Here is a 144179-nt window from a genome sequence, read left to right on the forward strand (position 1 = left end):
ATACTCCTGCTGGTTTTTTTTTTTTTTTTTTCTATAAGAACAGAAAAAAAATTTGGCCTCTTTGTGGTATGGTCCCCATCTCAACCCTTTGGATCCTCCTGGATTTAGCAGCACTTGCAGAAATCAGCCACTATTGTCTGTAAAAGAACCTAAACAAAACCACTGGCATTTCACACTCTGAAAAACATCCTTACAATAGTTAGAGGAGGCAAGAATATCACTGCTTTCAAAAATAAATCAAATTATGGCAAAGATGACTTTAGTTAATTGATCCAGGGAAACAAAACAAAGCAAAGGGCCAGGCTGGGTGGGGCTTGCAGCAACCTGGGCTAGTGGAAGGTGCCCTTAGATTGGAACTGCATGGTCTTTAAGGTCTCTTTGTGACTCCAAACAAAATCAGCTATTCAAAGAGGAACAGCTCAGCAGCCCCAGCACAGGAAATCCCCCTCAGCCTTGAGCTGCAGAGCTTAAGGGCCAGAGGAATCCCTGGGTCTGCAGCACCTGGCACGGGGCAGCCTGGAAAGCTGCTTTAAACACGGGCATTAGCAGCTCTTGAAGCAGTTCACAGCCACGTTTGATCCGTGCTCGGTGCCTGCTGCTCTGCCCCGGCTGCTGATTAGGGGAACACAGCAGGGAAGGAAGGAGAGGGGAGCTGCTGTTTGTGTGACAGATGCAGGATGCTGAATGCCCTTCGCCAAGGGCACACGGGAGCAGCACCATTTCCCAGACTGTCAGGATGAAAAGAAAGGGGTAAAAAAAAAAATAAAAAATAAAAAATGACAGGATGCCACTTACCCAGCCAAATCCTCTGTCACTGCAAGAAGCAGCTCTCAGAACCCATTAAAAATAAGCTGCAAGTCCTCATTTTAGTGGCAAGATTTTTCCATGCTGGTCAAACACTCAGCTCTCCAGGTGATAACAGGCTGCAGGGAAGTTCAGCTGCACCTGAATTGAGGAACAGGCACCAGCCAGGGCAGACTTCTTCATCTGACAGCAACAAATTGGAGTGCTGAGCCCTCTAGGAGAGCAGGGAACAGCCCCACTGCATCCCTGCCTGCAGCCAGGTCAGGGCAATAGGAAGTGTCAGTAGCAATAATTTGCAGGGCTGGGCACCCCTGAAGGAGAGAACAGAGCTGAGAGAGTGGCCTGAGGAGCCCAAGCTGCTGCCTTATCTGCCCAGGGTGAAGGTTGGGAGCTCACTGCCTTCCTCCCAGCCCTCCCTGCTGGAAGCTGCTCAGGCACAGTAGGAAGCAGTAGCAGGATTGCTGCCTCCCAGCTGGTTTTAGTTTTTTGGGTTTTAGCAAAGTTCCTTGCTCAGCACCTGCCCAGCTCTTCATGTGAGTGCTTCTTGTATCTCTTCTTCCCAGCTGTGTTTTTTAGGAGCTGCCCTAGACCTGCAACAGCCATTCCAGGGGCAAGAGCCCCACTGGCTTTCAGTTCAAGAAATTTTGGGGGCTTCACATCCCCCTTCAAGGTCCTCCACAACTCTGGTGCAGGATCTGCCAGCCTGGGGGCCTGGGGGCCTTTGGGATGCAGTCTGACCAGAAGGACAGTGATTCTCTGCCCCAAGTAAACCCTACAGAGGGGGGAAAGCACCATTCCCAAATGGCCCTTCCTTGCACTGGGAATATTGGGGAATGACCTCCCCACAACCAAGGCACCTCACAGGATCCTAATTCCACTTCTTGCTTGACTTTTCTCTCCTTTTTCTATTTTAACCTAAATATGAAGTAATGTATAGAGAACAACATAACCCCTGAACTGTAAGAATCTCCTTTCTGTGTCACCTCTCAAGGCAGAGAATGAGAGCAAAAGACATAACCAGCCCTCCCCTTCTACCCAAAACACAACAAAAGCTGCAGACATGGATACAGGACTGTGGGTTTGTGTTATTGACATCACAGGAACAAAGCCCAGGCCTTATTCTGGCCTCTGCTCAGCTGGCCACACCACCATCCTGAGATTTCCATAATTTTATGTGGGATTTCTGGAAAAACCTTTTGTTGCAGTTCCCTGGCCTGGCTCAAGGATGCCACAACACTGAGATTTGGATAAGGGATCTGGCCACATTCACAAGAGCAAAGAGCAAAATCCCATCCAAATCCTGGAGGGTTGGGGGAGGCATCAACATACAATCAAAATCATGAATATTTTGAGGTAACTTATGAAAGACATGCATCTAAATCAGGAGTGCAGCAGAAAAAGGGGAATAAAAAAGAGATCTCCATAGGAACAATCCTGCCAACCAGGCAAATGTCTCACTGCTTACACAGAAGCTTTCAGTTCCACACACAAAACACCACTGGCACACCTGTGGGAAGGATGGATTTCCCATGTTGTAACAATCCCATGGGATGCAATCCTGCCCCCAGTGCTTGTGCCAAGTGAGTTGTTAAACAGTTGCAGGGTTCCAGCTCTTCTGTGGATCATTTCAGACTGGAATCCAACAGAATTCTTGCACATGTGTCATTTTACACATCTGAGTGCTTATCCCACTGGGAGAAGGTTGGCACACACATCTTTCCTCCATCAGGACAGAAATGTTATCCTGTAGTGATTCACAAAGCACCTGAGAAGGTCAGCTCATGTTTTTAGCAGCTAATTTTGACAACTTCCATCTCTGAGCTAAGAACAGGAATAACAAAAACCTCACTTTTATCCAATTTCCCACAATTCAGATAAGATGAAGTGTGCACATGAAATTCTCTGCTTCTGTACAGAAAACCCAGATAAGCTGAGCAGGGAAGGGTGACACCAGCTGGAGTCCTCTCCCAGTGCTGGCCTGGGAGCTGAGATCTCCTCCCATGCCAGGAATCTCATGTCCTACCACTCTCCTTTACCTCCAGGAATGGGAGAAAAGGGGAAAAAAGCCATGGATTCTTGAGCACCTCACTTCCAAAATGCCAGATTTCCCCCATCAAAGTTAGAAAAAGATTCTCTGCAATTATAAAAGCTTGTGACATTTCAGTTTCGTGCTTTCCTAGCAGTGCCAGTCCAATCCATGAACAAACACCCTCGTTGCACTGCTTTCCCAATGTAAGCCACGAGCAAACTTCACCAGGAATTCAACCAAACCAAAAAACAAAGGCAGGGCTTTGGTTTCCACGCTACAATCCTGAAATCCAGTAACACCCTCCCTACCCCCTCACCTCTCTGCTGCTGAGATTACTGAAAAATAGGGCAGTACAGAGGTGGTTTTTTAATACTTTTCCTGGATGGAATTGTATTTGATGCTGTTAAGCTTTGATGACATACCCCAATGACTGGCTTGGAAGAAATCCATTTAGCAAGCTTGCAAATCACGCTGTTTCAGTTCCGTGAGTGCCCATGAGAAATGTGCATTTTCAATCATAAAAGCTGTAGAAACAAAATGGAACTTGGAGAGGCAGACAGAAAAATTCCTTATCAAGGCTTGGCTGTGCTCACAGAACATGTGCTTACCATTTCCAACTCCGGAAAACTACTTACAGGAACCTGAAATACAAGACTGAATCCAAAAGTAAGAAATAGATAAATTTCTAGAAGATACTTTTAGGGTGTTTTTTTTCCATTTCAAAGTCAAAATGGAGACTCAGATAAAAACTAAAGCAACCCTCCCTTCTCCCCCTGGCCTTTCCTAGGAATATAAATAATTGTAATATGATCCACGCATGGAGTGCCAGATTTACAGAGGTTCCCTTATGTTTATGTGGCAGGACACAGTGTTTTGGGGAAGCCTGGAGGAAGGAAAAGCCAAGACTTGGCACTTTTTTCACCTCTCCAAAATGCTCTTTGAATAGGAGCAGCAGAGGTTGCAGTGGGGATGAAGGATTAGCAGATCCCACTCCCATCCATGGTGTAATCCCCACCAGCAGCACATCTTTGAAGCCCAGTGCCAGGAACCCAGAAGCTTCCAAAAAGATCAGTCAGTCACCACGAGCTGGGAGAGAACACAGCCCCATGGGGAATTGTTAAAACTGACTGAAAATGGTATTCACTGGGCATTTTCTGACATATTTTCCTCAAAATTTCTCCACAACTCAGTCAATGACAACACCTTTGATTAATTGCAAGAGGAGATAATTGAAACAAAATGTGAGATGCTCAGCATTGCAGATAATAAAACCCCAGGCAGTCATTTTCCTGGGATTAGGAGCTGATGGCCTGTCCCACTGGCTGGGCTGCCCCATCCTTTCCTAAACAGTCTCCTTGCCTTTGTATCCATCTGCTGCCTCCCATCCCATCCCATCCCATCCCTCATCTGTCAGATCTCTGCATGTTCTCAATTCAATTACTGCACTTTGTTTAGCAAAGCACAGTCCTGACCCAGCTTGCAGCCCTGGGCACAGGAACAGCTCAACTGCTCTTCACACTGCAACAAAGAGGATCTAAATTATACATCCAGCACCCTGAACGTCCCAGGAGACTGCCAGAGCCCTTGGAACAGCTTCAGGAAGGTTTGCTCTTGCAGGAAAGCTTTAAGTTTAAGAAGCTCTTGTCCTTTCCACTGCATTTCCTTATGCACTCACTCGTTTTAGTGCAATCACTTGTTGTAGCAGAGTGAAAGAATATCTCCAAACTCCCCAGAGAAGCTGCTGTTTATACACAGCATTGATTGGGTCAATAGTGGGATTTGAAGAGCAGTTCACAGGGAGCAGCAATGAACAGAACTGTGCAGATCCTTGTCACAGCACCAGGAGGTTGAGAAGCAGCTCCTGGTGCCAGGGTTGTGGCATCACTGCTGGAACCCAGCTCCCAGAGATGCCATCTCATGGGCTGGGTCTTAGGGAGAAATTCCTCCCTGTGAGGGTGGTGAGGCCCTGGGACAGAGAAGCTGTGGCTGGACAGGGCTTGGAGCAACCTGGGACAGTGGAAGGTGTCCCTGCCCATGGCAGGGGTTGCAACAAGATGTTTTTTTAGGTTCCATTGTTCTATGACTCTCATTTGTGCTTTTCTTTTTTTTTGTAAGGTGATGTTGCATTTTGCACAAAACCTGACACTCTCTTACCCCCACCCAAATCTCCATTTATGTGTCTGTCACAACAGACAAGCACAGCTGGCAAGGTGCTTAAGAGACACCCTTGAAAGCTGAATCCTGGGGGTATTACTGGCCTTGAAGGCTGAAGCTCTCTCTCTTTTTCCATTTACCCTTGCAGCAAATTAACTGAACCTTGTGGTCAATGAGATCAACCTAAAGCCAAAAGGAACTTCAAATATTTCTTTGTTAAGGTGAGATGCAATCAGTGCAGGCTCCAGAAAATAAGAGTAATGGGAACTGTTCACAGTTGTATCTGCAACAACCAAGTGCCTCTCCTAAGTGATGAGGAACAGAGCCAAACCTCTGTTTGCCCTGCTTAGAAAAGAGCTCCTTTCCCAGTTTTTCTACTGGAGCATGTCTGAATTCCTCTTTTTCATTTTGCTTGGATGCTGTTTGGGGCAGGTGATCCCACCTTCCTCCTGGATCTACCACCTTACCCTGATGGAGGCAACACAAAGGAGGAGCACTGGGAGAGTGGCACTGTGTCCACACAGCCTTGCTGTTAACCATCACTGTGGCACTCCCAGCTGAGACTGTCACAATTCTGAAGGGCTGAGACTGCAGGAATTAATTCTGTCTCATGAGAAGGAAAAAAAAATTACATTAAAAGTGTACAGAAATAGCCTTACTCACACAATCTCTCATTCACATGCTCCAAGATGGGAAAAAATCTTTAAGGAAAGAAACATGAAATGCTGAGAAATTCTTATAAGTCCAAAAAAATTAATCCTTCATAATAACAATACCAACTCTTTTTCACACACAGTTTTGAATACTGGCTTGTCATAGTGCTCTTCTAAGGATGAACAACATCTGATGATACCTAGAAACACATTTCTCTTGCAGACTTTGGTTCCAAATGAATTTCCTTTTGGCTCAACATTTTGACAGTACTGATGTGATACTGAGCCAAGAGGTTTTCCACAAGTGAGACAGACTTTTGCAGAGGATTTTAATACCAACCACCTTCACATTCACCTGTAATACAATAAATATTTAAAAGGCCTTTACAGACTTCAATTTAGGATGATTCTGAAAAAGCTGCATTTTATTTGCTTAAAAATAATTGATATATTCACAGATAGAATAATTTTAAATAATAGCAAAATTATAAGAAAAACAGTAGAAAATAAACAGTACTGAAAGACTGTTATTTTGATGGAACAGCCAGACTATCACACTAGACAGACTGACAACATCTTCAGACAGAGACCATCATAAACAGCCCTAAGCTTTAAAATGTGTCTGTCCCTGAAGAATCCAAATCTCCATGTGCACTGCTCAGACTCTGGGTTTCATTATCTGTGTTTGTGCCAGGCAGCTGCACTGACACACCTTCTGCAGGAAGATGTGGATTCAGATGAGGGGCAGCATCCTCTCCTAAAAAAAAAAGAAAAAAAAAAGAAAAAAGGAAACTAAAGTCATTATTTGCTGTCTGTGACAAATGACTCACCAGGAAACAAAGGGAGGAATTCTGTGCACACACAGAATCACAGAATGGTTTGGGTTAGGAAGGACCTTCAAGACCATCTCATTCCATGGCAGGGACATCTTCCACAATCTCAGGTTGCTCCCAGCCCCATCCAACCTGGCCTGGAACTCTTCCAGGGATCCAGGGGCAGCCACAGCTTCTCTGGACATTCTCTGCTCTCCATCCTCACAGGGAAGAATTTCTTCCTAAATCTCCAATTTAACCTTACTCTCTGTTAGTTTCAAGACATTCCTCCTTGTCCTGTCAGTCCATGCCCTTGTATAAAGTCCCTTTCCAGATTTTTTGGATGCCCTTTAGGCACCATAAGGACTGAGTTTTATATATACACTGGGTTGCATTTACACACAGATACACCACACACACACATATATATCTATAATCTTCAGTAGGCCAGAATAATTTCAAATATGTGTATGTGTACTGGTGTTTCTGGTGTTTTCCACAGCACTGGAATGGGATCCATAGAAAAGCCATGGCAAAAGTTAATGTATTTAGCCAAAGGATGGAGATCAGATGAATCAATTAATGGAGCAGGGAGAGCAAGTCATGGATCAGTGTAGAGACAAAGAGTGAAGGAACTCAGGAGAAATGGCACTGGGACAACAGCACAACGTTCACTCAACTGCAGAAAGAGCATTTTGAGATTTCAGTTGTCTTGGGGACATTTAAGTGCAGCAGCTACAAGCAAAACAAACATATCTGAGTCCATGTACAACAGCAAAGTCTTGGAGCTTGTTATTATTCCAACAAGCTGCAACAATTCTCCCTTCCTCTGTGATAGACTAGGTAATTAAAACACTGTTTTCCCAATAAAACAAAAAAGTTAGGCTTTCTTTCACCCCAGTTAATGATCTACTATGTCACTGAAGCAGTCATTTGCATTCATCTGACTGGCAGCAAAGCACACTTAAAAAGGCTAATTAAAACAAAACCTCACTGCTAAAATAAAATTCCATTGGTGTTTTTCTTGCTAGAACAGCAGCCAACAGCTGGGAAGTCAAACATGAGTGAGGCCAAAGACAGTAAAGGCAGGACATGGAGTGACCTGTGCCAGCCCAGCCTCTGCCTACTCAGGGAGGCATTCCTCAGGGAATCAGCACATCAGGGAAAGGCTTGGGGAGACCTTAGAGCAGCCTTCCAGAGCCCAGCTGGGCTCCAAGAGAGCTGGAGAGGGATTTTCCACAAGGGTATGGAGTGATGGAACAAGGGGAGTGGCTTTAAACTAACAAAGAGCAGAGTTGGATGGGATATTGGGAAGAAGGTCTTGGTGAGGAGGGTGGTGAGGACCTGGCACAGGCTGCCAAGAAAAGCTGTGGCTGTCCCATCCCTGGAATAGTTCCAGGCCAGGCTGGATGGGGCTTGGAGCAACTGGGATAGTGGAAGGTGTCCCTGCCCATAGCAGGGGTGGGATGAGATGAGCTTTAAAGTCCCTTCCAACCCAAAACATTTTGGGATTCTGGTCTGTAGCCATGTTTGTGTGATACAGAAAGGCTGCTAAGAAGAAAAGCAAAAGGTTTGTTTGTTCAGACATGAAGATGACACAGTAAAGATGTGACTGTGCAATGCCCAAGGAAACCTGGCAGATCATCCTCTACTAAAGCAACAATAGATGGAGTTTGATGCTTTCAAAGCTTGACTTTCTTAATAATTTCCACAGTCATGTCACATTCCATGATGTCATTGTTTCAACAGCTGTTTTCAGGTTTGCTTAAAAAAAAAAAAAATAAAAAAGGAAAAAAGAAAAAATTAAAGGAAAAAAGAAAGTAATATTCCCTTATCCCACGTCTCTGTCAGAACTTCTCAACTCTTTGATTCTGGGAGTGCTAAAAGAAAGTATCATATTAGTCTGCATTCCTCCTAACACATACTTTAATATATTTTACAGATATACTACAGGCCAATTTTATAATAGTTATAAAACTCTAAAAGACAGAAAAAATAAAAATAATAATTCCATCAACTTGCTCAACAGAAAATTTACAGGTTCCTGAGCTATCAAAATATCTTTAACTTAAAAATACCCAAAGTCAACACTGCCCTTTTTTAAAGGCAGAAATCTGAAGTCTCTGACTTTGTTAAAATTCACACAGAAAATACAGAACTTGGATTTTCAGCATTTTAGCTGTGAAAAAACTGTGGATATCATATTTCATCTAAATGGGAGATTCTGCTCCACAACTGTAACTTCCCAGGATAGAAAGCTGCTAGTCCTGAAACTCCACATTGGCCCCAAAAATACAACTACCAAGTTACTCTCACATATGTTTTTCCATTATTACCTTTTGCTGAGTGTAACCTCGTGCATGCACAGTGCATAAAACACTTTATATACACATACAGGGAGGGGTATGGGAATAAAGACACAAATAAATCCTTGCATAGCCCCTGCTCTGCTCCTTCTTTAATAATGTGATATTCCATTTTATGTCTTCCCCTCATCAGAGAGCAGCTCATAACCAATATTCAGATGGTTTCCTCTTTAACACTGAGTTCCTCACAGCTATGCAACCTGAAATGGTTAAAATCTTTTGATATACCATAAAAATGGAAATGAATTTTTTTTTCTTTACAAAGTACAAAAGGGCAAGCAGGCAGGTAATCTTCATGGCTTTCCCCCCTCTTTTTAGAGGCTCTGGGAGTGCTCAGTACAATTTTGTAATCATGTAGTTAGGTGTATTTATAAAAATTTTCCTTGTTAAAATCCAATAAATAAAGCATGTGACCTTATGTGACCTCCAGTTTTCCAAATTGATTTTCACCATCTAATAGGATAGATTCATATGAACTGTGAGAACTGACACTCTTGGTAAGAGAGTCCTTGGCTGGTAGAAACTCATCAGTGACTGAAAACATTTGGTGACCCACTGATGGAAAAGGTCACATTTCAGATCAGAGATTTTTCCTGTTCTTGGCACTCTGTAACAAATTCATGTACAGTACTAAATTTCCAGACCTTTGTTTAACAGAAGCATAAAAATTAATGGTGTGTCAACCATCCAGTGACCTGTGAAGGGAGTTTTTTTCAAGAGGTACCATCACACTCAGAATACTCAATATACAAAGGGTGTCATGAATGTGTGCCAAAGGAAAAAGGAATTAACCAGACTGTAGGGAGGTTTGGTTACTCACACTATATGGCAACAGTAAGAACAAAGAAAAATGTTTTAAATCTTTCTTTTTGAATTTTTTTATTTGGCAAAATAAAAAGACTAAACAAGTCTGACTTTTAAGCCAAATGAAAACCATGTGCTTTAACTCCTCTGACTGGGTGTCCATATATTAAATAAATCTTATAAATCTATCAGGGGATGAAAGAGAGCCATATCTTGTAAGTGAAATTGTAATCATGGAAACACAGATTAGTTTGGATTGGAAAGGACCTTCAAGAACATCCATTTCCAACCCCTGCCATGGGCAGGGACACCTCCCACTGTCCCAGGCTGCTCCAATCCCCATCCAGCCTGGCCTGGAACTCTTCCAGGGATCCAGGGGCAGCCACAGCTTCTCTGGGCACCCTGTGCCAGTGTCCCATCACCCTCACAGCCCAGAATTTTTTTCCAATATCTCATCTAAACCTACTTTCTTTCATTTTGAAGCCATTCCCCCTTGTCCTGCCAGTCCATGCTCTTCTAAATCATCTTTCCCATCAAGACAATAAATAGGGAGGGGTTTGAAGGATCAGGACCCAGGTTATTTTTCAGTATAAAACCAGAACCATAATTACTGTAATTACCTACATATTGCTTCCTAAAATTTCAAAACAATCCTCCCTCTATTCCTCAACTGAAGCAGCTCTCTTCAAGAGCAGGAATAAACTTCCAAGACTGTAAAAACAACTCCAGTGCAGTGCTCTCATTGCTTTAATAGCAGGGGCTGATACGAATGGCTCGTTTCTTCTTCTGCCAGATTCCAGCTGCTTTGCTTTGTTTATTCCTGACTTCAAAGTTTCAAACACTGTCCTGTCCCAACAAATAACTTCCTCCAGATGGCATTAGCTCAAGTGCTCTGAGCACAGGATAGCACCTGCAGATCTAACTCAGCATCTTAAAATCTTCATTCAAGGTGCCTTTATTTTTTTTTTTTTCTGTCATTCCCCCATTTTGCTTTCTCCCTACATAAAAAGATTTACATCTGGCATATAGTTACAAAGACCATTAGATGGGAAACAGAGTTGTCAGAAATTCTTTACACTAAAGCAAAGTAGAAGAACAAATGTCTACAGGCTCAAAGGTAATAGAACCACTCTCAGTAGGAACATTTTATGGAGTTACAGAATGGTTTGGGTTGGGAGGGACCTTCAGGCCCATCCAGTTCCCACCCCCTGCCATGGGCAGGGACTCTTTCCACTATCCCAGGTTGCTCCAAGTTCTGGAGTGTTCTGTCCTGGAACACTTGCAGGGATGGGGCAGCCACAGCCTCTCTGGGCACCCTGTGCCAGGACCTCAGCACCCTCACAGGGAAGAATTTTTTTCTGAGGTCTCACCTAACCCTGCCCTCTGTCAGTTTGAAGCCATTCCCCCTTGTCCTGTCACTCCAAGCCCTTGTCCAAAGTCCCTCTCCAGCTCTCTTTGAGCCCCTTTAGGGACTGGCAGGGCCTTTAAGGTCTCATTGGAGTCTTCTCCAGGCTGAACATCCCCAGCTCTCCTCTCTTACCTGTTCCTCTCTTTTCTCCTCTCAGCCTCTCCTCTCTGCTCCTTTACCTGTAACAAACCTGTGAGGTACATATTTGTACCAATATGTGTCCTGTCCATGTCTCCATGGGTCTGTGTGGTACCACACTGAAATTCACTCACTTTCATACATGGTTGTACAGGTGAGTTACCAAGCAGGGCAACCCAAGAAGAGGCATTTTTGGCAAAATCAAAATTGTTCCAGGCTTGCTGGGCTGACACATGCTGATAAGAAACATCCATATTTTGATGTAAGTAATTCTGAAGGCTGCAGTGAAAAGAGGAATTACACTGCAATGTCAGTCATGCTACTAATTATAACAATATTTAGCATTTCCATTTAGCTGTAGTGTGCATACTGGCTATTTATTGTTTCTGGAATTCAATGGCTTATAAAGTTGACAGTGGGTAGGTTATAGAACTAAAAGAATACAGCCTTTTCAGGAATAAGCAGGAGCATCAACAGGTTCTCAAATAATCCAAATTTTTGAGGAAATTATTCTCCATTTATTAGAAATGAGAGTTCCTCCTCCAGTGATTTTCTTGCTCTTGCCATCTTGAATCCCTGGGCTTGTTTAGGTTATTGTGGAGAAGCTGGCCTTTCTCAGCTCTGCCAGAAATGAGCTTTTTAGTGCAGGGGCTCTCTTGTTGTTTTGTGAATGCTTTGCCAAACGTTTACCTGGCTGCAGGTGAGAGCTCTGCCTTCCATTGGGGCAGAAACAGAAAACAAGAACAAGATGTCCTGCAAATGTCTGCAGTTCACTTTTGTAACTCCAACCAGAGTGCCCCAACTTAGCTGTTTGTGACAAACAGAAAAGATTTCAAGGCAAAACAAGGCCAAATTTCTAGGGTGAGTTACATGAAAGGGGTACATTTACAATTAAAGTACTTGAGCTGTTTTACAGAAATGGACAGACATCTGGAGGACTTGAGCCAAAAATGTCTGGATTTAAAAGCACGAGTCTATGCTGGAGCTGAAAAAACATGGTTTCATTCTCAAAGGCTGCAGCCAACTCATAAACTTCCATAAGTGGGCCACAGACACCAGTGGAGACAGAAAACTATATAGTATGAGTTCAGTTCAAGTTCTGACCTAAACTTGGCAAACTCCACCTTCCCCTTGGTGTCATGTACTTACAAAACCCTGCACACAAGCACACAGAAAATAAACATGTGTATACACACACTGTGCTTTTGCTGTTTGTTTGTGTAACCCCCAATGTATAGCCCAGCTAGAAATATTTCCAAAAAGAAAATAAATGCAGATCCCCAGCCAGTAAAGGAGGGTGGGGCCAGCCTCAGCAGCTAACAAATATTTCAAAGCAGAATATTTGAAAATTGTTTTTTCCTCCTCTCAAGTTGGAGTTCAAGGGTCAGTGGTTTTCCAAAACACTCTATATTCCCACCAAAAGCAACACTAAACAGAACAAAAACTAGAAATACATTAAATAAACTAGAACCAGATTTTTCAAAATCCTAACCCAGAGACCGGTAGGGAAGGGCAGACAGAAAGCAGCTCCAAAAACATCTAGAAATGAGATTGCAGAGTTTACTAAATAAACATTTCCTTTTGGTGCCTAGAATCTACTCTGCTCCTTTAGATCTGGCATCTTTTGCTTTGTGGAACCTCTCACTGCTTAACAAATTTGTTCCCTGGCCACATCTCTTGCTGCTGTTTCCCACCAAATCCCTTCCAAATCATGTGTAATGATCTTTCCAAATAACTACAACAATTATTAATACTAAGAAGAAATATTGAAAGTGAATTTGATTTCCCATGCAAATGGCTGTGATTTTTGGATTGGCTCAGAACAAACAGTTTAACATTTAAGCACTGCCCTCTCTAGGCTTCAACCATTTTCCTGAGAAAACTCAGATGAGGCTCTGTGGCAAACACCAAAGCTGCAGCTTTTATTTCAAAATAGAAAAAGAGGAGTTGGTTATTTACTGGTCCAGAGTATTTGAAAAACCATTAGGAGAATGTGCATCTTGTGCAAGGGCCAGGGTGAGGAGTAATCCCTAAATCCACAAGAGATAACCTAGGTAAACAGCCAGTGGAATCAGGAGAATCTGACAAGGGATAATTAAAAATTTGCAGATCTAATGGAGTAATTAATATTTTACTTACTCAGTAAACCTAAATATCACCTACACACCATTTTTAAATAACTTTATGCAAAATCTAACCAGCAAGTGAACAGGAAGGTAATTTTAAAAGCATATTTCTATAATATATTAGGCTATGTTATTCACACCTTCATGTTTGGGGCTCCAAAAGACATTTTAATTCCTGTATCTGAAACAAAATAAAGAATTTAAAAAAAAGGAAACTGGAATGATCCATTATGGGAATTCACACTTAATTCTAAGACAAAGTTCTGCTGAATTCCCTTAGGCAGAGTCAGTCAGTGCAAAGCCAGCAGTAGGACTGGCTCCACTGAGACCTCATATCTTAATGATATTAATTGCAGCAAAACTGCCTCCAGCTTATCTGCATCATGCCACAGTGCCAGACATAACAGCATCCCCAGCCTTCTTCAGGAGTGGTAAGGAAAAGAAATAAAAATCAAAGCATCTTTTTAATTCTTAGAAGTTACATGACCCCCTTTTATTGAAAAATAGTTTTAAAATATTTTTAGAAGAATAATTAAAGTTGAGTGCTCAAAGTCAGGTCAAGATGTTTCACCATCAATTAAGATCTGAAAATTAACATCTTCCCAGTCCACAGCTAACACACAGGTGGGGTGTCCCTGTGAGGCTGTGGATGCTCCATCCTTTGCAGGGTCCAAGGCCAGGGTGGATCTTGGAGCTTTGTGGGATAGTGAAGGTGTCCCTGCCCATGGAACTGGAGAATTCCAGTCTGTCCCTGCCAGCTCCCCAGATACCAAATATCCCCAAAAAAATCTTTAGGAATCTCAGAGGACAAGTTTCAGTGAATCCCTGTAAGAAGTCACAAGCAACTTTCTACCACTAAAACATTCAGTGAGAGATCTCCATGAGCTCCCCCTCAAATCTACAAGATTTCCTGGGCAAGGAGGTTTTATCTCCTCCAGCAGTGAAATTCAGGGAATAGGAATCAGAAAGAAAAGAGAAAACTTTCTTCCTGAAGGGCAGTGCTACAGGGCAGAATTTTCTCACTGCAAGTCACTCCTCACATATAATGGAGCCACTAAATGTATTCTTATAATAAAAAATTAAATAAGGTATACTAGGTACAAAGAAAACTTCAAATAATAAATGTTTTTCTGGATGACCACAAGTAAAATAGCTTTATTTCTCTACTCTGAATACTTAAATATTCACATGATCCTGTGCATTTGTTTTGATGATTTTCAATAACAAAGGCATGGGATTCCCCATATGGAAACAATTTGCCAAGACTCCCTTTACTGTACTACCATTACCATGATCAGGCATATTAAAATGCTTGTACCTACAGCAAAATTACCCAAAATTTTTGTAATTACACCTTTTCAAAAGAAAATGATGAACATTTTCCCCAGGAACAAAACAAAACAAAACAAGACAGAACAAAAGCCAGCCCTATACAGTTAGCATTTTCCAATGGTCAGTCTAATAAAATCCAGAACATTTCTATGCACATTTCTAGTACATGAACACACAAACTTATTAAAAATAATAAAAAAGTACATTTTTTCCAGCCTTTTGTTTAGCAGCAGAGGTCTTACCATTTGGGGATATCAATGACCTTTGGAAAATGCATAGGAATAAGCATTTCTAGGAAGCTTAGAGAGGCAAATAACTTTTCTGTTAGCTCAGAAAGAGGATTGAGTAAGCACATGTTTAAACAAGGAAAACATTAAATGTCTTTACTGGAAGATCTTGTAGCTCACTGTTATAGAAGCATAAAATAATTTAGGTTAGAAAACACTTCTAGTATCATCAAGTCCAACCATTAACCCACCACCACCATGTTCACTCCTAAACCATGGTCCCAAGTACCACATCCAACAGATATTTGGAACATTTTTGGGGATGGTGATTCCAACACTCCCCTGGGCAGCCTGTTCCAATGTTTGACCACCCTTTCAGTGCAGAAATTTTTCATAATATCCAATCTAAACTTCCCTTGGTGCAACTTGAGACCATTTCCTCTGGTCCTATCTGTCCAGACTCTGTTTTGACCTGCTCTTGAAATGAGCACTCAGTGTGATGACAAGTAACTCTGCCTTCACAAACTAATGCCTGGGACCAGAAACTTGGAAAGGTCTGAGAGTAAATATATGATTTTATCTTGTACTATTTTAGAGTTTGTTAAAATCTAAAATGATTAAACTTTGTGCAACAGAGATAAGCATTCCTCCTTGTAATAAAAAAAAAGAATACAAAAACCTTGGCCTGTTACATGGGAAAGAGTAAAACCAAAATTCCTTTGCAATACTTGAGTGAATCTGTGCTCTAAACCAGTAGAATAAATCAGCTGGAGAAATGCACTGCTCTACATTTATGTTGCATATTAAACACAGAGCACCACCTTCTCAACTCTCTCTTAGACACACCAGTGATTTTAATATCACACCCCCTCCATCTCAATGAACAGTTCCCCAGCAGCACACGAGGAACCAACACCCCTCAGTCAGGAGCTGCTCTGCCCAGCCCTTAGAGCTGGTGCCAAGCAGGGCCTGGAACAGACCCTTTCCCATCAGGTTCTCACTTGGGCAGATGCTCTTTGCCTCTGAAGCTGCAGCCACATGCACACAAATTGAAATTTGGGATGCTGGCTGCACCAGTTTCCTTCAGGAAGCTCTGCAGCTCTTTGACTCTTCCCAGCTCAAGCTGTTGGTGCCAAATCTGGTGAGCACCCAGACCATGCCCAGCTCCCCTCAGTGCTTTGGGCCATGAGCAGCATTAGCAGAGCTTGCAGGCATCTGAGGGAAATCATTTATCACTCCTCTGGGTTTAGATATCCCTGGCCAAAATACAGGGAGCATGTATAGAAACCCAGTTTGCATATGTGGGAGCAGAGTGTGGGCTCTGCCTGATGATGGACAAGACTTGGAACTATCCAACCATTCAGGCAGGAGAAGCCCTCTGAGGTGAAGGGCACAGCACCTGGCTCTGAGCATCATTACAGAGCACACAGCTGAATTCAGGAGCTGCTCACAGGAACAGCAATTACACAAAGCTCCTCAGGAAAGCAGCTTTTGCAAACCCTCCAAACACCTGAACTGACAATGACACAGATTCAATTATTTAGCACAATCCTGATGTGACATGATGACACCCAGTGTGTGCCAGCAGGAAAAGCACAATGGCAAAGGAAGTCTTATCTCGTGTGCCTCATGGAATTTAATGGCTCCCCAGAAGCAAATTCATTCACATTATACCCACAATACACTCCCCAGTTCAGGAACACTTTCTCTGCAAGTATCAGATAAAGCAATCTGTTTTCTGGCAGCTTCTTGCACTGCCTACAATAAGACCAGCATTCTAAGAAACATTAACCATTATTTTCTTTGTTTCTGACTCTTAAATATGAGGGAAGAATTGAATCTGGAATATACTTAAAATTCAATACATCTCCAAGTTGGGGAATATATTTTCCCTCATCATTACTCTGTCAGTGAGTATTATGCTGCCTACACAAGAGCATAGAGAACAAATGCTTAAAGATCATCTTCCTTTATACACAACATTTAAGTGTCACTGTTATTTGATGCAATATTGGGTTTTTTTAAATGTTGGAGGCAGAGATGTGTTGCAAAATCTCTTGCAACAGGACTGTCTCCTACATTGTTGGAAGCCTGGAAAAGGTCTGGATCACACCTGGGGCCTCTCTCACTAATTCTGCAATGCAAACTGCAATGTAGTTTTAACTCTACTATTACAGAGTTCTCCAATCATTCCCTATTCCTGCAGATGAGAAATAAACAGGTTAATGCAGACTCATTGTGCATTGCTCTGTATTTTCAGAGAGCTGCAAGGAAAGGGAGCAGTGGAGTATCCAAGCAGCAGCTTTATTCACAAACCTACATTTACCATGCACAGAAAGTTTCCTGAAAAACTATTCTAAATCTGATAAGAAAAATCCTCATTAAGAATCATTTGCTTGTTTAATTTTCACTTATTGAGCTTTAATGTACCATAAAAGTAATAACAAGAGTGCCTTAACTAAATACTGCTTGTCCTGTATTCATTAATTTTGGAAGAACACAAAGCTGCCTGTAGATCCAGGAAGCTGCTGGAAAATAAAAAGGAACTGATCACATAAACTCCAACGAGAGAATTTTTCTCTTTTTTTCTGTGGAACACAGAGTTCAACAAAAATGTATTCTGTTCACTGTACACACGACACCAATGGGAATAAGAGCCAGTTCAAGTTCTAAGTTACCATTACTTGGGTAATGGCTTCAAGCTGCAAGGCACAGCTGTATGGGCCCAGCCAGACAGGCTATCACAGCAATGCTTTGATAGCATGGGGCCCTTAAGTGTCAGGATATAGAAAAGGCAGCAGTTGTTGGCTGTGAAAACAGTCTGATACAAACCAGATGGGGACTCACTTCATGGGCAACACAAAGGAAAACAATTGGCTCATTCAACAAAGTCAGGCCACTGCCCCAGAGAATTAACAGAAGACAATAACAGTCAACCAGAGTTGATGCAAACAAGAAACAGCCATGTGGTTACGGTTTAAGGAATTGTTTCTCCTCAGACTAAACATAAAGTTTTGATTTCTAATTCTCATATTCATTAATTTCAGTCTCGTTTACAAGCCCCTTCTTCCTCCAAAGTCTTCCGTGTAATTCATTTATGTAGCACCAGCCTTCACACACCTACTTAAACAAGGAAAAAAATCCATGACAAAGGCAGCTGTATTAATCTAATGTTTCCTGAGGAATGCCAAGACCACAGACAACTTTCTGAACCGTGGCAGAACAACATTACAGATAGACAGAGTGTTATTAGACATATTTGCATGCATATGGCAATATATTTACTGATTCTTTTGGATTTGAAATGCATAAAGCCCAATAGGTCACATGCTGGGTTACCAGAGTACAGATATCCTCCAGTTTTGTGAAGAGTTCTTCTGGTTTCTTACTTAGACTTTTTTTTTTAAGCAAATTTCAGATCAATTATGTTGCCACATAAGAGTTTTGTCAGTCTATGGTTAAAAAAAATCTATTAAAATAGCTATTACCAAACCTTTTTTGAAGCAATGAAAAATTTAAAAACTCCCTATTTTTGAGCCATGACTCAAAAAATCCCCAGCTCTCTCATTTTTAGACGCTTGTAGGAGATTATGGTCGAAAATCTTAATTGCTCTGGCTGTTTTATTACAGGAAATATGAAAGTGACATGTGCAAAGGTATTTTGATTACAAATTACTTACAGAGATTGCACAATAACTCAGACCTCTAAGGGCCTTCTGCAATTTCACTCTCAGACTGAAAACATCTGAACTTTCTTTCCATACACTCCAGACTATTCCCTCTGGCAGGCCCTGCACTGTGCAGCTCACACGGGTGTGAGCACTGGGATGGCACAGCTCTGAGAGCCACACCTGGAAATCCAAGCAAGGAAATGAAATCACAGAATGGTTTGGGAAGGGACCTAAAAAACCATCTTGCTCCAATCCTGCTTCCATGGGCAGGGACATCTTCCACTATTCCAGGTTGCTCCAAGCTCCACCCAACCTGGCCTGGAGCACTGCCAGGGATGGAGCATCCACAGCTTCTCTGGGCAACCTGTGCCAAGGCTTCAGCATCCTCAGAGTGAAGATTTTTTCCCTAATATTTAATCTAAACCCATACTCTGAATGTATGGTTCTCATTCAACAGGCTGACTCTGGAATGACAGAGGGAGTTTGTCCTTTAAGAAAGTGAAAAAAAAACCTTCTCTAAATTAATGAATCAGAGAGTCAGGCCCTAATCATCCTATTAAGTGGTTCTAGCCTTCAGCTGCTGTGGTTCTCCAGCCTTTGAGCATGGCTTCACTTCAAAAAAAGGCCAAATGCAGCCTTGGCTGCATTCAAACCAAACCACCACGTACTGCAGGTAGAAAAACCAGGTTTTACTTCAGTGTCCTGCCATGAGCACAGAGCCAACAAAGCCACTGTGGGCTGTGCACTCCCTGAGCTGAAACATCTCCCTGGCAGAACTACAGGGCTGATTTCCAAATTCCTGAAACCTCGGCTGCAGGGCTGGGCTGTCACATCATAGCAGGAGAAGGCTTTGCCTGCAGTGCTGCTATTATTCATTTTCACATCATTTATATCGAGGTCAGACCACATTTTCTACGTGCAGCTGAAATTCTGGGTTGAGGCTCTCTGTTAGGTCGTTACCAGGAAATTATGAACCTTAGGAACAGAACAGCCTTTATTTCTCAAACCTCAGAGATACTGGCAGTCAGAGTCCTGCATTAAAAGCAGATGAGAGAGGAGCAGAAACCTCTTTAAACCCCAGGTCTGCCTGCACAGCAAACCCCAACTGCTGTTATAAAAAGGGTTTTTGGACATGGTGTGTCAGAGAGTGCCTGCACATAAAGGGCAGCTGGGGCAGGGGAGGCTGCCCAGGCTCCCTCAGAGTGAGGATTCCAACAGGAAACTGCTCTCTCCTTTCTCTTCTCTCTTTTTTTTTTGCTCCTTTTTAATCAGGAAGGAAGCTGCATCTTCAGAAACAAGCATTCCCTGTGTACTCTCCCTGCCTGGCTGTCTCTAGGAGCAGCTCCAATTACTGAAATAAGCAACATGCACTTCTGAGAACTCAGTGCTGCACTTACACTGGAACTCAAACCAGTAAATATTTCCCATTTATAACTGATTTATGTAATGGGGCACAATGGCAATCGTTAAGTAAATGAAACTATTTTCTCAAGATCTGAAATTATGGTTTCAGGATAATAAAAACACACTAAAAAAAAAAAAAGACAGAAATTAAGCAATTTGCAACAAATTCTGTGCTTTTTACTTCTCCTGAAGATGCAATGGCCTGACAAGGACAAGCACTGCAGCTGTTTTACTGTCTTTAAACAAACACAGCTCTGCCTAACTCTTGCAATATGCACAGTGCCTAAAACAGGTCATGATATGCAACCCTGAGATTATTAACTTACTGTAACAACCTGAGTTAGGATGGAGAGCAGCAGATCAGCTTATTAAGTCTAAGCCACCTTGACTGCCTAAATTTAAGCCAAAATATAAACATAATTCTACCAGACCTAGAAAAGGTGGGATACATTTTCATGTTCACATCTGGTTAATTATTTATTAATGTATATTAAAAATACATGCCTATGTGACATTGAAAAAAAGAGTTAACTGGAAGGCAAAGTCATGCTGAACACAAAGAGAAACATTTACTTCCCTGCAGCCAAAGCGTGGGGGAAAAAATGCATTTCACAGAGCTGCTCCATATTTTGTGTCACACTCAACAACTTTCACTCAGGTTGTTTGGAATTGTGCTTAAAACCAGCTCTTCCTTCTTTAAAAGCAAAACATAAGTTTTAGATTAGAGCAGAACGACAGGACATACAAAGGTTCTAAATTTAAATTAAGTTTTTCTAGGTGTAGGGTTTTTTTTCTCTCCTGAATGACAGCACTCATGATAAAAACCAGAGCACAGTAGTCCACAGACAAAGTTTAACCCATCTCCATCATTTACTACTGTTCCTTGCAAAGGCAGTCACCAAAAGCACATTTGCAAGTGATATTTCAGAGATGAGGATTTGTTGTACTTCACTTACAGAATTGGTTGCAGGGAAGATGAAGAGGGTTTTACTGCAGCTTTATGTTAAGAAATGTTATTCCACAGAGTTACAAAACACAGCCCCAAGTGCAGCCTCAGCACTGAGCAACAGGTCATGCATGACAACTTTAATCTTCGCTCACCAGCCCTTACCCTATTTTTTAACAAGAATGCTACTTTGGCAGCCTGCATTTCTCAAAATCAGCATGTTATCAAAGAGGAGCATTACCAGTATTAACATAGTGTTCTTCATTTGGAAGACATCCTAGATAACATTTACCCCATGCTGTTGCCTTATTTGATAATTTCATGGGCTCCTACTCTTAAGAAATTAATCCTGTGGGCTTGGGAACCCTATATTTATATTTAATTACAAGCAGCCTTTGTATCACTGTATTGAGAAAGTGGAGCTGGACAAACCTGGCTTCTCTTTGGTGCATGGAGTTGAGGTCTGTTTACTCCTGAAACAAGAAATAAAATACCTGGTAACAACACTGGTCACCAGCATGAAAACTGCCTGGGAGTCAAGCCCTTTCACAATCTAAGAAGCAGTAGAATTTAAAAAAAAACTGATTGTGGACACAAATTGTCCAAGTATCCATCTTTATTGGCCACTTTGGTTCTCTTCATAACTTTACAGCTGTTCCTTGCCTCTCCTAGCAGTGTCAAAAATCTACAAAACATTAAAAAAGACAAAGAAAAAAAATTATTGTCTGAGAATGACAACTTCTGTGAATCCCCAGTCTGCTTTATAGAAGAGGTCTGGGGGCAGACAGTCAGAATTTGTGAGTTATTCATCACTCACCTCATGCACACTCATGTCCCAGGGATCTCCCTCCTACCCAGCCACCCCCCACACTAACAGCTGGTTCCTTCCAGCTTTTATGTAGTGCATAAAAAAGCTGAATTGAGAACAATTTAAGAGCAGGTAAAGCTGAAGGGAGTCCAGCTGCCTCTGCCCAGGGCTCAGCAAACCCAGCACAGTGAGAGCAGAAGCTGCTCCTTCTGTTGTGCTGCTCTCAGACTTGCACAGCCACTGAATTATAAAAGGCAACATCTGCCTTCCCTACCCACCAGAAAAATGTAACAAACTCAGCACATGCTGAAGACATAAAGCCTGCATTTCTCCTATCACAGTGCTATATATGTTTCTCCAAGTTGAAATGTGTGTTTGTAATACTCCTTGTCTTCACCTGTCACCAAACAGTATCCAGGCAATGTGTTGCCAGCACCCAAAAGCACCAGCACTTCCTGCTCTGATACTGTTTCCTTTTATAAAAAAAAACTTAAAAAGAGAAAAAGGGAGATAAGAGACCTACTTAAATGACTGTTAATCCAAGCAAGGATGGTCATCCTAGGAGACCCTGTGGTGCCATGTGCCAACTGAACCAACCCAGGCAGCAGCAGGTCTGCTGAGACCTGGAATGGTTCCTGGTTCAGCTTAGTTTGTGTGGATTCATCAGGCTGTACACACAGAGTGACTGAGAGGTGTAAATGTATCTTAGAAAAGTGCATTTGTAGGCTGTAATCTGTGTGAGAAGCTGCAGCACAATTCTGGATGCAGTAACTCCAATGCCCTGCTGGAAAGGGAATGCTGTTTCTCTGAATCATGGAATCACAAAATGGTTTGGGTTGGAAGAGATCTTTAAAGCCCACCCAGTTCCACTCCGTGCCTTGGGCAGGGACACCTTCCACTGTCCCAGGTTGCTCCAATCCCCATCCAACCTGGTCTGGAACACTTCCAGGGATGGGGCAACCACAGCTTCTCTGGGCACCCTGTGCCATGGCCTGCCCACCCTCAGAGCAAAAAATTTCTTCTTCACATCTAATCTAAACCTGACTCTTTTCAATTTTAAACCATTGCCCCTCAGCCTGTCACTCTCTACCTGTATAAAAAATTCCATCTCCCTCTTTTTTATGAGCCCTTTAAGATACTGGAGGGCCACAGTGAGGTGTCCCTGGAGTCTCCAGGCTGAATAATCCCAGCTCTCCCAGCCTGTCTCCACAGCAGAGGTGCTCCAGCCCTCTGGTCACATCTTGTTGCAGTGACACACTAGAACGACCAGGAATCCCATTTTACATTCTTTTACCATCACTGCTAACAAATAGGCATGTGAATTAAACTAGTACAAGACCACAAAAGATCGAATGCCTTGTCACAATGTTATGACAGCAGATGATGTGCTAAGGGACTTGACTCAATTTTATGTCTTCAAATGAGCAACAGGTTCAGGAGAGACTGTTCTGATCCTTTTCCACAGCCCACCACAACACACAGGCCACAGAACAGCTAAGCATGCTTACTTTCTAGCTGCACATCAGTTCTTTCTTGTTAAACCATGGGCTCAGGGCTGTGGAACCACTAATTTGTGAGAAACTTCTCCCTCCAGAGAAGAACTAACTGGAAACAGCCCTGGGGCTGATGTAAGCATTAAGTACATGGGGAGTCTCTGTCCTTAGGTGGCTTGCCCAAGCCCATTAATTTTTTGTGTGTGTCCCCCATTTATATAAGCAAAGTTTGCATGAAAGGGGAAAGCAGGTCAGCCTAGTCAGCTTGCCACCATCTGCTTTTATTCAGAGTTGCTCAAGATCAGTGCCAGTGGGATCAGTGCCCATTAAAGGGGTTTATTGTGTGTGTTTATTTTTTGCTCTTTACAATGAAGGCAACAGCAATTACTGTAAGTTTGTAAAAGTGCATACAAATCATAATCCTCAACACAAAGCTGCTTCAGTCAGATCCCAGCATGTTTACAAATCCTAGACAGGCTGTGAGAAAGGCTGTCCTGGCACAACAATTTCCATAGACTGGGGAGGAGTGTGGTAGTGTCCAGGAGATCAGAGACTTGTATTTAATAGTTGTTATCAAGACCATCCTCTGTTTGCAATCCACAGCAACTCCAGCTGATTCACCACCACATGAGAATCTTTGACAAAAGAAAAAGCCTCACATTGGAGCTTGACCCCCAGACAGGCTGACAATAGATGGATTTATACAAGTAAAACTGGAACTGGTGAGAGATCAAAGGTAGGCTGCCAAAGTGGAAATAGCAATTTAGAGCTCTCAGCTGGTACATTCCATCTCCTAAGACTGGATATGCAGTAGCAAGAGGTTCCTTCCTTTAATGAGAATTCTGCCTAGCATGTGCCTGGCCACCAGAGACACAAGCTACCAAAACCCCTGACATGAAACAAAATATCAAAAACCCCCAAACAATTAAATAATTGTAAAAAAAAAACAACAAAAAAAAACCCAAACTCTAACTGGCAAAAAGGGTGAAAAAAAAAAGGGAAAATACAGAGAATTCTAGTAGTAGAACTGCACTGGTTCCAGGTTGCCACAAGTGTTTGAAAAGTAAATGCAATTATGGATCATTTCTTAAAAATAAATTCCAATTAATTTGGATGTAAAATCCTTTATATTTTTATGATACACTTCAGAACAGAAGATCCCCTGAACCTCCTGGTCTGGGTGATGTGATGTAGGCAGCTCAGTGGGTGCCTGGAGGAGGCACCATGTGATATTTTGAGGTAAGAAGGGTATAAAGTGATAGGAAAAGGGGGAATGGCTTTAAACTGAAGGCAGTGTCCAAGGCCAGGTTGGATGGGTTTGGAGAAGCCTGGGACAGTGGGAGGTGTCCCTGTCCTTGGCAGGGGGTGGAACTGGATGAGCTTTAAGGTCCCTTCCAACCCAGATCTGTCTGTGACTCCATGATTCAATGAAAAAGGACAAATTCCAAATGTACACTGGGTGTTTTGTGCAGCAATGCCACAAGTTTTCAGCTTATCTGCATGAAAAGGGGACTGATCCCTCAATATTTTCACCTTACAGCCCCCATATATGGCTGAAATACCAGGCTTAATTTTGGCACTGCCCTGGAGTTTAACTTGTGATCAATAAAACACACTTAGAGGGAGGCCACAGGTCACTGCATTAGATCACCTGGAAACTCTAGGTTTAAAGATGAGATTTTGGAATATTTACTTTTGAACCCCAGAAAATCTGAATAAAGACAAGCAAAAAATGTAAATATTTGATAGTCTCCATAGGAAGTAATGCTTTCAGTAGATCATGTCACTTTGCAGAAGCTTTTCTTTCCCTTTCTGCACAAAAATCCCACCTGGTGCTGGAATTTCAGTGAAAATCCCTGCTGCTGGGTTCAGACCAGAGGACGGGCTTTGTACAGGAACACAACCTGAAATTCAGCAAAATAAATATATTTAAACATGAAGATCTTCTCAAAAGGGAGGCTTTATTCTTTTTACTGTATGAAAAGGTTTCCTGCACAGATCACCCAAACACACACCCCAGGATTCTCCTGAGGGCTGGATGAGGGAGGTGTGAGGATGCAGAAAGCTGAGCAGATTTCATGATGGGTGTAAAGCACCATCAGCACAGGCACCAAGGGGAGGCTAAAAAGGGAAATTTTCTGCCTTTGCACATGGCAAAAGCCTCAGCACAAGGTCACAGCAATGTCACTGCAGCAGAGAGAGCTGTGACACTTAAGGAGGGCTGCAGGAAGAGAAGAACAAACTCAGATTCTTAGAAGTTGAAGGAAATTGCCAAGTGATCTGTAGAAAAAGGATTGGGGAATAAATGGTGTGGAACTGGCCTCCAGAGAATCCCTCCTCCCTGAGCACAGACTCAGCAGAAAACCCTCAGGCTGCAGGGCTATGTGACACTGCTTGGTACAGTTTTCTTTAAGTATAAACTATGCTGTCTTGGTTTTTTTAATTACTCCATCTGACCACTTGTATTTCAAAAATCAAATTACATTCTAGGAATCCAAAAAACAAACCAGAGTTGTGCTTCACCTGCTTGTAGTTACTGTTCTTCACACCTTTAGGACAAGTAAGTGAGAGGGAAAAAATTGACAGGTCTATGAGCCCAGAGAACCATTTCCCAGGAAGAAATTTTTTGGGAATGGCTACAAAGATGTGCACAGTCCCAAGAAACCCACAGCAACTGCTGCTGTTTGGTTCCTCATGACTCAAACCTGAAGCAGCAGAACACACCCACAGCAGGACATCATCATCCACAGTGACAAATTCACACAAGACTTTGCCTTAAGCTATGAAAAAATCCAACTTCTGGTTTAACATTTTGTCTGAAAAACAACTGAGGTAACTCAGTGGGAAAAGAAGCAGCCACAGATATAAATGACAATTGTTAAGAGATAAATAATATTTACAAAAGCCAAGAAATTAAGAGCTTGTGTTACAAATGTACTATAACACAGCTAAATATTTACTTACAGGAATTCACAGTAGAAACTCTCAAGTGTGGCTAGTGAGGATTTTATGTGGGATATTATTAAAAATGCACACTTAATTACTAACATGCATGTTTTCTACTGCACAGGCTATTGTGTAACTCCTATGGACACATGCAGAATAAACTGAACCTCCTTGAGCACTGGCATTCTAAACTGGCAAACTACATTTGGAGCACCTAAAAGCTAATGACTGCTTAAAGAAAAGACAGAGCTTCTGTGGGAAATGCAGCCTTGCATTTCCTGACTTGCCCAAATGTAAAATACATTAACTGAGTGATGTCAATGAGCCACCTGATAGCACAGAGAGGTAACTGGATAGGAAAACCAGAGGAAAAATAGATCAGAAACATCCCTGGAAGAGTTCAAGGCCAGGCTGGATGGGGCTTACAGTAACTTGGGACAATGGAAGTGTCCCTGCCCATGGCAGGGGGTGGAACTAAATCATCTTTGAGGTCCTTTACAGCCCACACCATTCTGTGAGTCTGTGATGAGAATTCTGAAGAAGCACTGAAAAAAACTTACATGAAACATTTGCCTGAAAAATATCTTAATTTCAGCTAAGTGATTAAATTCCTCCAATTTCCAAGATCTTCTCTCAGAAATTAGGCAAATTCAAGGAGCAATACAAACTATTTCAGCCTCTCAGGTCAGGGTGGCTCTCCCTACACTGTGGAAGAAGGGCTCTGGTTTGCTTCACTGGCTGCTATATCCAGGCTGGTGTGGAGAGTCTTTGGCAAAAGCCTTCAGTGAAATTCAGGCCAAAAAAAGAAACAGCAGGATATTAAGGGAAAAGTAAGCTTTCAGTAGAATAGTCATTGAGTTTTACCAAAACAGTTCCAGTTCTAAGAAAAAAACAGAAAGACCTTTAGCCTTATCCTAATCTTCTTCCTTCCTTGAAGCATCTGTTACACATTTGCCTCATGCCACAATAGTTTTAAGAAAAAATAACCCAAAACCTAACTCAGAGCAATTCCTGGCTGAAGAAGAAAGACAAAGAAGTATTTAGTTATAGCCATATTTTCAGCATTACAGCTTTCAGTACAGCCTAATGTCAATACTAACACAGAAGCAGCCCATTTTCAATACAGAACAAGGACTATGGAATTTTTGTTTTTATATAGATTGTTTTAAGGGCTTCTTGTCATCTTATTCATTTATTGCACAGATCATCTCCTCCCACAAGCAGTTGTGCAATCTCTCTGTGGCAACAAAGCCAATTGCTTAGTGTCCCAATATTCCTTTCCCATGTATTTACACTGCCTGAATGTAATTCACTAGCTGGAGATAAAAAGGAATTACTATCATCAAGTTGTGCTCTCTAGGTCAAATTTTGAGAGTCTATGCTGTAGGAAAATAATTAAGTGAAGATACATCTACCTCTGAGCTGCTCATATTAAAGTTTAAAAATGCTCTGCACTCAAGCATTGCCACCTGTTCTTTCATTTTAATTTCAGAAATTCTGAATCCCTTTAATGCAAGCCTGAAAATGCTTAAATTCTGGAAATATGAGCATTCACCCACCACAACAATTACAATCCTATTAAATTCATGAAGATATATGAAAGAATGGTACAAAGATTAAAGGGTATTATAAAGCCAAAAATATATATGCATGTATATTATGTATTACAACTCTATGTTTTCAAACCACTGTCTCCACTGTGTCTAGAGAAGGCACAAATTTCAATTAATAATACATCCAGGCTTGATTTTCAGTTGTAACTTTTCAGGAGACTTTACCCTTTCAGGCATGATATTGCAGCAGTCCTGAACTTCAACTTTCATTAGAAGCCATCAATCAACTTTCTTTCAGTAAAAACACATGTTCACTGCAGACCACAGAAATTTTTAAACAACAAAAGAATGCTCTGATGTGTGTATATATGTTTATGGCCACAGAAAGATGAATCAAAGCTTGTCATGTACTTATCAATTAAATAAAAATGGCTTTTTAACATCCAACTTGAAGTCCAAAACAATTTTCCTTTTCTCCCAACACTGTGAATTCACACTTCATCTCAGGGCTTTGGACTTCCTAAACTCTAATATCAATCCAACCACTTGCCCTTTAAACTCTGAAAAAGTACCTAAGTGGTCCTGCCTCCAGAATGCTTCTCCATTTCCAGGCAAGAATTCCTTGTCCCTTGCTATCCCAGGGAAGGCAACCATCTGACATGAAGCTTTTATAAACAAGGTGCTTTGAACTTACAGTAACAGATGTGCTTAATTTCAAAATGTTGTATTTACTTAAACCCACGTACACTTATCATGTTGCAAGCTTTCCTTTTTCTTTCAAATGCTTCTTATTAATTTTTACCCTCAACTTTTGGCCTGATTAAGGTCGCTGTGGTGAAGCTTAGAGAGAGAAGACATTCTAGTTAAAAGTAATAGACAGTTGTTTCCATTCCCTAATCCTTGAGATTTTTATTGGCTTATTAAATATGTATACTTCGAATGAGATTTCAATTATCCTGGTATATAAATCATACTTTTTTTTTTTGTTCCTTTCAAAGAAAATTGACTACTGCCATCTCCTGGTCACGTTTCCAGCTGACAGACACAGCTGGACCATACCCAAGTTCCTTGTGTTACAGTACAGATAAATGCAGAGGTAAAAATAGGTAAACACAGACCTGCACTAAGTTGTGCCACTTCAGCTCTGGAAGCTTTTCCACTAATTATCCATAGATAATTTTTACATTATTCATAACTTTCTTCATATGCAAACCATGGTTTTGAAATTAGGTTCCAAGTCCCACGACCAATAACATTGGCCTGGGGCTTTTCTTACCACTCATAAATATTTGAAGCAAAATAATTCCCTCAGAATTCGATGAGATGTTTTTAAAAAAATTAAATGGAAGAAGTTCAAAGAATTATTTTTAAAAGAGCTTGAAGGAAGAATTTCTCTGTGCTAGGGTGGAGCAATTATAATTGCATATATTGTAGACAGGCAGGTTTTCAGATTCTTGTTCTTAGAATGTAAGATTAAAATTGCTACACATCTCACTGTAGCACCTCCACAAACTTCTTATCTGCTAAAACAATTACCCATGGCAGTCATGTGCACAGTTTATGCTATTCCAACTGACTTGAGCTACAATAAACAAAAGATACTCTCTCCCTCTCTTTCATCATCCTGAACACCTTTGCAAACACTGTTAAACAACCTCCAAAAATAGCAGAGATAATACTTAGTGTCCTTCAGAAGAGAAAAACATTATCTGTTACACACCAGCTTGAAGCCCATCTCAAACCAGGTCATTTTAGCACTGAAAATATCTCTTTTATTCCCACATTTGATGATCTTAACTTCCTATTATCTCCCAGTTCTCCTGCAGCACTCCTGTGTTTTCTCAAGCATATGAGCCACTCCCTCTATCACAATGTTATGAACATCTCATTGCTGAGCAGCACTCCACAAAGCAATTAAGATTCAGTTGACTACAGAAAGTGCACGTTGTAATGCTCTTGGCAAATCCAAATTTGAATAAATACTTAATTGCCAACATTCTCATGACTTCCATACAGATAGGTTTTATAGAATCATAGAATGGTTTGGGTTGGAAGGGAACACAGAGCTCATCCAGTTCCACCCCCTGCCATGGTCAGGCAGGGACACCTTCCACTGTCCCAGGCTGCTCCAAGCCCTGTCCAGCCTGGCCTTGGGCACTGCCAGGGATCCAGGGGCAGCCACAGCTTCTCTGGGCACCCTGTGCCAGGGCCTGCCCACCCTCACAGGGAAGAATTTCTTCCCAATATCCCATCTAACCCTGTCCTCTGTCAGTGTGAAGCCACTGCCCATTGTGCTGCCATTCCTTCCCTTGTCCAAAGTCCCTCTCCAGATCTCTTGGAGCCCATTGACCCATGGAAGGGACTCTAAGGTCTCCCTGGAGCCTTCTCCTCTCCAGGCTGAATTTCCCATCCTTTCAGTGCACTCCAGCAATAACTATGTACACATACAGACATCACTTGGTACACCTGGATAAACTATGTATACAGAAATGGCTGGAAAGGCTGTATCAGTGAAAACCAAATTTAAAAAAATCAGCACTATTATGTCAGTACACAACAATATTTAGAAGTGATGTGCTTAACTGAGAGAACTCTGCATATTGACATTGATTTACCTTCTGGTTCCATCTCTTCAGATTTTATCACAAAGATAACTCGGGGTGTGATAGTTGGAATGGGTACAGCACCTTGGATTTCCTCCTAGGTATCAAAAATTGAAATCACATTACAAATCTCACTTTTGATGTAAAAGCACAGCAAGATTACATTCAGCTTCAAGAAACATCCCAAGAAGTTTTTAAAGATTCATGAAACGTGTGCACTTGTTCTCCCTACATCTGACTTCAAGGGAATTCAGCTCTGAATTAGCCTATTACAGCTATTCCCTCTAGACAAACATCCTGGGAGCAGCAGGAATGGATGGAAAAGTGCCATTTAGACCTGGAGACACAGGAGATTTTCAATTTTTACTCAAAGCATGTAGCGGAAAGAACAAAATTTCCCTGGCTTTCTTCAATACCCAGGATATCTCCCTAGGAACTTCCCTCTTGACTAACAAAAGAAAGATGAAAGAGAAAAGAAATATAAAAATTTCAGCACACATGCTGGAAAACCCAGGCCAAATCTAACATTTATTTCCTTGGCCATGTTTTTAGAACTGGTTGCTCCAAGCCCCATCCAGTCTGGTCTTGGGGACCTCCAGGGATGGGGCAGCCACAGCTTCTCTGGGCACCCTGAGCCAGGGCCTCACCACCACAGGGAAGAATTTCTTCCTGATCTCTAATCTAACATTATCCTCTAGCAGTTTCAAATCCCTGTCCCTTGTCCTGTCACTGTGTGCCTATCTGGAAGACTTAAGCTTTCTCTTAAGACAGACAAATTTAAAGCAGACAAGATGAGAAATAGTTGAGATGATTTTCTGAGAGTGTCAAGGTCTCATGGAAATGTGACTGAAGGACACCAATATATAAAATGAACATTAAATGTCAGCAGCATAACAGTTCTCATGGGTCCATCTGAAGTGGTTTTTTCCCTATTGGATTTATAATACAGCAAAACTCATTTTAAACTGAACTGAGCTGCAAACAGAAGTTGAGAGATAACACAGATTCATAACCTACAATTATGCATTCCTGAAGATTAAAAAACCATGTCTTTTGAAATACTAAAAAATGAAAGCTAATGAGAATACCAAAGTGACAATCCCTCTTGAAAAATGTGGATTGTATAAAAACATCCATACTTATAAAAGAATATTATGAAAATATTTTGCAACCAAGTGATTTTCTAAGATTTTAACAATGCATTTGGGACTTCAAATTATTTAGATTTACTGTGTCTGGAATGTGTAGCCACGCAAATATGACTTCAATGTTCCTGTCCCTCCCATGATCAAAATGATTTATTTAGAATAGGAAGAGCCCAGCTTCCTCCAAGTCATTCTCTTGCTTCTTAGAGCTAAGACCATGGGGGCAAAATGGCCACAAATAACAGTCAATTCCTGTATTGTTGCACAAGAATGGACAGGAGGGGTCAAAGTAAAGATGTCTTTAGTCTGGCTTTCTGTCTAACAGTGGCTAAAAGCATATATAAATCTCAAAACAAAAAAAAATCTAATGCCAGAAATGGAGGAGCAGCCAAGGAATTTGGGTAGATAAGAAAATTCCTGTATGACTTAAGCCATTTGTTTTGGACTGAGTGACCACACAGACTTCACTCTTCATGACTAAAAGGCATTTGCTCGTGCCCTGTGTGAAAACCTGACCTACACCAGTGCCAGAGGGCAAACAAGCCTGGCAGCTCCACATCCCTGCCACAAGGCTCCTGCTCACACAGGCTGCAGAAACCACCCAGGCTGTGCCACCACCTCCCAAGCCCAAGGCCCAGCAGGACACCATCTGAAACCCTGCAGTTTCTCAGGTGTCTCAGCAAACTCTGCTCCTAAATAGATTTGTCTTCTGCCTTTGTATGTAGGTGGTACAGTTTCATCTCAGTGAAGGCAAACACTGTCTGGAGATGAAGAACAAGATGTGAGAGTCAGTGACTAACTTGTGAGGAAATCCTTCAAGAAGTCTGAAGTGATTACTGCCTTAAACAGTGCACAGAATGAATGAATCATCCTGAAAGCCTCAGTACCTCTTGCTCTCTTAGCTGGTGTAACGTTACCAGAAAATCTGTCTCCTGCAGGCAGTGACAAGGCAGATCCAATGGCAGAGCTGCACACAGATGCCATCCTTAATTAAAGCAGGGGAAAGCTTCATCCTTGTCACAAGGTAGATAAATGCTGTCACAACAAGCTTTCCAATCACCTGGTACAGGCATCATTTTTTAATTTCAGAGAAGGATGTACAGATCTAGAAGAAGATCTTACAGAATATGGCTTACCCACAGTAAACATCTCTTCTGGATGAGGCAATCACTTATGAGTATAATCACCTCATAGAAAAGATAGAAAGTTATCCTATGAGAAAGTGACTTAGAGTCTTAAATCAGGAATAACCACACTCAGGAAAAAAACACACCCAACAAAACCACACAGAGTTCTGGGGCTTGGTTGTGTGGTTTGAAGGGAGGGTGAATTTTACATGCCAGCAGGCAAAAAAAAAAAGAAAACAAAAAGAAAACAAAATCCACACTAAGGGTTCAAGTGCAAGAAAAAGTTTCTAAAGGTAATGTGTAACTACCTACAGATAAAGGATAATATAAAACTATCTGTATATTTTCTGTGAAAGACATGTGTTGCCCTCTCTATCCCTATTACTTTTGGCCAGAATCCACTTTTGCCTGTGAACAGTAATTCCAAGAAAGTCTGTTCTGGTGAGCTCAGAGTAAAAGAGGTGTAACATTACAAATCTTCTCTGAAGATGCAACACATCACTTCAGTTGACAAATTTAAGAACTGCTCAGACACCAATGGCACAAAACACATCAAGGCTCAAAAACAAACCCAAAGGCAGTTTAATGCAAGATACTTTAGATTATTTTTAATAAAAATAAAACATCAAATACAAAAAAAAAAATCATCAGGGAAGGACAGAATTTACCCATGAACACAGCAACCATAGTAAGTATATAATGCTTTCAAACACAGTGTGAAGCTTCATATATTAGAGAGCAGTCTGACACCTCATTTTTAGCTTTTGCCATTTGTTATTTGGATTTAGTTGGCAAGTAAACTATCATCTCTAGGTAACAGCACATACTAATAAAGGAGCAAAAAATTCCTGTCTAGGTTTGAAGCAGAGATCAATAGGATGTTCCTCTACCTTTCAGTGCTCTGAGGTTCATCATCCTCACTGCCTTTCCAGCCCTGCCCCTACCAGGACAAATGAAGCTCCTGGAATGCTGAGTGGGTGACAATTCATGAGGCCAAATCTCAGCCATATATCCTGGATATTATCCTGCACTTGAAGGACTGTGCCCCTAAAACATGGGAATGCTTCAATTAACACTGTATAGGACTGGATTCTGTGAGACCTGTGAAGCTGTGAGGAAGTGCAGAATAGATAAAAAAGAAGGCCTGAGCTTTAAAGAAGGGATATTGTAAGGGTTTGTCACAGGAAACACCATCACCTTTACTGCACACATGCACTTTGACTGCAGCTTCTCAGCTGAATGTGTCCCTTCAAATGCACTAGTTCTGTGATGTCAGGCAGGATAATGAAACAGGAAAATTTATTTTCCCAGGTTTCAGTTTGCTTTTTCTGACTAGGCACAGGAAAAATCCTTTCACCTTACCTGAGAGAGATCCTCTGAGAGAGGTATAATTCTGCAGCTTGGCTGGGTTGCTGGCAGAGCAGGAATTGAACCTGGCTGTGACTCCAGTTCAGTCAAAAGCATTGGACTAGGACTTACATCTGCATCTCCAAGCACTTCTGCTGGGAGAAAAAAGAAATCTTTCATGAGCTGGAGCAATAATCTCCTGGTCAACTCATGTGGCAGAATGTGCAGCCTTTCAAACTTCCAACAGTGGGACATGCAATGTTAAAGAGAATTATTTCCTCCTTACATGGCTCATTGTATACCCCTTAAATTGCTCTTGTGGGGATAAAAATGAAATAAGAAATACATGTCTGTGGAAATTGAAAAAATAAATCAGCTTTATCATCTGTAAATTTCTAATGTGGCAGCATCTGAGAAAGCTTCAGAGCTCTACAGTTCATCATACCATTATATGCTTAATGAGCTTTATCACACTTACTGGAAAGAAATTGGAAAAGCTGCTTTATTAAATGTTTCACTCCTATATGAACTAAAAGAAACCTGTATATAGTCTTCTTTAAAGGGATAATTTGCTCTCTAATCCAACATTTATCATGGTTTTGCAGCCTGCAAGTGTGTAAAATATTTTTATGAAAAATGTACTGACAGCTCATGAACTAACTTTAGCCTTCTGCTATCATACAGAGCCAAAGAATGAATTTTAAGCCTAATTAACTATAATCATTGCTTAATTAACTGTAATTATTGTTCACTTTAAGACTGCATGTGCCACATTACATTTGCATGTTGGTTTTATATCCTTTAAGCACTGAAAACAAGGATTTATAAATGACTGATCACCAAGATGCTACATGAGCAATACCTGCTCCATCCTAAAAATGGACATTGTGTTTCCATAATACAAATAAAAACTGGTCACAAAACTGAAGACAACCCACAGACACACAATCCCCAAAATTCTTACAGACACCTCTGTGAGTGACTCATTCTGACAGAGGAACTGTTTCCATTGCAAAGTTTCATGTGCAGAGATGCACACCCTGAAATATGTGAAGATTGACACCCATGGGTGTAACTATTATTTAGTATTAGCCCTGAAATAATTATAAAATAAAATGATGGATCTGCATTGGAGCTCTTGTGGCTATCAGGAAATAGTTGACTTGCACTAAGCTGAAGGACAAGCAATCACATCCCAGTGCAGAGAGAAAAAAGGTTTGGGAGGAAAGTGGAAACAATCACAGGTCATTCCTTCCATCCTTCACCTGACCCTCCCTCCAACACAGATTGTTTTCTATTCAGTGTTGACTTCTCTCACAAAAGGACTTAGAAACAAGGATTTCTGTTCCTCCTTGATATGAAAACAACTCGTGTCTTGAAAGCAGATCCAAGCTTTTATACAATGTCATTTCCTTAGCAATGCAACAAATTACTGTGCTGAGTTCAGAGGTGGGGAGGGAGGGAAGCTAAATTAAAAATCAGCAGAATGCAAGAGAACTCAGTCTGGGATTATAAAGATTATGTAAAAGCACAGGGCATGCCCCCATGGTAGGTAGTCCAGGGCACTTGCCTCCTCTCAAAAATACACTGTAATAAAAACAACACTACAAGATTTAGAGATGACCTTAAAAATCAGTACAGAAACACACTGCTGGTGGATTAGCACATGCAGGGGCTGGTTTGATAAGTGTTAAGATATTTACAGGACAGCCAAAGGTCATCCTAAATTAAACTAAATAAATTTAAAAATTTCTTTTTAAAGATACAAGGAGATACAGCCCTGTTGTGCCAGATACAGCCATGGACAGTCTGGGTTAGGAGGAGATAAGGACAGACAGACACAGGGACAGGTTCTGCCATTTACAGGCATCTTCCAACTCCTGGGTCCTGAGCACCATTACAGACTCACAGAACCAGAGAAATCCCAGAATCCCAGAAAGGTTTGAGTTGGAAGGGACCTTAAACCTCACTCTGTTCCAACCCCCTGCCATGGGCAGGGTCACCTTACACTGTCCAACCTGGCCTGGCACACTGCCAGGGATCCAGGGGCACCTTCTCTGGGCAGCCTGTGCCAGGGCCTCTCCATCCTCCCAGGGAAGAATTTCTTCACCACATTTAATCTAAATCTCTCCTCTTTTAGTTAAAACCATTTCTCCTTGTCCTGCACTATCTGCAGATGATCTGATCACTGATTTATTGCCACATCACAGTGTCCTTGGTGCTGACTGACCTCTACCAACAGTCAAACAAGTGACTTGGAGAAATCTCTTATCTCAGGAAAACTCATGCAACCAATTTTCAAACAACCTTCAACAAACTACTTTAAAGCAAAAGTTTGACAATATATAAAGTACCAGAACATATTTTCAAGGCTGACACTCGTGTAGCTGGCCAAAATGTTACATCACAGCTGGTTTAAAAGGTTACTGTGTGACCAGTTCAAATGTTAATCACTTCAAAACTAAGCAAATATTCTACTTTCTCCAAGATTGTTTTTGCCACGTGTTAAACACATTTCATTTCAATCCACTTCCTACTGGTCAAGGGTTAATAATGTGAGATAAGCTTCTCTTGTCAAATTCATAAATGTGAAAATTAAAAGGACAGAAAACCAGCTGTTTGATCACTTTAATTTACACAACTTTTGATGAATCAGTGCAACCACATTTGTGTTGCAACACTCTAGTAATTATTTCAGTTTAGTTTAAACATATTTAAAACCACAGTGAACAAAATAAAGACTTTCTACATGCTTGCAGCAGCTACATTAAACAATTACAGAAGCACATTTTCAGATAACAACAGAGAACATAAGATAAAGAAGAGAAAGGATGGACCACTGGTTTCAACTGAAATGAAATAAATGTCCCTGCTTTACCACATAACCCTGCTTTGTACAAGATGTGTGTGCCTGAGCTATCCATCTGGGAAAAAAAATTGATTTTCATATCATTAGAGGAATATATGGAGCTAAAATACATTGCCATTTATGAGCCACTGCAGCATCACCATGATAGAGTGATAAAAGCAAAGAGGAGCAGTGCTGAGCAAGGGAACAAACAGAAGCAGCTTGAAGTGCTGGTGTTAACACCTGTCCAATGAAAACTGCTTCCATCTGTTTCTTAGAACTGAATTTGACTTAAAATAATAAAATAGACACTTTACAAATTAACTTTTCTATAAGCAAGTGGGTATTTGCCATGATTTTTTTCCAGTTGTAGGAAATTGCTAAGAAGAGTGAAGACAAGGCTTGAATTAAATTCAGTTCTTGAAAGACGAACACTAATAATTTCATTGTAGGAACTGCCTGTAAATTTTGGATTTTGAATATATGGTCTGGAATTAGTTCATATTCTGTTAAGGAAAATCCTCAGAATCCACATGACTACCACAGAGAAGAAATAAGAATATAATTGTACCTTCAATGTGGGCAAGCTGCCCTGGAGATGCAGAACGGAGACTCTGACGTGGTCTGTTCCCAGAGATCTGAGCAGATGGATGCTCCATAAAAATGGGATTTCCCATCAGGATTCTCTCCTGTGCTCTGGCCAGCCTTGGTCTCTGACCTTCACTGAGCTGCCCAATGCTGCCATCAGAATCCTGCAGAGAACACCAAAACCACAGCACATATAAAAACCCAGTGTAAGCATCCAAACCCAAGCATTGTTTCCTAATTACATTAACCCTGAAAGCATTTATAAACTTAAGTTTATTCTATTTGCTTGGATAAAGCAAACAAGCCCTGGAGATATCATCTAGATTTGAAGTTAAGATCTACATTTATCAGTACTGGACAGAAAAGGAACACTTGCAGTCAAACTTTATTTATTTTGTTAGTGGTATCTCAACATGATCAGAACCTAAGTTACATTTTTAGCACATGAAGCCTTTGATATTATAGATTTGGCCACTGTTGACTGCCTGACCTTGAAACATTGGCAGCATCTAAAAGCTATTGACTCTCTGCACTGCATGTCAGATAAAAGCTTCCATTTTCAAGTAGGTTTGGAGGGCTCTAAAAATAGGAATGGTTTCCTGGATCCTGACTTTCAAAGCTGAGGTTAAACCCAGCTTGCTTCCATGTAGGAAAACAGGTGGAATCCACACACACTCACATGTGCACAGTGTCACTCTAAGGCAACACAGGGAACATCCAGGAGAATGTTGATTCTCCTCCAAGGGAGAAGGGACACCTGCACACACCTTGCCAGAACCTGGGGGGAGTTTATGAGTGCCTTGTATGGACACACTGAGTGCTCTGTGACTATGGGAAAGGGAAAAAGCAAATTAGAGCTGCATTTGTAACTGGCAGTGCTGATGAGAAAATGTCACTGCAATTACAGGCAGACTTGGGAGTTAATGCTGTAGAAAGCTTTTCACCAAGTCCAGCCACTGGAGCTCATTAACAAAATAAAGAAAGACAAAGGAACAGCCAAGGAGGTGAGTCAAGCTGGTAATTATTTCGACTTAACTGACCAAGACAGAAGGAAGAAACTGCATATGCATCAGTAGCATCACAAAAAAAGCAAGATCTGCTGTAAATAAATGTGTTCATGAACCATTGCTGCAGTATTCAAAGTTCATTTCCTTCAAACATTCCTCCAGCAATGTCAGTTAGAATGAACACCCAGTCCAAACTGCTATTTTCCAACACAGAAATAACTCAGATGTGTGACAAAAAAACTGTGAGGCAGATAATTACATTTTTCTGTGAGTGTCTTTTTTTTCTGCCAACTGAATAGGAATTTTTGAGGTTTTGCTCCAAGATCAGTATCAACAGCATGTGCAAAGTACATGTAAACACTTGCTTGGTTGTTCATAGCTCCCTAAAACACTCCTGTAGTTGTTAAATGCAGGGTATTTGTACTGGTAAACATTCCACCTGTATTGCTGAAGTGACAGAAAATTCCCTGGTACTCCAAGTGACAGGAAAAACCTGGGACATGGGGACAGTCACACACATACCTGTTAAATGAGGTACATATGATGTATAGTTTGTTTATAACACTGAGACTTCAGTGTTTTTAAAGAGTTTTACACAAAAACAAAGCCAAAAGAAGTGGGATCACTTGCAGCAGGGAATGAAGTGCATGAAGCTGTTCTACAGTCAACAGGAAGGATAAGCTTGGGATATTTTATCTACTTTTGAGAAGGAAAGAATCACTTCAAAACTACTGTACTGGAAAACCCAGGACTGTAAGTTACCTCCAAGTGGTCAATTTCTTCCCGTACAAAAACAAGTGCTTGATTTAATTTGTTTAAAAGTGTCAGGACAGGATCCCCGTGACAGCCTTTATCCATTCTTCTCAGCACCTGCCCTTCACTTGGAGGATCATAATCCTAGAATAAAGAAACAAACAAACAAAAAAATTCACATGCTCCAAAGTGGTTTTTGGTAGGAATTTGAATCATTCTTACTTTAGTTCACAACCAAGCTTTTTTTAACAGTAAGTTCCTACATGTCATGAAAATTAAGCATTTAAAAATAAGCAAACAGATGACACACAGTTTTCTTTTACCCACAGACATGCACATTCTTTATTTGATATAAAAGACTGCAACACTTAAACAGGAACAAGCCCCTTCAGGCCTCCAAAGATCAGGAAAACACTGAAATCCTCACACATCCTTTGCTAGCAACAATCTGGCTGCAGAGCTGCTCTCACCAGCAAGGAATTACCTTCCTCGACCAAACAGCCTGGACTGAGGATGGAGAAATACTAGATGGAGCTACAATCCAGCTGACAAAGAGAGAGAAGAACATCTCAGCAGGCAAATGTTCCTCTGATGAAGAGAATTTTAATTTAGGTTCATCTCATATTAGAGTTTTTTAAGCCCAGAGTTTAAGAGAGGAAGTGTGGCAGTCAGAGGAGGCACCTGAAGATCTGCCAGTTCAGGGCACATTCTCACAACTCTGGTGGTTGTTTTGGGAGAGTTCTGTGCAGAGCCAGGAGTTGGACTTGATCATTCTTGTGGGTCCCTTCCACCTGGGGCTGTTCTCTGATGTTCTTGAATGAAATCATGGATATTAAATGGGAAGCCTTGCACAGATGAGGTGTTCCCATGAATGTGCTGAAATGTTTAAGAAGGATGGGCCAGGAGAAGAGGACTCCTGTTCCAGAACATTAAACTTGCCTCGTGGAGCTTGGAAGGGACCTCTGGAGTTGTTCAGCCCAACCCAGCCCTTCTTCCAGTGTTTGGCCACTCCACAGTAAAAACATTTATGTTTAAATCAAATTTCCTGAATTTCAACCTGTGTGCACTGCCTCTTGTCTTTCACTGGCTTTCTCTTCCTTACTTCTTTCCACCACACATTTATACATTGGTAAGGTCCCCCCAGAGCTTTCTCTTTTCCATAATGCCTCCCATAATTATGTCACAGCAACATCTTACCAAGAGGCTTTACAAAGTCAGAGAGAGAAAGTCCAGGCATTTGAGGAATAGTAAGAGAGAAAGGGAATTGAGAATACCTTGACTTGGGAGGCTTCCAGAACCATGCACTACAGCAAACATTGGATAAGAAACTATTCTGATGTTTTAAGCAGGTTTAACTAACTCCAGACTCAGCTAACCCACTTTAATAATTTAATCACACAAGCAATTAAAATATGGCTCAAAGCTGCAACATCTCAGAGCACAGTAATGTTATATTCTGTTTAAGATGCCTTAAAACTAGAAACAATAAAGAAATGAAAGTGCATAATAGCTATCTCTCACCTACAGAAGTATATAAATCATCCAACTTCTTTAAAACTAAATTAGTTTGTATAATGTGGTCTTTTTTCCTTTGGTGTTCTGAAATTCTAACATTCTTTGTGAGTATGCAGTTTAAAAGTGTGAATTAAACAAGTTGATGAGTGAAAATGTTTAAAGCACATCCAATTCAGCAGGATGCCTAAGGTGGAAACCACATTATCTCTGATTCTTTATAAAAGAGTTCCTTACCATTTCATTGGCATCTTGGAGAGTACTGGATAAGCTCTCAGTGAGGTTTGGAAGAGACAATCCTCTTCCTGCTAAGGCTGAAAAATATTTTATGTTACAACTATTAGAAACATTCAAGTTACAGAAAACCCAAGGCACATTCTTTAAGAAGTGCAACACTGTGCTTTAGTAAATTTGGAAATTCCTACTGCAGGATGTCTATTATAAAGACATATTTTCATTTTTCTTTTCATATTTCTTACACTTTGCTTTCAATATCAACTTAGTACCACATGGTACTTAAGCAAGGCAAGCCCCAATTATTTTCCAAGTTGATCTCATGACAAAAGAGCAGATTGAATCTTTTTTCTTTAATAAACAGCAGCATTTTGTTCAGTGACAGGAAAAAGAACAACGAGGTCTTGTCAATCTGCACAAACTGGAAGTTAGTGCTTGCAGCTTTAGAAGAATAAGAAATAATTCCACAATTGGTTACTACTGGACCCCAGAAACCTGATTTTGAGCTTTCTGTGCTTTCTGGCACTGACCCCCTGGAGAACACTGCTTTTGACCTGAGACCTTGGAGAAGCTTCCAAATTTGAGTGATGGAGTTAAAATCACGGATGTGTAGTTAAATAGAAGTGTGTGACTTCACATGGTGAGGGGATTTAAATTTGAGGGTTTTATAATATAGTAATAGGTGTGGGACAAGATGGAGGATTTTAGGTGGTGTCTCTTTTGGTGCTCATCTTCTTCTCCTTCATGGTTTCAGGCAGTAGTTTCTGGTTGTACAGTCAGTGCTGCACTGAGGGTCACAGGAGTTTGGTTATTGGGTCAAAAGTATAAATAATATAGAATTCACAGAATTCACAGAATCACTGGGTTGGAAGAGACCTTCAAGATCATCAAGTCCAACCCATGCCCTAACATCTCTACTAAACCATGGCACCAAGAGCCATACCCAGTATTTTTCTAAACACATCCAGGGATGGTGACTCCACCACCTCCCTGGGGAGACCATTCCAGTACTTGATCACTCTTTCTGTGAAAAACTTTTTCCTAATATCCATAGGTGTTAATTCTCTATTGGACTGTGTTTAGCTTTAAGAGACCTTGTAGCTAGCTGGATTTACCTCCATTTTAATTGCTTTTAGCTGGTAGCTAGAAGTGCTGCTGAACTTTCTGTATTTTAGATAAGATTTAATAAAAACCAAGCCTGAACATGAGAAAATTCATCTCTTTCATGTTTTTTAATCCTGACTCTGAGTGAAGACAGAAGAAACTTCAGACAAGCCACTAACTGAGTGGTGCAGATAGCACCCATTCCAGGTTACCTGCTGCAGGCAGTGGCTGCCCATAGGTGAAGAGCACCTCCCCCTCTGAGATGGGTCTGTCTGTGGTGTCAGTCTCTGTGAGGGTCAGGCTGCTCTCCTGCGTGGACACCACGGAGCTGAGCGTGGGCACAGGTGATGGCACCAGGCCACTGCAGGGAAGGGGCTCAAAGGGCCTCACTGGCAGCTGCTGAGGTGGCAAAACCAAGGCCTCTGGTTCCTCATCAATGGCCACTGACATCTCCCTGCAAGGTCAGAACACGCACTGTGAATACACCCAGACAGGCTGAGCAGTGCAGACCAACATCTTAACTCAATACTGAAATTCTGAAGTATTTTGAAGTATTTTTTCCAATGCAAGAGCACAGCATTTTACAGAAAACCTCAAGAGTTAACATGGTTAAATAATGTTATCTGTGAATTTCTGCTTATAACTAAAAATTACCATGTGTATTCCAAAGGAGGTTAACACAAAAATTAAAAAGCTAATAACACAATATTTCATTGTCACTCTATGTGCTACTGGCAGGTGTAGCAATATAAGTTTACTAAGTACAGTGTTCAGCAGGGCAATGAATAAGGGCTGATAAATCCTGAAAAAGGCACTTATTTCACATTTTTCTCTAAATATGAAAGAGAGAAGGAATTAAAAAATTGAAATCCCAATCCTGACTTATCTCAAATGCCTCCTGATATATACATTAAGCAATTCTTTCTGCTGACATTTTGAGCATATATGTGGAAAGAATATACACATTTCAGTTTTTAAGAAAATTGTGCAGCCTGTTGAACTCACACAGTCCTAGGACGGAATGGCTCTTCAAGGAAAGGACTGGGGTTCTCTTCTTCCAGAGGAAGCTCTGAACCATTCCACGGGTTTGAAAGCTTTGGACTTGCCCTTTTTTTAGCTGGGGAGTTCCATTCTGAGCCAGGAGGGCTTGGTGTGGGAACTGGGGGAGGTGTGTTGACAGGGGTGGCCACAGGGGTGGCCACAGGGGTGGCCACAGGGCGCAGGGCAGCTGCAATCTCAACTCCTGCATGTGAGAAATCAAATTTTTGTCAGAAAGGAAAGCAGGAAGTGTATCTCACACAGAGAGAGTCAGTTCCACCAAGCACTTGCAGTTTTTCTGATATTTTTTGATAAAGACTAGATTAAGAATTGCTTCTTTTAAGTACAGTGCTGGCACCTGAAGAAGTTTGAATAAAACCTCAATTTCTTCCTCAAGGGACACTGCTCTGCATTTTAAAAAACCAAGTTGCTTTACTTGAAGAGTGTACATTTGATTTAATTAACATTACACGCACGGGAAGGAGCAAAAGGCAGCTATTTTTCTGATGTGAGAAATTGTGGAGGGGTTTGGAGGGGTGGAAATCACACAGACCATAGAAATGTGCATTAACTTTGAAAACAGAACTGTTACCAAATAAAAGATGTTTGCTTTCTATATAAATTGTCCCATAAATTTTTGTAGAACATGAGTTTCCACTTGAATTATAGCCTCAAGAATATTTATCTTGAGAGATAACATTTCTTTGAAGAAGAAAATTAAAGGCAGTAGATTAAAGCATATTTGCTACTTCTAAACTTCAATTATTATTTTCAATACCTATTTCTTTAATTTTTTCATGTCCATGAACATCCTCACTCATCTCTGGAGGAGATGGAGACAAAGCTGGAGTTTTGACCTGAGGCAATTTTTTTTCTGAAGGTGGTGTTGGTGGTGGTGTGGCCAGGGGTGTTGGCACTGGAGTAGGCATAGAAATTTCCTGAAGGGAAGAAAAATCACAGTTAGGATCTCTGTGCAGAATTCCTGCCTTCCCAGGAGCCCCAGAGAGCTGAGCAAGAGAGGGAAAGGCAGCTCATCACAGAACAGCAACAGTTGCTGCCCCCATGGATCTAACCCCTCCAGAAAGGTGCACAGGACAAAATAAATTACAAGTGAATTAGACATTAAAATGATTAAAAGGGAAATCATTATGTATAGAACAGAACAGAACAGAACAGAACAGAACAGAACAGAACAGACTATTTCATTTGGAAGGGAACTACAATCACCATCCAGTCCACCTGCCTGACCAATTCAGGGCTGACCAAAAGCTGGAATTTGTTGTTAAAGGCATTGTCCAAATGCCTCTAAAATGCTGACAGGTTTGGGATACCAACCACCTCTCCAGGAAGCCTAGTCCCATGTTTAACCACCCTCTTGGTAAAGAAATGCTTCCTAATGTCCAGTCTAAACATTAATTCCATTATTACATGGATTTTAACAAAGCAATTGAGACAATGTTAAGCAAAAAATATTTCATTACATGAATAAAATTGAGTCAGTATGATGATTTTATGGTAAGAACAATCAGCTAAAAGAAGATTACAAGCAAAGCAATAGCCAAGGCAGCAAAGCACTAAAAGAAGCACAAACAGAACTGTGATGTGCCTTTAAAGATGACAGCAATGGACATAAATCTGACAAGCAAATATGATGGCTGTGGTTTGGCCTGCTGTGGAGGAATATGCTGGACCTTTCCAGGTTTTTTCCAGCCTTTTTCTCTGACATTTCATAAAGATAACAAGGCAGTGAGGCCATAGGAAGGCTTCCAGGCTAGTTTCTGAAGAGTATGTCCTCAGGCTGATGATTTTTATTAAAATTTCTCATGGGAAATGGAACCTGCCAACACATTTGGCAGCTCACACTCAATTGTGTGACATTGTGAACACCAAAGAACACAGTAACAGCTGAAATTCTGTTCTAGATAGGAGAATTCACAGGGAGAAGGGAGAAATCAAGAATGCACAAACTACATATTTGAGAACTTATGCTATAGACTGAGCACAAATGGAAAAAGAAGAATTAAAAAACTTTGCTAGCTATCCTTTAACTTGTGCTATCATGTTAAAAATGTGGAAAGATTAAAAAAAACCCATAATTAGCTATCTGTGATTCTATAAAGGCAGGAGAATCACAACTACAGCTCAAGGCATTGAGGAAAACCCACCCTGGAGACCACATTATTATTAAAAATGTCTGTAAGCATTTTAGTGTTACCTGTGCTTGAAACCAATCTAAACTGGAAAACATCAAAGTGCTGCCCATCAGCAAGAGTCAAAAAGTGATCTACATATGGATGGTTGCTTTCTTTAGGATAATCAAACAAAGGCCAAAGAGGACAAAACTAATATCTTGAAGTGCACAAATATATACAGCAATGAAAACCCAACTACTTCAGCTAAAGGCTATTTCAGGTTAAGCTGAGAGAGAAACAAAAGGGAGATCAGATGATGCCTTGGGTTTTAGCTTCTATATTTTCCAGAATCTCTGCTGCTTAGTGTGTAACTCTGAAATTTCTTTTTAGATGTTAGTAAGTTCTCCTCACAGGGTATTCAGACAAAACAATCCCTTCCCAGCTGGACAATCAAGGACACCCAGTACCCAAAAAGCAGAAACAACAGTGAGGGAAAGGGGGCAAGGCAGGGGCTGAGACTTCATAACTGACCCCAAGATGAACCAAAACTTACAAAAAGGTAAAAATTCGTGACCAGGACCCATCTTGGATTTGATTTGGGTGCAGCCCCAGCCAGGCTCTTGCACTGCCCAAGGTGAATCCTTTCAATAAATTCCTATTTTATCTCTTTTGCTCTGTCCAGTCTCTGCTGCAGGTCAGCCTTTCCAGGCATCACAGTAAATACAGAATGGACAACAGAAGTTTCTGAGCATCTGTAGAACAAGCTGAGAGGAACATCAGGCCCTCCTCAATCCATACTGGAGTGGAAGAGATGCTAGGGGGCTGAGGTTGAGCCTCAGCAGTGAAACCTCTATTTTGCATATAGAATCCCCAATTTATCCCTTTCAGCAGGCAGGAGGAGGTGTTTCAGGCTAACTGCACTGCAGCAGAACAGAATGACTGATCCCACTATCAACAAAGCCTTCCATAGCTGGATTTCTAAGCACAGCAATTTCCACAAGCATCCCAAAGACATTACACAACACCAGATTGCAGCACAGTCATGCTGTTATCAAAGTAAGAGCCAGCTGTCATTTGATTATCAAAGGGAACACAGGAAATTAGCCTGTATTACAGGAAGCTCTACTCATCAATTAAGCATTTATTCAAAACTACTGAAGTCAAAACTCAGAAAGAATTATTAGTAATTTTAACACATATTAAAAAATGGCTGCAAGCCTGTAAGACCAAAAATAATATTGCTCTCAGCTTCCATCTCTTCTTAGATTAGGAAATTAATTTCTTCATCTCTCATTTGTTTGCAAGAAAGCAGAACAACTATTTTTGGTTGAAAATAACATGAGCTATCTTTCAACAACATGAAATTAAGTACCAAGTCCCTCAGAAGCTCAGTAGAAAAGCTTGGATAAAACAGACTCTTACCATCACTGTGATTGTGCTGGAGGGAACACTTGGATCAGGAACTGTTCTCTGAGCCTTACTGTCACCCAGCATGGTTGCAATGGTTTCACTGAGAGCTTCCTTTACAAAATTATTTATCATTTCTGAGTCCACAGGGACACCAGCACTGACAAAGAGCTGAAATCCTCCACCACCTGCAACTTCAACTGAAAATGAAGGAATGTGAAGCACACAGCCAGGTCTCACTTCCTAAAATCCATGTACTGTACTGCAGCCACTCACTCTCTATGAGATTTTAAACATTCCTTTGCAAAAAGGGATTTTATTTTAACCTTCCAGATAAACAGTAAAGAAACAAATCAGGAGCATAAAATAAGGCAACAGCAAAGGGCAGTGACATCAGAGGAGAAATGCTTTTCTCTCCATTCTCACACATTCATAACAGAAGTGATTTTGGACATATCTATTGCAAAAAGAAAGGCAAACAAACATTACAGGCTCAGCAAAATGCCAAATGTGATTTAGGTGGCCAATAACAGAAGGTGATTTGTAGTTATTCTAAGTCTTTTTTTTCTTTTTATTTTAGATAATTTATTTCAATGGCCTTGTAACACTTGCTCTGTTTCAACATAAATTCAGGTGTGCACTGCTGCTTTTCACAGTTTCACTGGTTCAGGATTATCCACCTTTAGGCTGAGGCAACAGCCACCTACACAGCTTGTTAAAATTTGCCAAAAATTGAGATAATCCATCTGCTGAGAAGAATAATTCCTACTTACCAGTGCCAGGGCTTACAACCTCACTGTTTTCACTGTCTGAGCTGCTAATGTTGGGCACAGTTTCCTTCTGAGCTGGGTGCATCTCATCAATAATTTTTGCCATTACTTCTTGTTCCACCCTGGCAGAAAAAAACCCATTTAAGTATCAGCAAACACCAAGACACCTAAGAGCACACAAAAGAGCATTATTGATATAAAATGCAGGGCAGCTCAAAGGAAAATGGGCAGAAGGAAATGGAGGCAATAAAAAAGGGAAAGATCATTAGTGAATCATTCTTCTTTCATATATATTCTTTGCCACCTTGTTAAATTGGTTAAATTGCAACTCACCAATTTACCAATTTGTCTTCTATGGTTTCTTTCCTTTGAATCAGTTCATCCAAAATATCAGCAGACTGCTGAGGAGCAGGAGCCACTGGAGGAAACAAAGGACCATTGTATTGTGGTGAGGCAGCTCTAAGCTGGCCATTAAGCTCCAGATGAGGCTCATGGAGTTCTGGAATTTCATCCTTCTCCTCTTCCTGATCCTAATAAATAAGTAGTAAATTAAGTTATGGTACATTTCTGGAAGGCAATGTCACTGAGGTAGCTGTCAGGTTTTTTTTCTTTAAGAAACATTTGTGGACATATCACAGCACACAAACCACACTCTTCCCTCCTCAGTGTGTTGTAGTTAATTGATACAACTCTAAGCTTAGCAAATCATAAATCTGTAGAGGTATAAAGCCATAGGAACTGCTCAGTAAAACATGATTTGGCTCATATTTCCTGCCTGTGCTGCACAGGGCAGGGAGCCAGTGGCAATGCTAATACTTGAAAAATTCACTAGTGACCTATGTCAGGTTTCTTTAATGTCACACCAGAAATGTCCCCCTTTAAACAAAAACTTTAGGAAACATTCTGCAGTTATTTGTGGGGTTAGAGGATTTTTTGTTTGTTTGTGTTGGGTTTTGTTGTTTCTTAAAATAAATCAAAACTTGTTCTTTAAAGTCTCCAATCTGAAACAACAGATTCACAAAAGTTAACGAGCATGTAATTAATCAAAACTCTAATAAACTTGCCAGCACTAAAAACTAGACATTAATAGTTTACACATATGTCACATGTGTGTTTACACTTCTATTCACTTCAGCTGCTGAAAGTTAGAAGGTATTTCTGGGCAATAATTCAGACAACCTTCACAGACATCTTGATTTTAATGCTAAAGTGCTATTTCTAAAAAGTCAGAGAAGTGACTTGGTGTGTTAAAATATTTGGGTTTTCCCAATGATGTCTCCCTCCTTTTCCCCTGGAGCATAAACACAGCACCAAGTCCCAAAAAGCAGCCACTAACCCATCATATTGTAATGCCTCCTGATGAATGAGAACCTGCAACCTCCACTTCTAATATTAAAAACAAATGTCTCTAACAGTAACATGACTCTCTAAGAAGAAAATTTGGCATGCCAGAAAGAGATGAGGAGCTGAGCCCTGAAATATGTGATGATGCATAAAAGCTCACTGTAAATCCATATTTAATAAGATTAATCTGCAACACAGTGAAAGAAAAAAAATGTCTCCTTTTCCCTTATATAAATTAAACTTACTTTTAACCCATAAAATAAGAAGATCCCATGCTACATATTATCTATGAAAAAAAATCACTAGAAAGAGAAAGAACAGAGAAAGGGCAGAAAAAAGTAACATTTCCCTGTCTCCATCTCCACCCCAGCATTAACACTTCTCCTACCTTAAAACATTTTAAAAGTTCAGAGTCAGAGAGGTCCCTTATGGGTGTTACACAAAGAACTACTGGGTCCTTCTGGATCTTTAAATAGTGATAATCTTCAAAGAAGGGAGAAAACCAGAATATGTATTTGGGTGACAAAGATCTTTAAACCATTCTAGGCACAGAAATGAGCAGTGAAGGTAAAATCAGAAAGCTCTGGGTGCCTTGCAAGCTGCTCAGCAGTTGATGCTGTTGGGATATGTGTATTGAGAAGAATAATTCATTCTGACAGCAAATGTAAAGATGTCTTTGTCCAGCATTTCATTATGCATTTTCCTCTGCCTGCATTACTCCATAAATTTTCTTTGATGTTGCCTATTTATTACCTCTGAAAGTATGCAAAATACAAACATCTGGATTAAATAAAGCAAGTACATACAATAGATCTTACATCTTTTTAGTAACTCTGACAAACTTTTGTAACTCTATTGCATTTCTAAAATATTCTATAGAGCACAAATCCATAATAATGCACAAAATTATATTCATTTGGGGGTGATATATTATCTCTGCTGAAATAAAAAAATAATGTAATAGTCAGTATTTAATTATACAGATTGAACTTGAACATATATCAACTTGTAGACCAATCTTGAATAATCTGCACTCAATTCTGCATTTTGCTTCCCTGGAGACTGTTGAAAATATCTATCACAAGCCCCAATCAAAATATGGCATAAATTAGAAAGTCTTTCTGATATGATTGGAATATTAATCACTGTACTTTATTATAAAGTATCAAGCCAAAATTCCATTTTCCAAATTACATTCAGATAATTAAAAAAAAAAAGAAGTTTGAAATTATGAGATGTTATAGATTAGTTTTGTTCCATTACCAAACATGTACATGCAGAGTCTTTTATTAAAGACTCCTGAAACTTAAGCCATGGATTTCTTCTTGATGGATTTTTAAAGCAATTCTCAGGAGCAAGGTCAGGCTGCACTGCAGGTGTCACCTGTGAGCTTTTGTCTGAAGAGTGAAGTGTAAAAATATCAATGTCCTGCCCAAGAGCATCAAGGGGAAATGAGGCTTGAGGAAAATAAATTTACTCTGAGCTCTGCAGGTCCCATATTTTGTTGTGGCATTCAAATTGGAAGCAAAAATTCTGAGAAAAAAGCCCCTACCTTGCAATTAGGGAATATTCAAAGAGAGAAAAAAGTGCATTTAATCAGAAATCCCAGGAATTTTGCTAGAGGAACTGCAGGATGTGGCTGCTTATAAGAATTTGAGAGCAGACTCAATAAATCTGAGAGTCAGCTGTGGGCTCTTGTGAGCTGAGCAAGTTTCTCACTCTGAATCACAAAATGCTTTGGGTGGGAAAACACCTCAAAGACCATTTTGTTCCAACCCCCTGCCATGGGCAGGGACACTTCCACCACACCAGGCTGCCCCAAGCCCTGTCCAAGCTGCCCTGGAACACCCCCAGAGAAAACAAACACAGAAAAAGGTAACTAAAATAAACAAAAAAGGAAGATATTTCACACAAATACTTATCCTACTCAGTTCTAACAGAATTAAGCTTTCATAATAAAAGGGGAGTGAGGGAAGACAACAAAAGCTATTTTTTTGTATAGCATTTTATGCACATACTTTCATGAATCTTAAGACTCTTTTATAACAATAACTTTGCTTTCTTTTGATGTCTTAAATACTCCTGCCACTCCAGAGACTGATTTTATGCTTCCCCATTGTGTTTGCCTTGCACATTTTTAAGAATATTGTCTATGTGGTCATAGGCCAAACATATGTTTCACTTGGAACATTTTTGGTATTGTGGTTAAAATATATCCCATTGCCAAAAACTAAAAGATAAAAGCAATCCAGGGAAAAAAATGAAAAAAGAAAAGATGAGTAACTATTATTCACATAATAAAAATTTAACATTGCAGCATTTTTTGATAGTTCCTAAAAGGATTTCTTTAAAGCTTTTTTCTTGTGCTAACAGAAGAACAATGTCCACAGAGATTTAACTACTGCACTCCAGTAACATAAGATAATTTTGAAACTATAAATGAGTAAAGCATTTGCACACTTTTGATAGGCAAACCATCAAATCAGGGCTGATAATGAACTGATAATGTTAAATGATCAACTCATTTTAAATATAAATCCACCTGTAAGTTCCAGGGTTAATATTCAATGTACACTCTAATCCTGGGATCAGGAACATATAAAGGAGTAAAGAGAGTATGTTTTTGGGTAAATTTTGATTACACACAGTATGTTTTGTTCAGAAAAGTGAAATACAGGCTGGTTCACCAACCTTGAGTGTTTCTCAGGACCCCCCAGACAAGAGGTCAGCCAACCAAAGAAAAGATTTGCTACCTAAAAAATTAAACTGTGAAAGAGGATCTCACATAACCCTCTGCTACCATAAACCAGAAACAACAACATTGTCAAGAGTTTATTCTTAAGATCTAATTCTAACCCTGCCCTCAGTCAGTCTGAAGCCATTCCCCCTTGTCCTGTCACTCCAGGCCCTTGTCCCAAGTCCCTCTCCAGCTCTCTTGGAGCCCCTTTAGGCACTAGAAGGTGTTCAAAGATCTCCCCAGAACCTCTTCTTCTCCAGGATGAAGAATCCCAGCTCTCTCAGCCTGTCACTATATTCATTACATGCAGAGTTTTAAATTGTAAAGTCTAAGTACTATAATCACTGCTGATTTTAGAGAACTACTTGTATTTCTAGTGGATTCCAACATATCCAAATAAAAGCTAATTTTAGCTTTTTACTCTAATTTTTCAAAAGCTTCTCTACTCACCAACACACAGTAATTGCTAAGATCCTCTGTTACACTGTAAACAATTCAGTACTGCTCACAAAGTGTACTTTTAAAGGTGCTATACAAAAATTATTAAAAGGAAAAGACACCTTTGCAGTGGGACTACCTGTGTGACATCAGTAACCTCAATGAAGTCAGTTCCTGGCAACTTTGTGTCTTCCTCTTCAGCGGGTATTTCTTCTGGAGCCTTAAAAATACAGATTGCAGTTGTTAGGTATTTCATCTTGGGGGGAGGAAATGCATTAGCAGAAAATCTTCATGACAAGAATCAATTAAATCACACCTTCCACTATCCCAGGCTGATCCAAGCCCTGTCCAGCCTGGCCTGGAACACTGCCAGGGATGGGGCAGCCACAGCTTCTCTGGGCACCCTGTGCCAGGGCCTCACCACCCTCACAGTCAAAGATTTCTTCCTAAAATCCAATCTAACCTACTCTCTGTCAGTTTGAAACCATTCCCCCCTGCCCTTATCTTGTAAATAGTCTCTGTCTTTCTTGTAGGGTCCCTTCAGGTACTGGAAGGCTGCAGTGAGGTCACCCCAGAGCCTTCTCCAGGCTGAACAATCCCAATTCTCTCAGCCTTTCCTCATAGGAGAGGTGCTCCACCTCTCTAATCAACTTGCTGGGATGGAGTAATAGAATTCTAAATACAAATCACTATTTTAGTCCACAATCTCTGTCTGTTCAGTGAATACCTGGATCACAGGACTCTGGAGGACCTAATTCCTGAAGTCAGGAAAACAGAATGTACAATAACCACACAAAAATAATCACTGTCTCACCAAGCCTTCACACACTCTGTCCTTATCACTCAGCAAGCAGCATTTACCCTTAGAGCTGCACAAAAACCTTCCCTGCTGCTCAGATCAAGATTAAAAACACTTCTGAAAAGTTGTAGGGAAAGACAATGGAGTGGCCACTCCAACACCACAGGCTCAGTGCCCACAGCAGAGGGAGGGATGAGGAACATCCTCAGAACACTGAAGCCAGTGAAAACAAGACAGGCATGGGCCAACAGGGATTATAATTCTTTACAGGACATAGGAACACTGTTTTTCTTAGAGTTTTACCATGGTGATCATTTAATCTTGGCAGAAGAACATCTTTCTACAATTTTTCATTTTCTTAAACAAATACCTTGTACTATAAATTCTTTAGAATAATTACTCCATTTTTTCCTAGAACTGTCACATTTCTCTAACTGAAGAAAGACAATGAGAACTTTGCAGCAATTTAACATATTTTCCTTTTGAACAAGTTTGAATTCCCAGACAATCAGTACCTGGATTACAGCATTGACAGGAGGGAGGTGAGGCTCAGAGCTTGGAGGACTGTGACTTACACTTCCACTGGCACTTGAAACACTGTCAATATCAACACTTGGTAACACCTAGGACAGAAAAAAAAAGCATCAATATAAAAATCTGTACATTAGCTGGACTATTATCATTGAACTTTTTAGATTTCTTCCATCTGCTTCTGAGCCACTAAAATTCAGTGCTCTCCTTTTCTCATGCCTATATCCAATATCAACATGGTTCTGAAAATCAAATTAGTGTAATGTCAAAAACTAACACCAGAAATAGTCATCTTTTCTCTTGCAGTACCTGATCTCTCCTGTTCTCTAATTCCTGACACTTTGTCTTGCAACAAAAGGTGAGTGCATCTTTAATAATTAATTACCTATAATAGTTAGAGCAGAGGTGTGTTTGACCTGCAATTAGTTTAGAAGATTACAACATAGTTTGTAATCAAGATTATAATGTGTTGTATTTCTGTTAAGAACAAAGATTTCAATGCTTCATTCCTTTGGGAAAAGAAAAATCACCTTAAATATTTAAGAACTGGGTGGAATTACAGCAAAATGCAGGTGGGTGGAATAAAGTATCACATCAAGGGAACAAAACACAGAACACTCTACCTGTGTTTAACTCTGAGTTCCATGAATCATTTGTGTCTGAAAGGTGTGTGGGGGAGTGTGTGCAGTCTCAACAATTGGAATCCAAAACAATGAACATGTAAGAAACATTCACTTCCTTGACAACAGACTCATGTAAAAAATTAAAACAACAAACCTCAACCCACAAGGTAAGGACTGCAAGGGTTGATTAATCAGGAGTGAAACCCTTGGGTTGACAATCATGCTTGAAACAGAAATCTTAGAGGTCAAAGCAATCATCCAAGAAAACTGACATTTATATTTCTTCTTCTTTTATTCCAAGTTTGTTCTGGCTTAAAAATCTCATTTAAAAAAGAAAATGTTATATAGATTTTACAAATGCCCTGCACAGGGGATTTAGGGAAGAAATTGTTTTCTATTTTGGTAAAATAATAAAGATAATTGTTAAAATATGAATACATGTATTACTATAGCATGAGAACTTCTTGGTCCCTCCATTCCATGTTTTTCTAATTCTTATTGAAAACCATCTACTGATGTCAAAGTGTGTTACTGATGGATCAGGCTGCCTGTAGTTAGCACTCATTAAAATAAACAAACAAATCATCATCACTCTTGACATGTACCTGCACAGAGAGCTGGGGTGGCTCCTTTTTCTCTGATTTCATCTCTATTACAGCTATAGTTGGCTTTTTCACCTCCACTGGAGGCTTTGGGAGCTCTGGAAGCTTTGGGGGCTCTGGAAGCTTTGGGAGCTCTGGAAGCTTTGGTGGCTCTGGAAGCTTTGGGAGCTCTGGAAGCTTTGGTGGCTCTGGAAGCTTTGGTGGCTCTGGAAGCTTTGGTGGCTCTGGAAGCTTTGGAGGCTCTGGAGGCTCTGGAAGCTTTGGGAGCTCTGGAAACTTTGGTGCCTCTGGAAGCTTTGAGGGCTCTGGAGGAAGGCAGGTTGTAACTGTGACAGGGTGTGGTTTATCTAAGATCACTCCAGCAGGCTGTGGTAATGTGCTGCTGCTTTGTGTTTTACCTAAAGACAATTGAAAAACAATTAAAAATTTATACATCCATGTCCAAAGCTGGTAAATTAATAAATTAATTTATATTATATTCCGTGTGGTTTGAGATTCTGTGTGCAATTACAGACCAATTAAAAGCCCCCTATTAACATTAGCTAAACTACAGCTAATTTTAAGCTTTCCCAGCAGAAATTAACTCAACACTACCTGTTTGTAAAATTATTCACTTTCCTTGACTCTGGTGACATCTACTGCTGAAAACAAGAATTGTGTTTGCCATTCAAAAATGAGAAACCATCACACCCAAAGTACTATTACACTTAGTGTAACAACCCACACATTTTTTGTCTGAGCCTTTTAAAAAAATAATTACCTTATTTCAATGCCTATATAATACTAACCCTTCTCAAAACAAACCCTATATAAAGGTTCTATTGAAAGTCCAAAAATCCAGAAGTCATGACAAGGAATTTACTGTGCTTGGCACAGTCCTACTGGAATTGTTGGGCTGAAGTCATTGCAAATGTTGAATCCAAGGGTGAGTGATTCAGTTCCTGCCCATGTGAATACCAAACTGAAAGCAACAGGATGAAGCCTAAAACCAAATCAATTTTAAAAGGTACAGCTAAGCAAGTAATTGCTCTGTCAGGGTGTCACCAGACATCCAGCATGAAGGATGAAGAAAATCAAAACATTTTCAACTGATCCCTCAGATTTCCTACAAGAAGGAAAGGTGCAAATCTCATGGAATGGTTTGAGTTGGAAGGGACCTCAGAGATCATCTAACTCCAACCCCCACTGGCTTAAGAAGATAAAAGTTGCATTTCCAAGAAAGAGCAGTGATTAACCTGCACACAATCTGCTCCTACCTAGAGGGATAGCAATGGGAATGAGGTGCCCTTCCACAGGATGAGGGGCAGCAGGGACATCTTGGCTGGGGCTGAAGAGGCACTGCTTCTGCTGGGGAAGGGCACACACAGGCTGCTTCTCCACGGGGCTGCTGGTGTCCTTCTGGGTGTGGGGGCAGGTCTGGGTCCTTGCTGGCTTCACCTCTGTGCCTGAAACAAGAGCAGATAGACTGCAGGTCATGATGTGTGCACAAAACCAGTGACATACAGTCTACTGACCCAAGCCTTCCTACTGGATCCATGCAAATTTTTGCTGTGGGATGGAGGGAATGAGGGAGGGAGTCCCAAAGGGCAGAACCTGAAAGTGCTATAGATGGGTGATAGATAGATATCTCAGTATTGTCAGCAATGAAGGAGTTAAAATTGCAAATTTTAAGTTGACTCTAGCAGATAAGAGCACAGCAACATAGAAAGGACCAAAGGACAGCAGTAAGTTGGAAAAAAATGTGTGATTTAGCAGCTGAGAAGAAATTAATAATTTAAGTTTGAAATTTGGAACTGAATGTGTGATTTAGCAGCTAAGAAGAAATCCAGAATTTAGGTTTGAAATGCAGCCACAAAACTGACATGTACTCAGAGGAACAGGTATAATCTGTAAATTCCTGGTTTAACAACTCAGTGCTACTCCAAAATCAAGCCATAGCTAATATCCAAAAGTATTGACTTTCATCATCAAGGAAATGCTGATTTTTGGCCCAGTTTTTCAAGCATATTGCAAATAGCCAGCCAGAAGTAATTTATATATAAAAATGTCTTAAGCAAAGGGCAGAGAAGAGCATTTATTGCAATGTGCATTTCTCACCATACAGTCGTGCAAGTTCTTAACTTACAGCAAACAATGGATATTATTAAGGAAATTATTAATGGATAAATACTGCTTAAAAATTCCCCCCCAAAAGGTCAACAATTGTCAATCAGGCAGAAGTGCTTCTACTGTTATTTTGTAGGTGTTAGGATAATGAATCTGGAAAGAAACATGCTGGTAACCAAGTCCATACCTTTATTACAGCCAAAAAAATGTCATTTTACTCCTCTGTTGTTTCTAATAATCACCCCCCTGTACTTGCAGCCAGTTAACACGTGGCAACAAGCACTTTTTAGCTCTGCTCACATTTAACAGCCTCCTAATTAATTGAAGAATGAAAGTCAGTGATCATAAAATACAGGGATAATAAAGATTGGTAATGTGACTTTTGTTAGATGCAGACAAGCAGGTAAGGCAGTTCACTAATAAAGTGGTATTTTTGTACAGACAAATTATGGGTTGTGAGCCTGGAAACAAGAAAAAGTCATAACTCCTCAGTGAGAAAACACAGGTCAGAGAGAAGCATCTCCAGAAAAGGGTTTATGGTCATGTTGGGCAAGCAATGGAATGAGAAATCAGAACACAAAGCCCTGGTCAACATGATAAATTAACCCTCAGATGTCTCAACAGAATATCTGAGATGGAGCAGGAGAAGACTCCCATAGATGATAACACTGTATTACTGTATCTCTGCAAATATTAAAATAGATTGGACATTAATAGGCACTCTTCATTTTTAAAGGAAAAATCACCTGGAAACTGAAGTAGCTGTAAACTGAAGCCAAAACCTCACTACAAATCAGATAATAAATCTGAAGTGTCCTATTTGCTTTTGAAGCACAAGATGTTTTGCAATGGGAAGAAGCAGAATTTCTGCTGTCTTTACATGATGAGTTTGTGCCTTTCTGCAAAGCACAGGTTAGCCAAGAAAACTGTTCTGCAGTCAGACAAATTACTGGACTCTGTAACATAAATAGATACAGTTCAGAGGCTTGTGATTTAGAAGAGGTCATACTACATGATCTAACAGTCCCCCTTGGCCTTGAACTTTTGAGTAAAAGCAGAAATTGGCAGCCTATCTGTAATGCTGCCAACTTGTAAAAACAAGGTTTTCACAGTGAGAATGATTAAGTACTGTATACACACAGCACCTCATTTTAATTGCTTTCAACTTTTCATTTTTCCCTAAAAGTTTATTTGCACTGGGCAGAAACTAGACATTTAATTAAACTTAGCTCTAAAAAAACAGTGTTTTACATGTATTTATCAGTTCACATTATGCAAGAAAACAACTCCAGCTTTTTTTTTAGAACTGATCTCTTACTCATAAAAGTGTTAGCTGAATGTTTTTCCTAACTTCCCATAAGAAACTAAGCATTAGTCACCATAGTTTATTTGCAAGGAAAATGGTTGAGAGTTATAAAATGACTGAAAAGAGACTCTCCAGATGGCCATTTCAGTCTTAAGTAAACATCCTTATTCTAACACTAATTTAAAACAAGCTCAGTGGACTGCTCTAACAAAATACTCATTTAACAAGTCTGAATTTTTCAGCCAATCAAACCCATGGCCAAAGACTTCCAATAGTTCTGAAGCCTTTATCACCTGGTACATCAAGGCCAGGAAGGGAATCTGTGGGTGCAGATCCATGAATGGAAGAACCCACCATGCCTAACGTGAAAAAGATTTGTTTATTTTCTTTTTTTTTTTTTTTTAAAGAACCTGGTGCTTTGAAGTGCTCATTCGACCTTGGTGCATTTTATTTACACTTCTACTATAGAGAAGATCTGTTCCTAATTTTATTATTTATACTTTGCTTTGCCATAATAGATTCTTCCAGAACAGCAGCCCCCAAAATGATTGAACTGTTTTGTCTTCATGAGACCCACGTGAAACATCACAGATTATTTTTCCATTTTATTGGGAAATTATAGGAAAGGACAAAAAAAAAGCAGTTTGATCAATAGTCTTACCAAGAATCAAAGATAAGTAATGCCAGTATTAAACAAACCTCAGCCTCAGTTAAAATCAGAAAGTTTGTGAATAGGACACACTCACTGGAGTGCTGATCCTTTACACAATGTGCAAAAAATTCAATTCTCCCTTAGATAAGAACACAAGGGGGTGCTTTATTTTTTTACTGTCAGGATAGAGACAAAACCATAACTTCCCATAACTCCAGCCTGATGTTAAATAGAGAAACTGATTTTATGGTGGCTTTACTGCTGCAGACACACATTTTGCTCTGCAGCATGACTCAATGGCTTGGAAGAGAACCACTCTGGCAAAAGGCTATCCAGAGTTCACTCTGTTTTCCAGCAAAGAGCTTTTAAGCTGTTGGTCACACGCAGGAGCTCTGGAAGATTGAAGGCAGCATTGATCCAGTGCAGTTTTCCCTTTCATTTCTATTTGCCTCCAACAGAAAAAAGCTGAACAGGAGCAGCTTGTTCCAACAGCACAGAACCTACAGCTTTCCATTTCACTGACACCACTGAGTTCAACTGGTGGTTTCAAATGATCAAATGACCTATTTGCTATCATTAGACTGGGGAGGGGGGCACTCTTTCTGCAACTTTACAAGATATTCTTTCTGGAATGGTGAAAATGGCCTCTATGGAAAGGTTATGACCTTCTGTAAAGGACAAGAGCTCAATAAATAGAGAAGAGAATTAATTTAGGACTCAGCAAAAGCAGAACTGCTGATTAAATATTTTTTAAAGTGCCTGTTCTCAATCCAAATCTTAGTGGTCAGTGTATCACTGTTATTACTACTCTAAGTGCTTACTAGCACATAATTCATCCAAAAAGATCTATGAAGAATAAATTAAATTATAGGTGTACAGCACAGCCAATAGTCAAAAGTAGTGATACATCATGCTTCAAATGAGTATACCAGAGGATACACCACTTTTTACCAAAGGAAAGACATTCAAGAGAGGGCAAACAAAATACCTAAGTCACAAGGCTGGCAGCTTTCAGGTAACAGGGCCTCACCTTTTAAAAAATAGTGAGTTTTGAAAAGTTTTCTAGGTTTTTGCCAGGACTATAACCCACATTTTCCAGGAGGGTGGTGAGAATTGTGAATATTTTCTATCAATAACACTTTCCCTTCACAGATCACAACTGGGCTTCAGAGCACAGGTAAAGAACATAAAGAACATGGCAAGCCAAATGAGATTCTTGTACTATTTTGAGGACTTGCCACTGTGGATGTGCATCATAACCACAGAATCACAGAAGGGTTTGGGTTGGAAGGAACCTTCAGGATCAACCAGTTCAACCCCCTGCCATGGGCAAGGACACCTTCCACTAGACCAGGCTACTCAATAATTAGCAATAATAATAATAATAGCAATAATAATAATAGCAATAATAATAATAGCAATAATAATGTTAAAAAATCCCCAGCCTCAAACCCTAGCAGTGCCTGTCTTCAGAGACAGAGATACGTTTTACACCATCCTTGCAATGGCCTAAAAACAAGATTTCATCAAGTGACTGGCTGCCTTCTGATATAAATCTCTCATATTTCACACAGAATTTAATGTTTTGACAGCTGTAATAAAAACCCAGGCAGCATTTTTAAACTTGGCATTTAAGACTGAATCAAGTATATTTTCCCTGCATGGGTAACAACAGCCTAAGTGCAAGAAGCATGGAGGGAGCCAGTTAATATTTTTCCATGGATGCACATCTTGTTAACTCCACTGTGCCCACCTTCACTTTAAACACTCTTCCTCTTAAGCCTCTCTCCCATCTCCACACTTTCCCTTCATCATTATCTTCTTTGCTCACTTTCTCCCCAGTAAAATGATCCACACTGTTTTTTTTTTTTTAATACCAGTTAAAGATTATTCTTAGTTTCTGTATTAAGAATCAGGTAAGTTTTGAAAAGGCAACTAGGAAATAAAACAGATCCAATTAAAGCATTACTGCCTGCTAATTGTAGAGGAAGTTTATCTACACTGACCAATGTCAGATATAATATAGTCTCCCTTTGTAATCATTTTTACACATTTTTAATAGGATAGAAAACTAGGACAACAAATAGAATTCATTATTAATCAACTAATAATTATCAATTAAATAATCTTAACAAGCTCTCACAGAAAGGATTTCTAATCTGCTTATAACTAACTGGATGAAGGAAAAGGAGTTACTTGCACTTAGTGAACTCAACCAATTATTCTGATTACATCTTTAAGTAATTTCAAGCTAACAGATGTCACCCTCATGCTGAGGATGAGGATTTAATTTTTTTTCATTTAAAAAAAAAATTTCATATTTCAATTGACGCATCAGAAACAGGAAATTAAATATCAGACTTCCTTCAGTTTTCAAATCTCAGCACATTTCTGAACTCTGAATGAATTACATATTTAAATGAAAAATCACTGGATAAACCTGACACAAGAAATACATCTGCCAGTGACCTTTATTTTTACCTTTAAAAACTGAGTTCATTTTTCAACACATTCAGTTGTGATTAATTTTAGCAATTTAGCTCATTAAATCTTGGACAACAATAAATACCAAATACTAAAACATTTATCATATTTAGAAATAAGTATTTATTTGACAATCTAAAATAAGTGAGAGACACATTAAGCAAAGCTGAAAAACTTCTGGTATTTTTTAATTTAGAAAAGAGGATCTCAAATAGAAATAAACTATTTGAAATAGACAGGACCTACAACAACCACCTAGTCCAACTGCCTGACCACTTCAGGGCCAACCAAATGTTAAATTAAGGGAATTTTCCAAATGCCTCTTAAACTCTGACAAACCTGAGGCAGTGACCATCTCTCTGAAAAGCCACTGGAGTTGCTTAAGCTTTGTATTGAAGAGCAGATCAACTACAATTAACAGATTCATTTTCACAAGGAATTCCTGGTAGAAAAACTGGGAAGGAAACCCTTATTCCCATTAAAGAATCACTTACCTTTAACAGGCTCTATCAGCTTGGATCTGGAAGGTTGTGATCTGGAAGGGGGAGAGTTGAATCTCAGGCAGGGTTCTTTTGTACGTGTGCTACGGTGGCCCTGGTAGATGGGCTTCCCATAAACTTGTGACAGATAATCTTCCTTTTGGACCAGTGCAGTTCCACCTACAGCTTCCTGGTGGACACCAAAAAGGAAAAAAAAAAAGTAGTTTACAATTCTTTATTTATGTAAATTGGAGCAGGACAGAGCCATCACTTTCATTTCAAATTACTACACCTGCACACACAATTTTTCATGTCAATACTGAACAGTTTTTTCCAGAAAAGAAGCCAACTGCTTGGGAACTCACATTTGCCTTTTTTTCTTTTCTCTCCTTTTTTTCAGAAAGGAAAGTTCTAAACTTCTCTTTCTTTGTGGTATCTTCCACCTGCTTCTGCAATGGCTTGGGTGCAGATAAAGGCCTTTTTGTCAAGGATGGTTTTTGGACGTTTTGAGCTCTCTCTTTAATTTCTTCCTTGGCCTTCATAGCCCTGAGGTTTTGGGCTCTCTTGTTCCATGGGGCTTTTTCTTCACATTTTTCTTTATCTGGATTATCTTTTGTTATTTCATCCTAAATAGAAAACATAAATGTAATAAATGGAATTTTTTTACCAGGGATTTTCATGGCACAACTACAGTTTTAAAACAGAGGTAAAAATTTTATTTTATTATAGCTTACTGCATGCTATCAATAATTGGCACCTTCCTAATGTTTTCAGGGGGTGAGTAAATCACTTTACTGTGGACATGAAAGTACAAGGCAAGGTGGAAAAATGTAACACAAAAATCCAAACTCATTTTCCAGCCCTACTTGGATTTCCTGATTGATTGCCTTGATCCACTCATCCACAGTCCTTCGGATACGAAACCCTTCCAAGATATCCCTGAAACAGAAGAATGAACCATTTGAGGTCAGTGCTTCTCAAATTGCACAGATTTGTTCCTGGGACAGTAGTAACCTTTAAATGCTCAAAAAAAAGAGAAGCCCAGAACACAGACAGTGAGATTCTGCACCTCTACACTCCCCAAAAGGCACCAGGCAAAGCCCATCAAGAGTCCCAACCCCAAATCTCTTCTTGCATGGTGCCACCTGAAAACCTCACTCCCTGCTGGTAAATACTGATATTATTACAAATATTTTAGGAATAAGGGGCAGCCATGTATCACTTCCTACTTTGATCACAACTGAAAAAACAAGAAAACAAAAATATTCCAACTTAACAAAAAAGCAGATGACAAATTACTATATCCTCTAAAAGATAATGAGGGCAGTTAACATACCTAAAGAAAAACCTCTTATACATACAGAATAGCTACCTTCCTCAGGAAAATACAGTTTTAAAAGAAAATTTATATTATGATTCAAACAGGAGTATTTAATATAACTAACAAAGCAAAAGTTCAGAAGCTAAAGATCTGTTGTGAGGTGCTTAAATTCTGTAAATTTACAGGCTTATGAAGCTCTTCTGCTCTGAATAATTAAATTAGGCTTCAATTTTCTTATTAATGCAAGCTGATATGAAAACAATTAAATGCCCTGGCAGTAGAGCAGCTTGTCCAGCTGATAAAGCCTCAAAAATCAGATTTAGGCACCTGACAAAAATCAGGTCACATCACAAGGGTCAAACTAGAAAGAGTCAGTAACTCCTTTTTGCAGGGAAGAGTTCTTCAATGCCCAGATTTGGAAACAGCAATGTCACAAAGCACTAAATGCAGGGTCTGACCTGTCTGTACTCGAGGAGTCACCAAAAGAGTACAAGGCATCTCCATCTTTTGCACGAGTAACAGCTTCCAGATTCTCCTCCAAGACTTTCTTACTGTTCTGCACTCCTCTCAAAGCCCTTTCAGCATCTGCCAGTATAGACCTTGGTGCTTTGACATTCTCAAGGATGGATGGTTTGTTGGGTAGATGATGTTCAGGACGACCAGGTGAAAGAAGAAGATTTCTGGACTAAAATGGAAACAGAACCTCTAACTTTTAATTAGAGATTGTAGTTTCCTATTAATCTGTTATCACATCAATGCCATCATATGAAATACTGCCTATGTGCACTATCAGCAACTTCAATTACTCAAGAATCTTTATTATGTTGCAAATATATTTAGAGAAGTGAAAGACATCCAAAAGATCTCAAATGGAAAATGATGTGAAGTATTAGAGGCAATGCTAATGAGGAAAAATAAGCATGTGAAAAGATGGCAATTAGATACATGAAGTATCACAAGCAAATCTCTCCATGTAACAGTAATTAAACATAATTAAGAGGCTAATAAAAGCCCAAGTCCTCTAAATATATACACTTATTTGGCATCATCTACTCCAAGAAGCACCAAGCAATACTTTTAAGTATTTAAGTTTATATTTAAGTTTTAACAAGATAAATCCCTCAGCAGCTCCTAGATTCTCTTTCACTTTTACTCATTTTCACCTTTCAGAAGGAACAATGATACCTCTCACTTTGCAGAACCCTTTTACAGAGATAAAAATCGAGTATAAATTAGCTGCTAAGCACAAAAGCAAGAGACACAAACACATCAAACAAGTTCTCACATTCAGTCTCACAATCCTGAGGAAAAACCCAGAAGCCCCTGGAAACTTCATTAAACAGTAAAAAATTTTAGAAGTTATAAAAGTACATTTAATAAAAAACCCAAAGCCTCAAACCAAAACCAAAATATCCAGACTTGAGTAGACTGTGAAAACATTAATTGAATGAACAGAAAAAAAAACCCTCACAGATCACAACTCAGTTTTGTCTTTAAGGCTACTCTTTTGTCAAATCAGAATTAAACAAAAGTTTATATTTGAACAGATGTACTGCCACAATGTCATTACAAAACAGGAATCAAGACAATCATCCCATGACCTTGGTGTTGGCCTAGTGAGAGAGACAATATACCAAATTATGTATCAATTTTACATAGCCTTTCATTTTAAAATGAAACTTTTTGACAAATACTAACTCAATAAGGTAAAATCTGTGAGAAAAGGTAAGAAATACAGAGACATGATCAAGTATAAATTGATGTAGACTTGCTAGTGAGACCCAGATCATGAAATGGTAACTGGATCTGTTAAATATGTAAAAAATGCTGGTAGCAGCAGCCCACAGCATGTCACTCTGACACAGCAGCTTCCTGCCTGACATTATCCCCTCAAGGGATTTGCTAGGACTGAACCAGGAGTAATGTGATCTGTGCAAGAGCAATCCTTTAACAAACATCCAGGTGTACAACAGGCAGGCTGTGATACTGCACTGCAAACACATTCAAAACTGCTTCAGCATTACAGTATTTTATAGGATGCCCAAAAACCCACAAAAGGAACACACATAAAAATTTCAAGGTGTACCTTAATAAGATCTTTCACCTCAGATTTCCATGAACTTGCTCCCTAAAAAAACAGAAGAAGAGCTATTGAAACTTAAAAGGTAAAATCCATAATATTGGATCATTTTCACTAGCCACAATGAACTCCTTGAGTTAGAGCACCACCTTCTGTCCTCAGCTAATTCAGAGCTTTGCTTTATGACAGAGCTGGTCTACCATTTACCCAAAAATCTATCATCATCTCACTCTACAAACCTCTCAGTGATGAGGAGTCAGTAGCTAAGTGTTTAACTGACCCAAATCTCCATTTGCTAAGTCATCACATCTCTCTTTCTATTGACCTTTTTCATAAGAGAGATTTCAAATAATTTCTGTAACTGCATCTTTCTCCCATTCCTTATCCCATCTCATCTTGTTCTGTACTAAGGTATGTTACTTGTTTAAGTTTTTAGCAATACTGATGAGAAAATACTTGCAACCTCAGTGGGGCACAAGGCACCTGTTCCATTCTTAGTAAGAACAGTTAAATGTAAAATCCACAAAGTGTTATAAAATCTATAAAAAATGCATCAGCTATGCTACAAGATATGACAGATGAAGCTGCATTTTCTAAAGATATAGCAACAAAAACCAAACAGGCAATACAAAATATTTTTAGGGAAATATGCAAGTTGAAACTTTCAACCACAGAAATGAACCAGGAGAATCAAAGTTATTAAATTTCAAGGTAATTCATAGAGGTGAATTTTCAAACTTTCCTTCTTTCTCAGAGGTGAATTTTTAAACTTTTGTTCTTTCTCACTGTGTACACTGACAAGGACAGAGAGGACCACAGCAGACAGGTGGAACCAGGAATGGCACCAGGTTAAGAGATAAATGCCTCAGTTGCCAAAAGCTCCATGTTGCCAGCACAGAAGCAGATCTTGCATCCCCAAAGATACAAAATCATTAGCACAAGAAAGAGCACAAGGATTCTGTGCCAGGCAATTCCTTGGAAACAGCACTCATTACAAAAAGAAGTGGCAACATGAGAAAGGAAATGCTTAAATCATCCCTAGAGCTTACTGGAGACAAATGGAAAAATGTTCTTTCCAATGGGAAAATTACATCAGCTCTGTAGCTCTGCAGAGAATAGACACTGAAAATATCCACAAACTATAGGGAAACTTCTTTTTATCTCTTTCTATCCTTCCCTTACTCTCTTTCCTATATCATGTCTGGGACAATGGCAGTCAGAGTCCATTGCACACCCACAGCATTACTCAGGCTCAAAGCTCTTCCACACACAGAGACTCCAATATTTCAATTATTGTAAACAAATGTGGATCTTCTTACAGGTGTAAAAGCAAGAGCAACACTTTTACTGATACCAGACCTCTATGGTTTTCTCCACAATTTTTATTCCTTCTTCAAACCCCTGTTCATTGGGATTAGATTGACTTTACCTGTAGAATGTTGTGCATTTCTCTTCTCAACTTGCCAAGATCTTGAAGTAAATCATCTGCTTTCTGCACTGTTTTCTCAATTGAATTGTAGCTTACAAGAGAAAGGATTTGAGTCAGCAGACAAAGCATTGTTTCTGAGGGGAAAAACACTCCTCGTTATACCTCTCATGGCTCCTGAGGTGGCCCAAGAAAGGATTCAATTGTGAAACCAAGCTGGAATTTACACTGCAAGTACCAAACATTCAGATAAACTGGAACTTGCTTTAGCATCTGAAGTTATAGAGAGGTTATTGGGTATACTTTTATCTTCAATAGTGAAATTATATCTAATAGAGCAATATTTAAACTTTGGATACCTTTCCATTTGAAGCAATTAACATTTTTCTACACACTGTTCTAAATTAGACAGCACATATGAGAAGTTTCTCATTTTATTAGTGAAATTATAATTTCACATTTTTGCCTGGGGAAAATATGATTCAGACTACATAGCTAAGAACATTTTTTCACCCATTTTAAAATTTAAAAATCGTTAGGTGGATGCTGCACCTGAAAAACACTCCAAGTGCAACCTGCTGAAAGGTGTTGAGAGCCAACCTTAGCAAGAATCCTCCATCTGCCTGCAGTTCAACAGAAACCACAGAATCGTGGAATGTTCCAGCTGGAAGGACCCATAAGGGTCAGAGCTCAACTCCTGTCCCTGCCCAGACACCCCAATAACCCCACCCTGTCCCTGGCAGAGCTGTCCAAACTCTCCTGGAGCTCTGGCAGCCTTGGGGCTGTGCCCATTCCCTGGGGAACCTGTTCAGTGCCCAGTACCCTCTGGGGGAAGAACCTTTCCTGATATCCACCCTAAACCTCCCCTGGCACAGCTCCAGCCATTGCATCAGCTCCTGTCAGAAGCAATGCAAAACCAGAAATACTCCAGCAGAGCTGTGCTGGACTCAAGGACCACCAGTGACTTGTTACATCACCAGTGTCTAATGCACCTCTCTCAGTTTATCCACCTGTATCTCTCAGGAGGCCAGCCCTTTTCACTGCCGCTCAGTGGCATCTTCTTGGGATATTCCATTTCTTCCAGTGGTATTTCTCGAGAACTCAAAACGTGTTCCAGGCCTTCCCCTTCACCTAAAATAAAGCAGAAAAAAAGAAACTTAGGTTACTTCAATGTATTTAATTCTTTTCCTTTCTAGATATTTCACCATTATATAGCACTCACCAAGGAGAAAAAGTAAAAAATTAAATTAAAATACAGAAATATTTCAGATAAAGCAAGTCACTTAAAACAACTTACCGATGTTTCTGGGTGTCACAGTTTAACGAAAGTCCGGTTTTCAGTTGGGGTTGGCTCCCTGCAGGGACCTGCCCCAGCCAATCAGCTGGCCAGGTTTAAAGAGCCAATCACCTGCTGTGGTTTGAAGAACCAATCAGTGGGCCAGGTTTGAAGAACTAATCTGCTGGCTAGGTTTAAAGAACCAATCAACTGGCTAGGTAAGAAGAGCCAATCAGCTGGCTAGGTACAAAAAGCCAATCACCTGCCTAGGCTTGAAAAGCCAATCAGCTGCCTAGGTTTGAAGAGCCAATCAGCTGGCTAGGGATGAAGAGCCAATCTAGGTTTGAAGAGCCAATCAGCTGGCTAGGTACAAAAAGCCAATCACCTGCCTAGGCCTGACGAGCCAATCACCTGCCTAGATTTAAAGAGCCAATCCGCTAGCTAGGTATGAAGGGCCAATCTCGGTTTGAAGAACCAATCAGCTGCCTAGGTTTGAATAGCCAATCAACTGCCTAGGTAAGAAGAGCCAATCACCTGGCTAGGTTTGAAGAGCCAATCAGCTGGTTAAGTATGAAGAGCCAATTAACTGGCTAAGTTCAAAGAGCCAATCAGCTGACAACTTGCAAAGAGCCAATCAGCTGGCTAAGTTCAAAGAGCCAATCAGCTGGCTAGTTTCAAAGAGCCAATCAGCTGGCTAGGTTTAAAGAGCCAATCAGCTGGCTAGGCTTGAAGATTGACACCTGGTTAAACCACTTAGAAGAGCTGAATCCGCCCCTGTGGAAAAGCGCATTTAAAAATGAGCAAAGCCCGGCTAAGCTCTCTTGGCTCCCGCCCTCTGAAGAGGTACCGGGCCAGGCCAGGCTCACGCAGCCAAGCGGGCACGTGGCTCAGCTGGGATTTCTGTCACCACCAGGCCATGCCACCAGGACTGCTCTGCCAGAGCCAGCATGGCCAGGGCTATCTGGGCATGGCTTCCAAATGGACTTTGTTTTACTCTGGGATCCAGGCCAGGAGCAGCTGGGGCCCGCAGTGGCCACCACCAGCCCGGTCTGGGAGCGGTCACGTGGCCAGGACCATGTGGCCACAGCTAGCTCAGCATGACTCGTGATGGACTTGGCTTGTTTAGCCATTTTTAGCGAGCCATGCTGCAGACAGAAGGACAAAAGCAATGGCAAAAGCGCAAGGGGACCACGTGGTCAGCAGAGAGAGACACAGCAATTCCTTGATTGCGGAGCCTGGATGAGATCAACCTTTCAACACTCAAGAACTCTATGAAAACTGTTTCACTTGATAAAGGTTGAAAACAAACAAACCTACAAACACCAATTCTCTCCTGAATCAGAAAAGATACATAGGGACAACAACATGGGACTCTGAGTCAGTGAAGGAAGAGTCAAATTCTAGATGAGAGGAGATTGAGGAGATGCCTTAGTCTCAGGCTGAAGTTCTTTTTGCAAGGCTATGGTGAAGATATAATTGATATATCAGACTTATTTATTTTTACCTGACTTGTGGAAATGCACTGGGGGATGTAGTGTTCTAACACAACTGTGAGTCACACCAATATTAAAGCAAGTAGATGTTGCTATGATCCAATGAAAAACTTAGAGAGAGATGAGAAACCTTGCCCCAGGGATAGTAGCAGAAAACCTCTGTTCCCAGAGATGGATGAAGAGAACTTTTGTTTTATGCTAGAACAGCTCATCCTTAAAATGCCAAAAAGTTGGCATGGGCCATGAAAGCAGCTGTGGGAAAGCTGCAATGCATGGGTGGAACTTTCCCACTGCAAACAGATTTGATTTTCCTGGGTGGCTGATTTGCTGTGACACTGAAGACATGAGAGAACTGTTTCTTGTGGAGAAGTCTCCATGGCATGGCAAGAGAGACTCCTCTCCCTAAGAGGACTGAAGAAAGACTATTTTAGAGGTGGTAAACTGACTGAAAGTCCCAGGTTTTGTCTCTTGCTGTTGTCAGTGGGAATGAAAAGAGAGTGTGGGGGGAGGAGAAATATTATGAAGGTTTATTCTGATTTTTCTTATTATTTTTCTTTTAATTCTGTTAATGAAGTTTTCTTTATACCCTTTAAAGTTTGAGCCTGCCTTGCCCTCCTCCTCCTAACCCTTATCTCACAGCCAGTAACCAGTGACAGAACAGAAACCCAACAGAAAAGGTCAGAAAAGGTGAGGAAATAAACAAAGTAACCACCAGGCCATACTAAGTAGGGCAGTAGAGGACAGTACCTTCTCTTGTAGGCTTGGGAGTATTTTCTTTTTCTACTACAAAGTTTTCTTTCTCTGAGATTTTCCCATTTTTGGGTACAGGTTCTGGAGCATATCTTCGAGGAACTGGTGTCTTTAGAGGAGATTTTTGTGTATGAACCCCATGACTTGGAAAATGGCTTGAATATGCTTCAGGGAACACTAAAAAAATTAAGTTATTTAAATGTTAACAATTTTGTTCAAAGGAATTGATATCATAGAATCACAGAATGGTATAGGTTGGAAGAGACTGTAAAGATCATCCAGTTCCAACCCCCTACCATGGGCAGGGACACCTTCCACTATCCCAGGTTGCTCCAAGCCCCACCCAACCTGGCCTGGAACACTTCCAGGGATGGGGCAGCCACAGATTCTCTGGGCAACCTGTGCCAGGGCCTCATCACCCTCACAAGAATTTCTTCCTGGCATCTAATATAAACTTACATTCCTGACTTTTAAACCATTCCCCCTTGTCCCACTACTTGCACCTGTAGACCCTAGGAAAAAAAAATCTAGTAAAAACCAATGCCAGATCTATAAATGTTTCACAAAACTGCAAAACACTGCTGCACTAGTTAAGTAAACAGGAAGAAAATTTAATACCTCTGACTGCTATCATAAAGGGATCAAAAAAAACCCCAAAACCCAACTGTAGTTCATCACAGGCTTCCACACAGATTATGTCTCAATAAGATTATTTTAAGTCCAGGCCCCTCCTGGTGCAGACTTAGTAAATCAAAAGTCTCAATTAAAACTGGAAGATACTGGAACATCTTCCAAATGTCACAAAAATTATAAAGAGCATAGGGCAAAAAAATTGCACAGAAGAAATGTTTACTACACATTACTGATGTGATGCACAATCCAATATTAATGGACACAAAATTAATGCAAAACAAACAGTGAAAATAAGCCAGTAAGAATTTGTCTCCACCTTGGGCAGGTGCAGCAGGGGTAGGGAACAAACCCCTGTGAGATGAAGGTGCTTTGTTAGTGAGTGATCTCTGCTCTGGCTTCTCCCAGTGTCCTGTCAGGGGCCCAGAGGACACAGGACCCTGCTGTAGGCCACGGCTGTTCACTGCAGAGCTGATGAGCTGGGACTGGGAGACAAAATTACAGAATATTTCTGGTCACTGAATCACAGAATTGTTAGGGTTGGAAAAGATCTTTGAGATTACTGAGTCCAGCTCTTCTCCCAGCAGCACCATGCTCCCCACCAAAGCAAGTTCTCCAGTGCCACATCCATGTTTTCTCAACACTTCCAGGGATGGTGACTCCACCACTGTCCTGTGCATGTTCCAATGTCTTACCATCCTTCAGGGAAGAATTTTCCCTAAGACCCAACCAAAACCTACCCTGGTGCAACTTGAGGCCATTTCCCCTTGTCCTGTCCCTCATTCCCTGGGAGCAGAGCCTGACCTGCACTAGCCCCATCCTCGTGTCTGGGAGTTGTGCAGAGCCAGAAGGTCCCCCCTGAGCCTCCCCAGCTCCCTCAGCCACTCCTGGGGCTCCAGACCCTTCCCCAGCTCCACTGCCCTTCTCTGGACATGCTCCAGCCCCTCATTGTCTTTCTCACTGTTGAGTGCTTTCACTTTCTTTGATCCACTTCCACTGAACTTTCTTTCTAATACTAAGAAACAACCCAAATTATTGTAACATTAACACTGAGATACAGGAGAAATTATTAACCTGAAGCTTCTGCATTGTGATTTAGATACCTGAATATTCATCTGTTGCTCCTGGAGCTTTTCCAGGTGCTGAATCCGTTGCACCATGAAAGCATTCATTTGTTTTTCCAGCTCACTGACTCTCTGGTGGTAGTGGGGATCCTCATGTTGAGCCTTCATATTTTTTTGCTGTTCAGACACTTGCTGCAGCTGCCTGTCTGTCTCCTGCAATTTCTGAAGCAGTTCTGAAACTGAGTTCACTTTTGCTTCCAAATCATTTTGAACCTGCAAGAAAAGGATAAAAAAAAAAAAAAAAGAAAAAAAAAGGAAGGGGGGAAAAAAACATTATTGCAGAAGATGTGTGAGCATGAAAAGAACAAAACATCCTTCACAGAATTTGCATCCCACAAGAGACAAAATTCTATTTAGCCTTAAAGTCTGGTGTTTTAACAATACTGTGAATTTCTAATAAGTGAATCAAATGTTCTCTGTCTTCTATCTTCATTTAGTTAAATCCAAATTAGTTCCCTCTGGTATACTGGTCAGTGAGTGTGAGACGACAAACACACAAAGCAGTGAGCAGACACATTCAGGCTCTCTGGAGCTACTATCAACAATTTCAGGCTTGTTTGGAAAATTCACTATGTTAAGAGGACTACCAGAGCTCCCCACTCACCTTGAGAAGTGGAGCTGCTGTGGCAATGGCAGCAGCAGTGGCTGCTGCAATGGTTGTTGCAGAGTCAACTTCCCTGGGTGCTGACCTGGTGTCACCCCCAGCACTTTCCCTTTTTTCTGTGGAGGCACTTCCCAAGAGCTGCACCTTCACCTCCTTGTGAACAGGAACAATCTGAGTTCTATAAAAATAAAAAAGTGCCTGTAAACAGAATTTTCTCCATATCTGTTCCAAGCCAATGATCTCCCACAGAGAACATTGATATAAGCATTTCTCCTGGAAGTCTTAACACAAGATATTCCAGGGAATAAAATCAACTGAAAACACATTCATACACAGAAAAAGAACACTGTCAGAGAACAGTTAAAAGCTACTTTTTCCTTACCAGCTATGCATTTTGGCAAAAAAACTGAAGTGGTGTACTTATACAGAAACAGAACAGCTCAGACACCAACAACAATTCACTTACTTTTGCATTAATACTGCTCTCAAAGCCTCCTTCTGGCCAGTAGCATATTGAGAAATAAAAACATCATCTGTGGGGAAGGACAAACATCCTTTGTTGATTTAATTGGCACAAAATGTCTATTTCACAGGTAGACACAAAGTATTATTTCAATACATTTAATTTTGCTGTGAAGTATCTGTTGCTTGCAGGAACCACATCATCTATTGTAACAACAAATTGTTTCCTTTCAGTAAGAAGAAAACTTAAATAATGGTAAGAGTAAGAGCAGGCTTCATTTAACACAATTTTTATAGCATTGAATGCTGGTATCAATAAAGTCCAATAATGGTGAGTAAAGTATCAATGCTAACTCAGCTCAGTCAATAAAATGCTGCAAACTCTGACTTGAAAAAAATTTAATTAAGAAAACTCCAGAAACAGTATTTCCCTACTATCATCATAAATTACAACAAATTTTCTTAATAGGTGCTGGTAAGTCAGGAAGCTGCTGCCTGTGAATGAAAAAATATTGATTTTTGGTCCCAACTAGGGTATTGATTTGTGTTTTTCTCCTCTCCTCCACAGCTCCAGATATCCAAGAAACCTGCATAAGTGTGTTTTCTTTAAAAAGCCTTCACTTCCCTAAATCTCACTGAAATTGGCAGATTCAGAAATTGAAGGAAAAGACACTGATATTGTGATTTCCTAGGATTCCTAAGGATGAGAAATACACTTTTTTGGTATAGGCTGCTTGAAGAAAAACATGCCTTTGTAGTACAATAATTCACAAGAGGAAAATGGATGAAACAAGTCCCTTCCCCAAACTGTCTACTCAGAACATTAATAGTTTGGTTAACAAAAGGAATCTCAGCACTCTACACACTGGCAGAAGTTCCATTCAGTTAATTAAAAGAATGTAATGCAGCAAGAATGAGGCAAATTTGCAAAATTTAAGAATATTTGTTACAATCATCACCTTTTTATCAAAACAACCTTTCAATATTTTCACTCAGAAGTTTCTATAGTAAAAATACCTAAAAGCTCCCTTTTCTTTTAATCAATCAATCTCCTTACAAGTGATTGGTGTGTTTTACCTTCAGGTCCTCTGCTATCTTCCAGCAGCAGTGAAGGATCATCTTGTGATGCAGCTTCTCCAGGATAATCCTTCAGAACAAGAGCAGAAAAAGCAGAGATCAAAGCCTCTGCCAACAGCAGGCAAAATTTTAGAGGCAGATGGAATTGCTGAGCACAAAACTGGAACCATTTGCACACAGCAACACAAAGGTCTTGTCACAAAATGTGATGACCTCTGCTACAGAAGGGTCTGGACATTGCTACCAAGAAGTCACAGGGCATTTCAGGGACTAAAACTCCACAAATACAATCTGAATTAAAACCACATATCCTAAGTGCTAAGTAAGTTTATTCTCCTCATTTGTAGCCAAAGAAGCAGTAGTGAAACTATACCTTCTTAAGTTTAGAGAAGTCTTGGGACAATTCAGGATAGCTCCCACACTGAGAATTAAGCACTGCTGACACTTGGTGTCAAATAAAGCCCCTCCAAAAACACCAGCAATGACACCACATTAGCAGCAACCTGAAGAGGAAAAGCAGCTGCACAGTTGTGGTGCAGAGGCTGAGCCAAAACCTTGTGCTGCTTTTAGAGGAGCTACAGCTTTTTGAGGAAAACAGTGTTCTCTTAGCTCAGGATTGCAGCAAGGAACAGCAACGTTTCTTACCATTTGGGATACAAATATGGGCACTGAATTTTCAACAGGAAGCAGACATTCTGGATATCCCTTGGTGCTTAGGACTCCTAAAAATAAAAGCAGTTTTACTGTGGTCAGAATCATTTGTGGTGCATTTTCTGTACAGCTCCACATTTCCCTTATATCTGAATGCCTAAACATAACACAAATGACAACAGAGATTGAGCTGAAGCTTAAAAACATGAATGAATTCTGTGAGTCTGAATGAAAAACTTGATTTACAGCATGGGGAAACCTCTGAAAAACAGAACATTACTAAACATCCTTTAAACAGGGATGTTTAACAGGGATTAAGTATTCCTGCCCCCATGGAGAGGGACAATTTCCACCACCCCAGGCTGCACCAAGCCCCATCCAACCTGGTCTTGAACACTGCCAGGGATGGGGCAGCCACAGCTTCTGGGGGCAACCTGTGCCAGGGCCTCACAGCCTGCACAACTCAGTTTCCATGTGCAAAACAGTTTGGGAAAACAAAGAGTGCTGACAACTGCAATACGAGAATAAAAGATGCCAATGTTGGAGTCAGTGAGTCAAGGGTCTCTCTGAATTCTCCAGAGAGAAATCAGAGTGCAGGGATTGAATTAAAGCCTGTGGATGGACTGAAGTATATTAAGCCTCTCACACATAAGGTAGAGGTGTAAGTTTAAGTTTTAGGATAAGTAAGTAAGTCATTAAGTTTTAGTATGAGCTCTACTGCTTTTAGTAATATATAGTAAGACACCAAAGTAGAAGTGCAAGTTCTAGTGAAGGTTGAAAAACATACCAGTGTTTTCAGTGGAGACTTCTGGACTGTAGTTTTAGACAGTGCTTAGACACAACAGAGCTATAGTAAGAATATTGCTTACATTTTTCAGATAGAACAAGACAGATTGTATGTGTAGTCTGTACATAACCTGGTGTGTTAAGAAACTAGAATTGAAATAGCTTAAGGAGTGGTGGTCTGAGTCTGAGCTTAGCTTGTTGAGAAGATCCTAGATAAGAGTATGTACTGGGGAGAGTTAGTGTTTTTCTGCTTTTCCTGCCATTTCTTTTCCTTTTGCTTTTGCACTCCGTCATCAGTCAACACCCAAGCAGAAGGCAGGAGCTGCAGCAGCAACATCAGCTCCCTGGGACCTCTGACAAGAGCAGCTTCTGCTTCTGTTTGGGACTTTATACCAAAACTTAGCATGGACTTTGATGTCTGTGACTGTGCCTTTTGAGACTGATGTGCTTCTGCAATAAATAACTTTTTAGCAACTACTGGCTGCTTCACTCATTTAAGAAAACCCTACAAAGTTGGTGCCCAGATGTGTTGGGTTGATGTGGCCAGAAATGTGTATTCTATCACCATCTCTTAAAACCGTGTGGGATAGTGCTTTCCTTATCTCCGTGGCACATATTATCTGCTAATGGGCCATCTTTAAGACAAGATGGGACAATCATCTTTATCTTTTCCACAGCCCATCCTCCCTCCAGGAAGATATCATCTGCTGTTCATGGCCAGTGAGTCCCAGTGCATGACTGATAAAATTACATCATCCCTGGGAGATGCTCCAGCCAGGGGAGGAGCCAAGCCTTTCCTACCCAGATAAAAACTGACATTTTGAACAGCAAGTTCCTTTCTTTCCACTGGATTCCAGAGGAAAGCCAGACCTTTCCACATCATCCCTGAACCTTCAGAGGAAAATTGCACCTTCTAGAGGAGCACTGCTCTAGCTGAACCACATCTGCCCCTGCAGGAGGATGCAGCCACCATTGAATGGGACTGTGCCAACACCCTGACTGACTGACGGGTGTCAGCTTGGATTCTGACTCTGACAGGGTTTTGGGATTGCTCTTTGTAATACTGCATTTCTATTTTAATTTTCCTAGTAAAGAACTGTTATTCCTAATTCCCATATCTTTGCCTGAGAGCCCCTTAATTTCAAAATTATAATAATTTGGAGGGAGGGGGTTTACATTCTCCATTTCAAAGAGAAGCTTCTGCCTTTATTGGCAGACACCTGTCCCTCAAACCAGGAGGTCTTAACCTCGCATTCCTTAATTACAGAACTCCTCTGTGGCTGAAGTCGCCTCTCAGCGCTTCCAGCACCAGCCCGAGCTGAACGCGGCGGTACAGACGCACCTGGAGCGGCGCCGGGGGAGTCCCGGGGGGTCGCTGCCCCGCACGGAGCCCAGGCTCCCGGGCTGATGCGGGGAGCTCCGTCCGCAGCCGAATCCCCCGGGCAGGGCGAGCCCCCGGCACGGAGCTTCTGCACAGCGATCGCCACCCGCTGTCCGCGGCCGCCGGCCGGGAGCTGCTCCCTGCGCACCGCTGTGGAGCGGACCAGCACCTCGCCCGCCGTCAGGCTGCGCAGCGAGCCCAGGCTGCCCAGCGAGCCCTGGCTGGTGCTGAGGCTGCTCTCCGCTGCCATGTCTGAGCCTGAGCCTGAACCTGAGGCGAGCGGCGCCTCCTCAGAGCGGTGTCCGTGCGCGCCGGGCGCTGTGGCGGCTGCGGCCTGAGGGCTCCGGGCCGCGGCTCCGTCCCACGGCTGCGGCCCTTGAGAGAGCACCGTACCCGCTGTCCCGGCCCCGAAACCGCTGTCCCAGCCCGGTTCCCGCTGTCCCAGCCCGGTTCCCGCTGTCCCAGTCTCTCTCCAGCTGTCCCAGCCCGGTTCCTCCTGTCCCAGTCTCTCTCCAGCTGTCCCAGCCCGGTTCCCGCTATCCCAGTCTCTCTCCAGCTGTCTCGGTCCCGTTCCTCCTGTCCCAGTCTCTCTCCAGCTGTCCCAGCCCGGTTCCCGCTATCCCAGTCTCTCTCCAGCTGTCCCAGCCCGGTTCTCGCTATCCCAGTCTCTCTCCAGCTGTCTCGGTCCCCATTCCGGTCCCGTTCCCGCCGTCCCAGCCCGACCGGCGGCACCGGAAGCGCGCGGTGCCATGGCCACGGCGTTCCACTCAAGCGGCGTCCGGCGGGAAACGCGGGTCCTCCCCTCAACAGCGTCCGGCGGGAAACGCGCGGCGCGAGAGGGTAAATGGGGCGGCGGGTCCGCGCGCGGCCGATTCGCCGGCGCGTGGCGAATCTGCGGAGCGCGGGGCGGGGCGGGGCCTCCTCGTGCGCGCGTGCGCGCGTGTGACGAATCTGCGGGGACGGCGCGCGGGGCGGTGAGTGCGCGTGAGGGCAAGGGCGGGGGAGCGGGCGCGCGCTCGTGAGGGACCGGGAGCGTTCCCGTGGGCGCCCTTGAAGGGACCGGCAGCGTTCCTGAGGGACCGGGACCGTTCCCGTGGGCCGGGAGAGCCCATGAGGGACCGGGAGCGTTCCAGTGGCCTGGGAGAGCCCTTGAAGGGACCGGGAGCGTTCCCGTGGGCCGAGAGAGCCTGTAAGGGACGGGGACCGTTCCCGTGACCCGGGAGAGCCCTTGAAGGGACTGGGAGCGTTCCCGTGACCCGGGAGAGCCCTTGAAGGGACCGGGAGCGTTCCTGAGGGACCGGGACCGTTCCCGTGACCCGGGAGAGCCCTTGAAGGGACCGGGAGCGTTCCCGTGACCCGGGAGAGCCCTTGAAGGGACCGGGAGCGTTCCCGTGGGCCGGGAGAGCCCGTGAGGGGCCAGGAGCGCTCCCGAGGGCCCCCAATGGGGAAATCCGCCGCTGTCTCAGGGGTTTTCCCGGTGCCGGGCGGCTCGGTGGGGATAAGGGCGTTCTGTGCCCGGTGCTGGGCCGGGGCTTGGCTGAACGAGTGATTCCCGAGGGAGAGGAACTCAATGTGCCCTTGGAAGGGAGAACTAGAGGAGAAGGAAAATACAAGGAAATAAAGCTCAACATGCTAGCCTCAGGTGTTGGTTTCATTGGATAAGAAGCGTCAGCCAGGTGTGATCTCACTTAAATAGGAGTGCTGATGGGAAAATGTGAATTTTCCTTTAGGCCTGGTGCCCATACACGTGTTCAGAGTGGTCAGGGAGGTTCCTGGTGCCTGAGTCTGGTAGCTCACCTTTGGTGTTTGATTTCTACCTCTGATCCCTTCTTCAGAGCAGGTCCAGGCCCAATCCAGGAGACAGTGGATGCTAACAACCCTTGCAGCAGCTACACCTGGTTATCCAGCTCCTGACTAGCCCCTCTCATCTCACCCTGTCCCTCTGACTTCATTAAATGACTCTGGCCTCTTAAAATCAATTCACTTGGGCTTCTTTATATGTGATATCAATCCAGTTGTAGCCTAGTAATTCCCCATGATAAAAGAACTTTCTCTACAAGCTGTGGGGAGTTTACCTTGACACAATTACTTGACTTGAGATTTTTATTCTTAGAGACATTTCTTTGATTTGATGTTTTTATTCTTCAGTTTCCTTTTCAGAAACACTTGCATGGTGTTCTCTGTGTGCAGCTGGAAGCAAAGGTTTAGAGAGACATTTCAGCTTTATTTTTATGGAGTAGGTGGTAATGACAGCTGATTCAGATGGTTAGTGGGGACTACAAGTGTAAGGGATTTATAGTGTCTCTCCATCACTGTTCTTCCCAGGAAAATGCAGCTCTTCTCAAAATGATCCCAGACACAGGGCTTGTTTATTTTGCTTAGAGAGACTTCTCTTAATGTCTCTTTAGAACACAAAAATGTAGTTGCAGGAGCCCCAGGGCCTTTCAAGGAGGGAGATTTCCGAGTTCCTGCTCCTTTCTGGTGAACCAGCACCCCAGACTGTAAACCCAGAGGTTTATTCAGGGAGCTCTGCTTCCTGCAGTGTGAATATCCTTGCTTAGAAGGGCAGTCCTGAATTTTTAGATCGTGTTTAGCCCACGGGAAAAGCTCTGTAGGATTAAACCTGAGTGAAAGCTCTGTAGGAAGCTCTGGGCTGGGTTGGCTGAGGAGCCGAGCACTGTCTCATCACCCTTTTAAAAGCTTTTTTCGGAGTTGGAGGGAAAGGGGAGAAGCAGCAGGAAACCTTGAAATAATACATTTAGCAGACTTTGGAAAGCAGATTTCATATTCCTGGGAATGTTCAGTACTCGTTTTTAGATGTAAGGCTGATTTATGGCCCAAGGTGCAGCAGAGCCCTATAATTTCACTGTGGAACGTGTGAAATACCTGTACTGGGACAAGAGCTTCAGGCACTTCAGATCAGATGGTGCCTTGTGCTGATGTGAATCAGAGCCTTTCCCAGGTGTCAAAGCTCTGTGAAACTGCAGCTTTCATCTGCCATTTCCAATCTTGCCAAATCAGGCACAGAAAGACCGGGATCAGGTTTGCTGTAAACACAGATCATGAGGCAATGCAGAGTGTGAGAAAATGGCACCAACGGTTGAAGCTTTGAGCTCCCGCCTTTGGCAGAGGACAAAAGTCTCCCCTGCTCCCTGCAGTTTCTGTTTCATTATCTACATACCCTGCCCTGAGAGAATTGTCACTGGGCTTGTTTTCTCACTGGCTGGGAAAGGAGAGAGTGGAGTTTCCATAGCTTCTCACTGGTTACTCCAGGTGATGGGCATGTCCAGTCTCCTGATACAAACTAGGGGTTTAGGATAGAGGAGAGAGGTTGGAAAGGGACTTGGGACAAGGGGTAATGGCTTTGCTCTGCCAGAGGGCAGGGTTAGGTGTTGGAAAAAAGTTCTTTCCTGTGAGGGTTTTAGGCTGTGGCACAGGGTGCCCAGAGAAGCTGTGGGTACCCCATCCTGGAAGTGTTCCAGGCCAGGCTGGACAGGGCTTGGAGCAGCCTGGGGTAGTGGAAAGTGTCCCTGCCCCTGGCAGGGGGTGGAATGAGACTATCTGGAAGGTCCCTTCAATCCCAAACCAGTTTGTGATTCAGTGACAACCTGAATAAAACCTGGTTCCTTGTTAGCCACCATATCCTGTAGGTTCTCCTTCAGAATAACCTGTGTGACCTGTCTGCCCACGAGGGATTCTTGCATCTTACATCCCAGAATCATCTGTGCCCTTGGCCTCCAGCCTCTGAACTGGCTCCCTGTGCAGGGATCATGTGTGATGTTGAGGCAGATGTCACCATCCCTGTGCTGCTGGGAGGGACAGTTCACTCTCGTGAGAGCTCCCTGCTCCTATTTTTAGTTGCTTCATTTTCTTTCTGTTGTAGAAATAATTGTTGCTTCTCTTTGTTCTTGTTCAGGCAGCTTGTGTACCCCTTCCCTTCCCCCTGCTGAGAGACTGCAATAGCTAAAGCTCTCTAAAACATGAATGTCTTGCCCAAAAATTGGCAAAGCATAATAGAAGATTAATTGTAAGTAGCCCTTGCTAAAGGACTAAAAGAACTTTTTTTTTCCCACAAAGTGATTGCACTTGAGTGCTCATTTTTCTTCCACAAGTTGAATTCAACTGAAGGAGCTTGTTCTTGCCAACATGTGATATTAGTTTGCATTATCATCTGTGATAATAGGTCTTAGATAATATGGAAATTAAGGGGAAAGGAAGACTAGGCTTCAGTCTTCTAGGAAACCTGCAGGGATGCTTTCAAGCCTTAACTTGTTCAGTGTGTTTGATTAGCAGTGTGAGTCTTCTTGAGGATGCTTGTTTAAATTCTTGGATTTATGGTTGTTTACTTCTTCCCTTTTTCTTTGTTTCATTCCTTTAAGGCCATTTTCATTATTCTGTTCTTTTCTTGTTGTGGTCATTAATTCACTATAATGACCACAACATTTGCTGTACTTCAGGTGTTTGGTGCAGATATGCAGAAACCAGATGCTGCACCTTGTGCTGCATCTGTTCAGTGACTGCCAGTTTCTATTTGCCTTTTTTCCTTTTTACAGATCACATGTAAAGTCACTGGAACTCTAAGGCTAGGAAATGTTAAAACTTTGCTTCTTCCCTAGCTCCTGCCTTAGCTTATTTAGTAAGTTTGACAACACTTATGAAAATAAATAAGGTATTTTAGCTGTGTGAAATGCCCTGGAAGTCTTTAAAGGACAGCAATTAACAGGTGGATCTGGTAAGATTTCATACCTGGAATTATTTTGGATGGCTTTTTAACCAATAGATAACTTCCCTTTGGGTGAATGGCTTGGAAGTTTGCTAGCACAGTTGCATTTAAACACACTTCAAGGATGCACAGAATTCCCTTCTGATCTAAAATGTTGCAATTCATATTTGTTTTTTATTTAAAACTCTATTTTATCCTCACATTTAGGTGACTGAGCCACAGGTGGTGGGACATGGCTGGACAAATATCAGAGTCTGACCAGATCAAGCAGGTGAGATGCTGCATTTGGGAGGGGTGGTTTTCAAAGTCGTGTGCTGCTCTGTCACATGCAGTGGAAGGTGTAGGGGATAGGGAAGGACAAAAACTCTGAGTTACCATCTGAGTTAACACAACCAAAATGTCAACAGATGACCATTGACAAACAGCATGTTTTGTGTATGAGCAGCTTTTGGTGCTGAATTCTTCTGACTGAGAGTAAATTTTTTTAGTGACTGTTCCTTCAGATTTTCTTACATCATACAGCTGTAAGAAAAATTGACACTTGTTTTTATTTTTTTCTTTTAATATTCATTGTCCAATTTTTATTTACAGTTCAAGGAGTTCCTTGGCACATACAATAAACTTACAGAAAATTGCTTTGTGGATTGCATAAAGGATTTCACTAGCAGAGATGTGAAACCAGAAGAGGTAGGTGATAGCTTCTAATGACCCTTTGGTAGAATTGCTGTGCAGCATTCCCATTTCAGAAGAAACTTAGAGAGTTCTGATCTTTAAACCAGGATATAAAGCCTTCAGTGGAGTGTGGGTGTCTGGCATGTTTCTTCCAAGTGAGTGTCCCATCCCAGACCAGGCTGGACAGGGCTTGGAGCAGCCTGGGATAGTGGAAGGTGTCCCTGCCCATGGCAGGGGGTGGAACTGGATGATCCTTAAGGTTCCTTCTCACCAAAACATTCTAGAAGTGATTGTCACACACAGAATCTGCCCAGTCTCCACTGAATATGGGCTGCTCATTGCAATTCCACGTGGTTCATTCCCTGAGCTGTCAGTGGAGATTCTTATGCCTTAACTTCTCATGGATGTTAACTGCATGGACATGGAAGCTGCCCACCTACAGCCTGCATCTCATTCACTGGGGAGTCCTGCTGGAATATTTGTTTACCTGCCCATGTTCCTGCCTTGTAGTGAGTGAGTCATGGGAACACAGCTCTGCTGTTAAATCCACTTCCCTGCACTGCAGGGAGTTCCTTCACATCATCTGCAGAAAGATTTAGCTCTCCATAAGATTAGTTGAATGTTTTTGCTTCTCACCTGTTGAGAGGCTGTTTCAGAGACTAATCATTTTGTTGGTTAAAAATCTAATAACCTTTGCTTAACTCTGCTGGCAGGAAAAAAAAAGCCTAAAATTTTAAACTAACTATTGTTTCTGCCTCCGTAGAGTTCAACTCCTCACTGCAGGAAAAACTCATGTCTCCTTTCAGCTTTGGTTCTGCTGCTCTGAACAGAGCTCTCTCAGCTTTCCAAGACAGATTTCTTCTTTCCCTAATCTCTGCATCTGCTTTCTATTACAGGTCATAATTATTCTGGGTAAAGATTACTTAGGTCCAAAAAATATTCTTAGATTCTTGGAGCAACCTGACTAGTGGGAGGTGTCCAGGAGTCCCTGCTGTGGCAGAGGGTTGGAATGAGATGATATTTAAGGTCCATCCCAAAACTATCCAACCCAAACCATTTTCTGATTGTGACCTGCCTTTTTTGGCTTCTGTAGATTGCAGGTGATTCATGTCTGGTAGCACAGGAGCCATGTCTCAACAGTGGAACTAGGAAGAAGTTTTCTTGTGGGAAGTTCTGCCCATATTGTCTGTTATGGGATTTCTTGCAGAGCACCTGCCTGTGGAAACAGGACACTTGTCTAGATGGATGCTGGTCTGTCTGCTCTGGAAATTCCCATGTTTCTCTTGAGAGTTGTAGTTCCTTATTAAATAATTGAGATTAATACCTCCATGCATCCCCTTTGAGATCCTAAATTTGAAAAAACCCAACTTGTGAGCTCTTTCCTTGCACTGGTGCAAGTCTGGACTTCCCAGCAGCGTGTCCCACACTGCTCCCTCTGGCAGCAGAGGCTTGGGGCAGCTCCAGGAGTTGTTTCCTAGGGAGACTCCAGTCCTGCTCAGCAGGTTTGGCTGTAGCTGGTGCCAGGCTGAGGACAGAAGGGCAGGCACTGGGTGCTGTGTGGAGCTTGTTGGGGTTTTGTCTGGCTCATTTTCATCCCTTCTGCTTTTCCCACCCCTCTGTACCGAGCAGAACCAAAGCAGCCCCAGGCAAAGGGGTTGGCTTTCCTTTCCATCCAAATTTGTTACCTTTGCAGTGATAGCAAGGTTTTGAGCCATGGCACAGAATATCCAATTAATAGGACTGTAGCTCAGAAATAATCTCACAACTCTTCTCTACATTTAAAGATAAAAATCACTTTAAATTTGAAAAATACTGTGTATACTAGTATTTATTTCCCAGTCCAGCTACTCTAGAGGCTTTGCTGAAGAGAAACAAGGCAGGTACCACAAGGCTGATAGAGCCTTTGGGAACAAGGGTAAAAAAGGGTTAAACTGAGTTTGCAGAGAGCAGATCATATTTGGCTGTCAAAACCAGTATGTGTTTGTAAACAGAATTAAAACAAAATTAACTAATTTAATAGATTTATTATTCATTTCCAAATATATAGTTCAATTCCACAAGAGGAGCCCAAGGACAAAAGGATGGTATCTCCTAGATATAGGGTGTTTTTCATGGAGACTTTAATATGAGAATAAATATTAATAGATGTACCTGAAAAACCCAACTTTACATTTTCTTCTGCCCTCATCTTGAGGCTTGACAATATGAGATGTACTCACCTCATTGTTTATCCCTGTCTGTGGTGGTATTTTGGGTCCTGGTTGGGGATGTTTGACTGACTGTCTGAAGCCCTCTGTTTCCCTCTTGCTGTAGATAACTTGCTCAGAAAACTGCCTGCAGAAGTATCTAAAGATGACACAGAGGATCTCCATGAGATTCCAGGAGTACCACATCCAGCAGAACGAGGCTCTGGCAGCCAAGGCAGGATTGCTCAGCCAGCCTCGTTAGAGCAGAGCACTGTGCTCAGACTGAAGCTGTGCCAGTGTTCCCTGGGCAAGAACACATTGGGGGATTCCTGCTGTCAGGATGTGTGCCCAGCAGCTCAGAGCAGAGCTGGGGGTGCTGCTCAGGCACTGGGAGCAGTGAAGGGTTAAACAGGAGCTCAGTCCTGGTGGCCTGGCAGTGCAGTTTGTTTCCACAAGGGAATGAATGATGCAGATACAACTTTTCCCAGGGCCCACAGACTGGTGTCTAATTTCAGGGGTGGTGGGAGGGCTCACCTGCCTTTTGCTGAGACTGGTTGAGATGAATCAATACAATGTGGGGAGTACACTTTTTTATTTAATTCAAATAAAATAAACGGGAGCCATATACACGTGTTTGTTCTTTCCAAAGAGCCATTTTTGGGACATCTGAAAGCAGCATGTTGTTTTCTGGGGGCTCTTTGCTCAGCTGGTCCTGTTCTGTTCACTGCTGCTTTAGGAGCTGACAGGTGCCAGAGGGAGCTCAGGCAGGGCTGGCCCAGGTTACCTTTGCCCCTGCCTCACCCCATCATTTACAGGGGACAGAGGGACATGAGCAGCTCCTGTGCACCCTTTGTTTCCTTTGGGGAGCCCATGGGATCCTGCCAGCCTGACACACCCCAAGCACTGAGCTTGCTGCAGTTTTCTCCTGTGAATGCCAGCAGGAAATCAAGCTCTGCCCAGCACAGCACAGTCCTGATGCTGCCTGAGCCCAGACAGGTCTGGAAGGCAGCTGGATTGGGTTAGGAAATACAGCAGTGCTTTGGAGGGATGGATCCCAACAGCTGAAATGCTGCAGCAGGGTGTTAGTGCAGTGGAATGACAGTCAACCTGTGCTTCAGTTCTAACTCAGAAAATACAGGAACATTGGCAACTGAACAGCAGGAGCATGTTTTGAGACATGTTTTGAGGAGTGCACCAAAGCTATTCCATGTCAGCTGCCAGGTTCTGTTACTGATGGACAGGCAACAGAAAGGGCAGGAGGACTTTTTTGTTGTTACACTCTCTGCCTTTGTTTCCAGCAGCAGCTTGAATGAACAATGCAGCTGTCCAGGCTGTGGCTTCCTGGCCTGAGGGCACACCAGGCCCTGCTCTCCGTGCTGCTCTCCAGCTCTCCCTGCACCCTGCTCCCGTGCTTGCAAAGGTGGAAGGGGCAGTGTGACCCTCCAGTGTCACATCGCTGTGGTTGCACTCGCTGTGTCACTGCCCCTTCCTCCTTTGCCTGTGCCTCGTTACCGTGGAGATGGAGAAGAGCTCGCTCTGAAATAGTGAAGGCTGAAAACCAGCCCAAATAAGGCAGCAAGTCTCCCATGTCCTGTTTTTTCAAAGGAATATCAGGTTAAAACTGTCCAGATTGTTTGCTACAATCAGGCCACAAATGTTGCAGCCAATTAGAATCAATACATAGTAACGACTGAAAGCTTTCCTTGAAGCAGCTCTCTTTTTGTTAAACATTTGAAAGTCATCCTTGATTGAGATTTTCCACTGGATCTTCATGTGCAAAGAGTTGCTCAGAAAAAATGCCTGAAGTGTTTAACTGATGGAAGTGGAGGATTTTCATCTCTTCTGAACAAAGCACCTGGGGCTGAAGCGAAGGGGGTTAAAAAAATTACAGTATTTGGAAGTAGGAATATATTTATATTTATTAAGATACACTTCCTGGAAAAAAGGTTAAGCAAGTTTTAGAGGAACTTACTTAATAAATTACCCACTTTGGATAACCAGTTTTGTCAAAGCCCTGTTTCTCTACAAATATATTTATTTTCATCTTTCACATCCAGGTGACAGGTTGCATAGAGACAATACAAATATATTTGAGTTTGGAAATAAAATGTATCCATGTAACCAAAGTATCCAGGTGATAAAAATAAATAATAAAAATAGGATAAAAATTATTTTACTCTGGATCTTAACAGAAAGACAAACACATTTTTCTTAAATGCTGTTAAGGGGTGTCAAGAGGAGGTGAATCACCTTGCTGAGACACAGAAACTGCAGGAATGATGGAAGAAGGAGCAAAGGGTGAAAAATGGGAAGAACTGAGACAGCTGTGGAAAAAGTGAGCCGAAGTGGAGGTGGGAGGGGAGGGAGCAGGAGGGCAGCCTGCCAAAAACCAGCTCAAGGAAACTGAGCTGGTGAACAGACACTCCTTTGGAGGAGATGCTCACTGCAGCAGCAACAGGAACACAGATCCTCCCTGCTGGAAACACACAATTACTGCTCAGAATTCAGAACCATTCCAGCAGCAAGGGTCAAGTGAGAACCTTGCTCCAGAGTGCCCTGGACAGCAGCAGTGCTGGCACAGCCACCAGATCAATCAGCTGGAGGAATGGAATAGAGGCTCCTTGAATTCTCTGCAGGATAAAAGCAAAGCCCCAATTTATATAATCCCCTGCTGAGAGCTTCAACTGCTGAGCTCTGTTGGAAGGCAAGAAAAGGAGTGACTGCAGTGCTGTGTCAGGGAGCGTGGGTGAAACACCGAGTGTGGCTTCAGTGCAAGGAGGCAAATCCTCTGTGCTCTGACATTCCCCACTCTGGGAACTGGAGCTTAGCAACAGCTCTTGTTTCAGCATTCTTTTAGCTAGATGGGAAGTCAGCACATGGCATTTGAGGAATCTGGTTCAAATCTTAGCAAGTCCATTAAGCTCAGCTCCAGGATTTCTTGAATGAGTCTGGCCCCAACTCTAAAAGCTGTAAAAGCAATTAAAGCCTCTGACACCTGAAACTGCATCATGCCTGCATCTTGAATTTCCAGAGGACAGCATTAAAAGAACTCAAAAAGTTACAATTCTGCTTCATACTTGAAGGTTTCTTAAATTATGTTTTACCTTAACTTCACATTCCTTGTATTTTGGTGTCAGGAAGCAGCAGATTCTTCACAACAAATGTCAGGTAAAATGTATGTGTTACAATATTTTTACAGCATTTTACAGTATTAGATCAGAGAAAGTAAATTAGTGACTGTTCTTCAGATTAAACTGTTGTTGCATTACTGGCCATATTGCACCAGAAGGCACAGGGAGGATGGAGCCTGGGGACCAGAAAGGGGCAGGGTCACCCTTGGAGTACTCAGAGCCCACAGAGACTGCTGGGGCAAACACAGATCCTCCTATGGGTGGAAGTATATGATCTGCAAAAGTCCCTTCCAATCCAAACTGTTTTTTTGATTCCCCAGAGATGTAAGAAAATCCCTTATGGAAGATCTGGAAGAAAAGACAACACATTTCAGTGCTTGCCTGCACATGCCCAGCGCCAGCAAGGCTGTGGGGCAGGCAGGACGTTGCAGGGGATGCAGTGAGCAGTGTCATCCCTGTGCACTGGGGCACTCCAACAGTAAAGGGTTAACATGAAACCAGCTGGGGCTGAATGTAACATCAGCTGAGAGCTGTTACCCTGCACAGGGATGCTGCCTCTGAGCCACAGAAATCACATTCTCATCCCTGTTCAGGATTCTCCAAAGGAAAAGCAGGAAACAAGAACAGCAGCAGCCAAACCACAGCCACAAAGATCAGCTCCCTCCTGCACTGCCTGTGGATAACATTATTCCCACAGGATTAAGTGGGGCTGCTCTCCCATTCTGAGTTAATCACATTCAAATACCTGACAGACCAACATAAAACTTTACCTCTCAATGGTCCCACTGCCAAAACATTTCCTTATCAGAGAGGGGTTGTCCTGCCCACCTGAGGGCAGCCACTGCCCCCAGGCACCTGCAGGGTGGGAAGCAGAGCACATGCAGAAGGAATCAAGGGTTGGGATTTTTAACTTTTAAAATAGCTTTATTTATTCATAAGGGAAATTAAGGAGTGTCAAGGTTTTAAGTTACACATACACATAAACAAGTGCCTTGTTAAAACAGAAAGAAAAACCACTCTTGTGAAATACAGCAAAGTATTTCATACAAATTCCACTTCTTATCCATCCTTATGAAACTGGCATGGCTGGCAGGAGCACAGTAAATTAGGTCAAGCTGTACCCAGATGAGGGATTAGAGGAGGAGTTTAGGAACAGCTGAAGACACTGGAATGGAAATGTTGTTGGGTTACTCTGAACAGCAGAAAAAACAAGAGACATCACCGGAGCCCCAGCAGCAGCCCAGAGCAGTGTGTCCCTCAGCAGCAGGCTCAGGTGAGGGTTAAACACAGTGCCAACCCCCTGCAGGTTATCACACTGCAGCAGAGCTCCAGGGCAGATTTTCTTTGCTGGCAAACTCTGGAAGAGAGAAAGTGAAGCAAAGCTTCTGTGGTTCCTGCAGTGAGTGAGCTGTGCTGGTGCACTGAGGCCAAGTGGCATCAAACAAAGACACTGCTCATGTCTGAAATCTGGTGTGGGATAAGCACAGCACAAGGGTGTTACCCAATGTAAACAGCTGCAGAGCTCAAGCAGAACCAGCCTGCTCTGAGCCAGAATTTAGGGTTCCTCTGAAATGGGAAGGAGCAGGAATAACAGCACAAATAGCAAAGATAATTCAAAACAGACACCAGGCAAGTCCTGTCCTTAGAAAAGCTGCTTTCACAATTGACAGTTTTCTCCTTCCAGTTTTCTTTAAATGACAGCACAGTGAGGATTTGTCATTGGGTTGTGGCTAATCATAAAATCCACCACTCACTGGCATTAAAACAAACACACCATCAGACCAAAACCACTGAAACACAAAAAAATGAATTTACATATCCATCCAAAACAATGGATGGAACTAATAAATACTTGTGGAATTTGGGGAACTCACAGATCAACAGAGCAAACAAAAGACCCCAAATAAATCCCAGCTACTCAGTGGTAACTGATAAAGTGATTAATTTTAAACTCTGAGACCTCTTAAAATCCCATCCTATTTGGTGTGAGGTAATATGGGAGTATGACAGATTTCCTCAAAATTTGAGAGCAATAGCTTAATAGTGTGAGCTAATTATAAAATGTCATTTTCCTTAGCCCTGGAATTACAGTGAGTCAGCCTCTGGCATCATCCCCTTTGATTCCACTGTTTTGTTATGTCCCCCACATCTCCACAGCCTTTATCCTGCACACTGTAGCAAATAATAAAATCCCAAAACCAGAAAAGGAAAAATAACCAAGATTTCAGTGCGTCATTTTTGCAAAGACAGGGGCACAGTGAACTGCTCAATATATTTTTGTGAACACATAAATCTTTTATTTCAGCTGGTAAATCTGGCTCCTGGCTCACATCAGATTTCTTTCAAGCCATCAAACCAAACCTGCTTTTCTTAAAAAAATCCACAACAGCACTTCTTAGACTTACTGTTACAAAATAATTCCAGTAAATGGTGCCCAGAAAATCCCTTTGGCTGCCTCAGCCATCCAAGAATATTTTTAATGGGGAAAAAAAGAACATCTTACAAAAGTATTAATTTTTTAATGTAACATTCCATCTGGTTGACAAACCTGTCTGCAGAGAGAAGGCTCTCTCAGCAGTGGATATTCTGAGGCACAGGAGTTGACAATCCTTAGATTCAGATTCTCTTCCCAGCTCCACATCAAAGCCATCCTGAGTAATTTTGGCAGCCATTTCTGCATGGCTCCCCCTACAAAAAAATGAGAGTATGTAATAATTTAAAAAATTTCTATCTATTCTAATACTGCACCTTTTAAAACATTCCACTGAAGCATGCACAATAGCACAAACAGTGATTTAATCACCTTTCCTGCTGCTCCCTGTGAAGGTCAGATACATCATCCCTCATGAAGACACACATTCTTTGCCCTTGTTATGCTTTTCATTCACTGATAATTACACTGAAAATCTGTTTAACCTCTGTCAAAACAATGACTTGTTATTACTGTTCTGACAACTCTGCTTTTCTTGCCTGATCTGTTCAGGCTGATTAAGCAGGAGAAACTCTCTCAGCCACCAGCAACCTGATGGAGGAGCCAAAACCAAGCAGGGATTTAACTGGGTGTTGCTAAACTTTCCCATTAGAAAATAAAAACTCATTAGCACAAATGTAGCTGATACACTTGATGGAAAGAAAGTGAAAACTAAAACAAGTAAGGAAATTATTCTTACCTTTATGTCCTTGCATGGAAACATTCAGAGTCTTTTTTCATCTTTCAGATTTATGCTAATACAAAAATAAGGTATCTGCCAGCAATCTGACAGTTCTTTGTATCAACTGCAGGAAATGAGGGAAGAGTCTGATTCTCTTACAGCCTTGTTCTTTTTGGCAACTGTTGGATCCCACATCTTAATTTTTTTTTTATTTTTTTTTTCACCTCCTAAGAAGCTTGAAATAAGTATCATTTTGAGGAAAACCTGTAGGAGATCAGAAGGCAGGAGAACAGCACAAAGACTGCCAAAAGGGTGCTTTATTTCTGCTTGGTCTCAGAAACACAATACCTAATCTCTTATTTAAAAATCCCAATTCTGTATAATCATAGTTACTTTGTCTTCAGCAGGATAAACTTTCAGCCAGTGAAAGACACTTTGGAATTTATATCAACAAGGCTTTAATAAGGGGATTATTGCAGAGTTAGAAATCATTAGATTTTATTAGGGTTCCTTCTTGATTTCACCTTTAACCCAGGACAGCCCAATGATTCCAGCTGGTTTTCTTTTCCCTGTGATTTTTTTTAAACATCACAGGAAACTACTGCAAACATCTAGTGAATAATATGATATGCTCCTTCCCAGGAAAATAAAACCAGGGAATCAGTGACATGCTGGAGGCTTTACCAGTGGCTTGGCAGAATCTGCACCTTTTCCTGGCAGGATTAGTGCTCTGCCAGAGTAACACCAGGTGTTTTTGGGGTGAGCAGGTGGAAGAGGAGGCAAGGGAGGAAGTTCTCCCTCAATGGGCTGGAATGGGGTTTCCATGTTCCATGGGAGCATTACCTGGAGCCTTCCAAGCAGGGTTTTAAACATTCCTAAGGGACAGGAGCAGCAGTCAGCTGAAAACACATGTGGGGAACATCCAGGCCAGGGCAGCAGCTCCTCCATCCTCTGTGCCTGTTTAAGATCTCACAGTGTGCACACAGGTTAGGTATCAGAGATCTGCACAAATTGTCATTAATCCTGTTATTTCCCCAGATTTTCAATTGCTTCTGCAAATATTAAACATGTGACCCAAGTTACTTCCTTTTAAATGAGTATTGCTTTTTATTCATAGCTATTAGAAGATTAACAAGTAAAAGTTAGCTCTGAAAAAAGTCTTTACAGTAATTTATGGAGATTAACTTTCCTATTTAGGGTAAAGTCCAGACATTTACAAGAACAATCACTTAAATAAAAATAGAATATAAAGCCTATGTTTAAAACATGGCCTTTATTAGCACTGTCTAGTGAGCTCCATATTTATCTTACATTGAAATAGCTCTGCTTTGCTTAAGAAAAGACAGAAAAAGTGCATTTACAAGAGTACTTTTTCTTTAATTTTCTGAGAAAATGGAAGGAATTGGAATCACAAGTTGACAAATGTTGTAAAATGAAATTTCAAGAAACATCAATTTTAGTAATGCTACGCCATCACTAGTGTTTCCTCCTGACCTTCTGCCGTGTGGAACCAGAATATCCTGATATACAGTCTAGAGCATCTATGTTATTACTCTACAGCATATTAAACACAGAAAAAGGGGCTCAGGCCCCCTTTCAATGTACAAACATGAATAAAAAATTGTTTAAAAAAATCACTTTTTATACATAATGTATATGCAAACTGCTTTAAATACACGGGCTTGGAAGAGTTATTTACAAACTGCATCTGCCCGTGGGACAATCCACAGGCAGAGCACACACAGTCACTTTTACTTTATTGGTGCATCTCAACTTTGGGAGATATAAATTTATTCGGCAGTACAGCAAACACAAGAACCTGTGACAAAGCATCTTAAGGGCAACCCAATAAATTTTGTTCCTCCAAACAAGGTTAAGTACTAGGACTGCCAAAGTTTCCAAATAAAGTTTGATTTTAACCCAGATGCCTGCTGGCAGATCTGTGTGGTGGAGGATATGTAGACAAACCCATTGGAAGTACAGGTTTGGCTACTGGATAACTCCTCCTGAAGAGCCAGAACTGATAAGGATGTTTTGTCCAAAGACTGAACTAACCTAGAATTTTTTTTTTTTCCAATTTTATTAATATTTTAAAAAATACATAAAAATACAACATCCAATGTCTGAATAAATATATTTAACAAGTTGCAAGATACCTTATTTTACACAAAAATTTCAGCTTTAGAAATCTTGTTAAATAACTTCATTGTTGTTATATATTTCCTTTTTCGTCTTTTTGTAACAAAATAAAAACTCTGAAATTACATAGAAAAAAGACAAAATATTTTTGTCAAGGGATAAGATAGTCCACTGAAAACCTATTCACAATTCCACTGTAAACATTAATAAACATTAAAACATTTGCATAATTGTGTGCTCAAAAATCCTATAAAAAGTGGAAGACTTATTACAACTGTAGTTTTCAGTCAACTACACTTCCTTTCACAATTTATTTTGTCCCATTTACAGCTTTAAAACTGGGCACATTGCTGAACACATACTTTGGCAGTTCTGTATAGCAAGTGCTTCCACAAAGAGGAACTACTCACCAAGAGTTACCCACAGCTCGGTGAAAGTGCAGCAGTTTCTCAGTTCTTTTGGATAATATTCTGATGTCTGCTTGGTGCACTTGCTTTTTATTTTTTAAGATCACCCTAGAACACCTGAATGCTTCATTGGACATAACTTTGCAAATTTGATAAGTGCCCTTTCTCTGTGTTAGGAAAAAAACAAAACAAAACGAAAAGAAACAAACAAGAAACAGAAACAAACACAATGACAAGGATGTCACGTTGTGCCTACAAACCTTCAGTTACCAATGAGCTTAAGTTCTCTGAACAGTAAATTAAACAAAAGAAGGGGGCAGGAGGGGGGAACAGGTACAGTCCAGCAGTGGAAGTGTGTACAGGATATACTTGGCAATGTCCAACCAGTTGAGTGCTTTCTGTGGCTGAATTTCAGGGTTTATGTCCATGGCAGCGAGCTGCTGGCAAGGCAGAGAAATGTTTTTATCACCTGCATTCCACAGCCAGCACGTTCTGGGGAGGAGAGGATGATGAGGGGCTCATTCCAGTGTCTGAGGAAGCAGATGACATGGATGCTCCTGTGTGGGACACTGAACACACAGAACAACAGATCAGCAGGAGGTTATCAAAGCACAGCTCACAAGGAAGGTTTCCTTGGTTATTGGGTTGTATAAAAGACATCAAAGCAACAGCACAGGCACAAAAAATAGAGGTTATATGATATAGAGGTTGCCATTTGCTTTCCCTGCTGTATTCAGAGACACAGGATGAGCCTTACCCAATTACTGAAAAGGTAACTCAGATGAGTCTAATGGAAGCACTTCACTAGGAAGTCCAAGCTTCCACATAAAAGAGTAAATGTTTCTGTCAGGTTCTAGTTCCAAAAAGCCACAAATATTCTTTCTAAATACGTATGCAAACAGATGGTAACACTTTCATTTCTTCTAAAATATCATCAGTTAAACTCAAATTGCTGTGTATTAAGCATTTCCAAACAAATTAACTCCTCCTGGGAATCACAAAGCAAATCTCAACCTTACCTTCTCTGTCTTTCTTTTTTAATCGTTTCCTTCTCCTGTCTATGGTTGCTACTTCTGACTTCAAGGACATGTAGTATTTTCGTATCTCCTGGAGCTTTTCTTGTAGGAAGGAGATCCTTTCAGTGCTGCTCATATTGTCCAGTTCATCTGGAAGTGGAAAGAAAGAAAAAATAGCTTTGTCAAGGTGATTTTAAACAAATGAATGCAGTTCCTAACAGGATGTTAGACACAGCATGGAAGATAACACATTTCCATAACTATGCCAGAAAAGGCTCACACCTAATCTAGAATCCCCAAATTTCCATGCTTTTCTTTCAGAACAAATTTTCTCCCAAATTCCCTGTAACAAAGTAATTTCAAGAATCCTTACTGAGCTGGAAGCTCCATTTGTACACTCTGGGTGAAGCATTCTGGTGGTGGTGCTTGTCCCTGTGCTTGTCCTTTTCTCCATCTTTGATGTGAGGAGAAATCACTCTGGCAGGGGAGCGGGAAATCTTCTGTGCTTTGGATGCATTGATGTGTTTGACAGGAGTACATTTACTGGAACTGTCCAGGACAGGGAGGTCTTCACTGTCACTGCTTTGTCCTGCAGGAAAAAAAATTAATTTGGACTTAAAACTTCCACCTTGACATTTTAAAAATTGTGGTTATAGTAAAAAAATGATGATTAAGAAAGAACTGCTGCTTCTTGCTCAGAAGATTCCCAAAACACACCCAAGGAATAATTACCTCAGATTCCATGGATAACCTGGTCAGACACAACATGCACTGAACTCCCAAGTGTAATCATCATGGTTGATGCAGGAGAATTCAAGGGCTGACTAGGCCCTACTTAAAAAATAATAGTCATATAGAACAAATAAACTTACCAAAATTAGAATATTAGGGCACTGATAAACTGTCTTACACCACCTATTTTGGCTTTCTAATATAAAGCAGACACTAAAACTCTTTTCCTAAAGATTAAACCTGTATTACTATGGGTAGGTAGCCCATGATTGTATTTAGTTATCAAACTGCTTTACACATCTAAAGGAATAGTCCTGAAACACCAGAAATTCAACATGTAACAGAAAATTTTTAGCTCATATATTCAAATATTTAGATTCCCAAAATAACTGCCAAATTCTCTACAGGCATGTTAAATATATCTGAATAGTGTATGTCAGATAATTAGTATTTTAGTTTGATACTTAAAAATATAACAGTGTTGCCACAAAGCCAAAACCACTGATTCATTCATGCAGTGATTGTCAAAAAATTCGGTGACAGGACAAGAGGGAATGTCCCTAAGCTGAAGGAGGGCAGGGATAGATGGGATATTAGACAGAAATTGTTTATTATAAAGATGGTGAGGCCCTGGCACAGGTTGCCCAGAGAAGCTGTGGCTGTCCCATCCCTGGCAGTGTTCCAGCCCAGGGTAGATGGGGATTGAAGCCACCTGGGATAGTGGAAGGTGTCCCTGTCCATGGCAGGGGGTTGGAACAAGATGATTTTTAAGGTCCTGTCCAACCCAAACCATCCTGTGATTTTCTGAAAAATAAGCTACAGAAACACAAAAATCCAGATTTCTATGCCAAGTTAAAAATAGTCAGATGCTTGAGAGAAAAACTAGACAACATTCCTTTGAATGAAATGCTTTTCTTTAGCATCCAACATTTTTCCGTATTTCAAAAATGCTGAATTTTTTCCCCAAGAGAAACACCTGTTTTAAGACTTTAAATGTGCCCTCCCCCAGATTCATAACCAGTCCAATATTTAAAAACCAGCATAGTGGTAAATATGTAGTAACTGCTAATATCAGTAATTATTTAGATGTTTTTCTAAGTAAGTAATATAAAACAGCCAAGAGATTTCCCAGTTACACTGCTACTGCAGAGCTCAGAACTCCTCTCCAGTTTATCAATAACCACAATGAATAAAAATGAAAAAGCTTGAGAGGGAAATCCCATCCACTGGAAATTGTTTGTAACATGAGAACAGTACGTCCTTACACACATTTACAGGACAGGACAGCCTTCCCCCTCCTCTCCCTGCAGGAATATACCTGTTCCATTCTTTTCATTTTTGGCTGCAGCACTGGTTCGCTTTGGAGTTCGCTTTTGCTTTTTTGCCAGTGTTCCACTATTGCTGTCACTGGGTCTTTTTTGACCTATGAGAGGAGGAAAAATAAAATCAAAAATAAAACATAAGACGCCTCAAATACTTCTGCTACTAAAAAGTTCTCTTTAAAAGCAACAAAGAATCTAAAACCAGACAAGGCTGAGAGAGTTGGGGTTGCTCAGAGAGGAGAAGGCTCTGGAGAGACCTTAGAGCTCCTTCCAGGGGTTAAAAGGGAGCTGGAAAGGGACTTTGAACAAGGGCATGGAGTGGCAGGACAAGGGACAATGGCTTCACACTGACAGAGGGCAGGGTTAGATGGGACATTGGGAAGAAATTCTTTACTCTGAGGCCCTGGCACAGGTTGCCCAGAGAGGCTGTGGCTGCCCCAGGCCAGGCTGGACAGATCTTGGAGCAATGTGGGATAGTGGAAAGTGTCCCTGCCTATAGCAGGGTGCTGGAACAAGATGGGTTTTGAGATCCCTTCTAACCCAAACCATTCTGTGAATCTATAATCAGCAGACAAAACAGACCAGCCATTTTTAACCAAGTGACACCAGTCTCAAGTCACCCTCAGGAAGGATCAGACAGGGAGTGGCTCCTGCAGAAATGCTCACCTTTCTCTCCCATCTCCCTCTCCTGCCCAGCGATGCTGCAATTGCTGGACGTGGTACTGGCTTCGAATCCATTGGCAGACTCACTCTCACAGAGCCCTTCCTGAGACTCCTCAGCCACACTGTCCACCTCAATGGTCATGTCACTCTCACTCTTGATGCTGCGTGACTCGTCCTGGCTCAGGGCCAGAGGAGAGGCCACCGGGAAGCTTGAGGGGACACTGGGGGCTAAGGCAGAGGGGGCTGAGCTGGAAGCACTGGGGTCTGGCTTTTCTGCTGTTGTGTCTTCACTGCTGCTCTTCTCCTTCTCATCCAAGTCATCCAGGTCAACTTCATGGCACAGCAAGGTCTCAGGGCCGATCTGAGGCATTGTGTCATCCTCCTCTTTGGAGGGAAGGCTCTCGCTGGCCTCGGGCGGCCGCTGGAAGCTGTCGCTCCTCAGCTCCGCAGCATTAGGAACCGACTCTGCCACCAGGGATGGCATCTCCTCGTGCTCTGCTCTGAGGGACTCCTCAGCACTCAGCCCTCTACATTCCTCTGCTCCACTACATTCATTGGTCCTCTCTTCAGATACAATATTTGGCACTTCCATCTCGCTCTCTCGCCGATTTCTCTTCTCGGGTGATGCCTGCTCCAAAGTTTTTCTTTTCAAAAGTTTCTTATCTTTTGTGGAGGGCTCTGTTTCACTTTCAGTAGTGCTGGAAATGTCTTTACAGTCCAAGGAAGACACATCTAATCTTTCAGGCTCTGTAAGAGACTCATTTGCCACCTCTTCCTGGCTTCCTGGTGCAATCTTCGCATTCTCCAATGAGGGATCTTTTGTCTTGCTCCTTCTCCCTTTTCCTTTAGGTGATTTTTCAACCTCTCTTTTGATTTCTTCCATTTGATCTGTCTTATTTCCAAAAATCTGAACAATTTGTTCACTTTCCTCAACTTCCAGTTTCAGTGTTTCTAGTGGCTGTACTTGAGTCCTGTCGTTTTCCTTCAGCGTGTGAGAAATTTTTGGGTTTTCCTCATCCAGCTTCTCATCACGGAGTTTTTCACTTTTTTCCAGTTCTGAAGTTTCTGGAGAAAATTCTTCATTCAAATTCTTTTCAGATGACTCATCTGCTTCACTGTCAGATGTGCCAGAGTCTAAAAAAATTTTAAAAAGAAGCAAACAGCACCCTAAATAATTAATTGCAGCATGACTTTTTATTTGAATCTCACAAAACCCCCTGTTTTAGTAATCTATGGCATCAACATCACTTTACAGTAATAATTTTACACTTTAAAAATCTTGCATTATTCAACACACTCGCTACAGTTCTTATTTTTACCTAAAATTTCTATGAAACTGCAGTAGTGGTGGTGCTGTCAGTTCAGGAAGCACCTGGATGATGCTCTTAACTCAGCTGGTTTAGTTGAAGTCTATGATTCTCCTACTACTATTTCCCAAATAAGTCAACACCAATGAAACATATTTTATTGCAGCAAAAATAGGATTCCCTTGGTGCCGTGGATATTGCATCTCCCATGTGACACTACAAAACCAAAAAACAACACTTCTCCCCTCCATGCAGAGAAATAAAACCAACCCAAACGGAAAAATTAAAACCTTCTAACCCAATATGGACGTTTCCTTGCTAAACTACTGTGCAAATGATGCATCACACAGAGAGCAAGCATTAGTACATTACCAGAAGATTATTCAGGGACCTGTACTAAAAGGAGACAGTGATTTCACTTCAGTTCTTGTTCAGAGAGGCTTAGAAACACCAAAGATGTGCTGCCATTTGTGTATAATTAACAGCTCTGCTGGATGATGGAGTATTGAGGTTGAGGACTTAATTAGCACAATAAAGACTATCATTATAGCACTGGATTTGGCCTGTTCAGGACTGCAAGGCTCTGGCTGAAGAGCATGGAATGACTTGCACACTCACTGCTCTTCTGTGAGCAAGCTGTGCTCCTCAGCAGTGCCAGCTCAACTGCTTACTCAATAAAATTTACAAGGAGAAAGAAAAAAAATAACCAACAAAAAAAGAAGGTAAAAAACCCCCAAAAACCAAAAAACCAAAGCTCTTTTCAAAAAGGTACTGAAAAAGCCTCCAAAGCATACACAGGGCTGAGATCACTCACCGTTTGATCCTCTATCAGAATCAAACATTCCTGAGCTACGTCTGGTCTGCCTGCGAGGTGTTGCTAAAATTAAAATCGAAAGGATTAATTGTCATCGAGCAAAAGGAGCCTTGGTGCTCCGAGGTGCAGGGAGCTCAGAGCTCACAGGCAGCTCCAGGCCAGGACACCACCCTGGGCTCCAGCTGGGAATGCAGGGAGCACAGGCTGCTCCCTGCACCTCTGGAGCCAGATTTACCTTCGCTGCTGGGCGTTTTGGAGAGGCTGCAGGACGTGTTGGATGGCAGAGTGGATTTCAGAGGGGGCCGCCCACGCTTGGATTTTTGTTTCTCCTCGTCCTTCTTCTCGTCCTTTTCACCATCTTCTTTATTCTGCAGGGAAAACAGTGCTTTTAGTAACTGAATAACTTTTTTTTTTTTTTTTTTAAACATGGACAGTGCTCATCATTAAATACAGTACTACTAGCATTACTTTTGTTTTTTTCTTCTGTTTTCTCTTTGGTCCTCCTTTTTCCACTGGCCAGATAATCCGATCAGCTTTCACCCATTCATCATACCTGAAAGGGAATGACAACATGCTGTTATCACTGCACATAAAAATATTTGAATATGAGGAGTAGAAGACTTGAATTACACAAAATATTTATTAATGAGGTAGGAAAAGGCCAACAGCAGGTTGGATGGGGCTCAGAGAACCCTAAGGATAGTGGAAGGTGTCCCTGCCCAGAGATGGACTTTCCTTTCCAACCCAAACCATTCCATGACAGCAGAGCATGTATTTACAACTCTTGCAGTCTCTGGCCTTAGAAAGATGAATGGCATTTCCAATCCATAAAAAAACCTTATGGGATGAGGGAATGAAGCTACAAACTTGCCTGTCTCCCACCAGCAAAGCACTGGAACACTCAGGGGACTGAGTCAGCTCTAAAGTGTCAGTTATTCCACATCATACACATAAAATAGTTTTCACCACACCATGCATCAGCAGGAAAATGTACCTTTTTTCTTAAAGTTTTTAAATTATGGGAACACACTAGATGAGATTCTGAAAAGCACAATTACACAAATGCTCCACAAAAATCTCCTAAAGTTAATACAGCAAAGGGAACCTGTAAATATTTAGGGAATATTGCCATATTCAAACTTCATGTTGCCACATAAAGAAATTTGCTTATGGATTTGGAATACCACAAGTTATATACTAGAAGTATATAAAGTACAATAAAGACTGGCTACCAGAAGAAGCATTTTTATAATCACAATTAACATTCAATACAAGAATATATTTTGTTGCCAAAATTCCAGTGCTTAATACACTTAATTGTAAATACCTTCACTATTATCAATGATTCCCTTAAAGGAATGCTTGCTAGTGCCAACACTGATAGACACAATAGATATCAGAGATACTCCTGGAAGGGGTGAGGATTACTAAAGGCAGATGGACACCTGGAAAAATACAAGTATATTCTGACATTTCAATGCAGCACCATGAGCAAATCACCAACATAGAAAAGTGAATAAGTCAAAGCCTGTTATGTTGATAATTCAATATGGAACCATGTCACTGACCATCTCTCACTTTATTTCCTTAAAAAAAAAATAATTTTGCAAATAAGCCTTTGAACAAAGAAATGAAAGACAATTTCTTTTCCTCACCTTACATTCCAACCGTAGTAATGAACTAAATATAAAACCTCTCCATCATCAATTTCTGTGCTTTTAATACTGGCTTCATAAATTTTTTGAGTCTTTCCACGTCCATATTTTACTTTCACTTTGGTTCCAGTCAGGCAGGGTTCTGTATCCTCCTCATCCTCTTCACCTTCTGACTCTCCTTTGTTCTCAATTTCTTCCCTGCAGTAAAATGTATTTAAAATGCCCACTAATTAGTGACAATCATATTTTAAAATTTGAAGAGAGTAGTCAAGGTAGAACAAGACTGCAAGAAGGAAAGAATTCATTTTCTGCACCTTATCCTGTCTCTGAAGCCTGCTCAGAAACAGATTTTTTTAAATCAAGAACAGAACTTAGGGAGAATAGGGCTGAGTGCCAGAAATATCCAGAAAGTTTTATTAAAATTAAAACACAATTTATACAGCATACAACTACCTGAAAGCTTAAATATTATTTTTTAAATTAATATTTTGATAATACAAAGAGGAATAAAAGTTAGCTCTGTGTGTGTCTCCTAAACAGCATAAGAAAAACTAACTTCAGTTTTTGATTTTGACACATTATTTATAAAAAAAGGTACTTTTCCAATTGGCTGAACATGCTACAGTTTATTAACTGCACATAAGTTTGAATTGCCATCACAGTGATCCTCTCTTGGACACAACCACCATTCCATTGGAAAAAAATTTCACAAAACTTCACTTTGATCACAGAAGTGTTCAGCCAAGCTTAGAAGTGTCAGCACAGCTCTTATTAGATACATCCACCTCTTATTACACCATAAGCTACTATTTAAATATATACTCAATTATATTTCGAAGAACTACAATCTAGCCCATTTTTAGCTATAATTTCTTCCCTATTTAAGGAAGAATTTAGCATAATTTAGAAGTTACTCTACAAAAAAGTCAGCAAGAAATAAAATACTAAAAAGGACTACGGGTTTGCTTTTAATGAAATAGATTTGCTGGCCTTCAGTGAAAGATCAATTATCTTGTGGCAAATAACTCAGAGGACAAGTAACACCCACACAGCTTAAAGAAAACTCTTTGAAGCATGATTATCTGATATAGAATTAAAACAAGGAGCCACCAGCTTCACCAGCAAACCCTTAAAAACACAAGATAAGAAGGATTTGCCATTTCTGTTCCAACTGCCCAGGGAAGTGCCTCCAAGCTGTTCCATCCTCACAGCCTGGTCAGCTTGGTGTCTGGAGGTATTGGTGTGATAAAACACCAACAACAGCCTTGGCAAGTAAAATGTCAGTGAAAATTACTGCCTGGCATTGAGCACAAAAAGATGCTTCAGAAAGTACAGCAGTCTCCACAAGCTTGAAATAAAATGTTTCCTTCCCTGCCTGCCTGAGTGAAGGTTTCTGATTGTCACACTTAGTAAGATCAAGTCTGTGCCCTCCTGCCTGGAGAACAGCTCAATCATAGCACAGAAGGTGATACAAGTCAGTGTTTACCTGTCCCTCTGCCTCTCCTCCTCTTCATCTGACTCTTTATCAGAATCCTCCTGCTTTTTAATTTTCTTCTCTTTTTGCTTTGGTGTGCTTTTCTTCCCTAGTGGGGTTTCATTTTCTTTTTTTTCTGCATTCTCAGGTGTTTCCTCTACATCTTTGTTTTCTTTGTTACTGTCTTTTAATTTGTCTTGGGTTTTATCCTCCTCACCATCTTTTTTAGCAGGGGCTGCATCACGGGCAAGTCTTCTTCGTCCCTGGAACAGAAATCAGATCAGTTTAATGACTGCTGCCACCTGCTTTCTCCATAACCTCTCCAAATCTCAGCAAAAAAGTGAGACATGCAACTCCTGTAGAGAAGAAAGCCTGGAGATGACAAAAAAGCACAAAATATTCTAAAACAGTAAAATTAAAGCTGCAAGTTTTTGTATCTGCTTCATTTGGAATAATGAGGATGAGTTTCTGATTAACTGAAGGAGATTTCAGGACATTAGTTTAGACCTGTAATGTTTGTTGCTCTGATAGAAAGGGCCAAAATGTCTTGATCACCTACAGCAATAGCATTATTTGAAGTGCTTGTACAGGACTATTGAGGGAAGGCAGCTTCCCCTGAGCATCTTCAATCCTGACAGTCACCTGTGGACATCACAGGCAGAAATCTGTCAGCTTTCAAAAAATTCTAAATATCCCTTTTTTAAAAGGCACTTTGGGTATTCAGGCAGCTGCTGCCTGGGACTATCTGCAACTGATTCTTAAAGATCTAGGATTATCATTTGATTTATTAGAAGTCTCTTGATAGGATCACTGCTTTTTAATCAGAACAAAGAGCTAATTATTAAAAACACAAAATATTCTTACATCTCTTTATCCTTTTTTCTCAAAAAGAAAAACCAACTCAAAAAACAAATGAACAAACTAAGAAAAAAGCTAATGTCATGTCAGGAAATTCACTGAGGCTGATGCAGCTTGGAACAACCACTTTCATTTAAACACAAATGTAATATATAATAGAAGTCTCAACTTGTGTTTACACCGTGTCCTTTCATCCATTAATTTATAAGGCCATGTATTTGAAAAGCTGCTTTGCAAGAAGGACTTTAACAGAATGACATTTTAGTCAAACAGAATCTTTAGAACTTGAACAATTTAAAAGCAGCAAATCTTGTCCTTCAGTAGTCATACTCTATTAAAGAACAAAATGTTCTTTTAAGGTAATTAAATGAGTGCTACAGTCATATTTCCAATATCTTTAAAGTAATGCCTGTATTCCTCATGTTGATCAGCATCCTCCAGCTGATGGGCCACTGATCTCATCTATGCAGCTACAACCCTCACCTCTAAAGCATTTAAAGACAAATTAAGGCTTAATTGTTACTCCTTCTACTTTTGTGTATATATTCTAATATTTGAGTGTTCCTTCTATTAGAAGGGAGACTGTGATAACAACCAACTCAGAGCAGTGGGTCTCCCTTTGATTCTGAGATCCACAGCAGGTTTTTGATATTCCTGTTTCTTGCCAGAAGGCTCCAGGTTCCATGTGCCTGTGGAAATCCTCACTCACAACCAAGACTGTCCTGCTGTGTTTCACTGTTCTGATGATAACAGCTCCAAGCAGCTCCCAAGCCATCCCTGAACCATCCAAGAACATCCAAATGACTCTGAGCAAATCCAATGCATGGTGTGGAGTATGAAGGAATAATCAAACCTGACTCAGTGTCCAGGTAGAACATAATTAACAGTTAACACTCCCAGAACTCCACACTTGCACAAGTGCACCAATTCCAACGTGCAGCTGCTCCACAGGGAAAACTCATTACAGAAACTGCTCACTACACAAAGGGGCTTTGTTAAGGACTGAACACAAATCAGTTCAAACCACTCACCCTTGGGGATCTTAGCTCAATTTCTTCTTTCTCACTTTCACTGCTGGAATAATTTTCTTCTGTTTCTTTTTTAACTTCTGTTGGGGGCATTTTTTGTTCCTCTTTCACACTTTCCTCCATTGGTTCCACGTGTTTCTGTGTGTCTTCTATCACTTTTGGCTCATTGTGATGGATGGTCCTGAACTGAATGTTTGCAGAGCGGCAGTACTCTTCGAAACCATAAAGATACCTAGACACAAGGAAGGTCCCATTTATATTTCATGGTTTATTTTCTATTTATTGAAGTGCATAAAACCTGTTTTCCTGCTCAGTAACTTCAGGAAAATAATAATTAAAAAAAATAACAACCAAGCAAACCCAAATAAACAAAAATTTAAAAGCTAGAGAAGACTTTGAAGTAAAACAATTTCAAGTTAAATGCTGAAAAAGAAAACAGAGGTGCTTCCCACATATTTAACTTCATCCCTATCCAGTTAAGAATTTATGACAGTAATGCCATGCAGGAGCTTGTTCTCTGGAAGCTGCCTGTGCACACTCTAATCCAGTTACAGGGAGAGAGGTATGAATTAGCTTATTCCTCAAAGAATTAATATGCAAGTTACAACACCCTATCACTGTCACAACACATTTTCCTGTGTCCAAACAACATCATCATTATTTCTGCTGCAACAGCAACCCAGTACACATTTACCAATTACTCTTCCCAGGATAAACACTCTTCTCTGTGAAATACAGACCTTAAACATGTGCCCAGTTCAAATCTCACTGAAGACAGTCTCAGTATTGTCATCTTCATTGACATTAACATGAGTTGAGTCATTAGTCATCCCTATTTCCAAATTTCCTTAGGTCTGAGTCAAGAGAACCTCATTCTTCCCTTTTACTCAAAAAGCTCAACTGTTTCTTGTCAAACTTCCAGGAGGATAAATAATAAAAACAATTTTTATTTAGAAAACGAGCTTGGAAAATGTTATTCCTGAAAGGTTTCCAATTTAAAAGTTACAACACAGCTGAAAAGTGAGGGTCAGAAGAAAAAGACTTATGGATTTGATCATTTTAAGTAATGTTTTTACTATTTAATAACTGTCACATCCACCACAGCAATGCACACAGTTAAGCCCTAGAGCCATTATTCTACGAATTCTGCAAAGATTTTATGTAAATATACAATCTGAAACATGCCTTTTTTTAGTTAATATCTTTCATGAAGTTAAAGCAGCTCATACAAAATTCTCCTCAAAGCATATGAGATCTAAAGATTAAGGAGCCTGTTACTGTTAATTGCTTTAACTTGCAACTGAATCTGCCAAAGCTTATTTTATAAATTTCATTGGTGTACTCTGAAATGCCATCAGAACATGAGGAAACTGAAAGTTTCTTGGTAAAAAAATGAGCAGAATTCTGATGTATTGGAGGAACAGGAATTAGAGCCTTGAGCACTCCCTCCTTTCCTCCACATCAGCACAGGAATATGCTCAGAACTGTTGATTAACTGAAGAATATCAGCTGCTGTCTATAAATATCAAAAATCTCTTGAATATTGTACATGCTACAACCAGGAAAAAGAAAGGAGAAGTGTTTTCACCATTATTCCATATAAGAACTTACTTTCTATAAGCAGTTTTTACATTGTAGGAAGCAGCTGAGTTCAAAATAGGAATGCCAAGGTCCATATAAATTTGCTTCCATACAGCACCACTCTCAATCTTTGGGAAAAAAAAAAGAAATAAGGATGTTTACAGGTTTTGTTAAATAAGAACATTAAGGAATAATATCTAACAGCTAAAAGTTAAAGCCTTTTATAAATATTGAACAGATTGGGCAGAAGAGACCTTAAAAAACATTCAGGTCCAACCCCTTGCCATGGAGTTGAAACTATCCCAGGTTGTTCCAAGCCCTGTCCAACCAGGCTTGAACACTTCCAGGGTAGGGGTATCCACAACTTCCCTGGACCACTATTTATAGATATGAATGAACAGACATGTTTAGTTCAGGGAACATCCAGCACTTACATTGTCACACCCACCCTGCTGATAAACCAGCCTAAAAAGTTTGAAGAGATTAAGGTCCTTGTAGCCCAGAACCGGTGGTTTATTGATAGGAGTACCTGAATAAAATAAAAGAGAAACAAGTTATCCCAAAGAATAGCAAGTTGCTTCTTCCATTCCTTTATCACACATCAGAAGTATTCTTCTGCTTTTCAAAATCTGTATTTAAAGGTATGTTCCCAAGCCAGTAAATTCCAATCACCAGTTAAGGCTTCACCCTCTTTTGAATGCACCATTATCTCTGGGTGGTTTATCAGCCCCCCAGGTTTATTTATTAGCAACCCCATCCACCTGGCTGCATCCTCTTGTGAGCAGGGAGGACAGCCAGAACTGCAGGAAGCTCCAGGGAGCACCTGAGGAATGCTGGAATAGAGCAGTGTGTGAAGAGACTAACTGAAAACACTGTGGGCTGAAAGGAACGAGGAAGAAGCAGAGATCTTGGATCAGGAAGAGAGAGATACTCAGGCAAATTGTCAGAATGTGGAAAAGCACAAGGCCTGACCAGACATGAGTATTTGGGACAGTTCCAGGGAAAAGAGAGAACTCAAATCAGCTGAGTGGCAGTGACATAAAGAACAGTAATTATCTGCAAAAGGAGAAACCAAAAGTGACTTAGGGAAGTAGCTGCTTACGTAGACAAAAATCCTCCCAGCAAGGAAGAATATCAAACCTCCTCCCTGCTGCTTCATATCTTAGCTCATCTTCATGCAATTATATTTGGAATCATTAAAATAATTTTATAGGACTTTGGGAATACTGTCATGATTCCATGAATCAAAACATTTATACTGAGAGAACAGAATGTAGAACAAATCTGTGGGAACAGAAATCTTAATATAAGGATGGAGAAGGAAAACAAAAAGCAAACAGGCAGGGGAAAGTCCTAGTCCTGAAAAAGGTCCTGCACATTGCTCCATCCACATACTGGCTTAAACAATATTTCATGGACTGAGTCTTCAAATTCAGCACACAAATGCTTTCTTCTTTTGTCTTCACAAGGTCCTGACATCCCTAGTTGTTTTGTAGTCTGTGTTTAAGAAAGAGAACGAGAAAGGAAGAAAACAGGAAAGTGGGAAGAATCAGGCTACATGAAAAGAAAACTCTGGATTAGCCCAGCAGCAGAGTAATTTCTTTTTTCCCCTCCCAACTTAGCCTTTCATTCCCCTAAGGCAGCTTATTATCCAGAAACTCAGTTATATACACAGGAGGCCTTCAAAATTATATTGGATGAGCTCCAGAGCACTTTGCTATAATACATGTTCAATTTCTAAACCTATGCTAAGACCTGGCAATATTGAACAGCTTCTGAATTGTTCTTTTATGTTTCTGTGGTCTAGAACACACCTCATTAGAAGGCATACAGACCCTCTTTTACTAAGGCAACTTGATTTCCCCATTAATTTTAACAACCTCACCCCCTCAAAAAAAGAAAGGGGCAAACATTCAGACTCTGCAAGTACTTCACGTTTTACCCTTAGCTCTGATTATTTCAAATTCAAAGACATCAACATTTGCTGCACTCTGTGCTGCTATGGAAATATCATTTAGGTAACTGCTGTCATGAGAAAAGAAAGATTTAAAAAAAGGGCAGTAGTTACACCTGTAATCTACTTCCACACCAAGGCTACCACAGGATGAAAATGGTGTTTGAAATACAGGATTGAAATGGCGACTCCACAAGTAAAATTAATCAAACCAATATACTCTAAAAGACAAAACTCTCTGCAGGCTGGAATATATATTTTTAAAAAGCAGCATAAAAGCTTCTATTTTAGTGTCAGTCTCATCACAACTGCAAATGCCTTATGCAACAGCAGCTCTCCCAAGTCAGCAGGTACATCCTGCTCCTATGCAGAGTATGGGCACTTCTGATACAGCTCTGAAGCCAAGACTTCAACTATTATAATTTATTAAGTCTCAATTCTGTGAAGACAGACATTTGAAATACACTATTTTATTTTCTAGCTACAGAATAAAACAGAATCTTTTAAGTTGTCTCTTCAGGTATCATTGCTCCATTTGTGCACTGAGACTTGAGGATGGCACATCTCCATTCTCTGCTGGTTGGATTTCACCATCCGTGGACAGACTCCATAGCTTGCAGCCTGGGATTAACAGAGAGCTCTCAGCCATGGCTGTCACAACCAGAAATCAACCAAGGGCTTATTTACCAGACATTGTGAACATAAAAAAGGCTTTGTGAAAGCAAAGCAAAACCAAAACACCTCAGGGAGGATTTGAACTCCCTTTGAGTGCTGTGCCATTAAACAAGTAGACTGGAGATTAAAAAAAGGAAGAAAATTCAGTGTTACCTCTGTCTTCCATAAACTTGTAAAGCTGTTGGAGGAAGTTGTCCCTCTCTTCAGGATCAAGCTCTTCCTCAGGCTGTGAAAATAAATGCAGTCATAAGTGAAAACAGCAAATATGCAAAGTAACCGTTTATTTGTACGAAAGCCTAAGAGCAAGAACTAAACCCAAACCACTTCCCACTTGGCCCTGAACCCATGAAATGGTGAAATATGCTGAAAACAAAATTCACTCAGGAAGACTGAAGTGGTACCTCAGCAGGAAAAGAAGAAAATTCGGGTTAGGGAAAGCACCAGTCCATGACAGAATGAGTGAGTGACCTCAAAATGAAAACACCAATACACACAGCATACCTGCCTAACACAGAAGAGGTCTGGTATTTACAAGACTGAAAGAATTCACAGGAATTTCAGGGGTATTTTTGTTAGTTTGTTCCTGTTTGTTTGGAGCTTTTTTGTTTAACTCATTTTGCTTATCCCAACTTTAGGTCAGGCTGCAGAACAATTCTTTCTCCAACAGTACTTGTTGGAGATGCTCCAGACAGTATTTGTTTTTTAATTAAGCTTCAATGATTGTTTTCAGCTGATATTTGGAAACACCTTTAAAGTCACTTCTGTAATTTCTTCTTATTACAAATTCCTTAGTTTTACCTTTACAACTTAAAGCCTCAAAGAGATAATCACTTACTAACTTTATGGCAAGGAATCCATAGCGTGAAATAAAGATATTCCTTTTATTCCAGTGAAAATTATTTAAAATAAAGTAAATTTATTGAGGGGTGGAAGAGGCAGACAGAGGAAGTAATGTCTATGTATCTTCATGGAATTTTGAGATTCTAGCAGAGGCAAAAAAAAAAAAAAAAAAGAAAACCTTTTCCCTGCAATGCTTTCTGCATGCCACTTTCTTCCTGCCAGCCTGGCAGTTTGTACAAGGCAGGCTGCAGCTGTCTTGAAGGAAAGACGTACAGTACGTGTCAAAAAATCTTATCATTACATTATTAAAAATAACAGGAAAGTGACAAGCAGTTCCAGAAGGAAACCAGAACAACAATTTAGATTTCAGTCATCTCTGCATACGGTAAATTTTAAGCTTCAAGGCAAGGAGATAGGCAGGGAAATGGGGATTGTACATGCTAGTGGCTTGCTAACCAGCAAGCAATCTGCTCAGCATCAGAATGAATCCCAGCCCTGCCTGCTTCACTGAATTCTGAGCTTCTGAACCCAACAGGGCTCAGCTACAGTCAGGCAGAGACAATATCTGTGTCTTACTTCACTAATTTTTCTTCAGGATTAATTGGAGGAAATTAAATGTGTAATCACAACACTGCACAGCACCAGTTACCATTTGCTCAGCACATTACAGGGATTATATAAGGAGAAACAGTTATCTATAGAATTAGCATGCTCTTCCAGGTTATCAAGTGAAGCATTGCTATAGAAACCACAGCTTTTTTCTCCCCATGTAGACTGCAAAATAACTTCAAGATCGAGAAATTTCTACCATCTACTGTAATGTTTACTGACTGAAGGCAATACATCTCAAACTGTGCAAACTAAATACATCTAATAACAGTAAACATTCAGAAATACTTCTGAATAGTTGAATTAAAGCCATTTCTTCTGTGTGGGCACAATGCTAAACCAGAACTGTGGGTCAGAACAGCAGAAATATAGGTTAGAAACAGCAATCTTGCAGCCATAATTTAATCCTTCTACTGAGACCAAGCACTTTTAGCTGAAGAAAAATAAAAAGGAAAGATTAAAAACATTACAGGGTGGGGGCATAAAACCTGGCTGCAATAATCATACACCTGTGTGAGATATCCCAAATTCTGCACCTGCTTCTCTCTGTTGCTGGTCTGAGAGTCCCTTGACAGAGGGAGTCTGAACTGAGCCTGGCACTGATGCCAGAACAGGCACCAAATACTGCTGAGAAGTCCTTGAGTAAGACCTGAGTGACTGTCACCATGGAATAAATCATGGAGCAGCTGCTCTTCTGCCAAAATGAGAAAGACCAGCCCTTCCTGGATATGCTTACTGCAACATGAGGATAAAATGCCATTTTTTAATTAGGGTTATCTGGAATTCCCAAAAGTACCTGCTGTTCTGAGTGAGTTTTACTTTAAACATATCAGCCATTATAAAATCATAGAATGGGTAGTGGTGGAATGGACCTTAAAGACCATCTAAACCCATGGGGGTTCATCTAAGCTGCTGTAAATCTGCACCCAAATCAAGAAAACACCTGAGAAATGTTGATGCCACAACCTGTGATCATCATTGGAAAGCAAATGGAGAGCTGAATTTCCCAGCACTGATTTCCAGCAGGAACCAGGATGACAGTGCTACTCTCCAAAACTCACTGCTACTATCCAGACATTTGTGCCCATTTTAGGCTGGACGTAAGTAAGTTCACAGTGATAACTGTTTAAAACCAGTTACTGAAGAGAGTTTTGTCTCTCCATTTCATTTTTTATTATACAGATACTGCAAAAAACAGGAGACTGCAGCCAAAGGTAAGTCCAAGTGAGAGCCAAAACAACAGGAAAATTTTTAGCTGCAAGAGGTCAAAACTGAGACCTTTCTGCTGCTCATCCAACACCCAACATCCAACAGCTAAATGCAACATGAGAGAAACTTTTCAGTTTCAGGATGAGAAGCTGAATTTAATTGAAATGAAAATAAATAAAAATCTCCAAGATGCTCCTTTTCTAATTAAAAGATTAAAATTTTATGGGTTTGAGGCTTTTTCCCTCCTTTCTGACAAGCAGGCCACATCTGTTAGGGAACACTGGAAACTGTAAAACAATAAAAACAACACTGAACACTATCTTTGTATAATGGGCATGTTCCTTTCCCAACTCCATTTCTTATTGCCTTCCAGGCAACATTATCAGCATTCATGCATTTTCTAAAACTGCATGGTGAGCACCAGCAACATGAAGCACACAGAAATGTGTGGAACATTTGTAACTGGTTTTGCTGCATTTGGTCTGAGCTACCTAATTCACCATGAGCTTTGCCTCTGTCCTTAGCATGATTTTAGACAGTGTGGCTCTGTTATCCTGACTCATCATTTACTCTACAGAAAGATGTTAAAGCTTCTGTGGGTGCCAACCTTTAGAGCTGAGTGGGAGCACAAAGGATGAAATAGTTTCTTCTACAAAAGAAAGAATGAATCTCTACCTACAAGCACGTACACCCTGAACTCAGGCAATCCTAGGTGGAGCTACCAGGGACAGATCTTTCTTTTATGTTATAAATAGACTGACAAGACCAAAAATGCTTCTGTGAAAGAAATGCAGGTGAAGAGGAAGAGCAGCATACACAGGATTTGGAGTTCAGAGGAGGAGATGATCAAGCTGCCAGAATTACAGTTAATGTAATTTTGTTGCTTCACAGTACTTCAATGAGATTTCATCACTTGCACATTTGCTTTCTAACGCAAAGCTTGAAAACTAATTAAGGAAATGACAAGAATTAAACTGATTGCAACAAGTTAACAGCTTTTAAACCACGTGGAGATGAGCATGGTCTTAAAATGTTAATTTGTGCCAACAAAAACCAGAAATCCCACAAACCAACAATGACTCACTCCAGAGCTGTGCCTCAGTTTGCAACTTCTCTTGGAGTGATATTCTGAGAATGCCTCTTTGCATAAAACTGTGAGCAATAAAGTCTTTACAGAACATTTGTGCATGGCATGATGCAGGCTGTGCTTCACAGTAGCCAGAACTCCTACAAATGCACACATGCATGAGAAGGAGGATTAACTAATCAATGTTTAGCTATTTTTAAAGGCTACTCTGTGCATTACACATCACAGCTACTTAGGGGGTTTTGTATATATATAAATCACAGAATCTTAGAATGGTTTGGATTTGAAGGGACTTAAAAAACCCTCTTGTTCCCTCTCTTGCAATGGGCAGGGACATCTTCCACTATCCCAGGTTGCTCCAAGCTCCATCCAATCTAGCCTGGAACACTCCCAAGGATGGGGCAGCCACAGCTTCTCTGGGCAACCTGTGCCAGGGCCTCACTATCCTCACAGGAAAGAATTTTTCCTCAGTATCTAATAAACCACTTCTTTCTGGATATCACCCTTCATTAACTTTGAAATGACTATTTTCCTGTGTTTAACTTCGAGTCAGCTATTTCAATGTTATTTTAAAATACAAATAGGTTGCAACAGACATGGCAATTTGGGTATGATTTTATGTGATCTCCCACAGTTACTTAGAGCAAAGCCTACACAGGGAACAAGAATTATTTTGAAGCAAAATGTAAATATTTGAACAGTTGACTACTGATTATCTGTAGGAATTTCAAGCCTCCTAAAACACATCATGGATTTCTCATCACTCCTTTATGGACTTAATGCTAATAAAATATATGGTAATAACTTATCATGAGAACTGAAATCCTTGCTTATTTGCTGAATAAGAACATTGGAAAATGCCTCTGGCATCTTCCCTTTTCAACAATGTAAAGCAACTGTGACTGATTTTTTTGATGCCATTGTGATGCAAGAACCTTAAAAAGGTTAAATGAATGCACCCCATTAAACATGCTACACATACATCCTCCAGGTGACTGTCACAAATAAGCCTTGAAAAAAATCCCTCTTAGCAAACACCTGGAGGTGCTACAAATCTTCCCTCTGTGAACCATGGAGACCAGCTAGCTGGAATTTTTTTCTGAAGAAATTCCTTTACTCTGGTCTTAAGTGAACGTATCTGTTAAGAAGGTGTACTGAAAAGATATTTGAAGTAACTGCATGTTAACATCTTCATTCTAATGGAATCAGAATGGCTTGCAGGTAGACAAAGCCAAATCCAAATGTAGCTTACACATCCCCTTGTAAAACAGGGAGTATTTGAATATCTAAGCTTGAGAAACAAACATGATGGATTGCAGTGGATTCCACAGCTTCTCCTTCCAGCACATTTACCTGTCTGGAATCCTTCACTACTTTATGTTTAGATTAGATTCTTCTTTCTTCTTCCCTGACAGAACAACTTAAATACAAGCAAATACAGTAGTAGATACAACCTGTTTTGAATAAAAATCAGGTAATGTTTAGTGTTCCAAAAGCTTTTGTTTCTATGTGGAGATACTAGAGTTAAGATTTTGTCTCTCCTTTTAGCTGTAGTGCATAGACTGCCAGATGTACCCTCCAAACACAGTTGACTATCTTATTCTGACATGTTGAAAACAGGGTAAGAAGCAAAAGCAATATCCAGATTTTTACATGGATTAAAATTAATTGAATGATTCGTTTAATTTTAATTCAATAAAGATTTTTTTTCTATAATACCTCTGGATTTTTTCACTTTTTATGAAATGTGCTATTAAAACCTTAACTGCTAATGGAAAATAATCCTGAGTTGCACCACATTTTCACCAAAATTCCAGCAATTTGAACATGCTGAGTAGCTCTGTGTAATGCAATCCCTCTTAAGATCCATGACAAGCAATTTCCACATTGTCCTTCCCAGTCAACTCTGGACCACACAAGTCACTCACCACGGGTGAGAAGGAGGAGCACCAAACCAACACTGTGTTTGTTCCCCCTCCTTAGCTTACAAAAGCCATGTAAAGCCTGAAAACCTGGTGGTACCAATTCTACCACCTCTTAAAGATGTCACCAAAGGCAAAACACTTAGAAAGACAGTTTCTGCCAAAACAAAGTTGCAGATTTTTAAGCCAGCTACTGGAAAAATGGCGGGATCTAATGTCACCAGCTACAGCAGATCCCTCTGCTCCATTATCATTATAAAAGATCCTACTTCAGAAAAATAGGATCCTTACCATTCCAGAATTAGACTTTTCTGACTGACTTTATCCTGTAATTATATATTAAGTAGGTCTGTGTTCATTTGATTATTTAATGATGGCCTATCATGGCTGGGCAGCAGCTGGACAGGCCCTGACAGCAGAGCTGCTGTGCATACCAAAAGATGGGAATGGGGAAATAAAAAGGTATTTTTAATAATCTCACTCCCATCTCTACTATTATACCACTTACAGCTCTAAAACAAAAAGCCCACTGAGAATATTCTGGGAGAGGATGGACAGAACCTTGACCTTGATTAAGAAAAGGAAGCACTCTTTAAAATGTAAAATTTCAGTAATTCAACATCTGTAATCAAATACAGGCAAAAAAAAAAAAAAAAAAAAAACCCCAGTCACTCACTTGTCGATTCTCTCTGCAGCTAGAATTACTGCTTTTCTAAGGGAAAAGAAAATACAAATTCCTTAAATTCCCTAAATGTTGTCTGTTGCAATACCTAGCATGGCCCATAATTAAAAATATGTATCCACCAGCTGGACCAGGAATTTGATTCAATGGGCCATCATGACAGTTCTGCTCTGACATTATCTAAAAAGATTCATATCTACCCTCTGCTACACAGCTTCAGCATGAAGATGCTCACCTTACATTCCTACTTGTCACCTGGAAATAATGGATTCCACAGCTTCTCCTATCAGCACATCCACCTGTCTGGAATCCTTTGCTTCACTATTTTACATTAACATCATTCTTTAAAAATAATCTCTATTTCTTTCACAGGAATGTCTTTTTTTTTAACCACCAAGCTTCCCCCTCCCCCTTCTTTGTTTGAAACACACAGCATTTTATGCAATAGGCATGAAAAATGATAATAAAAATGGATACTAGAAAAGTAGTACAGCAATCCTTGATTTTCAGTGACTGATACTCTGAAATTTTAACCAATGTTAATACAGACAGAGCAATACAGACTGCAACAGTTCACACCCTGCAAAATGTGGCCTATTCAGTCTTTTTCACTGCAAACAGAGGGAAAAAACCCAGAGGATTTTACATTTCTGCACAGGTTTATCTTATCATGCCATTATTCTCATACAGACATCTACTCCATTTTCCAAACCGCTGATATCCGAGCATAAAATTCACACCTAAAAATAGATTCTTATTGTCTTTTGTTATTTTTCTTTAACCTGGAAAGATCCCCCCTGATCAAGCTCCACCAGACTGTTCCCAGATCAGAACCCCAAGTCAAACCCCCACCCCAAGCACCACGCTCACATCACAGATTCGAGCACACGATCCTTACCTAGCAGCTGCATTCTTTCAAACGTAAAATGGTTTGACTTCCTTTCTATCTAATCTGCCCACTGCCTGGACATTTTTTCAGCCTGACTTCCAAATATTCGCTCGCTCTCTCTCTCTCTCTCTCAGCCCGCGCGGCGGCCGCGGTTAACCGGCATTACTTACATTCTCTTCCGCACGGGGAGGGGGGAAAATAATTAAAAAAAAAAAAAAAATTAATAAAAGGAACTAGTAAGGCTAAGGAGGAGAACGCGAGGCATCAGATGAAAGGCAGAGGGAAGGGCCAGCCCATCTCCGAGCCCCCGGCCAGCCCCGGCTCCCGCGGCCGCTCCCCGCGCCTGCGCCGCGCCCGCTCCGGTTGCCCGGGGAACGCCGAGGCCGCCGAGCGCCATCGGCCATTCCGTGAGGGAAGGGAAAGGCCGGGGGAAAGGGAAGCGGCCTTTGACCTCCCTGCCGACACACGCGGGCCGCACTGCGGCTCGGCGGGTCATCTTTGCGGGGTGTATTGTGAGAATGGCGCGGAGGGGGAACAATTAAACCCCGCAGTGCCTCCGCTCCCCGCCCCCCACCTCCGCCCGTGCTTCTAAATCCAACACACGGGTTACAAGGGGGAGCAGAGACCGAAGGGAATTCTGTACCCACAGCTTTAATGACAGGAAGGAACCGGCTAACTTCACGGAAAAGGAGCACTTAAAATACTCAAATGCAGAAAGAACTGTTAATATGAGAATCATGGAATCACATTCCATGATCTGGGTTGGAAGGGACCTTAAAGATCATCCAGTTCTAATTCCCCACATGGGGACACCGTCCACCAGATCAGGCTCCTCCAAGCCCTGTCCAGGAACAATTCCAGGGATCCAGGGCCTGCCCACTCTCACAGCCAGGAATTCCTTGCTGGTGTCTAACCTAAATCTCTCTTTCAATGTAAAGCCATTCCCCCATGTCCTGTCACTTCAGTCCCTTGTCCCCAGTCCCTCCCCAGCTCTCCTGGACGGGGCTCTGAGGTCTCTCCCAGAGCCTCCTCCAGGTGAACATTCCAGCTCTCCCAGCCTGGCTCCAGCCCTCAGAGCAACCCCAACATTTCCTCTGGAACAACCTGCACAGGTCTCTCCTGTGCTGGGGACCCTGGAGCTGGACAAAGTGCTCCAGAGGGCTCTCCTGAGAGCAGAACAAAGGGGAGAATCCTCTTTTTGACACAGCCCAGAACACGTTTGGCTTTCTGAGCCACGAGTGCTCATTGCTGGCTCATGTCCAGCCTTTTATCCATGAGAACCCCCGAGCCCTTCTCCACGGGGCAGCTCTCCATGAATTCCTCTCCCAGTCTGTACATGCCACAACATGTTAGACACAAAGTCCATCCACCACAAGCATTCCATGATTTCCAACCTAATACACATGAAGATCACTCCTGTACTGCTCTAAAAAGCATTTACTGCCCTGGATTTAGTTCACAGTTTCAGTCAACCTCCTGCTTTTGCTTGAAAATTTTTGTCTTTTTTTTTTTTTTAAATCATGCTACTGTTTTCAGAAATAAGTTATTTTTATATAACCTACATACGAAGAAAAATACAAAAGGAAATTACAAAAGAAAAATACAAAGATACTGCACATAAGGTGGAATTAGTACTACCTAACTCAACCTAATTTTTTTGGTTTTGCCTTTTCTTTTGACCCAGAACCTTACACTCTTCTCTGCCTTGAATTCCTAGTTTCTGAGATTTGTCTCCTGTTTCTTCAATGGGTAACAGGAGACAACTTGCCACTGCTCACAAATCCCAAAAAAGACAACTGTAGTAGAGAGAAAATGAACAGGACTGAAATGACACAGAAGTGAGCTGAGTCTGAGAATTGCATGTTGGAAAGCGCAGGATTTTCAGGCCAAACACATTATTAAATTACCCCTGAAAAATGACTAAAAATTGTCCAGACTCACCGCTACTTCTTCAGTTTTCTCTTCTCTTTTTGGTTCCTCTTCATCAGTTTCTGCAGCAGCTCCATCCTCCTCATCACTGCTGGAGGACTCCAGAATTTCACTGATGTCCATTTTCCAGTTCCGAGGAACACTCCTGGTGCTGAGAAACGTGATTGCCTCCTGTAGCCCTAGAGAGGAAAGGGCCCTGGCTTTACCTCATCTGCAGCATTCACAGTCACAAAGCACTTTTTATTTCCTTTCCACTTTCTTGTAAATCACAGCACCAACTTAAATGTAATGAATTCCTCACAGATCAAGCACCACGGCTTATTTTGCTCTTTCCATGTTTTAGATTGAAAAAAAAAAAAGAAAAATGAAAGAAAAAAGAGCACTGCCCAAAGAGATGTGACATTTATGTTTGGAACAGAGGGAAAACACATTAGTGAGCAAAGGAGTGATGGGACAGGCACAAGTTACATTTGTACAATGGAAATACCTCAAATTCCTTTCCTTGAGGAGGTGCTCCAAGGGTGGAAAACAACACAGCAAAACAAACCCAGATAACCCCAAAATCTGCCCCTCAGTCACAATAAAAGACTTTAATAAAGGAGCCAGAAAAACACCCAAAAGAAGAACATACTGCAATGAACTGTTCAGTGTTACTGAAGAAGAAAAGGCACCAGTTTTTAACACTGCTGACAGAATAACCTCCAGACATTGGTCTCAACTCTTTTTTTTTTTTTTAAACCATTAGTACCTTTGCTTCCAAAATATTCCCTTGTAGCAAGGAATGTCACAACCCAATTATGTTCAGCACAGGAAAAAAGCCCCTTTCTTCAGTATATCTCAAACCTGGCATCTGCTATTTTTTTTCTTTTTGGCTGTTCTAAAATTCTTGGACGGTGAAATAGCTATTAAGAACAAAGTAGAAGAGAAATCACCTAATATTAGACAAATCAATCAAAACCACCTCAAGCTTTCATTCAAAGCATTTTTAAATCTTGACTTGCAAGGAACTGCTCCACAACTTTACTCAAACCACATACTGTTGTTGAGTGAGGACTTTTTACTATAATTTTTAATAAATAGAATTAAACATTTCTCCTTAACACATTTCATGTATTGATGGATAGTGGTATCCATGTCATCCATCCATTCAACTGTATAATTATATTTTTAAATTTAATATTAATCACAGACTGTTGTTGTTATGAAGTTTACACCTTACTGTCTGGGTATCTTTAATGTAAATAGAGTGTTTTGAAGAACAGCACTAAATTTTAGCATTAGGAGAGGTAAGTATATATTCCATTGCTCACTGACACTTCAAAGACTACCTTGAAATTATTCTATTCATTTTCCACAAAATTGGACTGGATCAAAATAATGAAATATAAATCAAATAAAGAAGATATCTACTAGACACACCTATATCCAAAGTTTCTCTAATTTCACCCATTTAAAATTGTTTACAAAATATCCAAGAGAAATTATCAGAAAACAACAATTATCAGCCAATTTCAAAAGAAACTTTGTATGAAATTACTTCATTTAAACATCTAGAACTTACTCTAAATTACCTTTTTTAGGAGAGGACTCCAATTTTGGTAAGTTTTGAAGATCTAGTTCCTTAATGTCTTTTCTTGCTATTGAGTAACTGTAAAAGATTAAACGTTTTTGTGGTTACATCACAGAAAAGCAAGCATTTAACTTAGAAAAACAGCAACATCTAAAATTTTCAAGAGTTATCATTCACTAGCAAGGTCCTTGCTAACAGCTAATTGCCTAACAGCTAATTGTTTCTGTAAGGTCCAAACACAAGTATAAGTTATCCAGAGTAAGTTTCCAATCTTCAAAATCCAGGCTTTAAAGTATCCTTAAGTAATTAAGAAAACTTTGTAAATGTCCTTCATTTTAATTGCTTAGCCTGCACAAATTTGCAAATGTTAAACACGCAGGCAAAAATAATTTTCTTAACTGAAAATATTCACAAGAATCAACAGCTGCCCTCCAAAACAAGGATCTAGCTAAGAGGACAGAAGCAAGTCCTCCATTTCCAAAATGCCTTTTTACTAGCACAGAACAACAGTGAAGGCAATTCACAGATTTGCATTGATTAGACAGTTGATTTTAATTTTTAAATTATGAAAGTGTTCTCACAGCAAAACATATGGAGGTTGCTCTGTTCCAAAGTCATACTAGATATCCAGTCACTGAGTTACAAGAGAAATCCTAACTGAACTGCAGGGAAAGCCTTAAAAGTCAGTTAGTCTAACACATTTTTTGCCTTCTTTCATTATTTCAGAAAATCTGGAGTAAAATCTCAGGAATTAGAGGCTGCCATTTTCTGAAGTTAGAGACATAATGCTCTGGGGGGAAAAAAACCCAAAAAACAAACAGAACAAGTCTAGCAGTGACATCCAGCTTTCAGTACAGAAGGAGCCAGGCTCATCCAGAAGGCTGATGACACATATCTTCATTAAGAGGCCAAAATGAACCAAGTCTTCAGGTACTTGAAACACATTTCAGTAATCAAGTACTTGTAACCTATTCAATGTCATGGCTATCAAAAATCAAAAATTGCTCTCTTTGAAAGAAAGAGGGTGACAGGTGACCTTTGGAGAGGAACTTTTTAGTTACAATGTGTTAACACAGATGCAATGCAATAACAATGAATAAATGGGAACAGCCTTTAAAAAAAACCCAAAAGCAGTCTTCATGCTCTTATGAGTACATTATTAATTATGTAAGACACACATCTCTGTCTCTCTCCTCCCTCATACTTTTGGAGTGGAGAATAGACTAACAGGACCCTTCTTTCCTTCTGAAGGAATATGATTCAGATCCTGTAAACATTTTAATCAGCAATTCTACTTAAATTCTCTTTTCTATTTAAAAAAAAAAAGTAGATTAAACCATTATAAACTATCTAAACAGCTATGGATACCTGGGCACTGGAGGTAATGAGGCAGATACCCAAACTACTACAACTCACACAAAGAAGGTAATTTAAAGGAGTAAGAGAAACAATTAAAACCAAAACTCACTTTAAAGGATAGAAATTATGTAAAAAAAATTAAAAACATCCAGGTTTCTACACTTCAAGCTGTTGATATTTTTTAATGAAGAAGCACCAGGAACTTCTTTGGTTCAATGAATTCTTATTGTTACACACAATGGAAAGAATGGTGAGGAAGCACAGAAGGAATCAGATGGAAATAGATTCTGAACGCCAAATGTGTCCATTCAGCATTACAGAGGATGTACCCTCTCCTTTTGGAAGAAATACATCTTCAGGAGCAGTATGTGGTTAGTTTCCCAGTTTCCTCCCACAGATATTTAATCAAAGTGAACCATCACTTACAATTTGGAATCTGCAAAGGATCGAACTAAACACTGGTCCTTTTTCACCGTGACGTCGTCATTGCAGCTCGGTGACACAACCTGAAGATTCAAATAAAACATTCCTTTATTAAAAAAATAAAAAAATAAAAAAATAAATTAAAGCTGATCTTGAAATGAAAGAAAGATAGACTGCAGGAAAACCGCTGTTTTCTCTTTCTTCTGTTATATTTTCAGTATTGGGTAAACAAACCTACTTCAATTTATACTACTAAAGCCAACAACAACAAATTTCAAGAAGCAATTTACCCCAAACTATTGACTTGCTCTGTACAAGCCAAAAAAGTCTAAAATTTCATTTGTAAACTAATCTACTGAGGTCACATCACAGAACTCTGTTCATTCACTCTGCTTTTTTTATTCTGGTCCACATGAATTTTTGTTAAAGCATCTATTTAAAAAGTCACAAACCCATTTATTTTATACCAGCTTCTGATTTTTGGCATTTAAACTGAGATTTAAATTGGTTTTTTTTGCTTTGTTTTGTTTACTGAGGTGTGGATAATATAAATCACTATGAAATCCAGCACATCCTTCCATTGCAGTATCATCTCTAGGTCTAAAGAAAGTGATAAAAATGCATTTGCAGTATTTGCATTACCACAAACAGAACAAGTTTATGTTCTGCTATAGATAATATACAAGCAGAAAATGCTAAATGCAAATATATAACCTCCAAGAACTTAACCCACCAGTTAAGAACCATGTTAAATAAAAATCCATCATTAATAAAGGGAGGTACAACCAGAACATGTACAGTACCAACAAATTTAAATTGAGATACATCAAGCTGGATAAGGTAGTTCAGCCTACATTACACCATATCTGAAAACACTAAAAAGTTTTCTACAAAAAGCAACTGTTAATATGCACATGTAAACTTTGCTGTGTATATCAGTAAGAGCAAAGTGCCTTTACAACACAAGTCTACTTGAAGTGGGATTTATTTAATGTATATTTATTATCAGCAGTGGCAATGAACACCTGTATAATTTACTGACAGTCAAATAAAAATATGCACCAACATCTGCTCCTAGAATAACTGACCACTGGTACAAATGCAAGCATCAAAGAAATTATTATTTCATAAAACAGAAAGTCTAGGGAAAAAGACAATTACATTTAAAAAATTAAATCCCACTGCAATTAAAATTCATAAATCTAGATCCTCTTAAATTGCCTGGGAGTGTAAGTCCTAACATATTTTATTTTTAGAATAAAAGTATCATTACACACTGATCATTTTGTATGCAGTTCTAAAACACTTTAATGCCATGAAACTGAAACTTACACATAAATGTTAATCTCTGCTTCCCTACTCTTCATAGATACTGCAAAACACACATATTTTTAGCAAACATGGGAGTAGAGCTTAGCCTGACTGCATTCACAGCTTTGCTGCAAAAGGAACTCACCAAAGCTGGGTACCAGTCTGCCTTCTCTGCATTACAAGTCACACTCACAACCTTGCCAAGCAATTCATCGTTGAGGCGCCTCTTATCTTCATCCTCTTCTTCACTACTTTCTTCTTCCTTTTCATCTTCAGTACTGAATGATCAAAATGTATAATATTTTAAAGTTTGTCTGAAGTTACTACTTGAAAACCAAAAAGAGCTTACGACAAGATTTTTCTTCCTATTTTGCAAATCATCAAAAAGAGTTATAATTTTAAGAGCTGAAATTGCTTGAAATACACTTAAATATTAAGTGCACTTACTCAGCAAGAGGAATTTTACAGGAATTCTTTCCTGCAAAAGTAGGAATATTTTACAACAGCATCGTGTTAGAATTGGAGACATGATTCAGGTTTTGATTGTGCACAGACATGAAACAAAGAAAAATTCTCCCTACCCCAAGAATTTTTTTTTCCTGTGTTCAGTATAAAGAAGGTTAACAATCCTACATTTCCTATTGATGAAAGAAGCATAAATGCTCTCAAGGGTACTACAGGAAAAAAAACCCTTAAATTTCATAATATTGTCAGCATATGACCACATCTATCAGCTGTGCACAAAATTCAAGTGACAGAGCATACAGACCATTGCAGCTTCAATGGGAGTGCTTCAGTTTTAGCAAAGTACACTAAATGAAAGGCAGAATACTCTCAAAACTCACACAGGAAGAGAAGATCTTCTCCCTCTATTAGATTTCTTCCCAATAACTGGGGTTCCAAAGTGCTCTGGATTGGTTAGTGGCAGTTGATCAAGTGTCTACATGGAAAAGGGGGAAACAACAAAGGTTTGCAATATCTTGTTTTAAAAAAGATATGAATTGACTGTTTATTTTTATTTCCATGTCCACCATTGTCTTACCTCACTTTCTGCAAAGTGCCTTTCTCCCTTCAAGCATAATGAAGTTCGTCTCAAGGTCCTTTCATCACCGTCATCAAAAACTAGGGTGAAGCCAAGAAAACACATCAGCACAAGCTGATCAGATCTCAATCCCAAATCTTCTGTGTATCTCACAATCAAGAAGAGTCTCTAAAACATCACTTTCAAGCCTAATTTATCACTCTTTAATTCACAAGCAAAAGGAGTCAGTATTCAGAACTCAGTCTTGGAAGAGACTTTCACACAGAGATTCAAGCCAGTACACAGTAAGGCTTTGGATGAAAAAGTCTCACTGTAATTTAGACATTCTTATCAATACAACTGCACATTTCAAACCACAGCCTTGGCTGCACACCAGTTACTATTATCTAGCAATCTCTGGGGTTGGTTTGGTTTTGTGGGGTTTTTTTCCCTTATTCCTCCCTTTATTCCTTACTTATCATCATTTAGTAAATATGATACCTTTTACTTCTCCTCTTGCTATGAGCAATCCCACAAAAAATCAATGGAAAGAAAAACAAGCTTCTGTAAGTTTTTGCTACACTATCAGTGCCTTCTTATGAATAGATCTAGACACTGGAAACCTACAACTCCAAGTCTGACCACTTCATAAGGAATATTTAGCACACATCCTGTTGTGTTGTATCTCATTAATAGGAAGCTCCATCAATTTCCATCAATACACAGCAGAAGAATGCTGGAATGCTATGAGGCTACTTTGCCTGAGAAAGATCTATCTTCAATTTAGATAAAATCTTTTCAGGAAAATTTCCTTGAAGAGAAGGAAAGCAAAGTTACCAATTCCCCCTGACTCCAAAGAGCAGAGCCCAGGTGGCTGCAGGCTGGAATCCCAGTAAGGTACAAGTTTATTTGTATGGGGTCAAAGTGCAGAACAGAACACTTCTCTCTATTTAAACTACTTGAAACAGGCTTTGTGCACTAGTGAAAGAAAGTAGCAAGTGCTGTGCATAGCAGTATGGTAATTTTGGCATACTTATAAAATTAATTAATTAAGCTGGATAAGATAAGCTTTCAGGTTCCTCCCTCTTCAGTGTAAATACTGCTGTGGTATACTCCATATGTTCCACTACTGAATTATCTTAATGGGTTAGAACACTTGTACACACAAAATTAACTTTTCCCCCTCCAAAAATCTCAAACTACTAAATTTTCAAGAACAATCATTTCAGTAGACAAATGGCTGGTGATTGGCAAGAGGTAATTTGATTTAAAAAGGGCAAACAGAACCTAATACTTGACAATAGAACCAAGCTGTTTATTTTTATTTATTATCTCCAAAATTGGAAGCTCCACCCATTTATTTAAAGCTAGTCCAGTAGAAAGATAAATCAAGCAAAGTATTCATAAACCAGATGACATATACCAGATTTTCATCCTTAAAAGATTAAATATAATAAATACTCAAAGGTTAAGTAAAATACCCTCAGTAAAATACACTAAACTCAAACTAAGACACCTAGTGAAATGATGACAATCAAGAGTAACAATCTATATTGTGGACATGTACAAAGCACCTGCAACTGCCAGCACAGCCACATAACTTGGAGCAAAACATCCTTGCAGAACAACAAAGAACAGCATAAACTGAAAGATTTCTTTATCTACATAAGTGATCACCTTAATAAGTTTCAATGGATAAAGGATAGCACTATTTGTCATACAAAAATATCAATTATTTGAGTTACTAAGGTGGAGCCAAGTAAGGAATCTCTCCAATTAATTATGATGCTTGAAGTATTTGGTAATTGTAGCTACTTCAAACTTGCTTCTCCTCTGGGGAGAACACTTGACTGTGCCTTACTGAAAGGGCAATCACAAACTCACACTGATAAATTCAGCACCTTTAAAAATACAAGCCTTTCTTAAACTAAATAGGCCTTGTGGTTTCCATCTCAGTCTTCAGAAAAATCTGCTACACCAAAGTGCTGCTCAGATTTGTGTCATTGTCACCCTGTGCATGACTCTTTAATGCTAGTCCTGGAGGATTTAAGGGAATGTCTTTCCAAGGCACAGTATCAAATATTAAGGATTCTGTAAATATAAGCAGTAAGGCAGATGGCACAGTTTTTGGCAATGAGATATTCTGAAGCTGTGATAACAGTCATGTCAGAAGAACTTAATGCACTCTAAGCTGCAAATTCATTCCACTTTTTAATCTCATCCAGAAGCAAGGCTGTTTAACTTGAGCTAAAATGCTTAGAACTAACAATCAAACTAAAAACTTTTAAATTAATGCTGAATAACTTGTATCAATTACTTCATTCCTTCAACAGGTTATTGCTACAACTCCAAATCCTTCAGAAGCAAAAATCCTAAAGGTTGTGTTTTATAAGGAAGAATTCACAGGGCAGGAAGAGGGCAGGAAACAGGAACAGAAGACATCTCCCCATCCACACACACACAGTGAAGTCATCAAAGGATGTGTTTACAGTGTCACAATTCTCATCTCTAAAGAGGAAATTACAGTCTTGTCTTTCCAAAGAAACAAGGATGAAAAAGCAGAAGCCCTTTAGGTCCTCCCATTGCCTCATCTTGCGGTGGGCAGGGGCTTGCTGGGGAAACAGCTGATTTTTGGGAAGGCAAGGATACAAACTAGCCAGGGAACTGCTCACTGCTAATGAACAGTCAACAGAACATCCCAGGAAGGGGAATAAAAAGAAGAGAAGAGATATTTCTGCCCAGCAGAGCCCTTTCTACCAAACACATTCCCTAATGAGGAACACTGACAGAAGGGAAAAAGAGATGAGTAAGCAGCACAACCTGGAGGAACAGTCTCTGCCATAATGCTTGGTCTAGTCCCAAGAACTGAGTCCAATATGCTCCATACAGAGCATATTGAAACAGTGACAATAAAATGGAAATTTTCAGAACTTTGCTGCATCTCCACGCTGTCTATGATGTCTGTGATAATAGGAAAGAAACAGAATTGGGTTTTTTCTATTTGAGAAAATCTACACAACCCCAATCCATGACAGAAAAATAAAAACAAACCTCCTAGCAGTGATCAATACAACACTTCATAAGAATGAAATAAAAAAAAAATTAACTAAAATTTCAGTACCTCAAAAATGCACTAAAAAGTGCAACTTTCAACTCACTATTGAAGAGCTGATGTCTTCCATTTCCTGTCTGTAGCAGACTTGTATGTACCAGCAGCAAAAATCCTCTAACAGTCTTCATAACAAGGCTGTCTCAAGTTTGGTTTTCATGTATTTAAATATATAATATTAACAAGTCAACTAATCAAAATCACTTTAGGAACTGTGAAGAAGCTTGTCATAAAGTACAACAGATCAGTTTGACTACATCTTGTTTAGAAATACAAATATAGCTGTATCACAAATAGATTTAAGAAAAAAAAAAAAAAAAAAGACAGAAACAGGAGAAGAGAGCAGAAGTCTGGAGAGAACATCCTCAAAGCAGTTATGAGATGACTTCCATAGAGCCACCAGTGTTGCCAGGACCAGGCAGTTCTGTGACACAGGGAAAACAACCCTCAAGGCTGCATCTTGCAAACTTCAAATCCAACAAGTTGTGTTACTGCTGCTGCCCACACCAAGACAGATTAGATTCTACACTGCTCTGCAAGGAAACTATTTTGTCTCACTTTCCAACCCATTGAGAAACTTTTAAAGTCACCAAGACAATGAAATGAAAGTACATACCACAAATTAAAGCTGCTCCATGTCACTGTGCATACTGCATTATTCTCACTGGCTGCCTGGCAAAGCAGCAATTCATGAACTACAAGAGATGCTGTCTATGAATATCTCGACTAATGTGTGCAGATTTTGCAGGTATTTGGGTTCAGCTGTGGAAACAATATAGAAAGAACCAAGAGCTGTGAAGTGCTTGTTGAATGGCCTTGTAGACAGGGGCTGTACTACTGATTCATCACTGTAAAAGGACTTAAGAGCAAGTACTGCACTGTATTGTGCTACTGAGAGACCACACAACTCAAATTTACTATTTTTAAATGATTTTACGAGAGCCAAAGTCCTTCTTAAAAAAATATATTTGAAATATCCCAGAAAGCAGGGAAGTTTGAGTGGCCTTTGAGACTACTCATAGAAAACTACCACCTCACAGACAAAAGCCTGCTGCCTGAAACTGCTTTTTCTGAAATGTTAATCTCACTATTGTTACAAATAGAGATTAGAGAAAAAAAAAATCTACCTCCTTGCTTTCCCTATTGTTTGTACACAATTTTGTAATATTTTTAACACTCAGTTCACATAGTGACAAAGGTGGTTTCATAAGCAAGGGTTCAGTCCAGTTGATTTGTAACAAGGTTCTAATGTTAAAATGTTAAAATACTATTTTTCACGACAAAATCTTACTCCTCTACACACCTGTTCCCTAAACACATGTAAAGACAACACACAGTGCTGGTTTTTTTTTCTAGATTCTCCAGAGAGCAACCAACAGAGCTACTGCAGCATTTTTATGTGCAATTAAACAAGATATCCCATGGAAGGGCTCTGGACAAATACAGGGTTTCCTCAAAATCCATACAAGCCAATTTTAAAGAGAAAAAGAACAAATTGATGGTGGACAGAGAACACCAGCCAAGTGGAGGCAAACACCTGTGGTTTTGGATTCCTGGATGACACATGCCCAGCCCAGAGATGATGCTTCTGCCACGTGGAACTCAACAGGATGCTGGGAACTGGTCAAACCAGCCCTGCAGACATGACCAGTGCCTGGCACACAGCTCAGGGCAGGTGCTGGTCAAGCTTGGAAGGGACAAACCAACAGCTCTGGCAAGGATGGACCCAACTGGCTGTGAGGGCACTGAGAGCTCCCATCACCCTTGGAGTAACAGCTTACAGCTGTAGTGAACCCAGGACCAAGCCTTTTTTTCCACATCTCCACAAAGCATCAGAACAAAACTTCTTTTAAAAATAGTAAAATGTGACTATAAATAGCTCCTGTTAGCAACCTGCTTCTTAAGCCCTGGGACATCAATGCTGACTCATTTGCTGATAAATATCCTCAATGTTATGAACTGGAATTTTCAAAATCCATGGAACATGCAAGGTGACTAAAACCAAGCCCTCAGTATCTTTCATTTCCATGAGCTCACCACAGTAACGTGAAGTGATGCAGCTGGTGGCTGAGATTACTCTTCATTCCAAGAACAATCACCCAGGTCTCTAACTCCTCTCAGCAGACATCAACTCAGCATTTCCTGGAAACTGCCACCATGATTACATGAGAGGAAGAAGCCACCAGCAGAGCTGTGGGGCTGACTGAGGTGCCTCAGAAGTGTCTGAAAGGCATAAGTCTCAAAAAGTAAGGAATCACATTCCCTTTCACTCTAAACAGTACACAAAATCCTAATAACTGACAGCAAGGTCTGCTAGAAACTTCAAAGACCTCTCACTGTTTCCCTCTCCTAATTCCTACTCATTTCAGAGGAAACATTACTGAAGGTCAAGACATGGTTTTTATTTCTTTCTTTAGAAACACTTTTCAATTATTCTACCTAGAGAAATAAAGGAAAATGTATTTGATCTGGTTGTGTTTAATCTTGTTTAAAGTTGTAGAAATTATTACATTACATAATAAAAATAGACCAAAGCACACACAGATTACTGACCTGAGTTTTGTCAAAGGAGAGATGACATGAGGCAACATAAACCATTCTAACAGCAACTCCTGGAGGCTTGCTCAAATGAAATCCAGTTTCTCACTTTCATATATCTATGACATCACTTCTAGTTCTGTGCAGAAGTGATACAAAAATGTTTCCTCCAAGAACATCTACACAAGGGTTTCTGTTTTCTGAAATTCTGGTAATGCTTGTAAGACTCCAAGCAGAGTGTGAGAGAAGGAAAATACAAGTATGTTCTTTCTAAGGTGTGGTCTGGGTTGTGGTTTCTTTGTTTTTCAGTCATTTCAGACATTATTTCAGTATTTACCTGAAGCGTTTTACAAGTTAAAAGAAAATCAGGTGGCTGGTACACTCAAACTGTAATTCAAACCTTGTTCAGCTAAAGCAGATCTGACAGACCATTTTAATTCTATGCAATTATCACCTAACAATATATTCAGCACTTCAAAAGCATCAATGCAGCCCTTTGTAATTTGTAAATTAAGAAAGTTCAGTTTAGATAACTGCATTCTAAAGACAAACATCATCAAATCATTGAATCACTTAGTAAAATCATCAGGTCCAACTGAGCCATTTGTTAACCAAAGAAATTAAACCCCTATTAGTGTCACATCACTTTGGATTTGAGGAGTGCCTTGTGCAGTGACATTTCCCAGACACTTTTAAACTTCCCCTCCAAACACCTTTTGCTTTTTCACCTGCTTATACTAAAAAGCTGAATTTCAAAGGTAATTTCAGAACTATTTCCAAATGGGAGCTGAAAAGTTCAACAGGACTACATGGATAGATTAACATCATTATCAAATAAAAGAGGTCAAAAGGTGATTCTGTTGAAGCTAAAATAAATCCTTGTTTATTCTGGGTACATGAACACCATTAATAGACAGGAGATACTGTTGAAATACACAAACTGATCTTCATTGTGGCTCTTGCATTATAGTGGTGGCAAAGCAGCCTATTAGAGCAAACTCAGCACTTCCACTGGTTCAATTTATTGACCAAAGCAAAGTTCTTTCAGGTAACTTTTCTCCTTTCCATCCCTACATGAAACACAGAACCTGATATGCAGAAGTGACCCTCATCACTTCTTGCTACACATACAGGCAGTTTGTTTTGGTACATTTATAACATGTCTCTATTCAATACTCTGAAAATGTTTGCCTGTATATATTACTGGTTTCACCAGCCAGAGACCACTTAGTTTTTAGATCACTGAGAAAGATGCTAGATAACACAGAGAATAAATAGTAAGGGAAATGCACAAACTATTGAAATGCAAGCTATCCCTTGTTCTTTCCATCTCAAAATGTTCAGGAAGGCATCCTGCAAACCTGGAGTGTTTTAATACACTCCTCTCTCAGCTCTTCAGCTGTGACTGCATCAGTCAGGAAGGCTGTGGAGCAGCACACTCACCAGATTTTAAAAAGCAACCAATTCAACTGTTTGCTTTACCAGCAACATAAATATACACCTTGTATCTAACCAAAACTTTCTGCAAAGACACAATGGAAGCAGCAGGCAAAAGAAAAGGCTTATTCCTCACACGTCAATACTCCTGTACTCAACCTAGAACACTTTCCCAGTTTTAACTGCAGAAGAACCACAATGCAAACTTGATGATCTGCATTCTCTGGTCCATGTTACCTCTGCTTTCAACTACAACAAGCAACCCACCATACAGAACTAACAAAAATGCTCCTAAGATCTAAATCCAACAATTACAAATGTATTTTCATAGTTAAAGCAATGTAACAGCTCTGCATGTTCATTTACCATAAGATTAGTTAAATCACCCCTGAGCTCTAAAGTTAAAAAAAAAAAATCCTGGCAGTCTTAACATATTTGCATATGCAAAATGTATTTTACTTTTTCCATTCTGCCTGTCAAAAAATATTATTTGGGGAAAGAAAATTACAGTAGTTAATTAATCCATTGGTTCAAGTTTCTGAGAAACTGCACTTTAATAAATGTAAGAAGTAAAATCATGGCATGCATGATTTCTCTCTTACATAATTGGGGAGAGTTCAACAAGTTGTTAAATATAAACAACAATCCATTAATACAGGGCAGAACATTTATTCACTGTTCAAGTTTCCTGCTCATCAAGTAAAGATTTTTTGGCAGAAATGCACTGCTCAAAAGAAAAGGGGCAAAAAAAAAAAAAAAAGCAAACAACAAAAAAAATTAAAAGAAAATAAACAAGAAGAAAAAGAAAACACAGACAGAACTCATCCCTCAAACAAGGGATTTCAAGTTCACATGTCAAATGTAGGAAGACAAATGTTTTCTGGCCCAAATTGAAACAGAATTAGCTGAAAGTGCTACTTGAGAATTGAAATAAGTTAGGAGCTCTACAATTAAAATGCTAACTCATAAACCATAACATTTTTAGTGCAAGATTGTTTCTTATCACTTCCGTGACAGAATGGAGAACCTCTTAAAATCTATGAACAGAAGTTAAAGGTCCCATGTTCTACCTCGAGTATGTCACATCATAGTAGTAAACTAAGTAGATTTTAAATCATCTGCACTCCAAAATAATTCTGCCTTTCCTCCCTGACCTGACATCCAGTACAATTTTACAGCAATATTAAAATCCTGAAGAAAATGGCAAAGAACAGTGAGCTTTGTCAACCAGCTTAAAGCACTCACTAACAATAATAATCATAAAGTGATGAATCCTTCCAAATTATCTGCAGAGCTTTAACCTGATCCCACCAAAGACCTCACCTACTGCAAAGGAAATGCTGAATTACTGAAAACAGCTTGTTTAAATCTTAAAAAGGGGTTAATGAAGCAAAATAATTAAGACTTGATGGGACAGAGGACTCCTCAAGAGAGGACAGAAGAATATGAAGTAAAGCTGAATACATTTGGTATCCAAGGCAGCTAATGAGAAATACAGAGTTTAAATTTACAAGTACTAATCTCCAAAGCAATGCCCAAGAGTAACATGTACAGGACAATTAGCAGGAGCATGTTCCTTCTAGGCAACTATTAGGGAATAGAAGGTTCCACTGCAGTAAGAAAGTTGTGCAAAAAAGGATGGGTGCTTGCAAACCTCTGATTCAAATACTGTCCTTTTATATTTGCTTATCTACTGTTACTTGAATGTTGTTGAGCTTTGTCATTCTGTTCTTAAAGTTGTTTCAGAAAAACCTGGAGATCAGAATTACTGAAAATAAGGAAATTTGTCTTATAATGAATTCTTGTTCAGAACTGAGATTTCGCTGACCCTGCATTCTGAACTGTTTCAATACCTGATACCACATGAGCCTCCAACATGAGGAGAAAAGTAATTTTCTATTTCAATTTAGATCATTATTTGAAAATTTTATTAAAGGAAACAGCTATTCACATTAAAACTGAATGTCTCCTCTTTTTGTTGTGTGGTATGTTGATTCTTCTGTGAAAAAGAAACAGATTCTGTCTTCAGTTGATACTATCCATGTTTTCCTTGTGTACAAGCTTGCATACAGTGCAAGGAGGCTCATATCTTTCAGTCATTCATTTCATGCCACAAGTTTTCAGCTGGAAGAATGATTTTACAAGGCTTATGTCTTAAAATCTGCAAAAGTTATTCTGAATTTCAGTGAGTGCAACTGCTAACATTACAGGTACATTGTGTCAAATAAAACTTGATAATTCAACCCTGCAATTACCCTTGCATAAGCCTCCCTGAACATCCATTAATTATTATCCTGCTTGAAATGGAAAAGGAATCAAGATGTGGACGACTTTAAAAAATGTCCCCTCCAAAAACTATCTCAGATAGTGCAATACAAGATGTAATTACTGACATTGTTACCTATAATTAGAAATATATCGTTCAAAGATTACAGCCCATAAATGAAGCATGGCCACTCACCTACAGTGTACCAACTGGCATCTGTCAGCTTGCTGATAACTGCTTCCTGAAAAGATCCATCAGGCATTTTGGTTTCAACCATTGCTCCAACCTGCAACAAGGAGCAGCTCAAGGTTACCTGGAAGCTCACACTCAGAAAACTGAGAAAAACACACTGATCCTCCCAGAGAGCCAGATTTACTTTTTAAGACACAGTTGAGCTAAATGCTGCTTTGAAAGTTTAGTTACTGTGCAGGTAAGAAAGGTCCTTCAGCAGGAAGGCTGAACTGCAAGTAGACACTAAGCACTAAGAAACTTAGAACACCTAAATCCAGCATGACTTCATCATTTCAAGAAATAGAAGGCCAATAGAAAACAAATACCCAAAGTCATTAATTCATTAGTCATAATAATTCAATTACTACTATTTCTTGTACTTTAAACATAGTTCTACTGTCAGCTAGATCAGAATTTCAGTAGCAGCCTTGGTGTTCCTGCAGGAGCAACACATAAAAGACAAATAGAAGCAAGATGACCTTCTCTGAAAAACTCTATTTGCATTCAGTGTTTGTAACACAGCTCTGCATTTTAGCTCACAACTGTTACACAGAATGAAAATACAAACAAACATCTTTATTATATAAAATACATCAACAATTCTAAAACACTGAGTAATTGTATTTACTCTTGTCTAATGGGCTTGAACATGGCTTGGCACTCAAGTTGTTAATTACTTCTGAGAAGTTTCAACATTTAATTATTTATAAGAAGTTTTGTATCTTATGAGAAGATAAAAAAATCCCTGTGCAGGCAAAACTGCATATCAAGTACACCACACAGAAAAGCATAAATAGCTACAAAAATTAAAGACTAATTCCTCAGAACCCATCTCATCTAAAGTGATGAGCCTCCTTCTGTTGATTTCAATCAGAACAGGTACCCACCTAAACAACATCAAAATCTAAGAGTTTTAAAATTTATGTGATTATCAAAAGAAGGCATGCAATGTACATACTCTTAGAGGTCCTTTGACTTGGTCATCTTGCACTAACTGAGTTGAGTTATCCCCTTTCAAGACCACCTGAAATATATTAATGAACTTTTTAATACACATCTGATTTCTTAATAGTACACAAAAAACCACAAGAAAATGTGTGTGTATATATATATATAAAGATCTTATTATCCACATTCAGATAATTAGACTCAAACGTTACTAAACAGAAAACACTCAGCATGGCCAGTTTTACTGACAGGAAGCCCCAAGTATCACATTTAATTTTTAATCTGAAACATCATTACTAAAGAACAGGGCAAATCAAACACGAATCATTCCAAAGCAAAGAAAATTTTTAGGTGAGTTTAGAATTTGACACAATCCAGGGCAAACCTGGAATTGGGCTTCCAGAAGAGAAGATTAAGCAGTGTTTTTTCTTCTCTGATTCAACCACAGCATTTCACAGAAAACACTTTAAATACTAAACTACAACCAAAATAAAAACCTCTCTTTATTAAAAATGTAACATAAAAATCACCAGACTGGCTGCAATAACAGCATTTCTGCTGCCTTGAGCAAGTTTTTATGGCAAAGATGTGGAACACTACCACTGTGATGAAAATAAGGATCAGTTACAGTGTAAGTAAACTCTGCTTCTCCCCTTAAACTCCTACATTCTAGAAGGGAACAGTGAGGAAAGAGAGTAAACATCAGCCTGTGCAGTTTAATTTTAAAAATCCCAAAATTTCTATTTGTTTTCAGGAACCAGAAGCTCCAGGAGTTTGCTTTGATAATGATGTCCAATTTTCTGGTTCCCCCAATTATCCTCCAAGCACAAACTACACTGTAGCTACATTTGTAAACACATCACCAGGGGCATGCCAAAACAGCACTGGTATTAACACACATTCAGGTTAAAAATGCACTTTATGCTGATATAAAATTGGAAATAAAAATGGCAGAGGGATGAATACAGGTTGTCCTGCTGCTCAGGAAAAGGCTACCGGACGTTTTGGACTCTCTGCACTCTTGGCAAGCGTGCCAGGGTGTGCCTACACACTCTTAATTACAGTATCAGCCTTAGCTTGTTAAAACTTCTATTGTTAAAATATAATTGAGAGCCAGCGACAGGAATTTCCACCAAGTCACAGCAGCCTCATGTAATTCCAAATCTTATCATGGAGTAATAAAGCATCTGATTCTAATGAGAAAAAGAAACTCCTACCTATTAACAAGCTAAATACTCTACCAGACCAAAGATGCAGACAAAATCAAGCTTGTCAGACCTGCACGCTGCTTCCTACAGAGATTCTCATTAACACAGATTTCAAAGAACACCACAAGTTTCCCTAACTACTCATTAAGAGCAGGCAAAAGACTCCAGTATCTGAATTACATTTTTTCTATTGATGAAAAGCACTCTGATAAAGTGATAGGATCTATATATGTAACTGAAGAGGCTGATGGCTTGTTCTACTTGATCTAAGCATTAAAGCACACAAAAGCTTGGGTGTATGGCTACAAAAAGCAGCTTTCACCTCAATTTGTTGAGGATTTTGGGTCACTAATGCCTTACTTACATATCTTGGACAGCAGAGACTAAAGTAGGAAGTAGGAATACTTTGACAAGACAAAGAAGAACAACAACTTCTATATTTACTTTCAGTTTTAACTTCCATTTAACAATGTTCTATTCTTATTCTCACATAGTGGCATTTACAACAGTATTACAACACCAAAATGACAACTTTTATTTTGGCTGTTTTGGCAAAAGCCCTGTAAATATGAATGAATACTATGTGCCAATACTATACATGCACAGAAATTCAGCTACAGCCAGGGCATGCTGCTTTAGAAGCTGCATCAAGATGCTCAAAACTTAAATAATACCCTGGGAATTGCTAAAACCTGGCCTAAGAAACAAATTATTGCCATTTCTCCTGCTGTTGACTTATTTCTGCATTGTCTTTTCAGTTCCAAACTGTAAAAGTGAAAGTGTCAGTTGGTATGAAATGGAACTTTGGCTTCTGAAGAGGTTGCTCTTACTCCTCATTATTCATGTAAAGCCATAATCCTGTACTTGTGACATCAAAACTTATTGCTGGGAAACTGATGCATTTGAAAACAGAAGACAAATGCAGTCAGGAAAAAAGGAGTAAGAAAGCTCATTTTTGTTCCAGCAACCCACTAAAAAAATCTAAAAAAACCCCAACATTTCCCCCCAGAATAAAGGAAAAACAAACAAACAAAAAAAAAAAACCCCAAAAACTTGTCCCAAACCAAATAACAAAATATGAAAACAACCCAAACATTTAAGTGTTGTTTAAAATTCACATAGTGAAGTGATGAAGGTTTTCTAATCACAGGATCTCCTGTGACAGCCCTTTCAGCACAGTGCTCTACCAAAATCAGCAGCAGCCTCAGCACACTTACCTTGACTTTCACAAGCCTTTTCACTGTCTTAATCTTTGCCTCACAGAAGGCACCTCGGTACTTGGCACTGACATCAGTCCCCACTGTCAGGTAGGCAGGCTCATCTGCTGCCTGGAGGGAAACAAAAACACAAAACCAAACTTCAGTTCTTATTTGTAGTTACAGCTGCATCACTATGTACTTCATTTTACACCTAGACTTTTGAACCTGTTGGCTTATAATTGATAAACAGTGCCTGTCCTTGAGATTGCCATCACAGAGTTCTTCAAAAGGGAAAAAGAAAACCCAACAAACAAGTTCCAGGAAGTTTTGGTTTGTCACTGATGTTGACACACGCCTCCTGTCAGTTCATTGCCAGCCTCTCCCAGAAATGTTTTAGAGGGTATTCATTGATACTTGGGAGATCTGCTTATAAAAAGGGCAGCAAAGTTAAGGAAGAACTATTAATTCAAGTAGTTTCTACACAAAAGGAAAATATTTCAACTGCAAAAAGGTAATATAACAGACAGCTGTATTTTTTAGCTATAAGCAGTCCAATGGCACAGATTATTTTAAATGTTTGAGACTGGTGTCATCTCAACACTTACAATTAAGTCTATAACATTCTATATATAGGATTTCTTTCCTGGTGACTAAAAGGAGACCTCTAGAGAAATCTGTTGCAATCTTTCAAACAGCTAGTAACAAGTATTTTTCTTTCCTGGAATGCCTTTATCAAAACTTAATTGCCTGTGCAGTTTTCAAGAGAAATACTCATCACGTTTTCCTTAAGCTGGACTTTAATACTCAACACTTCACTTTACTGTGCTCATTGCAACTGATAAACAAGGACAAAATTACCACATTGAAAGGACAGGAAATGGGTGCAGAATCTAAAATAAAATGGGATGCATATGTGTTGTTTTTTTTTTAACTCGGTATTTCATTCAACTCTGAAGGGAAAAGGAAAAGTTTTGTAAATCATACTGCAGTTGTTGAGCCTTTGTACCGAGCAAATCGGCAACAGCAAAGGCGGGACAAAAGCTGTGGTTTTGCAAACTTGCCATAGCAGCTGCTGATACAGGAAGCGTTTAAAGACAGGAGCCCGAAGGACAACAACAACTCCGAGGCGATGAGGATGTTCCGAGCGCTCCGGCAGGCGGTGAGAGCTTTAAACCACCTGCACCTCGCCGGGGAGCACTCACAGCACGCACCGAGCCCCGCGTTCTCCCACCGCCGCCGTGCCCAGCCGGAGAGCGATTAAAAATGAAATCTCCAGAGCGGCGGGCGAGCAGGGCGGCGATCCCCGCTCCCGCCGGAGCCGCCTACCTTCATCTTCAAGGGTTATGTGAGCGATTCCAGCTCCAGGACTTCTCCTTGCACGGGAAACACTGCAAAACAAGAGCGGGGGAGGCTGAGGGCAGAGCGCGGGGCTCCCCGCGAGGGGCGGCGGGGGGAGCCCGGGCAGGCGGAGGGAGGGACGGAGGGAAGGAGCCGCCGCCCGTCCCGGCCGCGCCGAGGGAGCGCGGCCGCCGCTTCCCGCCGGGCGGCCCCGCGCTCGGTGTGTGTCACGTCGCCATTTGCTCCGCGGGGCTCGGGGGCCGCCGCCCCCCACCCAGCCCCGGCCCCCTCTCAACTTTCCGCGGCCCCGCCGGGCCCCTCTCCTCCTGCCGGACTTGTGGCTCCCCGCGCCCCGGGGCAGCGCCACAGCCCCCCGGCCCAGGGAGCGCGGGGGCCGATCCCGGGGATAGCGGGACAGAGTTCGGGGGTCCCGGTCCCGGGGGTCCCGCTCCGTGAAGGGGGCGGCGCGCGCGCCCGTGCGCTCCCCCAGGGCGGGGGAGGGGAGGCGGAGGGGGGGTTTAAAGCGCAGCTCCCGGAGCCGCTTCGCGTCCCCTCCCCCGGGACGGCGGCGCGGCAGCCGCAACTCCGCCGCCACCGCCGCCTTCTCTTCCTCCTTCTCCTCTTCCTCCTCGCGCGTCCCTTCCTACCTGCGAACTCCTCGTTCCGCAGACCCCGCGCCGCCCGGGCCCCTCCGCAGACGGCGGCGGCCCCGGCTGAGCGCGGCCCCCGCTCCGCCCCCCCTCTCTCTCCCGCCCCCCTCCCCCCCCGCGCGCGCGGACCCGCCCCGCGCCGCAGCGCGAGCCCCAATAAACAAGCGGCGGGAGCGGGGCCGCTCCCATTGGCCGCCGCCCCGACGCCCCGCGCGCATTGGGCGGCCGCGGACAGCACCCCCATTGGGCCGCGCCGCGGCCCCGGGCGCGCGGGATTGGCCGGCGGCGGGGACCGGAAGGGCAACGGCGCGATGTGATTGGCTCGAGGCGGCCGGGCGGGAGGGCGGGGGAAGGACCCGGCGGGGGTGGGACGGCGGCGGCGGGGGCGGAGTCAGCGAGTTCGGAGCGCAGGCGCGGCGGCCGCGGCGTCGCAGGCGCCATTTTGTGCGCGGCTCTTTCCCATTTTAGGCCGCGGGGAGAGGGGAACGGCAGCGCCCGTGAGTTCGGAGGAGGGAGCGGCCGGGAGGCTCACCCTGAGCTGCGCTGAGGCTGCACCGCGTCTCTTCCCGGCAGCGTGACCCCGTCGCTGGGTGTTGGCGGCGGCCCCGCTCGCGGCGGCGATGGCGCAGGAGCGGGCCCGGCCGGAGGCGGAAGTGGAGCGGCCGCCATGGAGGCGCCGGGACCGCCCGCCGTGAGGGCGCGGAGCTGCCGGGGCGGCCCGGGCGCCCCACACAGATGCAGCCGGGGCGCAGGTAGGGGCTGCCGGCCCCACACGGACACAGCCGGGGGGCGCAGGTAGGGGCTGACGGCCCCACAGAGAGAGCCGGGAGGGCGCAGGTCGGGGCTGCCGGCCCCGCACGGACGCAGCCGTGGAGCGCAGGTCGGGGCTGCCGGCCCCGCACGGACGCAGCCGGGGTGCAGGTCGGGGCTGCCGGCCCCGCACGGACGCAGCCGGGGTGCAGGTCGGGGCTGCCGGCCCCGCACGGACACAGCCGGGAGGGCGCAGGTAGGGGCTGCCGGCCCCACAGACAGAGCCGGGAGGGCGCAGGTAGGGGCTGCCGGCCCCACACAGACGCAGCCGGGGGGCGCAGCTCCGCCGCCCTGCAGCATCCCCGTGAAGCGGGCGGGGAGGGAACGCCCGCGGCTTTTGCTGCTCGGGCGCTTCCCCGCAGTTCCCTCCGCAGGAAGATGCGGCAAGGACAGGGATGGCCGGTGTGGAGGAGGCTAAGGGCTTTTTCTGAGGGCGTGGGAGTTTTGTAGTGTGTGGTCCTGGAGGTGCGGCCTTACGAGGCGGGATACCTGCACCTGTCAAGAGTCCTTTGAAAGAGTTTGGTTTTAGAGACGAGCTTTGATCTGAGTAAGTAGGAGTTATAGGCCATAGCCTATGATAAAACCGTGTGTTTTAACGTTAGTTTCACGTTTTGGCATATTATACAGAATTATTACTGTGCCTTATAGTAGTACAGTTGCATAATTTTTTTTTTCTGAAATAACAGTTCCATAATTTTTATTCCAGAGTGACGAGCATCTGTTTGACAATGCTCACTGCGAGCTAGAAGGTGTCTCTCAGGGTTACCTAATGTGACAGCAGGAGGACTATTGCATTAATTTGACAGAAATATATGGCTAATTCAGGCATGGCTCCCATGTAAGTTCTGCCTTGAAGGTGGCTTTTGGGGATTTTTTTTGGTTGGTTGGTTTTGGGTTTGGAGGTTTTTATTTTGTTTTGGGGGAGTTTTTGTTTTTTTTTTTTTTTAGAGTTTTCTAGAGAGTTCGCTGAGCAGGGGTGTGTGTACAGGTAAGCTCTGAAGGTTTAATAATGCACAAAATACACAAGGCTTATTTGGAATTGACTGCAGGCAAGGCCTAACACGGAAGAAAGGTCTGGAATTCTGATATTTGGATCTGAGTTTTAAAGATTGTTGAGAGTCCCTACAAAATGTCTAAAGATTAAGGCATTTAGTGTTGAGGGAGCTTTGGTTCTGTCTGTAGTTCTGTTTTATGCACTGGGTAAACTAGAGAGTATCTGAGGGGAACCTACTAGAGACCTGGAGAGGGACTTTGGACAAGAGCATGGAGTGACAGGACAAGGGGGAATGGCTTTGCACTGACTGAGGGCAGGTTGAGCTTCCATATGAGGAAGAAATTCCTGGCTGTGAGGGTGCGAGGCCCTGGCACAGGGTGCCCACAGAAGTTGTGGCTGCCCCATCCCTGGAAGTGTTGAAGGACAGGCTGGGCAGGGCTTGGAGCAGCCTGAGACACTGGAATCTGTTCCTGCCTAAGGCAGGAGGGTTGGAATTGGGTGATGTTTTTAAGATTCCTTGCCCCTAAACCATTCTCTGATTCTATAACTTAGAGTATATTTTTGTCTAACATAAACATTAACAAAACTTCCAGGATTCTTTTTGAAGGTGAACTTCTGATCTCTCTGTGGAATGTGTTGGGCAAATCCTGCCTTGGATTGTGAGCTTTCCTGAGGCACGGTTTGTTTCTCTGTCCTGAGTGTAGAACCATTCAATAAATACCAGTTTGTGATTAAACTAATCAGTCTTGTTTCTGATTTCTAGCATAAAAATCCTGCCCATGTGGATGTAGCTGTTACAGCCAGCACAATTAGGAGGCTCATGGCACATCACCCACCGAGCTGCTGTGAGCAGAAGGACTTTATTTCTGTTTAGCCAGCGAGCAGGAGAGGCGATTTGTTCTTTTATGCTATTTTAAGCACCTAAGAATACCCAGTGGGGCAGCTCAGCACAGCACAAATGGTCTCACACAGATTAGGGATGATGTCTGTTGTTATGGAATGACAACACTGTCCTTTTGGCAATGCAGGGAAAAAGTCTAATTTTGGTTTAAGCATCTTTTCATTGGAATAGAAACTTCAGGACTCAAGAGTTGCTCTGAGATAGTGAAATTTTGTCCTAAATGTAATTGTTAAGCAGCCCTGAAACTTGAAGCCATTCTGGCTGTGCTGGAGCTTTGCACTGTGCCCCATCCCCCTGTGGAAACCCTTACAGGGCAACTGTGGAAATGAGTGGAAGAAATGAGCAGTGGAGGTCACTTTGGTGAGCCTTTTTATCATGGCCTGTTGTGTAAACTGTACCAAGCTAACAGCTGAGAAGCTCTAGAGCAGGATAATCACTGTAAGTCACTTTAGTATCTAATCTCTTTGTAAACAGACATGCTGTGAGGGATAAACATTTCATTTTTTAGATCATTGTTCAAAGCAGTAGTACTTGTGTTATCTGTACATTGTTAGTACCAAAGGTCTTGTAGATGCAGCATGGGAGATTTGCCTGGGGAAATACATTTGAGGCTTAGCTTGAGCAAATTAAAGCCTTCTAATTTAAAAACAATTAAAAGCATTAAGGCACTCTTAGCATGACACTGGTCATTGGTCACATGGAATTCTAAGTGATGGCTGTAAGTAAATTAGTCTTAAGTGTACTTAAAAAAGTACACTTAAATACTTGAAAATGTGTTTGGTGTATTAGTTTCAGAATATGCAGCAGTCTTGTCCAAAGTCTTCCATACATGTGGCACTTGATAAGAAAACAGGAAATTTGGGAATGTCTGTATCTTACAGGTCTCTATAAGACCAGCAGTGTAAGTAACTGTTGAATGTATCATGTGGCTTCCCTCAGATCACAGATAAAATAAAAAGATTTCTGGGATAAGTAAGATGGTTGTATTCTGTTCAGTAATCACATACTGCTCTTGACATACTGGATTTTTTTGTAGATGAAAACTCAATGCATGTACAATTGCAGCCAAAATACTGTAGAAATATTAAAAATATTGGATGTTATTTTAACACTGAGCTGCTTTCTATGTAGTGAAGTACAGTGCTATTCTGTCAGACTTTGCAGTTGTTCAGGAGACTTTTAGGTTTTATTTCTGTTTCCATTGGGGTTTTTTTGGTTTTTTTTTATTAATGCTCTTCTCCTTGGTGTTTCTGTTCTGTAGTTAAATAGGCAACACTTTCACCGATCCTGTGTGTGGAACTGCAGTATTTCTGTACAAATTGTCATATGCTTCCCACAAAGCTTTATAATCTAAATGATTTCAAACTGCTCAGAAGACCGTGGTAAGAAGTTGTGAAGCATAGGTATAAAGAGAAAAAATCCCAATAAACATGAAGTTGACAGCAAAAAACTTCAGCCAGTAACAGCTGGATTATAAAAATGGAAGATCAAACCTTTCCTGGTCATGGAGAAAATAGTTTCACAGTGCAGCACAATCAGCATTAGTTCCTTCATTTTTATAATTATGTTTGAGAGAGGGGAAAAAAGCCAAACCAACTTGAATGAAACCTGTTAATGTTAAATGCCTACTTACATTTTCCCCAGCTCTGGGACATTCCTGTCCTCAAGTTCAGAAACTGGGCATTTATTATTCAAACATAATTTCATGCTGATTTTAATCATTGCCTTATGAGGGTTCCCACTTTAGAGGACACAAAGCCTGGCAGCCCTCAGGAAGCCTGAATTGATGCATTCTCTCCACTGAAGTTCAGTGCTGGGCATGTTTTGCAGCAGTGCAGTATCATCTGGACATGAGTAATGATGAAAATATTTATGATGTAGAGCACTGTCAGAAATACTTGTGTGAGAAAAATCGCAGAATTGGGATTTCTATCAGCTCTGCAAGAATAATACTCACTCTGTAGTTGCTTTTCCCAGTAACACCAGTAAAGTGATCCGTGCTCAGCTGGCCAAGCTCTTGGCAGCAGCCTCAGTGATCTCCAGGGAGGAGCAGCCTATTTTTCCTGAATAAACCATGTCCAGACTTTGTTGTGCTTTGTGGCTGCAGATCTGAGCTGCAGTCCCACGTGCTCCAGTGTGTGCAGGAACCTGTGGTGCATTCACTGAGGGTGCTGTTGGCAGCCCAGCACCACCAGAGCAGTTCCAGCTTTCGGCTGAGGCAGCTGCTGCTTCCCCCCAGCCCATGAGCTGTGGCATCTATCAGGCAATCTTTTAATGCCAGACAGAAAATGTTCCTTGTTTTAAGGCTGATTTGGTAATCTTGTGTTTGGACAGAACAAGAGCTGTGTTGTAAGAGGCTATTTTTATTCTTTTTGGTATGTAATTTTATGATAGCTGACATATTTATATCAAATGTTAATGTTGGCTAATTTAGGAACTGCATGCTTATTGCCAGGGTTTACTTAAGCCTGGATTCTAAAGCCAGTTTCTGCATGTTTTGGCACATGGTGTTATCTGTATATAGATGTTTAATTTCTATTTTGATGTCTAATAAAGGGATGCAGGATATGGAATTTGATTACAAATACACTGAATTTATTGTATTATTTCTCAGGACTGCAAGTTCACATTGGTGACAATAGTTACAGCTATCCTGGGGAAGTCATGCAGTGTTGCAAAACAACTGCACAGCACTGCAGGGAAGCTGAAGATTTGTGCAGCAGCTTTAATTTAGATGTGGCAAAGGATTCTGTCATCACCTGCAATCAAGTGATCAGCCTGTCTTTCAAAACTTGAAGTAGGTGCTTGAAGTCAAATGAGAATTTACTTACTGTTCTGGGTAGCACTGCTCACAGGGCTGCTGAAGGAGAGTGTTCTTATATATTTTTCAAAACAACACTTTGGATGCCAGCAGTAAAGGTGAAGGATCACATCTTTACATCTACCTGTCATTAGTTCTCTTTCAGGCTTTCTGAATAACATTTTTCAAGGCAGGCACAAGACCGTGGTTAGTAGCAGAAATGTATCCTGTGCATGATACAAGTGTATCAACCATCCCAGTGTTGTAAACTTAAATTTTTAAGATCTCCATGCTTTTTAATTGGCTTCCAAATTATCTCTGCAGTATGCAGCCTGTTTTCTTGGCTTCTGAGGTGTAAACCTTATTCCTGATTTAAATTCTTTATCTGTGAAAGTTTTGATCTTTGAAGGGGAGAAAAAAATTTTTTACAGGATTGAAGGAGTGGTTTTGACAGTAAGTACAGTCAGGTACCCATCTACAGATTGAATACATTTTATGTTCTTGAAATAAACTTAAATGGAAAACATTTAAACTTATACCTGAATCTCTAAATAGTCTGTATTCTTCCTAACAAAGTCAAATCTCTAGTTTATAATTACTTCTTCTTTAGTAAACTCCCATCTAAATCCAATGTGCAGGGTAAACTTGAAAGCAAAATCCATGTGGGTTTGGGAGTGGCAATTACTGATTTCATTGCTCTGAAAACCAACAGGAGAAACAGTCTTTGAAGTTCTGCATGTTATATTTGAAGAACCTTACTGCAGTCTGGTGAGTAAATTAAGATGCTGAAATAGAAGGTACTCCTCTGTAAGTATTTAACTTCTAAGATCTACTTTGTAGCAACAGTATGGTCACTTTCAGCCTTTTGTGATACCACCCTGGGAGTAAATGTTTACTGAAGAGGTATCTAATGTTGCCCATAAGATAGGAGTTGCTGCTGACACTAGAGAGCTAAAATG

General features: G+C 40.9%; 3 protein-coding genes across 14 annotated transcripts; 1 reads left to right on the forward strand and 2 right to left on the reverse strand.

The window, feature by feature from the left end:
• Window positions 1-5981: 5981 nt before the first annotated feature.
• KIAA0586 (KIAA0586 ortholog) lies at window positions 5982-77285 on the reverse strand. 7 transcript variants are annotated; one of them, XM_056492317.1, is made up of 32 exons: window positions 76413-77189; window positions 74279-74355; window positions 73634-73703; window positions 72561-72627; window positions 72095-72272; window positions 71470-71703; window positions 70686-70851; window positions 69734-69913; window positions 67228-67348; window positions 66221-66311; window positions 64798-64839; window positions 63170-63396; window positions 62257-62329; window positions 61756-62016; window positions 61406-61580; window positions 55620-55808; window positions 54367-54761; window positions 53123-53230; window positions 51948-52028; window positions 47623-47819; window positions 47293-47411; window positions 46535-46719; window positions 43759-43918; window positions 42948-43185; window positions 42155-42396; window positions 40842-40918; window positions 39102-39236; window positions 37316-37496; window positions 33912-34048; window positions 30290-30374; window positions 25005-25079; window positions 5983-6397 (listed from the first exon to the last, which is right to left on the reverse strand). In XM_056492317.1, exons 1-32 carry the CDS (start codon window positions 76699-76701, stop codon window positions 6252-6254), a joined length of 5001 nt encoding a protein of 1666 aa, XP_056348292.1. In that variant the 5' UTR covers window positions 76702-77189; the 3' UTR covers window positions 5983-6251. The 7 variants fall into 7 exon arrangements, with proteins under 7 accessions (XP_056348296.1, XP_056348292.1, XP_056348291.1 ...); XM_056492316.1 differs by having other exon boundaries at window positions 6214-6397; window positions 33912-34051; window positions 76413-77285; XM_056492322.1 differs by lacking the exon at window positions 5983-6397 and adding an exon at window positions 21458-21559 and having other exon boundaries at window positions 33912-34051.
• Window positions 77266-84657, forward strand: TIMM9 (translocase of inner mitochondrial membrane 9). Of its 4 annotated transcripts, none has more exons than XM_056492335.1 (4): window positions 77266-77425; window positions 81382-81445; window positions 81766-81861; window positions 84160-84657. In XM_056492335.1, the coding sequence occupies exons 2-4, from the start codon at window positions 81407-81409 to the stop codon at window positions 84292-84294; spliced, it is 270 nt and encodes an 89-aa protein (XP_056348310.1). In that variant the 5' UTR covers window positions 77266-77425; window positions 81382-81406; the 3' UTR covers window positions 84295-84657. The 4 variants fall into 4 exon arrangements, with proteins under 4 accessions (XP_056348310.1, XP_056348312.1, XP_056348309.1 ...); XM_056492337.1 differs by having other exon boundaries at window positions 77418-77640; XM_056492334.1 differs by lacking the exon at window positions 77266-77425 and adding an exon at window positions 78825-80478.
• Window positions 84658-91398: 6741 nt separating this feature from the next.
• On the reverse strand, window positions 91399-137812 carry ARID4A (AT-rich interaction domain 4A). Of its 3 annotated transcripts, none has more exons than XM_056492325.1 (25): window positions 137713-137812; window positions 137054-137115; window positions 135746-135856; window positions 133331-133396; window positions 132337-132427; window positions 122813-122892; window positions 122616-122710; window positions 121916-122048; window positions 120463-120542; window positions 118679-118755; window positions 117120-117286; window positions 108094-108166; window positions 105746-105840; window positions 105342-105439; window positions 103734-103962; window positions 101857-102107; window positions 100371-100568; window positions 99184-99268; window positions 98951-99083; window positions 98716-98778; window positions 96598-97728; window positions 95928-96032; window positions 94251-94466; window positions 93881-94027; window positions 91399-93430 (listed from the first exon to the last, which is right to left on the reverse strand). In XM_056492325.1, exons 2-25 carry the CDS (start codon window positions 137057-137059, stop codon window positions 93327-93329), a joined length of 3834 nt encoding a protein of 1277 aa, XP_056348300.1. In that variant the 5' UTR covers window positions 137060-137115; window positions 137713-137812; the 3' UTR covers window positions 91399-93326. The 3 variants fall into 3 exon arrangements, with proteins under 3 accessions (XP_056348300.1, XP_056348301.1, XP_056348302.1); XM_056492326.1 differs by having other exon boundaries at window positions 135746-135852; window positions 136785-137115; window positions 137713-137798; XM_056492327.1 differs by lacking the exon at window positions 98716-98778 and having other exon boundaries at window positions 137713-137796.
• Between the last annotated feature and the right edge of the window lie 6367 nt (window positions 137813-144179).

This window comes from Oenanthe melanoleuca, chromosome 5 (assembly GCF_029582105.1).
Source record: "Oenanthe melanoleuca isolate GR-GAL-2019-014 chromosome 5, OMel1.0, whole genome shotgun sequence".
Classification (NCBI taxonomy): domain Eukaryota; kingdom Metazoa; phylum Chordata; class Aves; order Passeriformes; family Muscicapidae; genus Oenanthe; species Oenanthe melanoleuca.

Coding starts and splice junctions, on each gene's coding strand:
- KIAA0586 (XM_056492316.1), bottom strand. CDS start 76,701: ATGGCAGCGGAGAGCAGCCTCAGCACCAGCCAGGGCTCGCTGGGCAGC. Junction 63,397..64,797: donor AGGTGAAAGATCTTATTAAG/GTACACCTTGAA, acceptor TTTCCATTTTAG/TCCAGAAATCTTCTTCTTTC. Junction 55,809..61,405: donor GCTGATAGAGCCTGTTAAAG/GTAAGTGATTCT, acceptor CTCTTGTTTCAG/GCACAGAGGTGAAGCCAGCA.
- TIMM9 (XM_056492335.1), top strand. CDS start 81,407: ATGGCTGGACAAATATCAGAGTCTGACCAGATCAAGCAG. Junction 81,446..81,765: donor AGTCTGACCAGATCAAGCAG/GTGAGATGCTGC, acceptor TTTTATTTACAG/TTCAAGGAGTTCCTTGGCAC. Junction 81,862..84,159: donor GAGATGTGAAACCAGAAGAG/GTAGGTGATAGC, acceptor CTCTTGCTGTAG/ATAACTTGCTCAGAAAACTG.
- ARID4A (XM_056492325.1), bottom strand. Junction 122,049..122,615: donor AGAAGATCTTCTCTTCCTGT/GTGAGTTTTGAG, acceptor TTGATCATTCAG/TACTGAAGATGAAAAGGAAG. Junction 105,841..108,093: donor CAAGTTTATGGAAGACAGAG/GTAACACTGAAT, acceptor TATTTTATTCAG/GTACTCCTATCAATAAACCA.